The sequence below is a fragment of the Dreissena polymorpha genome, chromosome 4 (genome assembly GCF_020536995.1).
Source record: "Dreissena polymorpha isolate Duluth1 chromosome 4, UMN_Dpol_1.0, whole genome shotgun sequence".
Classification (NCBI taxonomy): Eukaryota; Metazoa; Mollusca; class Bivalvia; order Myida; family Dreissenidae; genus Dreissena; species Dreissena polymorpha.
Genome location: NC_068358.1, coordinates 20,110,178 through 20,239,296, shown reverse-complemented (window position 1 = coordinate 20,239,296; position 129,119 = coordinate 20,110,178). Strand labels below are relative to the sequence as shown.

General features: G+C 35.1%; 4 protein-coding genes and 1 long non-coding RNA gene across 10 annotated transcripts in view; 2 read left to right on the top strand and 3 right to left on the bottom strand.

The window, feature by feature from the left end:
* The first annotated feature begins 15,662 nt into the window (after positions 1–15,662).
* Positions 15,663–54,820, top strand: LOC127879996 (uncharacterized). Of its 4 annotated transcripts, none has more exons than XM_052427171.1 (7): positions 15,663–15,803; positions 20,231–20,352; positions 52,148–52,175; positions 52,842–52,938; positions 53,827–53,957; positions 54,192–54,306; positions 54,487–54,820. In XM_052427171.1, the coding sequence occupies exons 4-7, from the start codon at positions 52,895–52,897 to the stop codon at positions 54,653–54,655; spliced, it is 459 nt and encodes a 152-aa protein (XP_052283131.1). In that variant the 5' UTR covers positions 15,663–15,803; positions 20,231–20,352; positions 52,148–52,175; positions 52,842–52,894; the 3' UTR covers positions 54,656–54,820. The 4 variants fall into 4 exon arrangements, with proteins under 4 accessions (XP_052283131.1, XP_052283130.1, XP_052283132.1 ...); XM_052427170.1 differs by having other exon boundaries at positions 20,228–20,352; XM_052427172.1 differs by lacking the exons at positions 15,663–15,803; positions 20,231–20,352 and adding an exon at positions 49,869–50,007.
* Positions 54,821–58,093: 3,273 nt separating this feature from the next.
* Positions 58,094–103,467, bottom strand: LOC127877435 (peptidyl-prolyl cis-trans isomerase E-like). Of its 2 annotated transcripts, none has more exons than XM_052423308.1 (12): positions 103,363–103,467; positions 99,892–99,990; positions 98,783–98,826; positions 95,112–95,138; positions 92,152–92,233; positions 89,516–89,628; positions 86,360–86,495; positions 83,617–83,696; positions 80,529–80,634; positions 80,039–80,114; positions 70,610–70,676; positions 58,094–59,207 (listed from the first exon to the last, which is right to left on the bottom strand). In XM_052423308.1, exons 1-12 carry the CDS (start codon positions 103,391–103,393, stop codon positions 59,139–59,141), a joined length of 930 nt encoding a protein of 309 aa, XP_052279268.1. In that variant the 5' UTR covers positions 103,394–103,467; the 3' UTR covers positions 58,094–59,138. The 2 variants fall into 2 exon arrangements, with proteins under 2 accessions (XP_052279268.1, XP_052279269.1); XM_052423309.1 differs by having other exon boundaries at positions 86,360–86,486.
* LOC127877436 (uncharacterized) lies at positions 70,695–73,553 on the bottom strand. Of its 2 annotated transcripts, XR_008048437.1 has the most exons (4): positions 73,385–73,553; positions 72,743–72,900; positions 72,053–72,267; positions 70,695–71,571 (listed from the first exon to the last, which is right to left on the bottom strand). It is a non-coding gene; the product is annotated as an uncharacterized LOC127877436 (long non-coding RNA). The 2 variants fall into 2 exon arrangements; XR_008048436.1 differs by lacking the exon at positions 70,695–71,571 and having other exon boundaries at positions 71,946–72,267.
* Positions 103,468–116,030: 12,563 nt separating the features above from the next.
* Positions 116,031–129,119, top strand: part of LOC127878263 (uncharacterized) — a 36,782-nt gene continuing 23,693 nt past the window's right edge. The window contains exons 1-3 of the mRNA XM_052424782.1: positions 116,031–116,512; positions 116,918–116,981; positions 118,125–118,233. Of these exons, the coding sequence (XP_052280742.1) occupies positions 116,390–116,512; positions 116,918–116,981; positions 118,125–118,233 (296 nt within the window). The 5' untranslated portion in view covers positions 116,031–116,389. The remainder of the gene's footprint in view (positions 116,513–116,917; positions 116,982–118,124; positions 118,234–129,119) is intronic.
* Positions 124,058–126,255, bottom strand: LOC127876508 (uncharacterized). Its single transcript, XM_052421807.1, has 3 exons — positions 126,115–126,255; positions 125,749–125,956; positions 124,058–124,586 (listed from the first exon to the last, which is right to left on the bottom strand). Exons 1-3 carry the CDS (start codon positions 126,149–126,151, stop codon positions 124,403–124,405), a joined length of 429 nt encoding a protein of 142 aa, XP_052277767.1. The 5' UTR covers positions 126,152–126,255; the 3' UTR covers positions 124,058–124,402.

The following is a 129,119-nucleotide window of genomic DNA, read 5'->3' as shown; positions in this document are numbered from 1 at the left end:
ATTTTTTCGTACCGAAATTTGTGTTCGTAACCAGATGTTATTTCGTATCCAAAATTTTTTAGCATTATTTTTTCGTACCCAAAAATTATCGTACCCAATTTTTTTTTCGTACCCAATATTATTTCGTACCCACATTTTTTTCGTACCCAGTTTTGTTTTCGTTCCAAATTTTTTTTTCGTACCCAAATGTTTTTTTGTAACAAATTTTGTTTTCTTACCCATATTTTTGTTTGTACACATTTTTTGGGCATAATTTTTTCGTACCAAAATTTTTTTCGTACCCAAAATTTTCGTTCAACAACCAATCGACTTCAAATTAATACTGAACTGACAAAACGTGATATCTCGACCATCCATGACCACATTGCTCACCCCGGGGCCCTTCAACATAGGCCTTGCCCACCCAAAATTGCGTTTTAATATAACATCTATGCGGCGTGGGGATACGCGTCGGCCTCTGTCGCGCCACTTCTAGTTACTCTATGTTTCAATTGTTGTATTTTATTTAAAAAAGTGTGTTTATTATTTTTTCTTACTCATATGTTTAAATAAAAGTGTTAAGGCAGGTGTTACTCAAAGATGAAGTTTTTTGGTATGACAAAATCTCAGCTATATATTATTATACTACTTTCGATGACACACTGTGCCTTGTGCCGGGCGCATTGGGACACTGCGCCTTGTGCCGGACGCATGGCACATTGCGCTCGCCACAAAAAAACTTGTGCTGGGCGCAGAAATCACTGTGCTCTTAACATGTGCTCAGATGGGATGCCAAAACAGATAAGTTCTAGGGAAGATTAACTATTACAATACAATATTAACTAACAACAATAACATAAGACAATATAAACACCTCAAAAGAGCGTTTCCTCCCATTTCCCTTTGAATACAATTCATAAGAAATACTTGAAAATCAATAGACAACGCTACGTAGCTTGTATACTTAGCTGACTGTAACCTTGAAACGAATATCGGCACGCTGGATCAGCATACGATTTACTACTTAAATCTGATGTTATGGTCGCCCTTTTGAACTATTTTCAATATGGTAGAAAATTTGCAAATTTCATAGAAAATGTTGAAATCGCAAGGAAGCCTTGAAAAAACAGTGGACATTTATTATATGTGGTACGGTTCTACAGTGTAAAAGTGTTATTTTAACTGTGAACAAAGCAATTGAAATGGTAGTGGAATTGTTAATGAAAGTTAAATTTAGAAATAGTTTATCGTTGATCACCGAGTACAATTATCATCAGCATCATTTCTGTGGAACTAGTTCAAGATACTAGTGTTTCATAGTTATGGTGCTCTTGATATAATCCATTGACCATCAAGATTGGAGAGATTCGTGTGTAGCGCGAGCCTCCGACTTCCTTAGGCCGCTACCGAGCGCTGTGTGCGCGACCTCAAACACACGAGATACTTTCCGAAGTCCTCGGAAGGCTAACTTTTCATTGAGTACAATGAACAGTGTAATTAATAATTTTCCTTAGGCTACCTGCCTTTTGATTATGAACTTAAAATAATCGAGTCGCTTCAGATATATACAATGCGACCAAAGAGGGGACCGATGCCTTCAACGAACCCTCCGGCTTCCGTGAAGCTACTGGCTACCGCCTCCGTGAAGCTACTGGCTACCTCGAAGTCACTGGCTCTTCGTCACCCCAAGGCCTTAGGTGAAGCTTGCGTCACTTCCTTGTACGACTTCCGTAGACTCCAACCCTCTGAAGACCCTCTAACCATACAACAGGAACTCAGAAGCCTGGGCAGCAACGTTCGAAATCAACGTAAACACCCAAATGATTCAGAGCACTGTTCTTTTAGAGTAACGTCCCTTTTCTTCAGATGTTGATCAGCTCGCATTCACAGGAGAACTCTCAACTTGCCGATCTGCGCGTCTTTTAAAACTGGCGAGCAAAGCGCCACCTAGCCAACGGAAAGACAAGATCCGGAATCTACTGACGTTTCCGAATTCCCTTCGCACGCTACAGAGATTACCGATCAGCATTTCTCCTTCACTAACACAGAAACAAGCCGAATATATACGCAGGATTTTACTAGAAACATTCCTTAAATATTAAATACTCTTCAAATGCTCAATACATTATTTTGAGCCATACAATAAACTTACTTTATGAAGAACAATTTACAATTTCATATAGTTTACATGGCAAATGTTAAACTAAGGGAGGTAATTATAATGTAGCAGTGAAAATACGCAAAGCATATATTTCGACCACGAATCCTTTCGTCATATTACCCACGTCTCCGATTTGACATGAGTCCCCTCATGATTCTAATATACAAAACTTATCAATCAATACAACAAAACATAAAAATGTACACATGCAAGCTTTGAAAAGAACTAAAGAACATAATACAACAACGAATCTCTTCCTGAGATAATGCATGTATAACAATCAGTGCCAAAACATTAGGCACAAGTTAACATGGTTTGTATTGAACCGAAAACACTAATCCCCCGGTATCATACCCAATGATAATGTCACCGAGGCTTGCCGTGCCTCCGCATATCTCTCCAAGACATGCTGACCATTCACCTGTAACTGAGTTACTAGAGATCTCTCTTGCATAGACTGTATAACCGTCGTTAGTTATCCCAATCTTTCGTTTCTGAAGGTCGCCTTCAGTTTCAGCCTGCGTCTTAACTTTGAGTTCCTTTTTCCCGGATGCTCTACCTCTTGCATTGCGAGGCAAACCAGACGTAACCGGCGTTGTAGCGCTGCATGTCGGTACACTCATGAGGCCTCTTTGGTCTTGCTTCAAGATGACTTCCTTCAACACGAAACTGGAGTGTCTGTATTGTACGTCTGCTGGAGATCGTACGGTGGTCTTAGTTTTCGTAATCACAGCGCTTTGATTCCCCCTTCCAATCACCCAGCAAAACCGCTATCTTTTTCTTAATACCGGCTTCAAACTTCACTGAAGCACTACAAACATTGGCAGTTTCATATGCCGGCTGAGACAGCAGAGGTTTCTTCATTTTCCGCATCTTATTATCTTTCGAATCGCCTTCTTGCAAGGTTCTTTCAATCCGAATTTCCTCTCGGATCCGTTTTTCCTGTGCTGATGCACCCATATTTGGCACCATCTGGCTTCCACTGTGAACACGAATGCCCCCAACTGTATGAACAATGTCTCTTTGAAGCTCTCCTGGCTTCGTTAAAGTCGTCACCTTTTGACTTCGCCGGTGATTAGGGCATTGTCTTTTCAGATGCTTCTGTGAACCACACATATAGCATCGTCGATCGTTTTCTCTGTCACCTCGTTTGCGCCTATGCTCAGAGCTTGAAGTTCCAAACTTCCTCATAAGCTTATCCAATCTTTGCTCAAGTCTTTCGACCACCATCCCAGCTTCTTAATCTGTTGTGACGAGGAACAACAACATTCTGCATGGGCCGATGGAGAAACATGACGATCAAACACTGTGGCACCTGAAACCTTTAAAGGCTTCAATGATGTCCTTCCTCGCAAAGTGACGTTTGCGTCGAAGACACTCGGCTTTCCTGACGTCGTTTTTTCTTCATCGCGAGACCAACGTCCATTATCAGGACACTTCCTCTTCAAGTGAAACTTTGAGCCGCAGGTGTAACACCGTCGCTCCATGACGCTTGGCCTTGAAACATATCTGGGTTTTGAGGTTTCCGCGGTGCCCATGAACTGACTTAGCCGTTTGTTGAGCATGTCAATCTTCTTTTGAAGTTCATTCATTTGCTTCATTGGCTTATTGTCATCGGTATCTAAAGCAGACACATGGCCGTCAGACTTAATTCTTTCTGCACAATAAAAAGCTTCAAGCTCCACAGCATGCCTGATGGTATCATTGAGGCTTACTGGTCGCGCCTGTTTGATGCGTAGTTTCATGTCTGCACTTTGAAGAGCATCAACAAACTGCTCATTGGCCAATTTTTTTTTCAGGTCTGCCGGTGCAGAGGGGTATGCCAGGTTGGTTAATCTTCGAATTTCTTGCCCTAGCTCTCACAACGTCTCCGATGCTTTTTGTCTGCGATCACGTAACTGCACTCTGTATAGTTTCGTCTGGTTAGGAGGCTCAAAACGTTCTTCCAAGGCTTGCAATAGTGAGCCATAATTTCTGGATTTGTGTGCATGGTTTCCCAGTACCCCGTGCGCTTGGTCAAGCAACGACAGTGCCAAATGCAATCCCTTGTCGTTCTATTCCCATTGATTTATCTCAGCGCACGTCTCAAAGTGCTCTCTATAATCTCGCCACGATGATTGACCATCATACGTAGCTTCCTTCACAATACTCAAAGGTTTAAATGGAGTATTCTTCAATGTGACGTTTCCTTCAAAATCATTTGGCTCTGATTAAGGCACAGGCGTCTCTCTTTCATGAACAGGAGTACACAAGCCAGTCCGCATGTTATCACGCTTTAATAACTCTAAATGCCTTTTCAGAGCCAATGTGTCACATTTTTCGGCGAGGACTTCATTTTCCCGCCTCATCGCTTCCATTTCTTCGAGAAGAATTGCGTCCCTACGGTCAGCCATTTTGAGGCCTGGGCTGACAGGTAAGAACTGTCGATAGGTTTCTGTAACCTATCCCACCGCTGCTACCAAATATGAATCGCGAGCCGCCGACTTCCTGAGGCTGCTACCGAGCCCTGTGTGCGCGACCTCAAACACACGAGGTGCCTCCGTGAAGCTACTGGCTCCCGCGAAGTCACTGGCTCTTCGTACCATACAAGTCACATAACCATACAACAGGAACTCAGAAGCCTGGGCAGCACCGTTCGAAGTCAACGTAAACACCCAGATGCTTCAGAGCACTGTTCTTTTTGAGTTACGTCCCTTTTCTTCAGATGTTGATCCTCTCGCATTCACAGGAGAACTCCCAACTTGCCGATCTGCGCGTCTTTTAAAACTGGCAAACAGAGCGCCACCTAGCCAACGGAAAGGCAAGATCCGGAATCTACTGACGTTTCCGAATTTCTTCCGCACTCTACGGAGATTACCGATCAGTATTTCTCCTTCACTAACACAGAAACAAGCCGAATTATACGCAGGATTTACTAGAAACATGCCTTAAAATATTAAATACTCTATAAATGCTAAATACATTATTTTAAGCAATACAATTAACCTACTTTAAAAAAAAACAAGTTACAATTTCATATAGTTTACATGGCAAATGTTAAGCTAAGGGAGGTAATTTTAATGTAGCAGTGGCAGAGCTCCAGATAAGGATTTGTGAAATTAGTAACGGTACTGCCACTGACAGAAAGACAAGGAGTAACGCTTAAAATCAATTAGTACCTGTACTACCATATCCCAAAAAACAGGTAGTACTGTACTACCCGTGTTCTTGGATATTGAAGGGTGTATAACTGACTTTACATTAACATTTGCAGCAATTATAATAAATATATGTAGCTTCTTAAACAGTTATTGTATAAGGTTTTCCATTCTGAATTAAAATGCAAATACAACTACACATTAAAACTCATGACTAATACTATTTCTTCATTTTTCTTGACAAGAAAACACAAGCCAACTAGTAAGCTAAGTAAATGAACACTTATTTCACTGTCTCATGCGTTTTCCATCGTGTTTTCTAACGTTTTAAGCCACCGATGCAATCAAATCGTTTAATAACGGGCGGATAATGTTTTTTTTCTGGGTTTACCGATTTAATGTCAGGATGGTTAGACAACACCGTATGTAGTCATTATATGACAACAAAGTGTTGTTTTCAACCGCTTTCGGTTAAGCCGGCATTCCATTGCGCGCAGACTTATTGTTTTTGACGGATTTACAAGTTAAGGAAATCACGCGACAGAATAGACAATACGATATGAATCCAGTCTACAACTTTTCGGTAATTTAAATTAACGCAAAGCGCCGTAAGGTTAGAGACCAACAAAACGCTCCGCGCTGACGCAGACGTATCGGTACGGCCATATTTTTTTCGTAAATGCGTAAAATGGATATTAAAGTCGTTATTGTACGTCCAGTTTATAAAAATAAATGCGTAAATCTTCATGAAAAAGGCTTATTTACGGCTGTCCGGCCCTTATCTGGAGCTCTGAGTGGAAATACGAAAAGCATCTATTTCGACCACGAATCCTTTCGTCATACTTGTATACAAGTTATATAAATAATTGAATCTGTGCATAATGTTTATTTCAATAGATACTGAATAATTATTTAATAATTTATGTTAGATAGATTACACTGAAAGTCTGAAGCTTACTTAAACACTCAAGCCTGTTTACTGTCTCAGGGTATAGCAGGATCATGCAGCCTCGGGGTCATTTGGCCTCGGCCTTCAAACTGGGTCGATTTGACTCCAAACTTATTAGCCCCTAAGTCAGCAATGCTTCCTCGGCTCTATCTTTACTTATACATATTTTTTAAAAGAAGATTTTGAGGGCTTTCACTCAGTGCCAGTGGGGATCAAACCGGGATCTTTTTACAGGTAGATACCACATTCAATATGACAGCAAAACCTTTTGAATAGGTAATCGATAGGTATAGTAATTGATTATTATGTCCTATTAATTTTGTTACTTATGTACTAAAACAATGTGAAAGTCATTTTTTGCTATTGCCCTCTGCATAAAACATGCTATATCTGCATGTGCATCGAACCAAATCAGTTAAACTCATAGTTACTTTATTTTCTTAATTTCAGTAGCTATGTTGCATGTTAACTTTTCAACATTTAAAGGTCTAAAAAAAATTTACATCAGATTTCACATTGTTCGCGTAAATTATAGGCCTAAAGTGTAATATGACTTCACTTTTGCAACTATGGGACACATAATTTATTATTACCTGATTCCTTATATAAATGATAATTAATTATGTTCTGCTATTTCCTTGTCGAAAAGGTAATAATGCAATGTTTTAAACTGTTACCGGTGAATAGTTCGAAAGGCTCAGCATGTCATATTGCCCAGAAACTGGGCTAAACCGAACAAACTCATTCAAAGTATATTTGATTTGCATTTTTTAGGATCAGAGGCGTAAAATTATAAAAAGAAATTTTAAATTTACGATACATCGTGCAAAAACTTGCGAGTTTTAATGCAACTCTTTGGAACTATTTTATTGCCCGTTTACGCAGATGTAATCATTCCACGCACTTCACAATTGTAAACAATTGAACATTATTTTTACTGAGTGACGTTCGGCATTGCTTCGACGTATGTATGTATTTAGGTTTGTTAACATCAAAAAAACATATCAATGTCTACCCCTGTGTTTCCCATTTCTATTTTTAGAAATTACGCTATTATCATTCGGTATTTTCCGTTACAATTCCGTGTCTGTTCGGAAATGTCCAAAGTATTATATGTACCGGTACTTTCGATTGGCAAGCGTAAAATCATGGAAATTACGGAATTCAAAACAAGCGGTTACGTGATCTTAATCTGTGGCAGACAAAAACAAAGGAGGAAAGCAATCGCAACGTGTCACGATTTGAAGGCATAACAGAGCAAGATCTGCACATCTTGCTTGAAAGTCATGACTCTTTTTAAAAGCACAAGGACTGTGATCGAGTGTGCAGTAAGTGTGAATAATTGTTCTGAGAAAACTGTAGACTTTCTTACAAAAGATGTTGATAAAGGCGATCTTGACAAGATGTGCAAATTCTACCCTGCTGCCAGGAAAACGGACGGTATGGTGTACACGAAAAATTCCATGCTATCAAATAGGTACGGATTGCAGAAAATTTTTGAAAAACCTTCTGTCAGTTGACATCGTCAATGACAAGGAACTCTGTGCTTTGAACCGTATTATCCTGGCTATGAATGTGAAACTGAAACAAGAGGGTAAGTCCTGAGTCAACCATAAAGAACCATTATGTCAACAGGATTTACAAACGCTGTACAATGCATTTGATGTCTCTTCGCCCTCAGGTCTTCAAGATAAAGTGTTTGTAGACTTTATGCTGTTCTTTTGCAATAGATTCAGAGAAAACATCAAGGTTACAGACTTCATGTTCGATGAAAATGAACTTTAAATTGATCTGCGTGACATGGTAACCAAGAACCACAAGGGTGAATGTCAAGATGGAACCAGCCAGGGTGGTCGGCTATACAAGACAGGAAATTCCTTATGTCCTTACAGTTCCTTTGTAAGATGCATGTCAGTGTTGAAAAAAACAAACTGTGACATCTTCTTTCAACGACCAAAGTTCAAACCTACAGATGCTATGCCCGAACTAACGCAGATCAGAAGGAAAGGATGGCACTCACCCTAGCAGAAGTCATATCTGGTAAATTGTTTTAGTTTAAACTTTTGTTTATAATTAATTAAAAGTAATATTCTGATTCAGATAAAAAGAGACACTATTAAACTAAATATCGTTCGCCATTTGCAAGGTATTATTTTTTGTTTCATTATTTAAAAAATCATAGTAAAGGCTGGTCAGTTAGATCGTGCGGGAAATACATTTGTTCTAGCTGAACACAACACTGCAGAACTATACGGCAGGATCGGTTATATAGATGTCGGTAATGCAGACCTCCTGGAATTAACAGCGTCACAGAAGAATTGCTTAGTGAGTGCCATTCAAACAGTGAGAAGTCCAGACGGTACCCACGGTTTCTCCAACTACATTGCAACTCAACTGCAAGGTGGACCTAAGTTACCATTGAACCTACAACTAGATTGACAGGCGGGAGCTTGTCCAGCAGTCAAAATTGTTTCTGCATAAAATTTGACTTGTTTTTTTTTAAAATAATAACAGATTTGTTTTTGTTAGCATTTCGAAAAATTCTTGCTCCCTCGTGTACATATATAGCTCGCCAGAAAATTCACTATAAGATGTTGAGTGTTATATGATATCAGACTTTTTTAGTGATTTCCTGTTTCTTTTGTGACAAGTTTTGCTTTGAATACATGTGTAAATTCAAGACATCGGCAGAAATTATTCAATGTATTGATATTTTAATATCATAGTCAAGATCATTTTCATGCTGGCGAGTGACTATTTGTAAACGCGTGCATTGGTTTTACCTAGTTAATTCCGGTACTCATGAAAACAGCGTTTACGAAGAAATCTTCATTTTATCATCATGTTTATCCTTGATACATGTATGAAATCCATTAAATCTCACACAAATGTGCTTAGTTTTCCTATGATGTCTTGAATAAATTTTAAGCATATTTACATTTCAATAGCTCAGTGATAAGCATCTTTCGCAGCGCCGGCATATCACATGTACAGTTTTTGCATAATTTAATTAAATTAAATTTAATTGAATTATAATGTTTTAATACAATAAGTAAACCGAAAAATGTACATGATTTATCAAAATCATAATATTTTTAAATTTGTATCGTATTAACATATGTACCTAAAATGTATACAAATGGTCACTCGCCAACACGATAAACATTTCGATACGTATGTAAAATCAAAGTACTGACAGTACTGTTGTTACGATGCTTTTGAAGAGGATGGATATAAAAGCATCAATTTAAGTTTATCTACATCACCATAATTGTGTTTATGGGTACGAAAATTTTGGGTACGAATAAAATTTGGGTACGAAAATATTGGGTACGAAAGAATTATGCCCAAAATTTGGGTACGAAAAAAAAATTGGGTACGAAAAAAAAAATTGGGTACGAACAAAATTTTGGGTACGAACAAAAATTTGGGTACGAACAAATATTTCGGTACGAAAAAAATGGATACGAAAAATGATTGGTACGAAAAAAAATGTGGGGATACGGGGAAGTAGTACCCGTGGGGGACTTGACCCTTTCAGCAAAACTGGGACGCGGGTTACATTATCGATCAAATCTAGAAATAACTACATTTGGGGTTTTTCCAGCGTCACAGCTTTTGGAATGCCACATGGCAGTTTCGTGTCTGGTTCCTGTCCCTAACCTCTGTATAAATTTTAAAGAGGGCGGGAATCAAGCTGCCTTTACCTTTATCAGCGAGGTATGCCGATTAAGAATATTAAGCTAACTCAATCGGACTGGCTCGGTATTTTACATAGGTCGCCATTGTGAAGAATTTATTCTTGGTATGATAACTTAGACGAGCTGCTTCGCTGAAGCAGCATCGTCAAAATCGTGAACGACGTAATCTAAATATTGTGATATTAAATACATAAATATTATTAACGAAATGTTAACATAATCTATTATTTAAATAAACATTACGTAAAACTTCGTGCGGAAATTATACATGGTGGTCCACCGTGAGATCGATTTCCCGATAACGTCCGCGATGCTCATCCACCGTCACCGCGATCTATCCCCATGGGACCAAGCTCAGACCGCGATGATTGTCCATGCTGACGAATATTTGTTCACGGTGGAGCTGTGTTTGAGGCAGAAATTGCAGTAGACGTAGTGCATCGTTTACTATTTTTCATCATGTCGTTGACTTCTTCATTGAGTTGATATATATCTAAAACAAAACGACATCTTGTTTATTAAAGAATGTGTTTATGGTCAGTAAAGATTTAGGCCTTCGTATGTACGTTGAAATAAAGTAAATATATCAAATACCATTATCTATCGAATCTACGTCATGTGATGATGTCATTGCGATACGACTGAAAATTGATACAATGCATTTGCATATATTAAACCAATAAGGGCCCGATCTGGGCGTCTATATGGGTCCCAACTGGGCACCCCATGTGGGGCCCACGCGGGATTTGCAACCGGGCAAAATGAGGGTTCAATGTGGGCTTGCTATATGGGTAAAATATGGGCCCTATATGGGTCCCTTTACTGACATCTGGGTATAATATGGGCCCTATATGGGTCCGTTGTCTGTCATCGGAGTATTATATGGGCCCGATATGGGTCCCGTAACTGACATCTTGGTATAATATTGGCCCCATATCGATCAACTTGTCTGACATCTGGGTATGATATGGGCCCTATTAGGGTCCCTCGCACGACATCTGGTTGGTAAATGGGCCATATATGACATCCGGTCAATAACCGGGTTAATATAGGTGTCTACAAAGGACATATGGGTTTCCAATGTTATCCCAACCTAAGAATGAAAATGATGTTGAAATGATAGGGATTCTATTTAGATACAACAAAAATAATAATTTGTATTGACATTTGATAAGTGAAAAAAATGGTTACAAGCAAATCCGTCAAAGGTGTGATTCAAGCATCACAACTATAAGTCACTGCAGCATTTTGTGTACACGGTCTTTGCATATACAGTTGCATTAACACCACTTACAGTAAGAATGAACAGACTTTTTTATCTAACATATGTCATAAATTACAATGCAACAAACACAAAGGTAAACATACATGCATACGTTACACACTTACAGATACACAGGGATTTTGACGTATATATGTTTTAAAAACGCTCATACAAAATAACTTAATCGAAGCTTTAAATGTACATTTATTAAATTGAGTCTATCATGAGATGACTTACAACTAACAGTTCAATTAGATAAATACTATGATCAACTTTGAGGATCAGTGTATAGACAAAGGTTGTCAACTTATATGATAGAATCAAGACTTTTAAATCTAATTTTGCGCACAAAAATGTTACTAGTATTTTCTATATCAGTCTATACGAAATATGCATTGGGTTGCTAACAATTAAGCCCATAACAGCTTTTTATCACTAAAAAATCAAACATTTTTTTTTAATTTTATGACTTTCTAGACATTAAACAAAGTTTATGTAAGGTTTTCTATGGTGATCTAGGTTTTTTACCCAGATTAAAATTCGCCTTAGATAGTGTAAGACTAATATTCGGATTACTTTCTGCCTTAAAGATATGTGAACTACGCATGTAGCCCACAGAGTTCACTGGAGCAAATGTGTTGAGTCAGTGTCGCATAGGTTAGCTGCAAAAATTCCTGTGCACTATATGAACACGCAACAGTTCGGTGGTCAGTTGTAGCGATCAAAACATTTCAAGCGCCACACCACGCCGTCCATCCGAATGCGCCCACATGTACACAAACTAATGTTAAACCCATATCGATCGCTTGTAAGGATGGTACCGGCACCGGCACGCTGAGCCTTCAATTACTTGGAATTACCCGAAAAGACTAGGATGATAATCTAAGCATGTAGTCCACCTAGAGTCATTGTCGCTTAGGTAGCGGTAAAAGTTATGTGCACTTTATGAGCACGCTACAGTTTGTTGGTCAGTTGAAGCCACTCAAGACATTCCAAGTTCCGCGCCAAGCTCTCAGTCGGAATGCGCCCCATTTGGACAGGACCTTATGTTGGACCCATCTCGATTGGTTGTGAGGAAGTTGTATGGCCCCGGCACAGATATGCGCTTGGATGTCGGCCATGGGATTGTAGGAGCCCGCCAGTAGCCGGTGTACATTTACTGGAAAAAAGAACTTTTCGGCAGAATCATATAACAAAACCATTTTAGAAAATGTCATCTGTCTAGCGACAGAGCACATTTAATCTTAAACAAACAAACTTTCTTTCGAACAAAATCAATATCTACGTCATCATCAATACCACTGTCACTATCTGACAAGTAAGGAGGGTTTTTCGAAAGAGTCTACATCAACAGAAGACTGAGAGTCTTGGACTGAAAGGTATTGATGATACTGATCATCTTGAAAAAAATATTAATAACTTTCATTGTCAACTTAAAGCTGTGTTTCTTCACGTTGGTCAGTACAGTCTGTTAATTCGAACAAATTAGAATAAAACTCTCCCAATTTTTTTACAGAAGTGTGAGGCATTTCATCCGAATCACTACCTTGGTAGATTGCAGATATATGACCTTCGACATAAGAACGAACTTTTCTGTACGAATACCAATAATCAGCTTTTTGTTTGTCCGCCATTGCGAAATTTCTATCTTGAATATAAAATTATATCGCGAAAATATGTGACATATACATTTCAACGCTCTAACAACTGCAATTACAATGGAACAGCCCTTTAGATATTTATTTTAATAAAAAAGAGACATGGTGCCAGAAATTCGTTAGAAAAAATGTATGAAAATTCGTTCACAAAGTTTACTTTTTTTCGCAATTGCACTGCTAATTTTCTCCAACAGACATCCAACTTCCAAGAACCGTTAGAAAGAGCGCCCAGTCAGAACTTTCGCGCGCAAACATGTTTTTTTGAATAAACTTGTGTTTTTCTTAATGTCGACTTCATTATATAATATCATCACAAAATACTACTTTACTAGTAAAGTATCTCTTTAAATGCAATCGAGGCACCAGAAAAAGCTATTAATAAAAAAATTAAGACAATCCATCTTTCATTAAACACATGCTTTATTACGTCCCTTACAGTACTGTACGTGTAATATGGGTCCCAAGTGGGCACCATATGGACAAGCCCATTTACATTTGGGTAGTTAAATTGGACATATAAAGAACATTGGTCCCATATGGGTACTGTATGGGCAAACCCATATGGGCTTGCCCGGATTTAGCCCATATGGGACCCATATATGCATGTTTGCTGGGTCCTAACTGCCAACCAGGTGTGTGTAATAACGTCAATTGTATGTGTTTAAAACATTGTTGTTGACGTCAACTAGTGTTATCTGTGGATACCGCAATAAGCGTGTACTGCTCCAAATGTGTTCAAACTGTGTCTGCAGGGTAAGCATAACTTAAGATATGACACATACTGCACGAACATACCAGTGTACGAAAGGAAAGTCAAACTTCGGTGCACCAACAGCAGATACACCTTATACTAATATGAAGTCCGCTGTTGATGCCAATTAACTCATTACTTAACAGCTTATACAAAACATATAAGCAATACAGAACACAGACATAATAACATTCACATAAACATTACAATCAGTGGGGAAATCGCCTGTGAACAGTTTTCGCAGAGGGTTGTGGGTTAAGAAACTTTGTCAGAGAGCTCTCACACTTGGCCTAAGGTTACTCACACAACTTTTTACAACGAATTAAACTTAACCCCAAAGCATATTATTTACTATTTGATAACCTCGTAAGATATTATCAGTTGGAAGTCTATTAACGTATAAGCAATTTAATAAAAACAAATCCCTCCGAAGTATCAAGGCCTTTTAGAGTTAATACTTGTTGATCCCATCTTCATTGCAACACTGACGGTATAACACCCCGTGAAATAAACTAACCTTAATCCCACCTTGTTTAATAAACCTGTCACATGCACGGACTACTTTTTATTCTACCACTGAATGATTTGTCTTAAGAAATCGAGAAAACTTAAGCTTTAAAATTTTACGATCTATAACCTTCAGATCTAGTCAAGGGACATAATTTTTCGCCATCTGTATAATGAATCAGCTGATTGATGGCGTCATAAAATGACATACTTATTGCGTCATTTTCCAATAATATGTGATGTCATCTTTGGTGTACAGGAAATTAGTATGCGATGTCTGGCAATAAAACATTGAAGCGCATTTTTTTTTCGTGTTAATGTATCCTGGATATAATTTTGAAAAAGTGCATATTCTATGGACTACTTACCTCGGATGGAACCGGTGAGACGAAGGATTTAGATCTATAGGTAGATCTAGCTTATTCGTGTTATTGATTTTCAGAATGTGCGTGCCTATTTGGATGTGAACTTGTGTGTGTAGAACATACAGATGGGTGTGTATTTTGCTTCAGTAGTCTGTTCAAATTGTTTTCCTTTTGGATGTAAGTAAACGGAAGGGTATTTTCTTTGATGAATAAACTTTGTCTTTGTTATTTTATCAAAGAAAGTCTATTCAGTAAGAAAAACCCGTTTGAAACAAGTGTTTCAAAGCTCAATAGAATTATAACGGGTCATCTTGTGTTTGGGTCACAAACTACAGGATGTGAAGGCTAGATCTAAAAATTAGGAGAGTATATTTTTTATAATTTATGTTTAGAACGACTTTGTGTGTAAATCCACATGTACGTGTATGTTTACATATCATCGACATCATTTTGTCAGGAGCAATCGCCGCCATATTGGATTTTGATCATTTTCTTTAAAAAATGATTATATAGAGGATATTTGTTGGATTGGGTGGAATATCGATTTTAATTCACGAATGATCATAGAAAATGATATTTTCACGAGTGGCGAAGCCACGATCGAAAATATATTGTTTCTATGATCACAAACTTTCTTTTTATTTAATGCTTACACATTATTATTTTTATATTTTTGTCAATCCGTTCAAACAATTTTCCCATTGGGCGCCCCGAAATATCATTACCGCTTTTACAATAAGCGTTGCAAACAGTTCACAAGAAAACACACGTTTAACAATAACTTTGTTTTTGTGTATAAAATGCAACACATGTCGAATGAAAAGAAACAAACACCGATAACATCATTTAAAAAGTAAATAATCATTTGATGACACAATTTGTTTATGTTGAGTTGGCGTATTAATATGCGGAGTCTATTTATAGCCTAAATAACGATAACAATATATTCGCCATTTTTACCAAAATGCACAAGAAAGGAGTGCTAACAATTAAATGGAATTATCTGGAAAAATTCAAGTATGTGTTCGTGTCAATTTTATAAAAAATATTTTATTGCTCTCACTGTCTGGAATCATACGGATATGCTTGTAGCGTGGTTGTTCAGTAAAATAAGGCCCTAGCATCCGGTGTACGTGTTGGGGATTCGACTTGTTGATTAAACGCATTCTTCTGTTACAGACCAATCTCAGAGCTGTGGAAAGCGAAAAAAACGATGCCGTGGAAATCTGAGTTTACAAAACATCCCCTTCCCATCGGTGAATCACTCATTGACGGGGTTGCAGTTGCAGATGGAGGAAGATTCTACTTTGCTACAGCAGTTTGATTTGAATGTGAGAGATTCTTTGAAATTTGTTTTGATTGATCCTTGTTTATCCCACTTTAGTTATTTAGACTGTTGACATTTTTGTGGCATGAAATTTGTATGAGCTGATGAGCTGGGATGTTTTCATCATTCAATTTTGGATAAAGTATTTTCTGTCAATGTAAAAATAATATAGTAATTGTATTGATAGTCTTAGGTAAATTTGGAAAAATCAAAGTACTGACAGTACTGGTGCGACGATGCTTTTGAAGAGTATGGATATAAAAGCATCAATTTAAGTTGATCTACATCATCACAATTGTGAATGTGGGTACGAAAAAAAATGTGTACGAACATTTTGAGAACGAACAAATCATGCCAAAAAAATGTGGTTACGAACAAATATTTAAGTACGAAACAAAAAATGGGCACACAAAAAAATTTGGGTACGAACACAATTTTGGAACGAAAAAAATTGGGTACGAAAAAAATTTGGTATGGAAAAAAATGGGGGTACGGGGACGTAGTACCCCTGGGGAACTTGACCCACAATCGCACATTCTTGGCCCTTTCCGTCGGATAAGTACCTCAAAGGCAATAGTATGAATACACATTTATGGCGTACCATTTGGGTCGAAAGTAAACAAGACCTAGTAGGTAAAAAGAGAAATGTACTTTGACGTACAATATGTACGTAGAATTACATTTTTTGTACTTCGATGTACAAAATTGTAATTCGACGTTCAGTCTTTACTGACCCTTGAGTGTAAGCCAATCAGAAGACGCCTTACATCTGTTGCTTTTAGAGATATTTGACATTGAACATTATTAATATTATTATGTATACCAAATTATGCGACTATCGACCGCTAACTAGTAGATATTGAGCGTATTTATTGAACAATATTGTTATTATTTATACCAAATTATGCGACTATCGACTGCTAACTCATAGATAATGTGCGTATTTATTGACTTGGCGTAGCGGAATTAACCTCTGACTTATGCAAATAATGGTTAACACAAAATTCAACCAAACCATGGAGGTAATTGTACATTTTTAATCCCGTAATCGTTTGGTAACTGTTTGGTTACCGTTGGAAATTTCCTACACAGTAATGCGCTGGGCCGTGATATTTCGCCCCGCATGGTCAATAAATACTCACAGTATGCTTGATAATTTTATTATAAAAGGTAACCTTGAATTTTCTTCAAATGGGTATTTAATCTATTTCAATGCATTAAATACTCGAAACTTCTTTGTAAAATGTTTTTTTTTTTCAATTTTGATATTTTTATTTATTTTGTCCTCATTTAAAAAAAGAGATTTTAAACATTTATTATGAATAAATCTGAAGAAAAAGCGGCTCATGAGACAAGTGTTTTGATCAGCTGTTAAGAAAATTTGTACATTGAAGTACAAACATGTCGACGTACAAATTTATACTTCGAAGGCTATTTCCTTTTGTACGTCGAAGTACAATTTTTGTACTTCGACATACATTTTGTACGTCAACGTTTATTTCTCTTGTCACTAAGTAGGTCTTGTTGACTTTTGACAGAAATGGTACGCCATACATATTTCGTAAGCGGTAATGCGGTCCTACCTTTGCACGTCAAAATGTAAGCGAAATATGTAAACAAAGTGGTAGCCTGTGTATTGAAGAAATGTACAGAAAATATGATAAATAAGCAATAGCGATATTTTTCTCAACCGCATAAGATTGATAGTTTGATATCACAAAGTGAAAGTAGAATTGTCAAAAATTACAACCTGTCAATGTGTTGTTTTTTCTGGCACGAGAGGGCGATTACACTCAATGTGTTCACATTTTTTACCATAGGCTTTACCAATGACATTTATCGTATGGGTGGCTTTGTTATTATTTATTGCTATCATGTAACTGCATGATTGTGTATATGTTTTACAATACACAAAACATAAATACTGATATAAATATACTGATTGAGCTCATAATAATCTGAAAACTATAGCCAGATCAATTAAGTACATAAAATACAATTTTGTGTCCTGCTTTCATGAAGACTTGAGATATTTATGCACATAGATATGGGTTGATCCACAAATGAAAATTATATTTGATCTGTGTTCGGTGCAGGCTCTTTTTCCATGACTGTGAAAGCTAAATTTTAATGTGAAAAAGATGTCTTTTTTTCTGAAGTATTTCATTCAACCATTAAATAAAATGAACTGTTCTGCATATAATTTGCAATTTTGATAGGTGTTTGTTAGGTTAACAACAGGAGATGACCATGGTGCCAGAGAAAAGGGATAAACATTTGAGATCTGGTCAGGGCTTCATATAAAAGTGGTAAAATGGTATACATTTTATATCTGGCCAGTGCTCAAGAGAAAATGTGTAAATTTCAGAAAATGTTACCATTTAAAAATGTTTAAATACCGCTTGACTAAGGCTCTTAATTCATCTAGCATGAACACTTGTACTATATCTTTTGAACACTTAAAAAAATATTTAATGTACAAATTTAATCTACCGTACAAATACTACTTTACATATATTTGACTGTATTGAATGTAGGAACTAGCTAAAATATCCATTCGAAAAAAAGATCAGGGGTAAAAATATTCATTGCCTGAAGCTCTGACGCTGGAGCTATGTTTCTATATCTTTAAACACACTGATTAAAAAAAAGTAAAACAATACAATGATACAACAGAGGGAAAATCATCCCCTCTAAACAACATGATACATAATTATGTATAATATGTTTGGATCTGGATTGGTACACAGTATGACCTGTAGGTATGCGCGCTGCGGGAGAGAGATGGGAGTGACTTACATTTTGGATTCAATTTAATCACTGAAATTCATCACTGAAGTTACAGTATGATCTCATTTGATATAGATGTACATGATTGTATCAAGCAACATAATTTAATATTTATCAGCATAAAGTACTGTCATGATTTCAGTATCATTTAAAATATTTCAGTCAAGTTTAACATTCATATACATTAATTTTGTAAATATTATCAATCTAAGTATACTAGATGCAAACATATTTGAATTAATACAGTTTGATATACTGTATATTATGTAACTACACATCCAAGCAGTCCATCAAACCATTGCAACAGAGCCACCTGGTATGCCAACGCACCAGCAGTCAAATGCCTTCTGACTTAGTGCAATTTTACTATTTATTACATCTTCATTAGTTACAGAAACATGTTTAGATTTTTATGTGTTTGAAAAAAATGTTTAATCTTTAATGACATAATCTGACTATGCATGTGCTAGATTTCAAAATCAAGGCCCTGGTCTGACACATTGGTAACATTAACGTTAAACTGTTACCAGTCTTCTGAAATTTTTTTTTTAACTATGTAATAAAATCTAAATAGGACACTGATTTTTCTTGTTTTAAAACAGTGATAGATCAGTTGTGGCCACTGGGTAATGACCCATTTTTGCTTGCTTGTCACGACCTTTAAACTTTCCACACTTCTATAATAGCAAATCTGGATTTAGGTGATCGTCAATGGTACATTTACACTTTAGCTCCGTATCATATGAAGACGTATATGACAAAAATGATAGTCCCTACATACAACAGTGTTCTAAAAGTGCAAAGGCTAATGAACAAAACATAAGGGAGGTTGTTCAAAGTTAATGTTAATGTTGTGAAAAGATACTCGCTTTAGAGCAAGTAAAGTTTTGCTACTCCACTTATAAAATGTTCATCTCTACAAGTTGTCGTTGATAGTCCTTTTTATTCAGCGTGCGCAGCAGCATTGATGAAAGTGTTAAGTTGATTACTGGTAATTTCTTTTATTGTATTACTCCCATGGACTTAATAAATGGCAATTTTTCTTTAATTGATATAGTTTGTTTGATGGTGGCTTCAAGGCGCAGACCTCATTCCAGATACAGATTATTCCTAGAGTCCAGAGTGTCAAAAGGCACGAAAACTAACCGACATCACTTGACATTAGTTCATTTTCCATTTTAAAAGGTTTGGTTTAACAACTTTATCAGGATGTATAGCTTATAAGCAACCATAAACGCATAAAACCAATTTACGCTGTGTTTGATTTCAGTTATTATTGTGGCGTTAATCCATGTGACCAATCATGTATTCAGTTGTTATTATGGCGTTAGCATTAATGTTTTATAAGCAACCATCTTTAACAATTACAGTTGTGCAATATTTCTGCACCATGGACCAGCCCCCTGTTCAATTATATTTCTGTGTGTTTTGTTTAAACTATTGGGGGTTATTTGGATGCATGTTTCATCAATTAAAAAGTGTTATTTCTTACGGTACAAGTAATCAAACGTTTAATCTTGTAAATGTTGCAACTCAGCTCTGCTTGTATATGAACATTGAACAGTTATGTAAATCTTAAAAGTTTATGCTGCTCAAACTAAGTGTCATGTGTAATTATTCTCATTACTTTATTTGCAGCAGTTTCGTCTGCCTGACTCGATAATAAGTGACCAAGTCACTGTCATCGCCCCTGAAAAGGCCAGAAGATCGGATGATGGGAACCTCTGACCTACACGAGTTCCTGATCCAGAGCAGCTTTAAAAGTAAGCCCTTATGATACATGCCATTATCAAAATGACATCTGCCTTAAAAAGAAGATGGATTATATTGTGTTTAACAAGCTTCAAAACATGTATTTACACATGACTGATTGAAAAGGTTTAAAGAGTTGACAGATATCATTGAAACCAATATTATTTCTGTTAATGGGAACATCCTGATAGTGTAAGCAAACGCACCTTTCTATATGGAGAGGAAGTTTAGGTTCAAATTCTGGTGGGGATACCATATAAAAAGCAACTCACATAATGTTTATACTGATTATACAAGCAATACTATTTGATGTCATAGTGTGTGGTATTTAATATGTAAATTAAAATATACATTATTTTTCAATTATTGTCTTTACCACACGCACATACACAGTAATTATGTTTTGTTTTACATCATGCCATGTATCATAAGTATTAGGGCACCATAATTAGCTTCACAAGAAATCAGATGTCAAAAACCAAAGGCCCATAATTCTGTCCTGGAAATTTATCAAAATAATAAAACTTTGTTTACTTTGAACAGAAAATGGTTCATCTTTGTTTCTACTACAGAATCAAATAAAAACGTATTTTGTCGTACATTATTCACAATCCAGGATAAACGCCGAATATCTTTTTTTAAGATAGTTCTTGTTTAAATTATTTTAATGTTACCCATATAATAAAACCATAATGTCAACTTATGTACATATATGTATTAAATCTGTCTGGCTAAAACATGTATGTGGTTGTTATTTATTTTCGACTTTCGATCGAAACTATCTGTACGAAACAAGGAAAAACAAAGAGGACATACATGAAGCAAATGCATCTGTCAAGGCTCTATCAATACACAATGCTTAATCAATTACTTACTATGTCATAGGGTAAATGTTCTAGGGCATATGATCTGTATAAAGTTCGTGAACAGGTACACCGACTGTCAGAGTTATGAGCTTAGCTATTTTATTGTTTGTTTCAAAATATATATTTTGTAGACGGCTGTATTGTTCAGCGCATGAATGATCTTTAATAATTTGAGTATTGTATACGTATTATTTATCATTTTGTTCTCTTGATTTCAAATATAAACACAATAAAAGTAACGGACGACGAACCAAGCCGTTTCAGTGACGAATACAGATATTATCGGTTGAACAAGTGTGTTTAAACAATTATAAAGAGAGTCTTGGACAGTGAGATTCGAATATGAACACAATTTTAATATCATCCAATTTTGCGGTTAAGACTTGTCAACATGCCACGTGTGTATTGGTGCAGTTACCATAGTGTTCAATTAATAATCGTGTCGTTTAATACCTGAATTTAAACAGGTATCTTCAAAACGTCCTCTCAATCATGCAGAATATTGCTTAATGAAATTTAGAATTGGCTATGATTATCCGCGGATCTTAACGGAATATTCATGAATTCCATGTGAATAATTGTATAATAAATGTAGTTTCATTTTCAGCGGTTTTGAATGCCGTTCAACTTGTTTAGACAACCGTTTTTCCTAGCCGCTCCGGGGCTTTGACCCAAGCTGTAATAATTAGTTGTTGTATTTTATATCGTAATCTACGTCCTGTATTGAATTGACAAGTTGTTCTTTGTTTTAAACGAAATACTGGAAAATATTTTTTCTCCAGAACCTACGACCCTATTCGACATTTAACTTATAATTATGAACTCGAAGTTTGATGTGATAAGGCGGGTTACACACAAAACAATACCATTAGTAAGTCTTATTTAGGACGAGTGGAAGGTTTGGACTAACGTGCGGACAGACAGACAGAACGACAGACAGACTAGACGGATAGAGCGACATCTGTATTCCCCTTTTCTGTGAGTAGGGTCATAAAAACATGCATTTATATTATTGCATTTTTTTATTTTAAGTTCTTTTTTTCATTAAACGAATACCGCCTAATGAAACGTTTTTATAGGATATTGATTTATTTACCCCAAGTAATTGCAGAATCAAGAGATTTAAATCGTGTTAAAAACAACAAAACAATGAAGGTGGCTTGCTGTTTTTGAGGAGGTAATTTTATTTCGATTTGTATTCCTTACATCTGCTATCAAATGAGTGCATTCCTTTTGTAATTAGGATGTTAATGGTCCCATATTTGCGACAATCTACGCAATGGGAATGCTAAGACAAGACTTATCCAGTAATTAATCATGCCACACTATATTGTTAACGACAATTGTTAATGGAAGATTTTCGTCTTACAACTTGATAATGCTGGGTCAGAAAACTATCGTATGATTGATACTTTCGAGTAATGGTTGGTTGGACGTACGGTTTGTATTGTAAACGCAAAAACATACGCAATCAAACAATCTTTACGTGGTTCATTTAAGATATCTGTAGATTTTGTAAGATGCTTTTGACGTGTATTATCTATCCCTTAGTGGCGTATGCCGATATAGCAGTTTTTCAATAATACAAGTATTATACTGTAGACACTTTTCTTCTTATACACGCAAAATATATTACATGTAAGATAATGCTGACGCGTTTAATCGTGTTTGTTCATAAGAGCAAACTACTTGTATGTATAATGATCTGAACAGCACAGAATAGCGGAGTATTTTCGGTAGATAAAACGTTGTTTTGCGAGGTCCTAATCATATGACTTGAACAACCGTAAACTTTATTTGGTAATACATTATGTTAACACTGACATGTATCGTAACATTTGACAAAGGCTTTCAAAAGATACAATGTGTAGCTGTGGAAATCCATCCTGTATAATTAATTTTCATAGCATTACTTATTCCATGTTGATATAATGTACCTTATTATTTATTGCCTCCCGCAAACGGCGGATGAAAATAGATCGGCGTTGACCGTCAGCCCGTCCGTACGTCGGTCAGTCTATCAAAAACGTTTTTTGACGTGGGATATCAATTCAACGAACTTTCTTGCTTATATAGAAATGCCTCAATTGTGAAGTCTTCATGTTTAAACACGTATTAACATCAATTATTCGTAAACATATTAGATAACTGTATCTGCATCTTATAACTTATAAATAAACCTTTCCAATAGTAGTGGCTGCGCAATTAACATAAATTCGACGCTTAAACACTTAAAATTGAGCATGACGTTAAAGATTTTACTTTCGGCTAACTGTTGTTTTCAATTCAATCTGTTGATGAAACATAATTTAAGTCAATAGTATCATTCATTTGAGTAATATGAAATCTTTAGCTGATGCTCGTATTAACTTCATTTTATTGTTTTCCAGACACGTTTAAATATGTAAATATGTTGGTCGTGTTAATATTAAAAGGTAATTACTTGCACCAGCTCTTCGTCATTGTTACGTCATCTCTTAATATGCCATAGGCTATCATGCCACGCGCGGTCGAAAGCTTTCTTAAAGTAAATGAAGTTGTGGAAGAGGTCAAGTTGGTGTTGTATTTATTTCTCAATGATGATTCTGTATTTAAAGATATGTTCCACTGTGCTCCGCCCAGCTCTGAATTCCTCTCAAACCTCGGTCGTTGGTCTATCATAAGCCAAATCTACCTACTGCGTCTGTTCCAGCCTTGGCGTTTCAGTCGCCTTGGAAACTGAGGATGTCTTGGGATCTTGACTATGATGCGCTCTAATTCTTCATAGAACTGTTCAATCTCCTCGTCTTTGTAGTCAGCTGTTGGTGCTTAGACCTGGACGATTGTGATGTTGTGAGGTTTGGCTGATAAAGGGATGTAAATGAGTCTGCTTGAGACTGGGATGCAACTGATTACACTGTTGTCTTCGTCCTTTTTAACGATGAAAGCACCCACGTGGCGATGTATAGTATCGTCACATTGCTGAATCGCTGAACAATATCTTAGGCCCTTTGTCTGTTGATGTTTCTCCAAATCCTAACAATCTAATATCGGCTAGTCCTATGATGTCCGAGCGGTAACGTTTCAGCTCGTGCGTGAGTTCATGAACCTTGCCACACGTATTGAGTGTTCTTTCGTCCCATGTTCATGTGGTTGTTACCTTTATCGCCAACTTGGTCGATGAATCAGCTTCAGTATCTAAATTGTCGCATCCATCCTGGAGACTTGCGAAGGAATGCGCGGTCGTTGTTATTCTGGGCCCCAATCGATGCGGCTTTTTATTCTGTATTTTTGTCCATGTCATTTCCTTTCATCGGGCTGAAAGCAATGGTGGCGGCGCCCGGCTCCTATCCAAGAATTAGCAACTGGCCGTATGACTCGTTAAATAAAAGACTACTTAAATAATCACAACCTAGTGTCAACGCAACGGAATGATCAATTCATAGAATTGGGTTCTTTGCATTCAACGTCTTAAGTTTTTACTGAAGCTCTAATAATAGTTTTATGTTATATCTATTGTTGTATGTATGGTTTTGTATTGAATGGTATTTTTCCTTATATTAAAGAACAGCAAATACATGTTTCTCTCCTGACAATATGTTTTTGAATATACTAATTCCTAGTTATCTTTAATACACATGCACATAGTTCTAAAACTTCAGACATGCTCCGTTATGTTTTAATCTATGTCAAACCCGAAAATGCGGTCGATTAAATTTTAAATGGTATCTATAATAATAACATTTGGAAAGATTAATATTAAATTGTAGCTAAGTTTATTTGTATCGCAGCTTCATCTGTTGTTTATATCTAACGAAAGATTTATCAATAGGATTGGGTTTTGATTATATAAACAAAGGCTTTTTAGTAAGTTTCATCTTAGTCTTTTTGTTAAACTTTCATTTTAAGCTGAAATAGTCATGCAATCGCAACATAAACAGGAAAATTAGGAAGCAACTATATTTGCTTCTGGATAGATTAATTAGCATTTGAACGCCATGCGTAGAAATCAGTTTGTATTTGCGTCTACCTCATTGAAACCGTTCATGCAATGAAAATTCTTGAATCAGTGTATTTATTGCCCCGTATCAAATCCCTACCGTAAAGCAATATAATTGGAGGACCGTAAACCGCTACAATTGGAGTCAATAATTAAAGGTATGTTAGCAAATATTTCAACGAAGAGTTTATGCAAAATGTCAATATAGAGATACCACGATATTGTGCGTGGATGAATATATTACATCCTATAGTAATACTCCCATTAACGATATCGCCGCCATCTAAGACGGTTGGTGTCAATCAACCATCATGATTACAGAAGAAACAAGAACATTAAATTGACGTGATTTTGGTTCCGTAATGACGTATGTTAATGCTAATTGTGTTGTTCTCATTCAGTTTATTTTGATTAATTTCGAAGTAAACAATATAGCACTGTAAGCAAAGAGCTTATTAACAGATGTACATTTGTTCATGAAATTGGTAAACCTACAGTATTCACAACTATCAACAGATGCGTCGATGCAAAGATTTCATCATTATGTTCATGTCTTTTCTTGTCACAATTTATTTTGTGTGTTTGACAACTGTTTGAAAGTGTGCTTATGAAATGAAATATAACTTCGTGCATAAGAGAGAAACTAACAATGCAGTTCTATACTTTAAATTTGAAACAGTTAATAAATTATGATCAGAAAGCGTGAAAAAATAAAAATAAACAAGAGCTGTCACCATATGATGACTTATGCCCCCTATAAACGCTTGATAGAAGTTATGAGCTTTTTTTCCAAGCCTAAACGCAGATATCGAAACCTAAACGCGGACCCTAAGTTCAAGGTCAAGGTCACAGGGGTCAAAATGTGTGTGCGTATGGAAAGGCCTTGTCCATATTCACATGCATGCCAAATATGAAATTTCAATCTGAAGCGACACAGAAGTATGAGCATTTTTCGAAACCTAAACGCACAGCGTGACGGACAGACGGACGGACATAAGGACGGACAGACGGACGGACGGACGGACAGACGGACAGTCCGATCACTATATGCACTCCTTCGGGGGCATAAAAAGGCAGTGTTATACATATGCATATTTCATTCCCAAATTCAAGCTTTGGTCCTGTGCAAAAGCATGATTCTAGTGAAAGTCTTGTCAAAATTTTAAAAGTATGAATCAATTACTGATATTATAGAAATATTGATATTGATATTTCTAAAAAGTTGACAATAATGCGTACAGCAAAAGTAATCTTGAGTCATGTGGGAAGGAATTAATTCGAGATAATAGTGAAAAACATTCACTTTAAAATGGTCGTTTTCATTTCAAATAATATAGCTTTACTATTAGACGTCCATACGTTTCTTCATGCACATTAAGTGAAAAAAATAAACAAAATCAACGTCTCTGCAACATAAATACCATATAAAGTGCCATATTATTGCTTAAAAATATAAGTATATCGAAGTTATAGAGTACCAACATTTTTTATCAAATTGTTAGGTTTATCTTAGCACATAGTTGTTCCCTTAATTGTATCTTTCGCAAATAAACATGTTTTCCTGTTATATTACATTGGTCGCCTCTATCACTCATTAAGAAAGCACGCGACATAAACACGCAAAACTTAACAATCCGCAATACTTTGAGGGAACACAGTGCGATAACAACAAAAAAAGATTAGTTTACAGTAACTATTGTGCATACATTGTTCTTCAATGTTTGATTGCGGTGTGAAATTAACCACTAAAAATCTAAAACCGTTATTATGTCAGAGTTAATCCCATATAATTGTCACTTACATAAGTTTTATAACAATTAAATGAAATACAACTATGTAGTGCACTGCTTGAACTATCAGCTCAGTTTCTATTGTCCCAATATGAATTTTACCATAAATAAAGAAACTCGAGCTGCAAAAAACATTCTAAATGGATGTTGCAGTTTCCAAGGCTACCCCGTATAAAACGCAAATACGATGCAGTGGCAACACATTTTCGCATGTACATGGGTAGATTATGATTTGGTTTGGCTTTGAAGTCGTAATAACTATTGACGAACTGATTAACATTGATTGGTGCGTACATAATTGGATGGTAAGTTTAATTATTGGGAAAAAAATCTAATAAACATCACAATATGTAAATTTAACATGATCGTACGTTTCATTGCGCTTGTAAGATATACGGTGTCGTTTTTAGATCAGCGTAAGGTTAAATCAGCAAGCGGAGATCATATTTAAGAAAGTTTGACCAAAAAGAATAAGCAATATTCCAATAAGTGGATTAAAATTGCAAACGATGTATGGAGTAATTTGCTACTGTACGGTTGACAAAATAAATATTTTATCACGTAAACGAATATCGCGTTCTTATCATGAATTGCATAGTCTCGAGCATTATTGCGCTCAGTTCTATGATGTATGTTAATGTTTTGTGTTAACCTTTATTATAATCACTTTAAATTTAATCCAAAAATGCGTTCAAAATAAAACGTTGCTCATTTGTCTGCATAAAAAAACTATTATTGCATCACGTATCTCTGGGACCACTAGTCAACAATAAATGAAATACAATGTATTACTATTTTGTTTCGAAATGCTAAAGCACTTGTGAAATAAAAGCACAAAATAGTAATTGTATTAATATCAGAATGTTTTTTTTTAATATACAATAAAGTGTTCACTTCTTGTAAATGGTTTTGAATTCAGGAACAACCATGGAAAATTGCACTCATGTGTGACTTATGTGTAATTGTCTTTGTTACAGTTACATTAAATGTTGCCCAAAGTAGTAAGCCGGATAAAAGTACTAACGAATTTCTGATGCACACAAATATGTTTGCTATTTCAAAACATTTATGCATAAAACAGGTCAAAAAAATTTAAATGTAGGGAAAATGTTGTTATTATCCGAAAACTATTTAAGACGCGACCTATGACTTAAACAATGAATAGTACGCAAAAACCAGAAGCCTGGACAAAATACTAAAGATGTTGTGTTTGCATTCGAACAACCCATTGAAACGACTTGAAGACATTTGAACAGACCGAAATAATTTTAATTTATTGTTATCATAGTTTGTTTCTTTCCTTAGCTGTCCTGCAAAATCAGTATTCCGCACTTTTTATTTTCATTACTAAATTACTAAAGTTACAGAAAACAATACAGTTTAAGCCAATGCAAACGTTTTACTTATTGCAGTAAATCAGTACGTAAAACACTTAACCAAATTAAGCTTTGATTATTACTGGAATGTTTGTTTTCTTTTTCATGCAGTGGTCCTTACAATACAAATCCAAATTTTATTTATGTTTATATGTCAATTTCATTTGATTTTAACCATGCACATAAAAGTCGGTAAATTTCATTTTATTTTAACCATGCACATAAAAGTATTAATGTCCATTCTTACTTTCCTGATCGGGACCACGATTAACTGAATCAAATGGCTGGACTAACAATTCATTGTATTTCTATTAAAGTAACCAATAATGCCTTTATTGAACAAGTCAGTTGCTACTGTTAAGAATAGTACTGTCTAACTCCAAAACATTATTACGCAGTGGCCCAGAAATTTCGTGTAAGTTTTTGTTGTATTTGATATTAAATTATACGCATACACATCTTTTTTTTCATAGTCACTACTATATTCATGCAACATGTTTATTCACCTGCAAATTCTTAATTTAACTACTATTTTACATCTGATCTGTGTTATGTCATGTATGTTTTTTCCTTAACGACAGAAATGCAAAGACTTCTGATTGTTCAATTAACATTCTAAAATTTTCCTTCCAAGTGAATCAATGCAACAAATACACCACATCACCACTGCTAACACTTGTATCCCTTGCAAAATGTCATAGATCCTGACCGTTTTCCTTTTCTTTTTTGGTTTCTGTGAACATTATCTCACTAGAATAAATAGTTTTTATCCGGCGCTTGACAAAACAGCTTCTTCAAACAAGAAACAAAGAAAAAACAAATGATACAAGCGTTATTTCAATTAATATTTTAAATCCAATTTCAAAATAAAAAATATTTTGGAACGTAAATGATAGAATGATGTAGAATACAAAATAGAAGTATCACTCAAAGGTACTTTAAATTAATCAGTTTCTCATTGATAAGTTAGACTGAAGATACTTTCACTTTCAATCAGCGAAAACTTGCTTAGTCAGTCGATCTTGTTGTTCTAACAACAAACCTATTGCTTCGTTACCAACGTGTGTGATTTTGGACAGATTTTAAATGAGCCAGCATTGTAAGTACCTTTCGATTAGAGAACATTTCCAAACTCTACCATTTGCCGTTATTGTAAAATGTACGTGTATTTAAATCAAATATCTTTATATTCTCACGTATTGCCCTTTAATATGAATTACAATGCTATAGAATTAAAAGATATTAAGATGTGTGAGTGTGTGAGTGTGTGTTTGTGTGTTGTTTTTTGTTTATGGGCTGATGTGTGAGTTTCAACGTGCGTTTAGACCAATTTAAACACTAAATTACTTGCATTCTCAGTGTAAGTGCGTTAATCAAATCTTTGATTATGAACATGTATAATTCCGATGTGTATGTTCTTATTGTGTATTTTCTGCTGTCATTTGGCCTGCTTGATAGATTAACAGAGTTAAATGTGGATATTCTGGTAGATTTTTTAAATACTTATTACATTTAAATGTAGTGTGTACACATATAAAGGAAACAATTGTGAATATATAAATGGGATGATATAGGATCTAGCTTTTGTTATAGCGATTAACGGAAATCATATTTGATAAAGTACATAAATAAACATAGTTAATAATAACAAATGAAAAACAAATGAAATAATAAAACTTATATAATACAAACAAATAAATACTATGTTCATAGTATTCGGTGATTGTTAGCATAAATAAAAGTGTCCTGGGAATTAAAGAAAAATACTTTTAACCCCTATTATATTCTATAGGTAGTAAATAGAACTTTCAGAATCATTTTCTTGATCATGATTTTGGTTGTTAATGAAAAATATTTATGTTTGTAGAATAGAAATTAATATATATATATATATATATATATATATATATACAGACTAAATGTATGTAACGGCTTGTTAAGAAAGTCAGGTTCCCATTACTCGCTTTTATTTCGTTCTTTATGAAGCACATTATTTATATGTTTAAAGAGCTTAGCTTTTATCTTTATACATTTATCTCAGATTTCCAAAGCAATATATCTATTATGATTGCATGTTTTGGTTTGTTACGTGTATAAAACATAGAAATGATCTTGTTTATACATAATTTGTTTGATAACTTTAAAGTTTATTATCTTTAATAGATGGGCCTAATTTCTTTGCATGAATTCCATTACGTTTATCTATCTCAGCATGCACGTGTTTGTATAATCGCTTAAACTGATATATTGTAACGAGCAAAAACCATGTTTAAATGTTCTTTCTTATAATCTGTTCAATTCAATCTCTTATCTCTTTACAGAGTGCTGAAAAGACTAAAAACTGTTAATAAAATATACATTAGAATTATGATGACAAAAACACGCCGAGCATTAAACTCAATTTGCCACTTATTATTTTTAAGTGGAAGCAACTGTACACAGAAACTTGTAACCTGTATGTGAATTTTAGTAGATATTGTATATGTGGTAAAACAAAAATCATAGTATTATTTTTGATGCGTTTATATTATACTGTCAATATTTACATCAAACACAGACTTTCCGGAAGACAAAACTTAATTGACACAACTTAATAGTTAATCTGTATATTTAACTACATCATAAAAAGGCCTCCCAGTGCTATGACAACAGTTTGATTCGAGATCGAGTGGGTAACTTCCTTTAAAGGTTTGCGAGTCGCTAGCAAGAGTTTTACTCCAGCTGTAATAGATGGAGTTTTCTTACATTTTTATAACAGTTTAAACAACAGTTCCAAGTCACTGGTCCTTGTACTCAATGCACATTTACTTAGTAATACATTTGATTGTTAGTGACTACATGTATGGACCTTTGCGTTTTTGGATTTATAATTAGTATTTTCATTAACAGGCTATTGTATTTTAATATGACGAATAGCATATGTTATAAGCAATTTAATGCGATAAATAAATTTTAAAAAAAAGCATTTCAAGCTCCGCATTTACGGATGCATCACACAACGTTGACATAACAGCCAGTTTAATTAAGAAACCATGTTTAAATGTATCCAATCGCACAAAAGGGACTCTAACTTACACTATATACCACAAGGACGATATTACTAAATGTTTGATTATCATGTCTACTGTTTGCGTTTTGTTGTCATGAAATAATGTCAAACAGCCATGTACACATATATAAGACGATGTAAATTAGGAACAAATAGTATACATCCTTATGTATAAACATTTAAAAAGCAAAACTATCTATCATGGACTGTTTATGTTTGATTAAGATATGAATCTAAATCAGCTTTATCCAAAACATACGTTACATAAAATATATGTTATAATACATGAAAATCGTCAATTTCAAGGACAATAAACATGTTTGGTCACGTAAGTGCTCACTTATATCTGTATTTACTATTTATGCATTTCACGGACAAACATTTACCCGAATCTAATATTGCTATCTACAAATTATGAACTATATGCAATTATTTCAGAATTGTGTACTTCACAAGAATCCAGATTGACTGCTCTCTTTCAGTATCTTCGTGTTATACACTAAACGTGTAGATTTATGTTTTCATGTATAAACTGTCACGAACTGCGTCCTTGCTTAGCTTTTTAACAAGTCGGTAAAATAGTATATATACAACACCTCTATGACTTTTTAAATAGTACAAAATTACAACAGTAAGAAAACAAAAGTTTTTAAAATGCTTTGGATGCATTCTGATTATCGAATAAAGAATTTCATTTTTACACTGTTGGTGTGGTTTATGTTAAACATACAATAAGAACTGACAGGTTTTATATAAGTGTCTTAAAGGCTCTATAAAGGTGACGATCCGAAATTATTTACCGATTTTTTTTTTCATATTTTATTTATAAAAATTATCAAAAAACGATATATAAATGCTATTGGACATTACCACAAAATAATGAGCAATACAACTTGGTTTGAGCTCAAAATACAGTGTCCTCCAAGTCATTGTGTTTACAAACAATCAGTTTATTTATATCGCTGTTTACTCGGGAAAGTGAAAGTAAAAGTGACTCAGGTCACCAAAAATATATCGTTGATTTTCAACGTTTTCCGGTGTCACTCACAAAGTAGGTCTCTTTTAAATGGTTTAAATGTTTGTAATGATCGAATAAATTACTTTCTGCTGATAAAAAGTTGTTTAAAATAGAATAAAAATTGAATTTTATTTCGGCTATTTTTAGCATACGTCAGCGCTCTGAGGCTACACATCACGTTGGTTGCAAAGTTGTAAACATTTCTTCCAATTATGAAACGGGTATATCTTCCATAATTTTTGACAACATTGCACCTAAGCTGTGTTATAAGCATTTTTTATTCAAGAGCAACTGAGATCTGGTAAGAATTGGACCAGTTTATATGCATAATAATTGGATTTGTCACCTTTATAGTGCCTTTAAAGTAGCTATAACGAATATTGTCTTTATAAAAACAATTGCCCAATACATGTCAAAGAAAATATCGTCATAAAACATGTTGTTTTGTTTTTTCGTAAAGAACAGAACAAAATAATATAAAAACGCTTTACAGGTATATATTATATATTCTATACAAGCAATGGTTTTATTTCAATGAGAATATCGTCATGAAATACATTTATCTAGTTTTGAAAAAATACGTTAGAAACCCATAAACCATAGCTTTGTTCACATGCATTTACATGTATCTACACTGCAATTTTGTCTGTGTTATATGAGTTAAAAATGTGTACACTTTTTTATAAGCCAGACCACTTTCTGATGGTGTCCTTAGTTCGGAAATGCTATTTAACGCACATATTTCAGGTTTGTGGTCAAGTTATTGTGTTGTTCCATGCCAAACTTCTAAATTGTGTATATGCATATCTCTGACAACTCGTGGATATAGAAATGTTTTCGCACATTATCGTTGCTCAACAATATTATCTAACATTTACTCTCCACAAGGATTCTGTTTGATTACATGTTTTGCGATCAATTTAATGAATGTGTTCCAGAGACGTCAATTACTTATTGTTAGATTACCAGCATATTGTTACAGTATCTCTTATGTTAGAATTTACTTTTTTTGTAAATAATGCCAGAAGCAGATAAGTTGCTCATATTAAATTGCAATACAATTGCCATAGCAATTCTAAATCACTGAGTCAGATCGAGAATAACAGCTATTAGACGGGTTGCATGTGTGTGCCTCATAAAAAACACATAATTGCTCATTAATCACGTGAAGTACTCAATAATTCAATCTAAAGAGCAAAGACTTATTTCTTTATAGATAGGTAAACATATGACTTAGATTTTTTATATAATATATTGTTGTTTCTGTAGGAGTAACTCATGCGAATTATTGTTTATGTTGTTTTTTTTTATTTGTTATAAAGACATCATACAAAACTTAACTAAATAATGCGCATGACTAATTAGTAACAGCAGAAAAAAGTTCATTTTATAGAGCATTAACAAAGTGTTAAACAAAATAAAATAAAAAATATTATAGTGGTGAAATAAACCATGTATTCATACCAAAATGCAGATTGGAATACTGCATTAAAAAGGGATTAACTTTCTTTAATCTTTGCCTTTAAATAAAACTTTATTTATCAAACATAATGTTATACTATAATAAGGTTAGTAATGTTAACAATTTACCAACTAGAAAAACCATTTAAGCTTGAACACATTAATGCGTCAAGCAGATAATTTCGAAACAAAACTCGTCTAATTTAATCATTTTATTATCAGCCTGCAAAATAATGAAAATAAAGATAAAACTTAAACTCAATTTGTTGACATTCACATCTGTTTTAAAAAATTATATAGAACAAGAGATTGCCAAGCAATTTGGTCCCCTACCGGTGAAACTCCACCATTGTCAGTATTTTTTTTTATATATTTATTGCCATAACAACCAGAATTCTTGACGTAGGAACAAAATGAATTTTCGTGCATAATCTCCATATTGCCATCTGTCCATGTTTCAAGTTTCATGAAAAAAATATAAAGAACATATATAATTATCGCAGGGTCCAGAAAAGTGTGACGGACTGACAGACAGACAGACTGACAGACGGAGCGAAAACCATAGGTCCCCTCCGGTTTCACCGGTAGGGAACAATAAATATTGGAATCAAAATCTAGCAAACACAATTAATGAAATAATTTATCTCCTAGTTGAATTTTGTAAATACAAATTCCGCGACAAGGAATATTATTAAGAGCGGATTCAATAAGATACAAAAATACACAAATAAGGCCTTAACATGTAACTTACGTAGGTACAACTCACTATTCGTTCGTTTGTAATGCATTCCCTCAGTCTGGATAGGAACATCCTTGTCTGCTATAAAGACACGCAAGTTTTCGTGGTCGCATTTGTGGACAGAGTATCCACTGACCAGATTGCACTAGTGCGAAGAATGTTCTGGAGCAAGACTGTCCGCTTACGGCATAAGACCAATTGTCGCTTTATGCGGCTAATTTATCAGATTTCTCATCTGAATTGCAAGCTAAATACGTATGTTTTCTCTTAGATATATCTAAAATGACATTCGTCACAGAAGAAATGTGTTTACAATACGTAATGACATTTATTTGATGAAAGAAACGAATGTTGTATTTCCCTTAGTGGCCACAGGCTATGTTATCGAACGAAAGATAATATAAACACAAATCATATTAGTTTTGTTATTTTAAAGAACTGTATGCACTTATTTTGATTATACCGAATGTGAAAGGAATGATCTAAACCTTGCAAATATTTCAATCAGATATATTTTGGACAAATCCAATCGATATGGTATCTTTATATAACTGACTAAATTATCTATATATTTGTGGTTCCTATTGAATCTATCGTTGAAGACATGCTACAACACTTATAAAGACTTATAAAGAATGAGAATTATGTCGCTGGTATTAAATGTGACTGGTATTGTGACTGGCGGGGATATGTGTTAGCTTCGGTGCTTCAAAAACTGACGAAGACTGTCGAGGGATTTTGGTACCTACGCTGATGTTTTGCATCATTGAATCAAAGCTTCCATCTCAGCTCTCATATACATGGAGTGGGTGTGGTATGTTGATATTGCTCCTGACTGTCACTGTCTGTCCTGGTATTGCTCGTATGCTTCAGTAAGACCTCGTTTGTCTGCACGTATCCATTCTTCCTTGGCGTACCTTTTTAAGCACAGCAAACACCAGGGCTTCCTAAATCGCGTCACTGTGCCCAGAGTTTGTGTTTCTCTGTGTATTTCGACAAGGGGTCAGCAGTGCGGTCAATGGCCCTTCATCTGCTTTAAGCTAATCATGTTGCTTCATAAGCATCGCTTTTCTTTCTCGTACAAATCACGATCTGACTGTTCAGTTGTTTATTATTCCGAGGTAACCGTTGTGATCCTACGTTAGTGGACTTAATACTGGAGGGGAGAACTGTCCAGCATCTGTAAACTAAACTGAATGTTCGTCGAAAGTATAAAAAAACTTTCTATACAAACAATCTAAAGAATTGTTATAAATCCCGTTTTTAGTTTAATATTTGTGTGTATCAAATGTTTTAATTTGTCAACGATATTGTTTGACTGATGGCTCTTGATTAATTTGTGAAACTTCATATCAACATTGTCAAGTAATGTTTAAGTCATCGCTGTACGAGTATCTGTGTCTATCCGGATAAACTGTTTTACATTTTCATATTGTTAAAGTTAAAATTGAAATCATGAATTCTCCCGGCATATGAGACTCAAAAAGCAAAGTGGTTGAGACGTTGACAATCTAAATTAACTAATTTAAAATGGAAACCTTTCGCAGTCTTCCTAATGGAAGCATACATTTTATATACACTATTATATTAAGGTCGGACTTGTTAATCAAATGTACTTTCTGGATTTGTCGAACTTAACTTTTCGTCTGAACGTCATTCATTTAATTATTCTTTGATTGACGATATATCACGTAACGTGCGCTCTTATCATGTAACGAATTTGCAACGCAAGCAGTGAATAGAATTGAAGGTTAGGAGCGGAGAAATTTTGCCTCCAATAAAATTATTAATATTCTTCGTTACTCGGTTAAATGGTAGGTTCATATTCAAATTTAACATATATATTCAATAATCAAAAGTAAAAAAACATAATGTTACAGTTCCATCCTTATACAATTTTTTATCTTGCACAATATTACAATGCAGAGCTCGCTAAAAAAAAATATATTGAGATAGAACATTGTACGGATGTTTTGGTTCTGTACTAGCATGACTCGCATGTTTGAGTTGCTTTCATAATCCTATATATTTAATTGTTTTAAGCTTTCCTTAACATGAAAATTTCATTATTAAAAATCTATCAAAAAATATAAAATCGGGACTACAAGTCGGACAGCTTTCAGTCTCTATTTTGATACAACTAACAAAAGAAAAGAAATCAAAACGTTCACTGAACAAATCACTGTCATTAGCGTTACAATATCAATCGGCAGGCAGTAAAAGCAAAATAAAGGTGACATTTAATTGTCTAAAAGTTAACTTCGACAAACAAACGCGAATGGCAGCAGCAATCGAAGAAATGGAATCAAAGTTATTTTTCGATGTTATGGGAAACGAAAAAAACTAAGTTTAATTGAGATACTAGACATTTAAGCACACGCTTGAAACGTTGTCATTCAATTTTACAATATATTTCTGAAGCGTGAGTGCTTTCGCGTGCGTTCGAAAGCTGAACATTTGCATATTCTAGCAATTGCTGAATAAATGATATATGGAATTCAAATTGAAATCCCTTTTAGCATGTATGTTAATACGCGTTTTAAACACACTGTAATATAGGAAACTATTTGGAAGAGTTTTAATGTGGATTAGTTTCCGATGAATCATATAAGTTAATGTGCTGTGATTTGCTCGTCTTTAATTCTTGAAATATGAAACTTTTATCTAATGGATAATGTTCTTTTAAGGCTTTTTTCTCGTCGTCTCTCGACAATATTGGCGGTAAGGCTAGTGGAGTTTCATTATTCCTATATATTTTTAATCGAGGCAAATGCATTAAATTTCTGCATTAAATATCTGAGGGTTTGCAATTATTTTTCTTGAGCACGAGTGTTCTCTAGATGGGACTCTATCGACATCTAGCGGATTGAAGTTTCAAGTTGTACACATGACACTGTCTATATACTGGCATTATTAATAATCGACAAAATAATCTGAATTTTTATGCAACTCTTTATTAACACAATTCCACAAAAAATGCCCATGTGTGTTTAGAGTCTTAAAATATTAAACGCATGAGTTACATAAATAACGTTTTCAAGTATACAACAAAGCTATAAAATGGGTCTTTAACAATTGATACATATGGAGTTCTTTAGCTTTTAACCTATACATATGACTGCCAAAGTATTATTTAAGTCGATCTTCTGTTTCCTAATTTATTAACTACACATGTTTTAATATTTAGCATATACATCCAAACTTTACAATACGGCATTGTTCACGGATATGTTTTGAGATTTGGTTTGACCAACCTTCTAGCCGGTTTGTAATCTCAAATTTGTTGCCCCTACATATTTTGCAAGGGCATTTCTAATGTGCTTATTCCAGAATTTATCATGTTTGTTGTAAACAATTTTGCCCTTATTTATGCGTTGTAAATTCACACTAGTTAAGATTTAAAAGGGATTGTAATGGGTATTTAAATAATTTTAACAAGTCTGATGATTTGCAACCCTTTCAAAGCGGTTGTAATATCCCATTGGTTTTTCGTGACTGTTCCAATACTGCTATCCCATCTGCAATTATTTTATATTAACTGGTGTTTTGTTATTATTCACGTATTATGGAGTATGTTGGTGACTTTCATTAAACTAACAACTAGCGTTATAGTTTCTCTTCTGATGTTTTTGGAACTTCAGTCTGCATATATTCTATCACAGTATATTTATTGCTCGGCATTGGTCGTATGTATGTCTTTTTTTGGTTTCATTAAACAAATATAGACATACTATAGATGAAAATTTCAGTCAGGGTAAAAACAAGTATTAATGGATTATGTGTTTTGAACTACTGTCAAACTGACACAGCAATAACAGTATAACAGAATATAACTCCGATTTCCCGAACAGAAGAGACCCCAGGATCAACAGATCGAGCGTCTCAATTAAAGGCAGCATGGCAACTTGTTTAAACGATAATAGGAGCCTTGTAGAAAATGAATGTGTTTCGATAGAAAAGAATGACGAACACTAAAAAAATGCATTCAAATTAAGATTAAAGAAGTAACTTAATTTAAAAAGCATATATGATTAGAGTACCGTCTACATTTTCAGTTGTTTTTGTTGTAATAAAAAATATTACAGAAAACATCATTTAGGGTTTCATAATAAAGGTTATACCACAACTCTTTTAAATTATCATTCAAAAATTACGCCAATGACGACGTGAAGTCGAGCGAGTCAACATCGACACTTCTGTCGATACTTGGTTCCATTCATCAATTAACTGGATAGTTATGTCTATTAACGTTAGAATATATACATCACTGTGCTTTACAATGGCATGGTGATGTGTAACATGACATATACAGATCGTTAAGAATAATTAACCACACGACACAACTGTTGGAATTAATATATCGTTTCGTTTCACTGTTAAATTTGTGTAAAAATGCATTAATACTGGCAAATAATTTAATAGCGGCGTTTGATAATGCTTTTACGTATGCAATATTGTTTTTGATTTTGTTTTTCATTCTATATTAATTGCTATACTCAAGTTTGTTCAATCTATATAAATAACAATACTCAAACTAATACACGAAGTTATGTTTGAAGCTTTAAACATTAATCAGCAATTTAATTAGTTTTGACGAAAGATAGAATTTAGTTTAAATTCAATAGTGCATTTTGCAAATTACACAAAAAAATGACTGATGGCCACATGTTTTAATTTCACTCTCCGAATAGTATTTATATGTGATATCTATATATCAATTGTAATATGAATCTGTTTTAGCTCCACCCGAAAGAAAAGTCAAAAACATCAACACAGCACAGTGTTCTGAGGCAATTAAAATATCATTTTAATAAATCAGCATTTATAATGAACATGGATTGTTCAACAATTTTTTTATTGATAACTTTCTGTTATTGATAATGTTTAACTATACCAAAAAGGAAACTTTTAATTGAAAGAAGTAAATTTTAACTACATTTTACAAGGTGCGAAACGTGTTTTAGAAACTTTCTGATGCTTGAAATCACACGTCTTGAAGTAAGAAGCAACGCAAAAATGATTAATTACTAGATTTACATTCGGAACTGATCCATCTTCAAAACACATTATCTTTAGATGTGGCACATTTTACAAGAGAGAAGAAAATGTATTCTGACGAGTTTTAACAGCTTTTTAGCTGTGTAAATCTCACTTTTAGAGTCAGGTGACAAAGTGTCCTTTCTAACAGCAATGCATCTTTAAAAACTATTATCTAAATAAACAGCTTGTCTAACTTTACAGTGTAAACATTATGGCCTCTTCTTATGCGTATAACAATAGCCGATGCATCAAAGCATGTGCATGTGTGTGATAGATTTAACCTAGCCCTCATTAAATTCCACTATCATTCATTAGTTAATGTAAAAAAAACGAGAACAATGGAGGAGATACTTCAAGATATTTACATTCCTTAAATACCACTTCATTCACTTCTGATATATACGAATCTCAAATAAAATACAATGTATTTTCTTACTTATCGTTAATAAACAAAACACGACTTATATAGTGTTCAATACAGTTTCTGAATTTGGTAAAGCATATGGACAGTACACTGTCTGCATTAAACATCACAAACATCAAAAAATATAATAATTCAACACAGACATATTAACACAATTAATGTTCACTACATGAAAAACATTTCATTCATACACATAAACATTATCCGTCCATTTAGTTTTTTCATCTCTAAGTTAATCAATTCCTGCATTATTTATTTAAGTACAAGAAGGAAATAAACTCAAAATTAAACTACGTCTTAATAGTTCGACTGTCAAAAGCTGTATTACGGGAAACCGCCAAACACACTCGATTTCCTCGCGCAGATTTTCAGTGTGCCCAAGCGTTTATTACATTGCATTATGGGAAAATAATTTTCTTCTAATTACTCAAACGGTGAAAATTATATTTTTTAAGCAAAACAAATAATAATTGCTTAACTGTAAAGTTACAATGTTGTAGTATTATTGATTGCTGTTCCACAGTATTATTATTGTTTACTGTTCATGAATGATCTGAAATAATTTAAGTATTTTTTCAACATAATATGTTCACAGTTGGTAACCTGTTCAAAGAAGTAAGTGGATAAAATAGATGATGTTTTCTCCTGATAAAGATTCTTGACTTTTATTACGTATATAGTACTTGTTTATTCAAAAGTATTAGCATATGATACGTATGCACTGAAAAACAGTGTCTAAAGTGTCACGAATGTGAAAAACGAAAAAAAATTAAAGCAGAACCAGAAAGTAAACAAAACTTAAATATCAAATAAAAATCATTATATATGGCTTGACATAATTGATTGATAAATATCAATCGTACCGCGAATTACATCGGTGTATTTGAACAAAAAAATAAGCAGTACTCTGTTTCCTATGACAACGTTATTTTGTTTAAAAAAAAACACTATTTAGAATTTTGGTGAAATCTACAATTCAAACTATTTGTTAGTATTTGTGGATGAAATTAATTGAGCCTTTAAGGCGTTAATGCTTCTTTCATTCGAACAGCTTCTTCACTCTCTGAGATGTATTATATTGTGTTTGATGTTTGCCTGGGTTATGTGGCGTCATGGTTTGTTAGAGTCTGCTATAAATCTTGGTATCTCTGTCTTCACTCAGGGTTAACTGACTCTTAGCTAATGGTCAAAAGACCTACCGTATTAAAACAATGAGCGAATTATTTTCCATGTATCAATAAAAAAAACAATCTGGATAAGGATGATAGCGCTCTTCTTCGTCTCATGGTGTGAACTGTATTGTAAATTTAAACTTGTTAATCCTTCTAAATCCTGAATGACCATTTACGCATTTTTGATTGAATTGGGGAAAACTCAAACCAAAATGCAAGAATGAAAGATTCTAAATGGATCCGTGATTTTGAATTGTTTGATTACAAGATATTTACACAAATCAAAAGTGAGTAAAACACTTTAAATAGCGTGACCAAAATTCAATTTGGTCTATTCACTTTGAAGAAAATGAAATAACCACCAACCAAACTCACATGCTGCCGGGAACGGGAATGAACCCTGGTCGCCTAAGTGAGAAGCGAGTGTACCAACCACTGCGCTAACTGGACAGCCAAACAATAATTTGTGAAACGTGATGTGAAAATTGTCAACCAATTATTCAATGATCGCTGTACAAATTTAATTGTGTCCATCCGCATATATTGTTTGACGTTTCTCATATTATATAAATTTAAATTGTACTCGTGTATTCTCCCTTTGAGACTCCAAAAGCAAATGATTGATTTTTTAACAATTTAAATTTACAGGAAAAGAAACTTGTCGAGGTCTTGCTAATGGAATCACACAATTTTCAATGCGGTACTCAATGACCTTTTTTAGAAGGCGAGAAGTGTAACTGAATCTATAAAAAAAATCCCAAGCAGATACATTTTCTGTATAACTTCAATATTATATTAAGGTCATACTTGTTAATCAAATGTACTTTGTGGATAGGTCGCACTTTACATTTCGTCTGCACGTCATTCATTTATTAGTGATTATTCTTTGATTGACGTTACTGGCGCTCTTAGCATTTTACTCAATTGCAACGCAAGCAGTGAATAGAAGTGTAGGTTAGGAGCGGGAAATTTTTCCTCCACTAGAATTATCAATCTTCTTCGTTCATCGGTTAAATGGTAGGTTCATATTCAAAAGTCAACAATGAAAATGTTACCATTCCGTCCTTATACAAAATATTTATATTGCACAATATTACAATGCAGAGCTCGCTAAATAGAAATATATCTCGAGATAGAACATTGTTCGGATTATTGGGTTCTCTACAAACATGACTCGCATGTTTGAGTTGCTTTCGTAATCATATACATTGAATTGTTTATAGCTCTTAACATGATAATTTCATTATTAAAAATACTAAAATCGGGACTACAAGTCGGATAGTTTTCAGTCTTTTTGTTGATACAACTAACAAAATAAACGTTCACTAAATAAATCACTGTCATGTGCGTTACAATATCAATCGGCAGGCAGTAGAAACAAAATAAAGGGAACGTTTAATTTTCTAAAAGAATACTTCGACAAACAAACGCGAATGACAGCAGCAATCGAAGAAATGGAATAAAAGTTATTGTTATCATTCAATAGTTGTTATTCTAAACTCTCCAGTCTGGGTTTTCCCGATATTTGAGCACGCGCGGTAGGTACAAACAAAAGCTGACTAGCATAATTTAAAAGAGATTGAATCAATAATTTCTCTTATCGCTGAATAGTAAACACCACTTTTTCTGCTCAAACGTTCGTTACAGATGATAAAAATACCATGATTTAATCATTTTTCTTTGGATGAACTAATATCGATCGTGTTTAGTTGGTAAGGGTTCTATGTAACACGATATAATGCTGCATGTACATGTAAACAGCTTCGGTCACGTAACTATGTCATTGCATATTCTGTGCGTAGGCCTGGACAACTTTTAATGGAAGTTTGTAAACGCAACTACAAAGACCATGACTCCATCGTATATATTATACTATTCAAATATATTTAAAATCATATAGAAAAGTACCAAACAACACAAACTTTACTATCCTCTATTGGTAGTACTAAAACTAATATATCGTTCCAAATCAGTTGGAAATTAATATGTCTATTGATATAGCTCTATTTTGATGCTTTTCTTTAATCTAATCTGAAAAGTACAGACAATTATTCCTAAAACTAAGACCTTAAGATTAGAAGGCACATCACCAACGAGCTTTACCATACATTACTTTTATTTGCTATATCTATAAAGCATGCCGAAAAAACAAGAACATGAAAAAATGTTTTTCAGAAGAAATATTGCATATGTCAAGCCGTTTGTGTAGGTTCCTTCATTTCCATACAGCTGACAAAGTCTGTTTTTCATGTCTTTTACGGATAATAGCTACTGAACCCATTCGTATAGGCGGCTGTACATTTGAACAGTGTAGTTAGACTTTAATCCTGTATTAAATGTCTAACATACATGTATATCAGTGTCAGATTTGTTATGTGTAATTAATAATAATAATAATAATAATAATAACAACAAAAGACTTGAATTTTGACATTTCCTAAAAGAAACACTACTGTCGTTTAAATACTTATTATCCACTAGACCAGTACTTAATAGGAAGAAAATCGGATACCGACGTTACTGGTCATTGCTGTATTAATGACAATGTTTGTACATCCCGCGCGCTATGAAATCGGAAAAAAAATACAGCTCGCGAGTTCCGAATTAAATCTATTGTACACTATATTTTAAGCGTTTCTGCTAACGCGTGCGTTCGAAAGCTGAACATGTGCACATTGTAACAATTGCTGCATAAATTTTAAATGGTATTGCAATTGAAATTTCTTTGAACATGTACGTTAATACGAATTAAAAAAATAAATACAAAAACATTCATTTTAAACACACTGTCTGTTAATATAGGCAATCATCTGGAAGTGTTTTAATGTTGATTAATTTCCGATGAATCATGGTAGTTAATGTGTTGTGATTTGCTCACCTTAAATTCTTAAAATACGACACTTTTATCTAATGGATAATGTTCTTTTAAGGCTTTTTTCTCGTCGTCACTCTAAATAATTGGCGGTAGCTAAGCCCAGTGGAGTTTCATTTTCCTATTTTATTTTAATCAAGGCAAATGTTTTTAGTTCACAATTTCTGCATTAAATATCTCAGGGTTTGCTTTAGTTCGAGTGTTCTCTATACGAGACTCTATCGATATCCAGTGGATTGAAGTTTAAAGTTTAACACATGACACTGTCTTTATATTGGCATTATTAATAATTTGACAAAATAACCTGAATTTGTATCCAATTCTTTATTAACACAATTCCGCATAAATGTGCATGTGTGTTTACAGTCTTAAAATATAAAACGTCTGAGTTACATTAATAACCCTTCAAGTACACTACAAAGCTATAAAATGGGTCTTTAGAATTGCTACATATGGAGTTCTTTAGCTTAGCTTTTAGCCTTTACATATGACTGCCAAATTATTATTTTTGTAAGTCGATCTATGTTTTCTAATTTATTAACTACACATGGTTTGATATTTAGCATATAAAACTAAATGAACAATACGACAATATTCACGGGTATGTTTTGAGATCTGGTTTGACCAACCGTCAAGCCGGTTTGTAAACTCAGATGTGTTGTCCTTACATTTTTTGCAAGGGTCTTTCTGAAATGCTGACCCCAGAATTCATCATGTTTGTTGTAAACATTGTTTGGACTTATTTTTTGCATTGTAAATTCACACTAGTTAAGATTTAAAAATGATTTTAATGGGTATTTTAATAATTTCAATAAGTCTGATGATTGGCAACCGATTCAAACCGGTTGAAACATCCCATTGGTTTTAATTGAATGTTCCAATGCTGTTATGCCATCTGCAATGATGTTATATTAACTGGTGTTTTGTTATCATTCACGTTTTATGGAGTCTGTTGGTGACTTTCATTAAACTAACAACGAGCGTTATAATTTCTCTTCTGATGTTTTTAGAGTTTCAGTCTGCATATATTCTATCACAACATATTTATCGCCCGACATTGGTCGTATGTATGTCTTTTTTGGTTTCAATAAACAAATATAGACATACTATAGATGCAAATTTTAGTCAGGGTGAAAAACAAGTGTTAATGGATTATGTGTTTTGAACTACTGTCGAACTGACACAGCAATAACAGAATATAGCTCCGATTTCCCGAATAGAAGCGACCCAAGGATCAACAGCACGAGCTCCTTTAATAAAGGCAGCATGTCAACTTGTTTAAACGATAATGGGAACCTTGTAGAAAATGGATGTGTTTCGAAAGAAAACTATGAAGATCATTCAAGAAATGCATTCCACTTAATACCTAAGATGTAACTTAATTTTAAAAGCATGTATGATTAGCGTACCGTCTCCATTTTCAGTTGTTTTTGTTGTAATAAAAATATTATAGAAAACATCATTTTAGGTTTCGTAATTAATTCTGGTCTAAGTGTTAAGTTTTGCAATCTGTTTACTCTTTCAGTTGTCCGTTCCAGTACAGTTGAACCAGTTTACATTTAATGGTGTATTCTACTTATTAAAATGTATTACACATGCAAATTCCATTTGCTTTCAATAAAACCGTGTTGTTGTTTTTTGTTTTTTCTTGGTTGCTATGTCAGGTTCATGTTAATAAAGGTAATAACATAAATCTTTAAAATAATCATTGAAACATTTAGTCAATCACTTAAATGACGCTCCTTTGTTCCATTCATCCATTAACTGGATAGTTATGTCTATTAACGTTAAAATGTATACATCAAGGTACTTAACCGTGGCACAGTGATGTGTCACATGAAATATACAGATCGTTATGAATCATTAACCTCACGATAAAACTGTTGGAATTAATATCTCGTTTCGTTTCACTGTTTAATATGTGTAAAAATTCATTAGTACTGGACAAGAATTAAATCGCGGCGTTTGATAATGCTTATACGTTTGCAATATTGTTGGTGATATTGTTTGTTTATTCTATGTTAATAGCTATACTCAAGTTTGTTCAATCTATATAAATAACAATACTCAAACTTATACACGAAGTACTGTTTGCAGCTTTTAACATTAATCAGCAATTTAATTAGTTTTGACGAAAGATGTAATTTAGTTTTAATTCAATAGTGCCTTTTGCAAATTAAATAAAAACATGACTGATGACCAAATGTTTTAATTTTACTCTCCGAATAGTATTTAAATGTAATATTTATATATCCATTGTAAAAAGCATCTGTTTTAGCTCCACCCCCAAACCCCTCCCACCGAAAGACAATGCAAAAACACCAACAAAACACAGTGTTCTGCGGTAATTAACATATCATTTTAATATATCAGCATTTATAATGAACATGGATTGTTCAACAACGTTTTAATTGCAAACGTTCTGTAATTGATGATGACTAACTATACCAAAAAGGAAACTTTTAATTTAAAGAAGTAAATTTTAACGACATTTTACAGGGTGCGAAACGTGTTTCAGAAACTTTCTGATGCTGGAAACCACACGTCTTGTAGTGAGTAGCAACGCAAAAATGATTAATTACTAGATTGATATTAGGAATTGATTCATCTTCGAAACACATTCTCTTCAGATGTGGCATATTTTACAAGAGAGGGGAATATTTATTCTGACGAAGAAGCAACGCAAAAAGAAATTATTACTAGATTTACATTCGGAACTGATCCATCTTCAAAACACATTATCTTCAGATGTGGCACATTTTACAAGAGAGAAGAAAATGTACTCTGACGAGTTTTAACAGCTTTTTAGCTGTGTAAATCTCACTTTTAGAGTCAGGTGACCAAGTGTGATTTTTAACAGCAATTTATCTTTTAAAACTATTATCTAAATAAACAACTTATGTGTTTATATTGCCTCTAATATTTCAAACATGATTTAAAATGCTAACAAAGGGGACCCTTTGTTAAGTAGTATGTTTTTCGAAGATCTAAGTATTGTTCCACCATGAATACCGATCTTAATGCGAGTGAGAAAATATATCGACAGCTCTGTAGCTACACTGGCTCATCAAAGATAATTAATCGTATCATTAATGTTCAGATTGTATAAATGCGTCGAATAACATGATATTAGGCGACTGTCAACGGTCATTAGCAACGCTGCCAGTGGAATTAATTAGTTACAGTCTACACTGTTGAAAGGTGTCAATAATGAATCACAACAACCAGATTGATATTAACGGTTTTATATAGTTATTCTGATAAAACAAGATAGCATATATTTGTTACACGATAGCCATAACTAATAACAGAGAAAGGCCATTAGAGGGTATCATTTTGCTTCATTATTGTCTAATATAACTTACAATTATTGTCAAACGCCAAAAGGCGAACGGATATAGAAGTAGACGTTATTAGTTCGTCACATTCTTCTGTGCGCATATTAAACATTGTACATGCGCTATTTTCGTCTTGCCTGTACAAAGTGATTATGTTCAAGTGCTTCAGTGCATATTGTCAAAGTTTTAAAATATTGTTGCTTTAAAAGAGGTATTGCTCTTGTTTAAAATAAAATTAGAGATTCCAACTTATTTCACAATTATCGTGCGATTTTCGTCCACTTTTACTGAACTATAATTTGCAAAAGTTACAATACATTTTGCAATGGCTTTGGATATGCATTATTTGTTAAGGATGTATTGCCTTTTGTTAAACAAAACTTATAAATGCTTCTGTGTAAAATTCATCCTGTATTTGCATGAAGTATTCGTCAAACCTTTACCGATAATAAATCTTTACGTTTCTCAACGTCTATATTGCCCTTTGATGGAACTTAAAAAACGCCTGGCACAACTCTTCATGCAATGTTCATCAAACTTCTACAGAAAATATCCAATCGCGTTCTAGCCAGGGGGAAGGGGGCATCCGTAGCTTGGAGCTTACTTGGTTTAAGTGGGGTAAGTTGGAACTGTTTAAGATGGTGTCGTTTTCTTGATTTTCGTGAAGGAGTAGCGGATATTTTCACCCGGTAAGCCACTACTTTTTTACGATTTTCTACGCATGCACCCGTTGTTACATAACTCTTTCGGCAACAATGCGGGCGGGGAATACGCTGTCTGTGATTTGTTGTTGTCTTACATTGGCAATCAGTCGTTTTAACTACGACCGTATACGTCATTTAAAGCGTGTTGGCTATTCTCTAAAGCATTTATTGAAAATAAAAGTCTTATGAGGAAAAACAATTGTGCTTCATTATTTCTTTTGCAATCGATGCCTTTATAAAATGCTTAATGTATACGTGATTGTTATATTTCTCTTCGTTTTTAGTTCTGGTATTTTATACACTGTATTACTTGTTTAAATTTTTAAAAGTCGCTCACTTTCGAGCCATATTAGCAAGAAAGTTACTTATATTTATTGTTTTAATAATATCAGGGTGCCAGAAAAGTGAGCCGATCGAGAGGCTTTCCATGCCACAACGAAAGCGAAAGTATGCATTTTTTAAGTAAAATTGATGAAAATAACTATATAGCTTACATTGAACGTAAAGATTTGATCATAAAGATGAAATCAATGACATTAGATATTTGACATATTACGGAAAAGCTATGTTAAAAAGTCATCAAAGTGGCATGTATGCACGGTTGTTCCACCACCCTCGTCATCATTCCATCTTCGATAGAGTTTGTGATAAGTGTTTTGACCTGTGGAATATTGTGAACCTGTAGCTGGATACATGCTCCAACTTATGGACCACCTCTTTTTATTCAAACATGTTTTTACGGGTTTAATTTTAGATTTTCTTACCTGTTTTGTGGATTACGATCATACATGTTCTTGTTTATGACAGAGAGGCAACGAAGAATGAAAAAGAGGCAGAGGGGCAGCATTTTGACAGAAAGACCACCGATATGCGTCTACACCGTGAATATTCGCTCTATATCTCGACTTTACTCGCTCCACTAAGAAAATTCGCGGGGAATAAAGTCGGGATATAAACCGAAATGTAATACGTAATAAACGCTGATCACCTTTTAACTGATATGGCTGGAAAGTGAGCGTCATTTAAAATATAAACTAAAGCAATAAACGGTATAAAACGGCGAACAATCACTGTCTCGCCATGGACGTTGCAATCTTGACAATCACGTGATTACCCCGTCTGCTTATATTGCTTTAAGACGGATATCACATCATGACTTTAAAGCATCCGGTAAAAAAGTAAGTATAAAAGATTGAAGAAGTACAAAATGGAAGTTGTTGTATCTATTTGTTTTCAAATTGCGTCGATTTGATAAAGAGCTTAAAGGCGCTTTAAGAACCGATCTTCTTTCACATGTTCATTTAGTTGTGTATCATAGCATGCAGGTTCATAAATACTCACAGCAGACATAATCTCCATTAAAAAAAGCGAAGTACATCCTCTACAGTATTTGCTGAAGCCGTACGTTGCAGGCTTTTTCAATGCTGAGATATTTCATAGGAATTTTCATATTGAAACTGATATTTTATACCACTCGCAAGTAATGGAAAATGACTTGATAATAGCACTTTGTCGCTATTTGGACAACTTTGAAATAAACATTAAATACTTTGGGTATTTAAAGTTTGCATGTCAACATATTGTTGGGTTGATAGCTGATTTTCAATGTTATACAGTATGTAGTAGCGTCGAGTATTCTGCCGAATAACAAATATCTATTTCACATTAAATAGGTCTTTCAGATATAAGTATACACCTTATCCAAACTCGAGTTTCCAGGTTGTGTATAAAGTTTACGAACCTCCCCCCCCCCATCTGACGTTACAGCGGCAGTTACGTCACTCTCTGAGCACTTCGGACCAATTTTTTTCCGAGTGAGACGTTACACAGTTTTTCAGGTATGTCATATATCTGAAAGAGAATGATATGGAATCAATAAATATGGGTGCACGAAAATCACATGTTACAGTTAATCGTGTGATCCTATCCGTACGTTACTGAGACAGTGTAATAATCACATACTCTCATAAAACCCGTGCGCGGTCTAAATACGCAGTCAGACACCAAAAAGTGCTTAAAACGAAGTCAGTTTCAAAAGGGAGGTGGGGTGTAAACCAATTTTATTTTGGCAGAAAATTAATTATCAGAGATTAAACGACATAGGGAATATGAAATAATGGTGATCGTATGTATATTGTACAGTCAACTAGCATCAATACTATGAAATATAAGAGACCATGATATTTGTACAATAAATTATTTGATGAACGTCACGTAAGTAGAAAATTTTTCCTTAAATAACGTTTTATCCCGACGTCTACGATCTTAAAACAAAAGCTTGAAGGAAGCACAAAAACCATGGAGCCGAAGGGCGTATTCATTGAAAATAAATATGAATACAAAATGGACTACCGGGTGAATACATCACCTGATCCTTCAACAACAACGCACAAAAACGACGCCATCTTGGAAGTTTTGTCCCAACTAAAGGGAGTTAAACCCGTTAAGCTCCCGTATACGCACGAGCCCGGAACACGGCAAGCAAACATTGATACCAAATACGGTTACTGGCCATGTCGTTTTTTATACAAACCTCAGAGATCTTGCTATAACCCTGTGTCATTAAGTTGATTTTATTTCATGCCATTAATTATTAAATAGTATTATATATTAACCATATTTAATGACGTTACACATATACATAAACGTGTCAACAAAAACTGGAAAAGGGCTGGCTTTTTAAATTATGCCGTGGGTGGTTGTAGAGTGTGCGTGTGCTTTAGTTTATAATTCGCCTGTTTCCTATACAACTATATAATCTTTACATTTCACACGAGAAGTAAATAAATAACAAGTACCGGTATGTTTACTGTAATGTATTGCTCCTGTATGTATATATAGGCATTGAAGTTATGAAATAATCAAATTTCTTTTGTCAGTTGTAAAACAATCATCATTAAAGCTTAAGATTTATTAAGCATGCATATTAAATAGCTAATAATGTTATACAGTAAGATAGGCATTGTTGGCTCTTATTGTTAGATAGTTTAAAGCGATGAAGACGAGTAAGATATCTCAAACTGTTTCACACTTAGTTAATAAGTATTATGTTAAATTACACACACAAAAAATATTTAAATTAATTAAGTTCATTTTTATTCCTTCGTACCCCCATACATGTTACAAATAGTTAAACAGCTTGTATCAAAACAACTCTGACGTTATTCGTCCCTTATTCATGCTACTTATGTACTTGTTATGTTCACACGGATATAAACAATGAATACTGCTGTTTTAAATACACGGAATTGTTTACATACATGCGGATGTGCCTGTATCTACGTCATATCAACTTTACTACGAATCCATATCGCAACATAGAAATGGGCACGACCAACATTATTTAAGTAAGGCAAAAAGCAAGAGTAAATCATTCAGTAACACACTGGTATGAACCTATCTTGTCGCATTATTGTATTAAAATTATGATAAAATACGAAGGATTACTGTGGACGTTGTTATGCTGCATTACGGTATGTTTTAAAATCATACGATTCACTTTTACGTAAATGTATACAAACGTAAGGTTTTCATAAGCGAATACATACAAGTGAGGGATAATTTACGACGTGTTTGTTTCGTAAAATTAATGAAGGTTTTGTACATTTTCACAAGCGGCTATAAAGACGATCTTTAAATAATTATATCGACGACTAAATTAAATGGTATTGAACTTTTGACTTTTTTGTTATACCCATTTTTGTATTGAACTTTGATTTACACAAGGGGACCGTTTCAACAAAATCGTACGACAAATTTAGGATACGATACATATTTTAAAGAAACATTATTGCAAAACATCAAGGTATATTATTACTAATTTCCAGTAAATTTACTCATTTCATCAGTACAGTCGGAATATGTTTTGCGTGGATATTTTTATCAACATCTTGTATAATTTACTTTTCAAATTTTAGTCGTATATTAAGATTGTCATACGATCTTTGATGAAACAACCCCGTTTTGTATTCTTCACAGGTGTCGAATGGATTCGTGGTCGATAACGGTAGGCTTTACTGTTCTATCAATAAAAAAACATAACTTTATAAAACATTATTTTCTGGTCACGTTATAAAATTACCAGGTACGAACGGTGTAACAAAGTTGTAATCACAACGTACCACAACCAGATACAATTCATTGAATACAATATTAAACGATATTCATTTCGATGATATGGAAATCGTACAATATATTATGCTTAAGTCTGTGAATAAGAATAGATCAAATGATGCGTGTTCTGATTTTTATTTCATGTCTCAAGAAATCGTAATTTTGTTGCTCTGGTGATTTTAAACATTTTGTAATTATATAGTAATTAAATCAAACTATTTTTCTCGGTTAATGCTTTTTTAAAAGATTTTATGAGGCTATTGTTTATCTACCCTTGTATGTTTTGTGATTTATTCTGGTCCATGCATTATGTTTAGGATAACTTCTTTTTTACAATTGAATCAGAGACGAAGATTTCTACGTCTCTGGTATAATCTGGGTCAATTACACGATCAACAGGCTAATTTTCAACCATGTTTGTATCAGAACCTCAAATGAGCGCGTATGTCCCGATCTTTTTTTTTTAATAAACGTATATTTGATATTGTATATTATTCTTTTATATTGATTTATTATAATAAATCCATGACTAAAGCCCGTAAGCGTCGTACTGTTTCAGATTGTCAAACGTCCGACCCACACTTGCCTCCAATATCGCCGTGTATTGAGATTATGGAGTGGTCCATAAAGAGGAATGATACGACAGATATATGCAGGTAAACGTAACACGTGTATCAACCCTAACTTCTTAGATACGTATTTTTACGCATGTGTAGTCCATTAGAAAGTTAAATTGAACTAAAGACCTTTCTTACTAGATTCAAGTTTTAAAGGCAGCATTTCCAACCCTAGGATAATGATGAGCAGCAAAAAGCATAAAACCTGAACGGACTGAGAGTTACTTGCAGGCTATTCTGGTTTTATGCTGGTTGCAAAAGCCATTTTCATTTTGCTTCTTATTGGGACAGGGATAAACTAGAGAAATTATCATGTGGATACTCGAGTTGCCGTTTACAGCGTTTGAAATTAAAATATGGTTCCATAATATTGACACCGATTAGCCGAGATATAGGTACCTGCCTTCTGTTTAGTTATATTCAATTCATAGCAGAAAGGTTAAAAAACGTTGTGTGTAAATTCAATTAAAAATAGAACAACACGTTAGTAAATAGGCGAGAAAGTACCTCAGAACATAAAAATACCGCGTATAAACTGCGTTCACATTATCTAACACTTTATATAATAATAATATGGATTTTTTTTCTTCAAGCTACTACCGATGAGTACGCAAATAGCCAATGACATGTTTTACAAGAGTAATAAAATACGTATGAGCCCGTTTCTAAGAAAACGGGGTTTAACACATGTGCGTATAGCGTCGGCCTAGATTAACCTGTGCAGTCCGCACAGGCCAGTCTCGGACGACACTTTACGCCGAAACTGGATTTTCGTTACATGTAAGAATATGAACACAAATACAATACAAGCGGAAAGTGTCGTTTCTGATTAGCCTGTGTGGAGTGCACAAGCTTATCTGAGACTTTACCCACATGCATTTACCTCTCTTCACAGAGCGAGACTCATGCGTATGTTTATTGCTACAGAATGTACAGCGAGGCAATCAACTGCATCGCCAAGAGACCACAGTCCCAAGGGTGTTCCTTCCAGCAGATCCTTACTCACTACGGATCATATGTTGCAGCAGAGTTAAGCCTACCTCTGAACCAATGCACTGGTAAGCCGCGAATAGTTAAATATAATGTTATACGCAAAATTGTGTGAGTAAGTAACTCAGTAAAGAAAGTCAAGCATTCTATTAATTATATCGACTTTTGTTTTAAACCTTTTTTAGATGTATATGTAAAATATTTATAACACATTGCATAATATTCAGTTTACACATGAATCACTTCATACTTGGACCCAATATCTATGGTATCCTTTCTCATATATATGATAATTTTATCAGTAAAAGAAGAACCCGTGATATGTAGTGACCCTACCAGACTGAGCGTATTAGGCTTCAACGTTTGCTTGCCAGCTTGGGAGCCGTTTGAGGCCGCGTTCGGGTTTGATGGATGCACGTGAGTACGATACTGTCTCTTCTATAACGTCCGTTTAGTCTTATTATATTTTCATCTTTTTGTACAATGTTATAGTTAATTAAAAAAAAATATCAATGCATGCTTTAATATCACTCGATAAACTGTAACATGCGATTTACGTACGCCCATAAATATTACGTACATACAATTCCCTTGCAGATATATCACATTCCTGCACGACTGTTTTGCGGATCGATCGGAATCTATTGGTCCGAAATGTTCCAAGAGTGAAGTCACTGCCGCTGTTATGTCAGAAGGGGCGTTAACTTGGCTGAACGCCAACTATAAGTCGTTGGTTCCAAGAATGAACAGCACGTGCGGTATATAATGATCGGCATCACCTTATATGAACGATTGAATATTTACGATTACAATAGGTTGTCACGAATGATACGAAAAACAATTTTTATCTTGTCCAAGATGTGAAAGTTGTTAACTTACTTAAATGGAATGAACGTATATGTTTAACGAAATCAAATACATATTAAACAAGCGAATTCGTTGAATTGATATACCCCGCAAATATGCTTCTGGACACAAAAGTGTTATATTTGACACTCAAAAAAGCATTTTTTCAAGATACAAAGGGCCATAACTCAGTTATTAACAGATGGTGTACAATGCCATTTGGCATGCATCATCCCCTTATCCATATATATACTCATACCAAGTTTCAATGGAATCCGCCAAAGCACTACCAAGATATGGCTCCGGACGGACAGACAACGCCAAAGTAATATCCCTCCGCCCATGGCGGGGGGGGGGGATACAAAAATAATCTTTGAAATGAGTGTCTACTTTTGTCTTACACTCTGTCTCTGTATCTTGACAAACACCCGCTAATCAAGACTACTAAATAAAACAAGAACGCATATTGGCAACATTAATAATAACAAGATGGCCTGAAAGGCCCAAAGTCGCTCACCTGAGATAACAAGATATTATTAGGACAAATCTTCTGGCCAAGTTTCATGAAGATCGGAAAATAAATGTGGCCTTTAGAGTGTTAACAAGGTTTTACTTTAGCCATATAAGGAAAAATGCCCCGCCTCCTGGCAGCCATGTTTTTCAACCAACTGGCATCATTTTTGAACTCGTCCAAGATATTATCGGGATAAATCTTCTGACCAAGTTTCATGAAGATCGGACAGTAAATGTGTTAAGTGTTAACAATATTTTACTATAGCCATATCAGGAAAAATGCCCCGCCCCTTGGAAGCCATGTTTTTCAAGCAAACATAATTATTTTCTAACTCATCTAAGATATCATTGAGACCAATCTTCTGACCTAATTTCAAGAAGATTTGACAATAAATGTGGCCGCTAGAGTGTTGACAAGGTTTTACCATAGCAATATATAGCCATATGAGGAAAAATGCCCCGCCCCTGGTGGTCATGCTTTTAAAGCAACCAAAACCATTTTCGAACTCATCCAAGATTTCAATGGGACAAATCTTCTGACCAAGTTTCCAATTGATCGGAAAATAAATGTGACCTCTAGAGTGTTAAAAAGGTTTTACTATAGCCATATAAGGAAAAATGCCCCGCCCACGTGGTGGCCATGTTTTTCAACAAACCGGCATCATTTTTTAACTCCTCCAAGATATTATTGGGATGAATCTTTTGACCGAGTTTCATGAAGATCAGACTATAAATGTGGCCTCTAGAGTGTTAACAAGATTTTACTAAAGCCATATAAGGAACAAGAGCACCGCCTTGCGGGTGCAGACCGCTCATCTATTTTCTTTTTAAAGGTGAAGGGACTATCATTTTCAATCACAAAGGAGGGAGGGGTGGATAGAAGAGGGGTGCATTGTGTGGGGGTGTGGACATTTATTACATTATCTTACAAAAATGCGAAAAAAAGGAAAAAAAAATCGGGGAGGGGGGGGGGGGAGGGGGTGGGTGGGGGGGGGGGGTGGGGATTCTTGGGTGCGATGGTTGGACGGTATTTCAAACATAAAATAATAAAAATAAATATTTGTGTTTTGTAACCGTTTCAAAAAACATAAATTGGGGGGGGGTGTGAGGTGGGGGGGGGGGGGTATAGTGTGAGGGTGTGGTGGTAATTTGTGATCTTAAAAAAAAAAAAAAAAAAATTTAGGGGGGGGGGGGGGGGGATTCGGGTGGGGGGTGGGGGGAGGGGGGGTGGGGGGGTGGGGGGGGGGTGTTTCTTGGGTGCGATGGTTGGACGGTATTTCAAACATAAAATAATCAAAATAAATAGTTTAGTTTTTTAACCGTAAAAAAAAATGGGGGGGGGAGGGGGGGGCACGGGCGATGGTTTGGGTGGAGTCTATTATGGTATGTCAGGTAAGAGTAGTTTTGTCAAAGTATCAATCAAATCTAATCATAAACAAAGAAGTTATGGCAATTTTAGCAAAATTTAATAATTTGACCTTGAGAGTCAAGGTCATTCAAAGGTCAAGGTAAAATTCAACTTGCCAGGTACAGTAACCTCATGATAGCATGAAAGTATTTGAAGTTTGAAAGCAATAGCCTTGATACTTAGTAAAGTGGATCGAAACACAAAATTTAACCATATATTCAAAGTTACTAAGTCAAAAAAGGGCCATAATTCCGTAAAAATGACAACCAGAGTTATGCAACTTGTCCTTTTACTGTACCCTTATGATAGTTTGCGAGTGTTCCAAGTATGAAAGCAATATCTATAATACATTAGGGGTAAAGTGGACCAAAACACAAAACTTAACCAAACTTTCAATTTTCTAAGTATAAAGGGCCCATAATTCCGTCCAAATGCCAGTCAGAGTTACATAACTTTGCCTGCACAGTCCCCTTACGATAGTTAATAATGGTTGCAAGTATAAAAGCAATAGCTTTGATACTGTAGGAATAAAGTGGACCTAAACACAAAACATAACCAAATTTTCAATTTTCTAAGTATAAAAAGGGCACATAATTCTGTCAAAATGCCAGTCAGAGTTACATTACTTTGCCTGCACAGGCCCATTATGATAGTTAGTAAGTGTTTTAAGTATGAAAGCAATAGCTTTGATACTTAAGGAATAAAATGGACCTAAACACAAAACTTAACCAAAATTTTCAATTTTTTAAGTATAAAAAGGGCACATAATTCTGTCAAAATGCATGCCAGAGTTATCTAACTTTGCCTGCCCAGTCCCCTCATGATAGTAAGTAAGTGTACCAAGTTTGAATGCAATAGCATTGATACTTTCTGAAAAAAGTGGACCTAAACGCAAAACTTAACCAAAATTGTCAATTTTCTAAGTATAAAAAGGGCACATAATTCAGTCAAAATGCACGCCAGAGTTATCTAACTTTGCCTGTCCAGTCCCCTCATGATAGTATGTAAGTGTACCAAGTTTGAATGCAATAGCATTGATACTTTCTGAGAAAAGTGGACCTAAACGCAAAACTTAACCGGACGCCGACGCCGACGCCGATGCAGACGCCGACGCCGACGCCAAGGTGATGACAATAGCTCATAATTTTTTTTCAAAAAATAGATGAGCTAAAAATGCCCCGCCCCTTGGCAGCCATGTTTTTCAAGCAAGCGTAACCATTTTCTAACTCATCCAAGATATCAAGGCAAATGTTGACACCGCACGACAGACAACGGACGATGGACAAAAGACGATCACAAAAGCTCACCATGAGCACCTTGTGCTCAGGTGAGCTAAAAATAATAAGATCTACTTAACTTTCACAAATATGTTGTAGTTGTAATATGGATTGTATAATAAATACGTACATAATAGTATGCATGCGAACAAAAAAAATATCACTTCTATACGTTTATTACTTACAGTCAACACACAATTTATTTGGCAAAATTGATTTTGCACAGGCTAATAAGGGACAACAGTTCCGCTTCAATGAAATTTTTTGTACATAAAATATCTCTTCGTGACCGAAATTTCTAGGCAAACTGCACAGACTTATCTGAGGCCAAACTTTTTATACATGTACATGCATTAAGTCTGGTTTTCCCAGCGTGCTGCTTAAATTTATTTTAAACAAGAGCACTGCATAATGGGGATCCACGCTCGGCTGTCGGCTATGACCTTGACCTTTGACCTAGTGACCCAAAAATGGGTGTGGCGTGTAGAACTCATCAAGGTGCATCTACATATGAAGTTTCAAAGTTGTAGGTGGAAGCACTTTGATGTTAGAGGAAAATGTCAAGGTTTAAGCACGACGGACGACGAGCTGGCTATGACAATACCTCGGGTTTTCTCTGAAAACAGCCGAGCTGAAAATGACATTGCTAGAGATTAATTATACCCCAGCAATTCACTATTGAAATATTACCAGTATTTACAGACAAACTTCCCACCAAAAGTGAAATAGGAGCTAACTTAAAAAACAATTAAAAACAAAATCAATCAAACCAGAACACTCTGTCATTGCCATAATAATATATAATCAAGAACCTTCCTTCAATCGTTCTTTGAATCTGAGCAAAAAGCTGCTCAGAGATAGGCAGAAATAGAGCCTACAAAGTAAACTGTTAGGGGAGCCTTAGAAGAGTTTCATTTAAAAATGCTGTGTAACTAACTAATGCAAGTCCATACAAACAAAAGGCATGATAGCACAGGAAAACTAACTCAATTGTGTTAATTATAATAGCAAATGATAATTGCAGAAATACATGAACTTAAAGTTACATGGTCTTTCATGATAAACCACATATGCCAGTCAAATCTTCAAGTCGAAAGTCTGTTGGGTTTTTCTCTTTCGTTCTTTTGCCCTTAATGGATTTTCATGAGATGCTATAGATCTTAATACAAATGCTGCAATGACCTATATGTGCATTACATGTAGTATCAAACTAATTCTCCACAGTTTAAAATCACGATCTTATCAGTCGGTTTTCCAGATTTGGTGCCACATTTCTGAAATTAAAATATGAAACGAATAAATGCAATAGTATTAGTCATTAATGGTAAATCTACATACAAGTATAATCATATCATGCAAAAGCAAACAATTTAACACCTAAATTGGCATTATCCTATATGAAAACAAAGAGCTGTCTAAATACAGAAACTGGACTATCTTTGACAGTTTAATGCACATTTTTATCCATCATCTGATATATTGATCACAAAGACATATTTGATTTTAACTATCTTTAGAAGATATGTAAGTCAACAAGGCATTGAGCAGAAACCATTTTTTATTTTTCATAAGAATGGCCATGAACTCACTTGCCCCAAATGCAATCCCTTGCTACCTCAGCCAACCTTAATTTCAACTTGCAAGAAACCTTAAACTGCCTCTTCTCTGTACAATCAGGTGCATAGACATGCTTAAAGTCTGGTAAAAGTAATAAGTCTCGATAAGGGAATGTTTAAAAGAAACAAACGTGTAGCATTCTATTTCAATATCTGTATTACAGACATAGTAAAGACAGAGATATTAATGAGTTGAAGGCATATGTTGACATGAATTTCTAAGTTTCAAAAGGGGCAAAATTTTGCTAGATTGCAATCAGAGTTGTAGAACTTGGTCGATGACCACTACCAATAACACTAAACACATCTGTGAAGTATCAGTTGAAAACAAGTACTAGAAACAGTGTTATGGAGAAATTGTACATTTACCTTATCTAAATGGAAGTACACAAGAACCAAGAGCACAGCTTTGCGGGTGCAGACCGCTCATCTATTTTTCTTTTTAAAGGTGAAGGGACCTATCTCAATTTCAATCACAAAGGAGGGTGGGGTGGAGTGGAGGGGATGTACAGTGTGGGGTGTGGTAATTTATTACATTATCTTCCAAAAATGGGGGGGGGATTCTTGGGTGGGATGGTTGGACGGTATTTCAAAAATAAAATAATACTAAAAAATATTTGTGTTTTTTAACCATGTTTCAAAACAAGAGGGCAAAGATGGCCCTAGTTCGCTCACCTCAGAGGAGTCGGTTCATTCAATCTTTACCAAATGTCAAACTTGACCTAGATATTGTCCAGACAAACATCCTGGTCAAGTTTCATCATTATTTCATCTGCGAGTCATGATCAATATACCTATGAAGTTTCATGATCCTAGGCGTAAGCATTCTTGAGTAATCATCCGGAAACCATTTTTCTAAGTTGAGTCACCGAAACCTTGACAGCCATTGTGTGAATACGTTATTTGGCACTGTGACCTTGACCTTTGACCTAGTGACCTGATAATCATTAGGGGTCATCTGCGAGTCATGATCAATATACCTATGAAGTTTCATGAACCTAGGCATAACCGTTCCTGAGTTATCATCCAGAAACCATTTTACTATTTCAGGTCACCGTGATCTTGACCTTTGACCTAGTGACCAGAAAATCAATAGGGGTCATCTGCGAGTCATGATCATTGTACCTATGAAGTATCATGATCCTAGGCATAAGCCTTCTTGAGTTATCATCCACAAACCATTTTACTAATTCAGGTCACCCCGACCTTGACCTTTGACCTAGTGACCTGAAAATCAATAGAGGTCATCTTCGAGTCATGATCAATGTACCTATGAAGTTTCATGATCATAGGCATAAGCGCTCTTGAGTTATCATCTGGAAACCATTTTACTATTCCGGGTCACCGTGACCTTGACCTTTGACCTAGTGACCTGAAAATCAATAGGGGTCATCTACAAGTCATAATCAATGTACCTATGAAGTTTCATGATCCTAGGCCTAAGCGTTCTTGAGTTATCATCCGTAAACCATTTTACTATTTTGGGTCATCGTGACCTTGACCTTTGACCTAGTGACCTGAAAATCAATAGGGGTCATCTGTGAGTCATGAAAAATGTACCTATGAAGTTTCATGATCCTTGGCATAAGCGCTCTTGAGTTATCATCCGGAAACCATCTTGTGGACGGACAGATCGACATGAGCAAAACAATATACACCCTCTTCTTCGAAAGGGGGGGGGGGCATAATGAGAAAACTGCCCCCCTCCCAGCAGCCATGTTATTCAACTGACCGGAACCATTTTTGAACTCAACTCTCGTATCAAGGAAACAATGTTCTGAGCAAATTTCATGTAAATTGGGCAAAAAATGTGACTTCTACTGTGTTCACATGTTTTCACTATATACATATAGAGAAAAATGCCCCGCCCACTGGTAGCCATGTTTTTTCACCTATCCCGACCATTTTCAAACTCTTCCAAGATATCAATAAAACCAATGTTTTCACCAACTTTCATGATGATTTGGCAAAAATTGTGACTTCTAGAGTGTTTACAAGGTTTCTCTATAGCCAAATAGGGAAAACTGCCACTATATACATAAAGAGAAAAATGGGCGCCCACTGGCAGCCATGTTTTTTCAACCGATCTCAACCATTTTCGAAATCGTCTGAGACATAAATTGAACCAATGTTTTGACCAACTTTCATGATGATTGGGCAAAAATTGTGACTTCTAGAGTGTTCACAAGGTTTCTCTATAGCCACTAAGGAAAACTGCCCCGCGCACTGGCGGCCATGTTTTTCAACGGATCGAAACCACTTTTGAACACAACCAAGATATCATTAAGACAAACATTTTGACAAAGTTACATGAAGATTGGGCATGAAATGTGACTTCTACAGTGTTTACAAGGTTTTTCTTTTTTTTGACCTAGTTTTTGACCCAGTTTCACACTCGGCCGAGATTTCATTGGGACAAAGCTTCTGACCAAGGTTCATGAAGATGGGACAAGAAATGTGGCCTCTAGAGTGTTTACGAGCAAATATTAACGGACGGACTGACATACGACGGACAAAGACCGGTCACAAAAGCTCACCTGAGCAATCAGGTGAGCTAAAAATATATCAAACAGTTCAACCAGCTTTTATTACTGACCACTGATTTTAACATCTGGCATACAGCAAAGTGAGAGGGTCAGTAAGGTGAGTGGTTAATAGTTTCACATTGCAATGTTCAATATCTGGATCTAACAAATTCTAGAGCAGAACTAAAAATAGATTGGGAAATATGACTCTGCAGGTAAAACAATGGAGATAGATACTGCAAAATTGTGTGCATGTTGTCTTCATTTCAGCTTTCTCTTAGTTGATAGGCTTACCATGAGTAATAATGACTAAAACAGTTGTTAATTATGAAAATTCTGTGTTATGAAAAATTAAATAAAAAAGTTAATGGTACATAATACTGACATAATAAAACCAAACTTTACTACACAGGACACAAATGTTCTGACCAAATTTCATGAAGAACTGAATTAAATAAAACTAGAGTGTTAACAAGATTTTACTATAGCCCCGTATAAGGAAAAATGCCCACCACCATTGGGAGCCATGTTTTTCAAGCAAACATAATTATTTTCGAACTCATCCAAGATATCATTGAGACCAATCTTCTGACCAAATTTCATGAAGATTGGACAATAAATGTGGCCTCTAGAGTGTTAACAAGGTTTTACTAAAGCCATAAATAGCCATATAAGGAAAAATTCCCCGCCCCTGGTGGCCATGTTTTTAAAGCAACAAAAACCATTTTCAAACTCATCCAAGATATCATTGGGACAAATCTTCAGACCAAGTTTCATGATGATCGGAAAATAAATGTGACCTCTAGAGTGTTAACAAGGTCATACATTTCAATATAATTTAAAATATAACTTAAGAAGAACATGTGTCGAAAAATGCGAAATAAGCGAGATATTTAATTCTGAAATCAAAAATGTCTGTACAGTAGAATTTGCCAGAATGTATATCATGCATGTACGATGTGAATCTTAATTTAGTCTAATGGTTGTTTTTAAATTCCTGCAGCGATGTCTATTCATTCGACACACGAACACTAACTCCGATCCTAATAAAAAGACGAATTCTTCGGTTATTGTAGGAAAATATGTACGAAATATCTTCGTCACCATCAGCTCGGGGCGCTAATTTGTCTTTGCTGCATTTTATGAAATTCGTCTTCAATATCTTGCCTATTTTGTGTTATTGTAACATGTATTTATCAATATATTACAATTGAACACATATAAAAATCGTATAGTCTCGCTTTATTTGTTTGACAAAAGAATGCCATATTGTACAGAATTATCAAACAATAAAAAACATATTAAAAAGTTTGCTATCTTCCAGAATGTAAAACTATCATTTATAATTAATTCCACTTAATCTTCTTGTGCTTAAAACAAATATTTTAAAAAGGGAGACAACTCTGTCAATATAACATAATTTTTCATTTGCAGTTAATTCCCTTGATAAACTATATAGTGTTCAAAAGCTGTTATTACTATATAAATATAAGGAAAATGACCCCCTCCCCCAGCGGCCATGCTTTTTTACCTATCCGAACCATTTTCAAACTCAACTGTCATATCCAAAAAACACATGTTCTGAGCAAATTTCATGAACATTGGACCAAAAATGTGACTTCTAGAGTGTTCCCATGTTTTCACTATATACATATAGAGAAAACTGCCCGGCCCCCTGGCGACCATGTTTTTTCACCGATCTGGACCATTTTCGAACTCGTCCAAGAAATCAATAAAACCAATGTTTTGACAACTTTCATGATGATTGGGCAAAAAATTGTGACTTCTAGAGTGTTTACAAGGTTTATCTATAGCCATATAAGGAAAACTGCCCCGCCCACTGGCGGCCATGTTTTTCAACACACAGGAACCACTTTTGAACTCAATCAAGATATCATTAAGACAAACATTTTGACAAAGTTACATGAAGATTGAACATAAAATGTGACTTCTACAGTGTTTACAAGGTTTTTCTTTTTTTTTACCTAGTGACCTAGTTTTTGACCCGGCACAACCCAGTTTCGAACTCCGCCGAGATTTTATTGGGGCAAAGCTTTTGACCAAGTTTCAGGAAGATGGGACAAGAAATGTGGCCTCTAGAGTGTTTACGAGCAAATGTTTATGGACGGACAAACGGACATACAAAGGACAAAGACCGGTCAGAAAAGCTCACCTGAGCAATCAGGTGAACCAAAAAATATATTTGTGTTTTTTAACCATGTTAACCATCTATTTTTGTGGGGTGGGGGGGGGTGGGGAGGGGTATAGTGTTAGGGTGTGGTGGTCATTTATTAGATGATCTTTAAGAAAAAGAAAAAAAACTTGGGAGGGGATTCGGGGGGCGTGGGGGGTGGTTTGGATGGAGTCTATTGTGGTTTGTAAGGTAAGAGTTGTTTTGTCAATGTATCAATCAAATCTTATCATAAATAAAGAAGTTATGGTAATTTTAGCAATTTAATAATTTGACCTTGAGAGTCATTCAAAGGTCCAGGTAAAATTCAACTTGCCAGGTACAGTACCCTCATGATAGCATGAACGTTTTTGAAGTTTGAAAGCAATAGCCTTGATACTTTAGAAGTAAAGTAAATCTAAACACAAAATTTAACCATATATTCAAAGTTACTAAGTCAAAAAAGGGCCATAATTCCGTAAAAATGACAACCAGAGTTATGCAACTTGTCCTTTACTGTCCCCTTATGATAGTTTGCGAGTGTTCCAAGTATGAAAGCAATATCTATGATACTTAAGGGGTAAAGTGGACCAAAACACAAATCTTAACCAAATTTTCAATTTTCTAAGTATAAAGTGCCCATAATTCCGTCAAAATGCCAGTCAGAGTTACATAACTTTGCCTGCACAGTCCCCTTATGATAGTTAGTAAGTGTTGCAAGTATAAAAGCAATAGCTATGATACTTTAGGAATAAAGTGGACCTAAACACAAAACTTAACCAAATTTTCAATTTTCTAAGTATAAAGAGGGCACATAATTCTGTCAAAATGCCAGTCAGAGTTACATAACTTTGCCTGCACAGTCCCCTTATGTTAGTTAGTAAGTGTTGCAAGTATGAAAGCAATAGCTTTGATACTTAAGGAATAAAATGGACCTAAACACAAAACTTAACCAATTTTTTTTAATTTTCTAAGTATAAAAAGGGCACATAATTCTGTCAAAATGCACGCCAGAGTTATCTTACTTTGCCTGCCCAGTCCCCTCATTATAGTAAGTAAGTGTACCAAGTTTGAATGCAATAGCATTGATACTTTATGAGAAAAGTGGACCTTAATGCAAAACTTAACCGGACGCCGACGCCAAGGTGATGACAATAGCTCATTATTTTTTTCTAAAAAAATAGATGAGCTAAAAAATTAATCTGCTAAATCTGTTTTATTGAAAATCCTATCAGTGACCTCAAACATTGACCAAACAAGAGAGGGCCATGGGCCCTTAGGCGCTCACCTGAGACCCAAAGGAACTTAACTATTCTGGGAAGGTGGAGTTCAAAATAATAAAAGTACTACATACAGACAGGTGTACATACTTAACTTGCGCTTTATAGTTCGATTATTTAGTGTAAAATCTTCAAAAGAGGACGAGTGCTGAGCAGACAGGCGGTAGTACAGACTTAGTGTGCTCTATTATTAAAATACGTTTTCACTGTTTTTGCATTCAAAGTTATTTACAACAATGATACTCTGATTTTCAAGCAATACTGCATTTCACATATCATACATGACATCTGTATATAAAATTTATTAGAATAATGGTATTTCTGACTTTCACATAATACTGTATTTCACATATCATCCATGTAGGCCTACATGACTTTTGTATATCAATCTGTATTAATGATTTAAAATGAAATTTCATACTTCATTTAAGAGTTAATTTTTGTTAATTATTCACATTTGTAAGTTTTGTTTGTAAACAATTCCTCTAAGCTCCTACTCTTTATTTACAACCAATGCAAAACTAAAAGGCATTTTAATTGTGAAATTTATTCTCAAATACAAGCTGCATTTAATATCATAAGTATCGCAAATAGTTGGTTGTACATTTTCTCTATCTCTTTAATTCTTGAACAAAGTATATCTGTGATATGATATGTGCACATGTAGACACGATAGGTTTTTGTCAATAAATGTTTAACAGTAAAGTTGGAGAATATTTAAATCTATTTTTTATTGATCAATATAATTGAATTTTGACAACAGTTGTTGCCTAAGCTGTAAATGATATTTTTACGTACATATCTTTACTTTTCTTCTTGATATTCATAATATACACTGGGACTTTGTGATAGTTATAAGTTAAATAATAGCCATATTGAGTAAGTTCAATCAGCCATCACTGTACTTAAAGCTAAGAAATATGAAATTTTACGCCCATTAAATTTATATATATTGTATAAACCTTTCTTGGAAATACATAAGTACGTAATTTTGCTATTTCAAGAGCTTGCTTCAATGTTGTAATCTGTTCTTTTTATGCAGTCAGCATGCTGATTTTTATAGGAAAATAAATGCCAGACAGATGTATTAATGTGTTTATCTCTATATTGATACCACTGTATAGCAATTGCTGTTCCATGCTGTTCACTGTAAAGGACTATAAACAAGGGGTTAGGCATCAAGCAACTGTCAGAGATAATGAGGTACCTGCTGTGGCTAATGGTTATTTCATTGGTCTGCAGTCATTAAATTGCATGCAACAAAATGTGTGAAAAGTGGCCAGCACAGGAATTTGGGGCCTGACTCTTAACTGTTATATACAGTTGTTTCTTCCATAAGTAATTTTCTGTGAAATCAATATTACTACTTAACATTTTGAGATTATTTAATAAAGGGTTTTCAGATGCCGAAAATATGTTTGTTGCACTTCATCCCCAACCAATCATAAACATAATAATCCTCTTCAGAAAGGAACAAAAATAAATATAATTTTTTTGGCAATTTAACTGTATATCTTATCGGCAGAATTAATATTCACATGACTGCACGGAGATCATGAATATCATAATATGCATAAATTTCATTCAACATGTACATCGGTAACTTCATAGAAGAGTGTAAACAAGGTTACACTATAAAGCCATTTAAAGCCATGTTTTTCAACAGACAGCAACCATAAATGAACTCGGCCTAGATATCATAACAAGATATCCATAAAACCAATCTTTTGACCAAGTTTCATGATGATTGGACAAAAAAATGTGACTTCTCAGTGTGTTCACAAGCTTTTTTTACTATACAAATATAAGGAAAAAGAACCCCCCCACCCCCCTGGTGGCCATGTTTTTTTACTGATCCGAACCATTTTTGAACTCAACTGTCATATCAAGGAAACAAATGTTCTGACCAAATTTCATAAAGCTTGGGCAAAAAATGTGTCATATAGACTGTTCACATGTTTTCACTATAAATTTGTATACATATAGAGAACAGGTTTGCCTCACCCCCTGGCGGCCATGTTTTTCAAATGTTCAAGACCATTTTCAAACTCACAAGATATCCACATAACCAATGTTTTGACCAAATTTCATGATGATTAGGCAAAAATATGACTTCTAGAGTGCTCACAAGCTTTTTTACTTTATAACAAGAGTTCCGCGGTCGGAGATGACCGCATTGAAGCCGGATTTTTGATTTAAATGACAGGAAAGTACCTTTCGTGTTTTTGTCAATGCAATACTTAAATTACTGAAATATTGTTCAAAGGTCAAAATGAAATGTAAGTACTTTTCAAGGCATGAGCAAACCTTGTGTTATGTTTTGAATGCATGCATATACATGAACAAGAATAACATTTAAGGTCACAAATATGAACTTGAATTGACAATTAGGAAAGTTTGATCTCAATTTTTTTATTTTTTAACATTTTTACATTCAAGGTCACGGTGACCTTGACCTTAAAATGACCAGTGGTCATCTACTAGTTCTGGCCAACCTTCATATCAAGTTTGAAGACTCTAGGTCTAAGCATACCAAAGTATTAACAACTTTAACATATTTACATCCAAGGTCACAGTGACCTCGACCTTCAAATGAATGACCTTGAAATGACCAGTGGTCATCTAAGTGTGCTTGCAAACCTTTACGTCAAGTTTGAGATTCTAGGTCCAAGCATACCAAAGTTATAACAATTTTAACATTTTAACATTGAAGGTCACAGTGACCTTGACCTTCAAATGAATGACATTGAAATGAGCAGTGGTGATCTTCTAGTACTGGCCAACCTTTATGTCAAGTTTGAAGACTCTAGGTACAAGCATACCAAAGTTATAACATGGAATAAGAACTTTAACATTTTTACCTACCAAAGTTATAAGAACTTTAACATTTTTACATTCAAGGTCACAGTGACCTTGACCTTAGAATGAATGACCTTGAAATGACCAGTGGTCATCTAAGTGTGCTTGCACACCTTCATGTCAAGTTTGAAGACTCTATGTCCAAGCATACCAAAGTTATAACAATTTTAACATTTTAACATTTAAGGTCACAGTGACCTTGACCTTCAAATGAATGACATTGAAATGACCAGTGGTCATCTTCTAGTACTGGCCAATCTTTATTTCAAGTTTGAAGACTCTAGGTACAAGCATACCAAAGTTATAACATGAAATCAGAACTTTAACATTTTTACATTCAAGGTCACAGTGACCTTGACCTTCAAATGAATGACCTTGAAATGTCCAGTGGTTACTTACTTGTTCTGGCCAACCTTCATGTCAAGTTTCAAGACTCTAGGTCCAAGCATACCAAAGTTATAACAACTTTAACATTTTTACATTCAAGGTCACAGTGACCTTGACCTTCAAATGAATGACCTTGAAATGTCCAGTGGTTACTTACTAGTTCTGGCCAACCTTCATGTCAAGTTTCAAGACTCTAGGTCCAAGCATACCAAAGTTATAACAACTTTAACATTTTTATATTGAAGGTCACAGTGACCTTCACCTTCAAATGAATGACCTTGAAATGACCAGTGGTCATCTGTTAATCCTGGCCAACCTTCATGTCAAGTTTGAAGACTCTAGGTCCAAGCATACCAAAGTTATACCATGAAATAAGAACTTTAACATTTTTACATTCAAGGTCACAGTGACCTTGACCTTCAAATGAATGACCTTGAAATGACCTGTGGTTACTAACTAGTTATGGCCAACCTTCATGTCAAGTTTCAAGACTCTAGGTCCAAGCATACCAAAGTTATAACAACTTTAACATTTTTTATATTGAAGGTCACAGTGACCTTGACCTTCAAATGAATGACCTTGAAATGACCAGTGGTCATCTGTTAATCCTGGCCAACCTTCATGTCAAGTTTGAAGACTCTAGGTCCAAGCATACCAAAGTTATACCATGAACTTTAACATTTTCGAGCACGCCGCCACCCCGCCCGCCCCCCCCGCCCGCCCGACAACATCAATCTATAAGCCGAGATTTTTTCGAAAAAAATCCGGCTAAATATAAGGAAAAAGACCTCCCCCCCCCTGATGGCCATGTTTTTTACTGATCCGAACCATTTTCGAACTCAACCTTCGTATCTAGGAAACAAATGTTCTGACCAAATGTCATGAAGATTGGACCAAAAATGTGACTTCTAGAGTGTTCACAAGTTTTCACAATATACATATTGAGAAAACTGCCCGCCCCCTGGCAGCCATGTTTTTTCACCGATCTGGACCATTTTCGAACTCATCAAAGATATCAATGAAACCAATGTTTTGACCAAGTTTCATGTTGATTGGGCACAAATTGTGACTTCTAGAGTGTTCACAAGGTTTATCTATAGCCATATAAGGAATACTGCTTTGCCCCCTGGCAGCCATGTTTTTCCACGGATCGGAACAATTTTTGAATTCAACCAACATATCATTAAGACAAACATTTTGACGAAGTAACATGAAGATTGGGCATCAAATGTGACTTCAACAGTGTTCACAAGGTTTTTCTTTTGTTTGACCTAGTGACCAAATTTTTACCCAGCATGACCCAGTTTCAAACTCAGTCGAGGTATCATTGGGACAAATGTTCTGACCAAGTTTCATGAAGATCGGACAAGAAATGTGGCCTCTAGAGTGTTCAAAAGGCAAAATGTTGACGACGGACGCACGAAGGACGACGGACAAAAGGCGATCCCAAAAGCTCACCATGAGCATGTTGTGCTCAGGTGAGCTAAAAACACATAAGAGAAGTTTCCATTGAACACCTGTAGCAGCTAGTGATATGGAGATGTTGCTTGTTCACCTTAACCCCAGAGCATTTTGCTGACACTGATGCCGACATTTGTGTAAATAGCAAAGCTCAGACTATTTGATAACTAGTCGAGGCAAAACTTGTGAAGAATAAAATCTAAGCTATAAAAGATGCCTTAGCAGCTTATTATAATAATCCCACTAACCACAAAATGCATTCAAAATAAAACTTTAAGTCATTTGTAAAAAATTATATATATCCCAGCTTGCCAATTTTATGTTCATATTATACTCACTATTTAAGAACTGACGAAAATGACAATAAAGAAAACTTGCCTCCATTTTGCGAACCACGTCCATTCCATCCACGACCTTCCCAAATACTACATGTTTATTGTCCAACCTGGAAGATATAGGTGCACAAACAAATAAAACAGTATTAGCAATAGATTAATAGTTCCAGATGGATTTGGTCAACAACAATTGCAGCAATTTTGGCTTTTAAGCAACAATGTGGTTGAGTAGCAAAGATATTAAACTTCAAAACAAGTTTCATAAAGATGTATTCACAAATGTTGTTCCTAGAGTGGTAACTAGGTTTTTCTGAAATTTTACCTGGAGACTTTGTGTTTTATTCAATGGACCAGACTTGAAATCGGTCTACATTTAGTCAAGATACAAATTCTACTCAAGTATCATCAAGATTGAGCACTAAATCAAGCCTCTAGCGTGGCCCAGCTAGGTCACAAGGTTGATCTAAGCTTTGATATGGTGACATCGTCTTTGGATGCCTTTGACAAAGCTTTTATATTGTCCCTTTAAATATTCTTATCACATTATATGAAGATTTGATGAAAATTGTGGCCTGTAGAGTGAGATAAATATAAACAAGAGGGCCATGATGGCCCTGAATCGCTCACCTGACTAACCAAATACAATCCCAACCCAGTTTTCATCAAGATAAACATTCTGACCAAAATTTCATAAAGCTTGGATGAAAACTGTGACCTCTATTGTCTACACACGGTTTTTCTAATATTTGACCTATTGACCTAGTTTTTGACCCCAGGTGACCCAAATACAATCCCAACCCAGATTTCATCAAGACAAACATTCTGACAAAATTTGATGAAAATTGGATGAAAACTGTGACCTCTATTGTCTACACAAGGTTTTTCTGTTATTTGACCTAGTGACCTAGTTTTTGACCCAAGATGAACCAAATACAATCCCAACCCAGATTTCATCAAGATAAACATTCTGACCAAATTTCATAAAGATTGGATGAAAACTGCATCCTCTATTGTCTATACAAGGTTTATCTATTATTTCACCTAGTGACCTAGTTTTTGACCTAGTGACCTAGTTTTTTAACCCCAGTTGACCCAAATTCAATCCAAACCCAGATTTCATCAAGATAAGCATTCTGACCAAATTTCATAAAGATTGGATGAAAACTGTGACCTCTACTGTCTACACAAACAAATTGTTTACGGTTTTTCTATTATTTGACCTAGTGACATAGTTTTTTACCCCAGATGACCCAAATACATTCCCAACCCAGATTTCATCAAGATAAACATTCTGACCACATTTCATAAAGATTGGATGAAAACTGCGACCTCTATTGTCTACACAAGGTTTTTCTATAAGTTGACCTAGTTTTTGACCTAGTGACCTAGTTTCTTACCCCAGATGACCCAAATACATTCCCAAGCCAGATTTCATCAAGATAAACATTCTGACCAAATTTCATAAAGATTGGATGAAGACTGCAACCTCTATTGTCTACACAAGGTTTTTTTTATTATTTGACCTAGTGTTTGACCTAGTGACCTAGTTTTTGACCCCAGATGACCCAAATACAATCCCAACCCAGATTTCATCAAAATAAACATTCTGACCAAATTTCATAAACATTGGATGAAAACTGTGACCTCTACTGTCTACACAAACAAATTGTTGATGATTTTTGAATTATTTGACCTAGTGACCTAGATTTTGACCCCAGATGAGCCAAATACAATCCAAACCTAGTTTTCATCAAGATAAACATTCTGACCAAATTTCATAAAGATTGGATGAAAACTGCGACCTCTATAGTCTACACAAGGTTTTTCTATTATTTGACCTATAATGTGACCTAGTTTTTGACCTAGTGACCTAGTTTTTGACCCCAGATGACCCAAATACATTCCCAAGCCAGATTTCATCAAGATAAACATTCTGACAACATTTCATAAAGATTGGATGAAAACTGCGACCTCTTTTGTCTACACAAGGTTTTTCTATAAGTTGACCTAGTTTTTTACCAAGTGACCTAGTTTCTTACCCCAGATGACCCAAATACATTCCCAAGCCAGATTTCATCAAGATAAACATTCTGACCAAATTTCATAAAGATTGGATGAAGACTGCAACCTCTATTGTCTACACAAGGTTTTTTTATTATTTGACCTAGTGTTTGACCTAGTTTTTGACCCCAGATGACCCAAATACAATCCCAACCCAGATTTCATCAAAATAAACATTCTGACCAAATTTCATAAACATTGGATGAAAACTGTGACCTCTACTGTCTACACAAACAAATTGTTGATGATTTTTGAATTATTTGACCTAGTGACCTAGATTTTGACCCCAGATGAGCCAAATACAATCCAAACCTAGTTTTCATCAAGATAAACATTCTGATCAAATTTCATAAAGATTGGATGAAAACTGCGACCTCTATAGTCTACACAAGGTTTTTCTATTATTTGACCTATAATGTGACCTAGTTTTTGACCTAGTGACCTAGTTTTTTACCCCAGATGACCCAAATACATTCCCAAGCCAGATTTCATCAAGATAAACATTCTGACCACATTTCATAAAGATTGGATGAAAACTGCGACCTCTATTGTCTACACAAGGTTTTTCTATAAGTTGACCTAGTTTTTGACCTAGTGACCTAGTTTCTTACCCCAGATGACCCAAATACATTCCCAAGCCAGATTTCATCAAGATAAACATTCTGACCAAATTTCATAAAGATTGGATGAAGACTGCAACCTCTATTGTCTACACAAGTTTTTTTTTATTATTTGACCTAGTGTTTGACCTAGTGACCTAGTTTTTGACCCCAGATGACCCAAATACAATCCCAACCCAGATTTCATCAAAATAAACATTCTGACCAAATTTCATAAACATTGGATGAAAACTGTGACCTCTACTGTCTACACAAACAAATTGTTGATGATTTTTTAATTATTTGACCTAGTGACCTAGATTTTGACCCCAGATGAGCCAAATACAATCCAAACCTAGTTTTCATCAAGATAAACATTCTGACCAAATTTCATAAAGATTGGATGAAAACTGCGACCTCTATAGTCTACACAAGGTTTTTCTATTATTTGACCTATAATGTGACCTAGTTTTTGACCTAGTGACCTAGTTTTTGACCCCAGATGACCCAAATACAATCCCAACCCAGATTTAATCAAGATAAACATTCTGACTAAATTTCATAAAGATTGGATGAACACTGTGGCCTCTACTGTCTACACAAACAAATTGTTGACGGACGCACACACGCACGCACACACAACGGACGCCGGACATCACACAGTCACATAAGCTCACCATGTCACTTTGTGACAGGTGAGCTAAAAAGATGATGACACACACCACATCGCACCAAATGTCTATGGACCCCAGACATATGTTGATAAAAAAATAGCTCACCTTAAAGAGCTCAGCTGAGGTAAAAAGTTTTGAATAAAATCATAATATTTTAGGACTTTGAATGCGCTCATCAAATAAAATAACTGTGAAATTATTATCAAAACCATTTATCAGAAACTAAGATTTTTTTCGAATAAACATTCCTTTTAATGAATTTAAGACACAAATTCTCCCATATTCTTTCAGCCACATTTTTTTTGAACAAATAGAAGTACTTTTTAGAAATAGGTTTGAAACACCAGGAAATATTTTTTTAACAATATTAAACATTCACATGCCCATACCTATGTAAAGGATCATGAATACCATTTATGTTTTTTGTCCAATGCATTTCACACAAGCAGTTCAAACAAGAGCTGCCTCCATCGGAAGACATATGCCCCCGGAAAACACTTTTTCGAAACCTGAACGCAGATTTTGAAACCTAACCGCAGACCCTATGTTCAAGGTCAAGGTCAAAGGGGTTAAAAATTGTGTGCATATGAAAGGCCTTGTCCATATACACATGCATACCAAATATGAAGGTTACATCTGAAGCGACATAGAAGTTATGAGCATTTTTCTAAACCTAAACGCAAAAGTTTGACGGACAGACGGACAGTTCGATCACTAATATATATGCCCTCCTTCAGGGGCATACAAATAATTATTGTATTAAAGCATGCATTCAGATGAACAAAAAAGAAGCCATTCTCTAAATACTCAGCTTGATTCGAGAACCCATCAGACATGTTTAATTTCGTAGCATCTCTCAATAAAAACCTGATTTTCCACAACATCTCTGCAGTTGCACTGAATATATGCCGTTAGCGTTTTATAAATCACTCATCATGTCCCATGAATCAATTAAAGCCTCTTTAAATGGCTTTTGTACAATGTCGTGCCCTGATATTAAACCTTTTCATGGCATGGTGTGCAATTTTGCAGATTAAAAAAGCATTTTCTTGAAACTAATCAATACCTCACAACCATGAACAGAAAAGCTGACATAAAACAACTTAATACTGTAGAATGAAAATAACTTAGCTATAAAACCTTCATCCAATACCATTGAAATTTTGTCATTGACATAGACTTTCATTGATAATCAGTTTAGGGATTCAAAAAGGCACAACTTTGTGGAGATTGTTTGTAAAACCATTAATTTTCTCAATGAAGTGTTTGCGGGATTGAACTTAATTTGGTGAGGTATTGTAATGTGTCAGTTAATAAGTCAAAGTGAATTCTGCATTGAGTATTATCTATAACAAGAGGGCCTGAAAGGCCCAAAGTTGCTCACCTGAGATAGCAAGATATTATTGGGACAAATCTTCTGACCAAGTTTCACGAAGATCGGATCATAAATGTGGCCTCTAGAGTGTTAACAAGGTTTTACTATAGCCATATAAGGAAAAATGCCCCACCTCCCGGCAGCCATGTTTTTCAACCAACCGGCATCATTTTTTAACTCGTCCAAGATATTATAGGGATGAATCTTCTGACGAAGTTTCATGAAGATCAGACAGTAAATGTGGCCTCTAGAGTGTTAACAAGATTTTACAATAGCCATATAAGGAAAAATGCCCCGCCCCTTGGAGGCCATTTTTTTCAAGAAAACATAATTATTTTCGAACTCATCCAAGATATCATTGAGACCAATCTTCTGACCATATGTCATGAAGATTGGACAATAAATGTGGCCTCTAGAGTGTTAACAAGGTTTTACTATAGCCATATACATGTATAGCCATATAAGGAAAAATGCCCCGCCCCTGGTGGCCATGTTTTTAAAGCAACCAAAACCATTTTCGAACTCATCCAAGATATCATTGGGAAAAATCTTCTGACCAAGTTTCATGATCATCGAAAAATAAATGTGACCTCTATAGTGTTAACAAGGTTTTACTATAGCCATATAAGGAAAATAGCCCCTCCCCCATGGTGGCCATGTTTTTCAACCAACCGGCATCATTTTGAACTCCTCCAAGATATTATTGGGATGAATCTTCTGACCGAGTTTCATGAAGATCGGACTATAAATGTGGCCTCTAGAGTGTTAACAAGATTTTACAATAGCCATATAAGGAAAAATGCCCGTCCATTGGAGGCCATTTTTTTCAAGAAAACATAATTATTTTCGAACTCATCCAAGATATCATTGAGACCAATCTTCTGACCATATGTCATGAAGATTGGACAATAAATGTGGCCTCTAGAGTGTTAACAAGGTTTTACTATAGCCATATACATGTATAGCCATATAAGGAAAAATGCCCCGCCCCTGGTGGCCATGTTTTTAAAGCAACCAAAACCATTTTCGAACTCATCCAAGATATCATTGGGACAAATCTTCTGACCAAGTTTCATGATCATCCAAAATTAAATGTGACCTCTAGAGTGTTAACAAGGTTTTACTATAGCCATATAAGGAAAATAGCCCCTCCCCCATGGTGGCCATGTTTTTCAACCAACCGACATCATTTTGAACTCCTCCAAGATATTATTGGGATGAATCTTCTGACCGAGTTTCATGAAGATCGGACTATAAATGTGGCCTCTAGAGTGTTAACAAGATTTTACGATAGCCTTATATAGCCAAATAAGGAAAAATGCCCCGCCCCCTGGCGGCCATGTTTTTTAACCAACCGGCATCATTTTCATACTCGTCCAAGATATCATTGGGATGAATCTTCTGACCAAGTTTCATGAAGATTGGACAATAAATGTGGCCTCTAGAGTGTTAACAAGATTTTACTATAGCCATATATAGCCATATAAGGAAAACTGCCCCGCCCCTTGGCAGCCATGTTTTTCAAGCAAAGGTTACCATTTTTGAACTCATCCAAGATATCAGTGGGACAAATCTTCTGAGCAAGTTTCATGAAGGTTGGAAAATAAATGTGGCCTCTAGAGTGTTAACAAGGTTTTACTAAAGCCATATAAGGAAAAATGCCCCGCCCCCTGGCGGACATGTTTTTCAACCAACTGGCATCATTTTCGAACTCTTCCAAGATATTAATGGCATAAATCTTCTGACCAAGTTTCATGAAGATCAGACATAAAAATAAATGTGACCTCTAGAGTGTTAACAAGATTTTACTATAGCCATATCAGGAAAAATGCCCCGCTCCTTGGCAGCCATGTTTTTCAAGCAAACGTAATCATTTTCAAACTCATCCAAGATATCGCTGAGACCAATCTTCTGACCAAATTTCTTGAAAATTGGACAATTAATGTGGCCTCTAGAGAGTTAACATGTCAAATGTTGACGCCACAAAACACACGACGCACGACGGACAAAAGGCAATCACAAAAGCTCACCATGAGCACTTTGTGAGTTACAAAGTAAGATAAACTTGATATCACAGAAAACCCTATCCAACCTAAGGCTTCAACAATACTGCAAGCAATAATTAAATGAGTGAATAAGGGAGTCCAATAACAGTGAAACTGCTTTCAAAAGATTTTGCATTGCTCTCATTTTGATCTGTACCTCTTCATGTTGTCACTGTCGTTCTCAAACCTTGTATCTCCAAAATTTTCAGGTTTTTTTCCGTCTTTTCCAAATATATGAAGTCTGTGGTGTGTTTTGTGCTATATCTCATAGCTCTACGCCAATCAGAGCCCTTGAAATAGCAACGTGACGAAATGTTGTAGCTTGATTGTTGGCTTTTTTTCGGGCGAAAAGTCGTAGCAACGTCATTTCACCTATAGGTACGTCATTTCGTTTGGACACATTTGACAAAAACGTTTTTATATTTGCAGCTACGAGATTTCCTATCAGGACGAATTGTCGAACCTCATAAAAATGACAAAACTGTGGTGACAAAATATCGTAGCTACCATTTCTGAATATCAGTATGACTTATCAGTATGACTTACGCGTCTTCAGCTTATACTGTATTTTGCAGCTTCATTTGTTTGGTATTTTTACAGAATTTCAATTTCTTAAACATCGTTATAAAAAAAAGTGACGGTTTTTACTCTCTCCTGAAAAGTTAGCATTTTGAAGCTACAAGGTTAGAGAACGACAATGTGTAATTTATCATATTCAAGTTATCTGTACATTGGTCAACTTTAAACATTTCCTAGATGCTTGATACCAGATGAACAAATGATTTAAATTTTTTGTTATGTTTTAACAGTTTCAGCAAAAAATGGTATGAGCTTTGGAGTCACTGCAGAACTATGTAAAATACTATTTTAGAAACAAGAAACAGTCACAAGACAATTAAGTCTTATGGTTCATTATTTTAGAAACAGTCACCTGACTGACAAAAAGGCAGACAGGCAAACAGACATACAATCACACGAAATGCAAGTGGACTGTTCATCTGTTGCTAGAAATTACAAAATTTTCAGAAAAGTATGGTGCTATGCAACTCATGATGCTCCTTATCATAATTAGGCTTCTTCTTGTGAATGCTTAATTAAGCTTTCAAATGACCCGTATTATTTGCTTCCGAAGTAAAATGGCAGCAATTTTCGGTCTGATTTGAAAGTTTTATTGTCTTGAAATATTTTTACCTCCATTTTTGCATTTAAAAAACAGCCTGTGCATTATACATGGGGGCGTGCTATATACATGGGAAAATTCGGTAGGTGGGACAAATGATTGACAACCCTACAGCCCTGCTGACAGGGCACCAGTAGGCCACTTAAAATGAAATTCATAACACCGCCATGGACATAGCCCATTCCAACACCAAGGCCTTACATACTATTTCACAAATGGTGAAAGTAGTTGTCACATTCTTTTTATAAAAGTTGTGCCTTGTGTCCTCAATAAAATATCAAGCATTTAAATTCCAGAAAATGTAAGATCCAGAAAAGTAAAATATTATGGCATAATGAGGATCATACTTTAAAGTTGTCCTATGCAGCTATTCATACAATAAAGTAAAATTGAGACCAACAAGTTATGATTAACATCAAATTAACATTGTCCAGAGTTAAGCTCTCAATTAGTTTCTGATCTGTACATTACAATAAATGTGTAACATCTCTAGCAAAGAAAGGCCTAACACAAACACATGTTATAGTTTTAGCTTTGCATTTGTGGCAATTCTTAAATAAGTAGTTATGTGTTACTGTAAAGATTTGAAAGAAATGAATGTATCGGGAACTACTCCCATTCACACAAACCTACAAGATACATATAAATTGCAACCAATCAAGAAAGTATAGATTACAATAATCAACTTGTATATAAACTTTATGTTTAATTTTTCCAAAGGATTCTCAAAGAAATGCTATAAATTTGACATTTGAATAAAAATTTGATTTGCATAGCAAGAAAAGTGACAAGAGACAGTTTTGTTGTTAAATGGCTTTATTCAAATTGCGTGTTTCTAAATTGGAGAATGCAAAAGGTTTCCAGCATCTTTCAAATGCCAGTTTGTTAGTTTATAAATACAAGAGCTGTCTCCATAGGATGACATATGCCCCCGAAAAACGCTTTGATATTAGTTATGAGCAATTTTTGAAACCTAAACGCAGATTTTGAAACCTGAACTAAAGGTCACAGGGGTCAAAATTTGTGTGCGTATGGAAAGACCTTGTCCATATACACATGCATACCAAAAATGAAGGTTACATCTGAAGCGACATAGAAGTTATGAGCATTTTAAGAAATCTAAACGCAAAGTGTTACAGACAGACAGACAGACAGACAGACAGTCAGACAGACAGACTATATGCCCTCCTTCGGGGGGCATAAAATGAGAAGCCTTATCTTATATGATTCCTCTTATATGATCATTAAAAACAAACAAAAAATGCATTTCATATTACTTTTAAACACACATTCAGAATCCATTTGCCTTTGATTGACGACAGCTGTAATTTATAATGTAATGGGTTGGTTGCTTTAGATAAAGTACTATCAAAAGGTGACAAAAATGTCTCTCCTAATAATATATCTGATGTTCAATTATTCTGTTAATTAATCAACAGCCTTTGATTACACATATAATTATACAAGTCAGTGTCATTGTTATTTACAATTAAAATATGACCAGGGTATATGAAATTTAAGTATTACTATTTACAAACCAATCTGTCTTTTCTGTGCATATGAAAAACTGTGATCCGTTTGTATTCGGTCCAGAATTCGCCATGGACAGCGTTCCTTAAAATAAAAGTATAACATGCAAGTACTTAAATTGACGCACATTCATTCATTTATTGCCATTATTTTCCTGCAATAAAAGCTAATTACAAGAAATCAGGTGAGAAGGAGTCATGCAGTTAAAGATTTAACGTAGCGCTAGCATGGATAATGCTTGCCACGATGCTGTAAGAATGTAGAGCCTCGGCATCTATTTTGTCCAAAGGAGTTGTTGCGAGGTCATTGTGTTATTAGCATTAGGACTCCGTCTACATGCGTTCTGACGACCCACCAACAGCATCTTTTGCAATCCTTTAGGCATACTGAGTGGCCATATGAATGCAGTTAGAATGCCAGCCCTGTGTGACAAGGTATAAGCTGGAGCAAACATCTAATCTTAGCAAATACATGACGAACCAGAAGCTTGTGTCCTACCTGGTCCCGCATGTTTTAAGCTGAAGTTTTCATCCTCGAACTTTGAGCCATATATTGATTTCCCGCCAGTCCCATTGTGGTTGGTGAAGTCACCGCCCTGACACATCTGCATACTAGGGTCAAGGACTTAATTTGCAAAACTGTGCATGTCTATACACTATGTCTAGCGCGATTTCTGCCATCCACACCGCATCACTGTGATTTAGCCCAGAGTGGACAATTACTATCTCACCGCGATACACCGTTGAACACGGCAATTTCGCTGTGGCGAATTGCGGTGTTAGTCTCAGCGTTATCGGGAAATTGATCTCACGGTGGACTACCGCGGTCTAGGTGGTTCGCGGTGAAATACATGTGCAACAACAACATTATACAAATGTACAGTCTGCAATATCGAAATGTACATGTTCATTCACATTGCAGATTGTATAATGTTGTTTTTTTAAACTTTGTATGTACATGAATTACATGCACTTCATAATAAAATCACCCAATGTTCAACTCTTTTCTCTCGTGTTTGCCCTCTTTACAGAATCATTGACATGTCTTACATCGAGCGTGAGTATAGTTTGCTTTTCATGCTCCAGGTTTTGTTTCAATTGTTTCTGCATAAAGTTTCCCTTGTTGTTTTTAATTTAAGATTTGTTTTATGTTAACGTTTCGAAAATCCTTGCTCGTTTGTGTACATATATAGCTCGCCAACAATTACATACAAACATGTTACATGTAATTTGATATCAGACTATTTTTGTGATTTCCTGTTTCTTTTGTTACATGTATTGGATCGAATAAATGTACATGTACACATTCGAGACATCCGCAGTAAGTATTAAATTCTGCAATATTTTAAGATCATAGTCATGCGAAAAGATCAGTTGTCATATTGGTGAGTGACTATTTGTATACCTGTTCTTTGTTCCATAACAAGTTCATTTTGAAACATACACTGTATGTATAATAACGTAAAAAAAGAAATCGTAATATTATGGAAAATATTGATTAACTTATTGTGTTACAATAATGTTGTGCATTGAGCAAATACAATGTATATCAAATTTATAAAGTATCAATAAGAAGTGGTAAACAATTGAAAATGATGACAAGTGTTAACAATCAAGTTACAATGTATAAAAATGTACATACAAATGTAACAAAACATTCTAGAACTTTGCAAAAATTATATGGTCTGCAATATCGAAATATACATGTTCATTCACATTTACCTGTATTTCACCGCTAACCACTGAGGCCGCGGTGGTCCACCGCGATCACGGTGGTCCACCGTGAGATCAATTTCCCGATAACGCACGCGGTGTTCAGCAACTGTCGACGCGATCTATCATGACGGAAACACCTTCAGATCGCGGTGATTTTCCACGCTCACGAAAAATTGTCCTCGGTGGGAGTGTGATGGATGGCATTTATCGCGCTAGACGTAGTGTATCTGTTGAAGTGACATACAATGATTAAATATTGCTATCTTTTTTAATGTATTTAGGATCAATTAAGGGATATCCTTTTCCCGCTCCTGTTGACACAATGATCATCTATAATGATCATCTACAATGTATATATCTGTTGATGTGACAGATATAGTCTACAATGTTTAACTATTGCTTTCTTTTTTTTGTATTTTACATGTAGGATCAAGTTAATCCTTTTCCCGCTCAGGATGAAACAATGAAAAGATTGAAAATCATAAATAAAGATAAAGCTATAAACAGTCGTTCTGGTAAAACTTCGGAGAACAAGTATAAGGATATAAGCCATTGTGTAGGAGATATGCTCCAAAATTATTGTCCTGTATAAAATATATTTGTCTAACAAACAAAGGGCAACAATTCAGCACAAAATGATAAATACCTTGAAAAGGGCAAAGATGACTGGCATTATGAAGAAGCTGTTAACTACTTACAACCGAATTACCAATTCCATAACTATAGACCATTAAACTTTTCAAATACACTGCAACTTCTTTTATCTAGTAGTTTATCTGTTAAAACAAATTAACCAAGAGATTGCCAAGCAATATTGTCCCCTTTCATTTTCAGAATGTTTATTATTTATTTATTTTTATTTTTTGTTGCCATAGCAACCAGAATTCTTGACGTAGGAACAAAATTAAATGACATGCATAATCTCCATATTGCCATCTATCCATGTTTCAAGTTTCATGAAAAAATATGAAGAACTTTTAAAGTTATCACAGGATCCAGAAAAGTGTGACAGACAGACAGACTGACAGACAGACTGACTAACAGACGGAGAGCAAACCATAAGTCCCCTCTGGTTTCACCGGTAGGGGGACAATAATTACAACAGGGAAGTGTAACAAACAGAAATCAAAATATAAGTTAAATATTTGCCAAGCAAATACAATTTTTTCGTAAATAAATAAACTCTAATGATTCAGCTACTAAGAGAACATGTTTTTTTGTAACATATTACATACAATTTTAGTAAATTAATGTAGACCAATCACTGTGATACTTTTTATATAAATATATCATCTTAAATAACTATTTCTCTATATTGTCCAAAAAAATTAAATGCTTTTAAATACATTCAAGCTAATATTAAGATACTAAGAAATATTAATTCAATCATCATTTGTTTTTACATTACCCACAAGAATTTAATTTATGATCAAAATCATTCCACCTTTGCAAACAAAGATGACCTTTTCAATAATATTTATTGTGTGTATGTGGGTGTATGTGTTAATATAGAAACATTTTAATGAATATTTTCTAAACACTTACAGCACCTTTTTTATGCAATCATGTTTGTTTGTTTGTTTTATTGTGTTGTTTTATTATGCAGTGTTCAACAGTATTTCAGTCATATCAGTGGTCAGTTACACGACGCTTACTTTTCCAGAGAAAGCTGGTTTACCAGTAATTACAGCACACACCTCTGCCAGTAACTGACAACTGCCCTACTTAATTTAGAGGTAGGGGCAGAATGGCCATAAAAAGAATTTCATTACCAATGCCCACTTAAGTTATGCCGCCCCGCCAATTTTTGAAACCACTGTCCTCTTATATGTAGTAGAGCACTCTACCACTTGTGCTAACAAAAAGGATACAAATGATGGAATAACTCTGTGAAATGAACTGCCTTTGTAACCAAATCCTTTCTCGTGAGTACAAAGGCAACGAAAATTTTCTGAAATGTAAGTCACACAAATAATATACTAATGAATATACTTATAACTGGAGTCATATAGCTCAGACTATTCTGTGAATAATCAAGAAACAAATATAGAACATTTTCAATATTAAACTAATATGTTTCTAAACATCATTAATATTTAACTTTCAAAATATTCTATAACAAAATAAAATTTGAGAAGTTGAAAACACAAAATTATAGAAGTATATATTCCAAAGTTGACAAACAGACAAAGGGCAACAATTCTCCCAAAAATTATATACACATATACGTTAATAAATTATGATGAATTTGGGCAAAATCAATCAGCTACAGAGATGACAACACAAGCTTCAGTAGACTATTTATATAATATAGAAGAAATACAGACTATTTATATAATATAGAAGAAACGAAGACTATTTATATAATATAGAAGAAACGCAGACTATTTATACAATATAGAAGAAAAGCAGACTATTTATATAATATAGAAGAAAAGCAGACTACATGTATTTATATAATATAGAAGAAACGCAGACTATTAATATAATATAGAAGAAATGCAGATCATTTATATAATATAGAAGAAACGCAGACTATTTATATAATATAGAAGAAAAGCAGACTATTTATATAATATAGAAGAAAAGCAGACTATTTACATAATATAGAAGAAACGCAGACTATTTATATAATATAGAAGAAACGCAGACTATTTACATTATATAGAAGAAACGCAGACTATTTATATAATATAGAAGAAACGCAGACTATTTATATACACTAGAAGAAACGCAGACTATTTACATAATATAGAAAACAAGAGCTGTCACCATAGGATGACATATGCCCCCTATAAACGCTTTGATAGAAGTTATGAGCATTTTTCGAAACTTAACACAGATTAAGAAACCTAAACACGGACCCTAATTTTAAGGTCAAGGTCACAGGGGTCAAAATGTTTGTGCTTGTCCATATACACATGAAGGTTATATCTCAAGGGACATAGAAGTTATGAGCATTTTTCAAAACCTAAACGCAGATTTAGAAACCTAAACGCGGACCCTAAGTTAAAGGTCAATGTCACAGGGGTTAAAATTTGTGTGCTTATGGAAAAGTCTTGTCCATATACACATGCATACCAAATATGAAGGTTATTTCTCAAGGGACATAGAAGTTATGAGCATTTTTCTAAACCTAAACGCAGATTTTGAAACCTAAACGCAGACCCTTAGTTCAAGGTCAAGGTCACAGGGGTCAAAAATTTTGTGCTTATGAAAAGGCCTTGTCCATATACACATGCATACCAAATATGAAGGTTATATCTCAAGGGACATAGAAGTTATGAGGATTTTCCGAAACCTAAACGCAGATTTCGAAACCTAAACGCGGACCCCAAGTTCAACGTCAATGTCACAGGTGTCAAAATTTTTGTGCATATGGAAAGGCCCTGTCCATATACACATGCATACCAAATATGAAGGTAATATCTCTAAGGACATAGAAGTTATGAGCATTTTTTGAAACCTAAACACAGATTTTGAAACCTAAAAGCGGACCCTTAGTTCAACGTCATGGTCAAAGGGGTCAAAATTTTTGTGCGTATGGAAATGCCTTGTCCATATACACATGCATACCAAATATGAAGGTTATCTCAAGGGACATAGAAGTTATGAGCATTTTTCGAAACCTAAACGCAAAGTGTGACGGAAAGACGGACAGAAGGACGGACAGTCCGATCACTATATGCCCTCCTTCAGGGGCATAAAAAGCAGACTATTTATATAATATAGAAGAAAAGCAGACTATTTATATAATATAGAAGAAACACAGACAATTTAAATAACATAGAAGAAACGCAGATTATTTATATAATATAGAAGAAAGCAGACTATTTATATAATATAGAAGAAACGCAGACTGTTTATATAATATAGAAGAAACGCAGACTATTTATATAATATAGAAGAAACGCACACTATTTATATAATATAGAAGAAAAGCAGACTATTTAAATAATATAGAAGAAACGCAGACTATTTATATAATATAGAAGAAAAGCAGACTATTTATATAATATAGAAGAAACGCAAACTATTTATATAATATAGAAGAAACGCAGACTATTCATATAATATAGAAGAAACACATACAAAAAGACAGTATTCTGCTGAAAAATGTTGGAGCCCAAAATCCTTTCTTTACAATGATCTACACATGCAAGTAAGTCAACTGTGCAAGTTCCATCATTATAAACTCAGTAGTTAAAAGGAAGTTAAACAAGAGCGCCGCATAGCGGGTGCCAACGCTCGGCATTGGGTGCAGTTTTGAATAAATGAAAGCTTGTCAGAAGTGACCTTGACCTTTGACCTAGTGACCCAAAAATGGGTGTGGGGTGTAGAACTCATCAAGGTGCATCTACATATGAAGTTTCAAAGCTGCATGTGGAAGCACTTTGATTTTAGAGCCTATGTTAAGAATTTAGCACGAAGCGGACGGCAGATGCTGGATGGCGGACGACGAGCTGGCTATGACAATGCCTAGCTAAAAATCAAGACTTTGCCTGTACAAAGAAAAGGGCCATGGTTATTGCCGCCCACTATTAGGAGGCATAACAAATAAACAAATTGTTTATTAACAACAGAGCAAACTTTGACAATAACAACAAAAGGTACCTGAAGTTTTTGGGACCACATCTGGTCGCAGCTGAATAACAATCCTGCCCGCCTGTTTATTTCCTATTTTCATGTCCAAGAACACCTGACAATTTGTTTTTGTACGCTTTGGAGCCGTTTCTGTCACCTGGTAAAACTAATATTTATAACTACCCATATATACTTTCATCCCACATAATGTCTCTTTGCATCCTTAATAATTCAAGTTACTAGCTGTAATAACAAAATGTTCATATTACAGTGAATAAAATGTCTGACAATATAATACTATTTGCAGAAGTGCATCCTCATAAATCATCAGGACTGTAGCATTTAATCTACCTCTTCAATGATCAGATGTTTCTAAGAGACAAACATAACCAGTTGTACAAAAATAACAAAAGACATAATCGTATTTCATTCAATTCATATTGTAAACATTTATTTATTCATACAGATATTTCATATGATAGGTCCTTTTTATATGACTCCTTAAGCATGAGAACTCGACAAGTTTCCTCTTGCACAATATGTAATATTGCTCACATCCTTCAACTGACATCACAATCATATTTTGATATAAAGTATCTATACATTTAGTTGTGTAAATATCGTTTGATTATGTTTGCAATATTGAAGACAAACTTTTGTATTTTTAATCAAAATTATATGACCTTATCTACCTCATATGCAATTCCAAGAAAGGTCTTTGCATATGGTATTTATGTATAAGGTTTGACAAAAATTTTTAATCTTACATTAAGTTATTGAACAAAAACTTTACCATTTCAATTAAAGAGGCCTTGGCCTTTATTCAACCATTCATATTTTATGTAGGAATTCTATTCAAGAAGTTTAATTTGAAAATAATACTAGAAATGGCGCGGCAGAGGCCAACGCGTATCCCCACGCCGAATGTTTGACCTAGGTGTGCCCCAGGGTTGGTAATGGGGCCATGCATAGCTGAGATTGACCATATTGTCATAAGAGAAGTTCATCATCAATTAGAAGTGAATTGGTGTAGAAATGAAGAAGTTATAGTAAAAGGCAATTTTGGGTGGGTGTGACATATGTGGGCAGGGCGCCCCAGGGTTGGTAATGGGGCCATGCATAGTTGAGATTGACCGTATTGTCATAAGAGAGGTTCAGTATCAATTTGAAGTGAATCGGTGTAGAAATGAAGAAATTATAGTAAAAGGCAATTTCGGGTGGGTGTGGTCTATGTGGGCGGGGCGCCCCAGGGTTGGTAATGGGGCCATGCATAGTTGAGATTGACTGTATTGTCATAAGAGAAGTTCAATATCAATTTGAAGTGAATCGGTGTAGAAATGAAGAAATTATAGTAAAGGCAATTTTGGGTGGGTGTGGTCTATGTGGGCGGGGCCCCAGGGTTGGTTATGGGAACAAGCATAGTTGAGATTGACCCTAATGTCATAAGAGAAGTTCAGTATCAATTTGAAGTGAATCCGTGTAGAAATGAAAAAATTATAGTAAATGGAATTTTTTGGTGGGTGTGGCCTATGTGGGCGGGCGCCCCAGGGTTGGGATTGGGGCCATGCATAGTTGAGATTGACCCTAATGTCATAACAAAAGTTCAGTATCAATTTGAATTGAATCCGTGTAGAAATGAAAAAATTATAGTAAATGGAAATTTTTGGTGGGTGTGGCCTATGTGGGCGGGGCGCCCCAGGGTTGGGAATGGGGCCATGCATGGTTGAGATTGACCGTATTGTCATAGGTGAGGTCCAGTATCAATTTGAAGTGAATCGGTGTAGAAATAAAGAAGTAAATGTAAAATAACCTAAAAAAATGAGTGATAATTTCTGACGCGGCCCCACCCCAACCCCTATAACTTTTGACCCAGGGGTCAGATCAAAATTCCAAATAGTGCAGGGTCGCACATATGCTCATAGCTACCATGTGTGTAAATTTCAAGGTTCTAGTGCTTTTAGTGTAGGAGGAGATAGTGGCCAGGACGGACGGACAGACGGACAGACAGACGGACGGACAGACGGACGGACGGACGGCGGAGATCACCACAATATCCCCACCTTTTTTTCAAAAAGCGTGGGGATAACTACACCACTTTCTTAACTCTTTCAGTGCTGGAACCGAATTTTGAAGGCCTTTGCAAACAGTTTGGATCTAGATGAGACGCCACAGAGTGTGGCCTCTCATCTGGATCCAAACTGTTTGCTATTCTTATAGTATTCTTTGGAAAAAAAACGAAGAAAATGCTAATTTTAGTAATTCAGCAGACGAGATTTTAGCAGACGACAATTTCCCAGCATGCAAAGGGTTAACAATTCAGGGTAACAAGGAGAGTAAAGATGCCACAATTACATTCCACACTTGATCTTAACAATACTTACCACTTGAGCCATGAAATTTGAAATTCGTTCAATCTAATAGGCTTGTTACAAAACCTAGAGCTAAAAATATAATATTTTTACCTTTGACCTTCAAAAGTTACCTTGCATTTGGAACTGTCAAACCATGCATAAAATTTCGCTTACAAGCGTCCTTCAAATCTAGAAAATGTTATTGCCTGGAAGGGATGGATTTAATCTTCTGCCTGACATTTGACCTTCAACATTGGACGTAAGGGTTTGGTTGATAAGCACAACATACAATCCCATTATTCACAACATTTCTGCAAAATTTTATTGAAAAACAAGACTATTGTCAAGCAATATGGCCCCCTACTGGTAAAACTCCACCATTGTCAGAATTGTTTATTATTTTTTATATTTGTTGCCATAGCATTCAGAATTTTCGATGTAAGAACAAAATGAAATGAGGTGCATAATCTCCATATTGCCATCTATCCATGTTTCAAGTTTCATGAAAAAATATGAAGAATTTTTAAAGTTATTGCAGGATCCAGAAAAGTTTGACTGACTGACACACAGAGCGCAAACCATAAGTCCCCTCCAGTTTCGACGGTAGGGGACAATAACCAATTTTGGGAGACTGTATTGTCCAGACATTGATTATGCCGCAACTTGTACATAGTATACCTATATATCATATCCTCCATCAATTATGGTGGGTCCAAACATTGCCCCGTTCTTTAACTTAAAATAATCTTTCAATATATATTGACCCTTTAAACCTACTCTAAAGCCAGAAGACATAAGGAGACTCTAAAGCCAGCAGACGTAAGGATAAACATACACTTTCTGTCTCCGCAGGTCGTTTTGCAGAAGCATCAGACTCGCCTGCCTCCACTGTGTCTTCTGTCAACGTCTCACCAGCATGCTCCTGCAACCAGGTGTCCTCTGACCAAACTGAATTACAAACAAATAACAGCCCCTAAAATATTTTATAAGATAAATGAAATACAAATGAATCTTCCCAAGATGAAAGTTTTCTTACAAACATGGAGTCTAAAATGCTATTGAAAATACTTTTAACCATATAAGATTAGCTTTGACCAGTAGACAGTCAGCACAGGCTAATCAGGGACGACACTTTCCGCTTAAACTAGATAAAAAGGGACTTCCTTTTGGTAAAAAGGGACTTCCTTTAAACGAAAAATACCATTAAAACAGAAAGTGTCATCCCTGATTAGCCTGTGCGGACTGCACAGGCTAATCTGGTATGAAACTGACGCACATGCATTAAGCCCAATTTTCACAGACTTGTCAAGGCACAACTGGTGAATTGCTTAACCATCACACACATCTAGATCTAGAGCTCCTAATATGCCAATAAGAAAAACAAGAGGGCCTGAAAGGCCCAAATTGCTTACCTAAGACACAAAGGAACTGACCTGTTCTGTGCAGCCCAAGATATAATTAGAGCAAATTTTCTGCACAAGTTTCATGAAGATCGGACAATATATGTGATCTTTTGAGTGTAAACAAGGTTTTACTATAGCCATATAAGGAAAAATGCCCCTGGCGGCCATGTTTTTCAAGCAACCATAACCATTTTCGAAATCGTCCAAGACATCATTGGGATTAATCTTCTGACCAAGTTTCATGAAGATCGGACAATAAATGTGGCCTCTTGAGTGTTAACAAAGTTTTACTAAAGCCATACATGTATAAGGAAAAATGCCCCGCCCCTAGCAGCCTTGTTTTTCAAGCAACTGGAACCATTTTCAAACTCGTCCAAGGTATAATTGGGTCAAATCTTCTGACCAAGTTTCATAATGATCAAACAATAAATATGGTCTCTGGAGTTTTAACAAGGTTTTACTTTTATTTAAATTAGCCTTATATAGCCATACAAGGAAAAATGGCCTGCCTCCTGGTGGCCATGTTTTTCCAGCAACCATTTTCAAATTCATCCAAGATATAATTAAAACAAATGTTCTGATAAAGTTTCAACCAGAACCATTTTCGAACACATCCAAGATATCACTGGCACAAATCTTCTTACCAAATTTCATGAAGATCAGACAATACATGCGGCCTCTAGAGTGTTAACTGAGGAGCTGCGCCATGAGCGCATGATACGCCCGTCGTTCGCCAATGAAGTAGTAAGGTAATAAATAACCCTTTGAATCATTTTTTTACTTCAGTTTATTTGTATTTGAATACATGGTTTATTTTATAAGTACATGAGCATGGAGCGCCGTCTCCTTGACATTCATACCATATCTTTTTTTGAGTATATGTATGCATTTCTTTAGAGGATATGGAGTTGAAGTAAACCTGTTATAGATATTTTGACCAATAATAAAAGAGAAATGTAGATGGGTAAGTGGTAGTGTACAATCGGAATAGAAAAAAGCTCACCTTGTTCAATTTTTCAGGGATACTATTTCAATGGAGCATAATGTATCATCTTGCAACATCAATTTAGATATTAAGATTGTGTTGAAATTTGAAAAAAAATCCATCGAAGGATATTTGAGCTACAGTAGGACATTCAATGAAATCACGAAATTTTGACGAACAAAGTCCCATAACTCTGGAACGACAATTCAGAATTCCGTCAAAAACGAAAGGGGATCAGGGTTTATCAATATTAAGATTGTGTTGAAATTTGAAAAAAATCCATCGAAGGATATTTGAGCTACAGTAGGACATTCAATGAAATCACGAAATTTTGACGAACAAAGTCCCATAACTCTGGAACGACAATTCAGAATTCCGTCAAAAACGAAAGGGGATCAGGGTTTATCAATATTAAGATTGTGTTGAAATTTGAAAAAAATCCATCGAAGGATATTTGAGCTACAGTAGGACATTCAATGAAATCACGAAATTTTGACGAACAAAGTCCCATAACTCTGGAACGACAATTCAGAATTCCGTCAAAAACGAAAGGGGATCAGGGTTTATCAATATTATGATTGTGTTAAAATTTGAAGAAAATCTGTCAAAGGATATTTGACGTAGCGTACGACATTAACAGACGGACGGACGGACAGACGGACGGACGGACAGACGCGGGGTATACCATAATACGTCCCGTCATAGACGGGCTTATAAAAAGGCAAATGTTAACAACGCACAAGGCACGACGCACAAGGGACAAAAGGCGATCACAAAAGCTCACCATGAGCACATTGTTCACAGGACCTAAAAAAGCTTAAAAACAATTTAGACCACTAAAAATAACTTTGGATAAATTGAAAATTCTAACAATTAAGAATGCTTGTAACAAACCAGCTATACATTCGATTGCATTATATTTCAGATTTGTTAGATGTTTGAGCTTAAAATACAATCTGATCAAAGCATTCATAACTAATTTGTCAAAACATGTGCAGATTTTCTGGTTGATAAATCAGTTAAACAGGATATATTTCACATGATACATTATTGGTCAATTACAAAATATCTCTCATTGCTTACCAGCCTTTGCATGTCCTTCCTTTACTTTCATTGGCTTTGCGACATTACAACGTATCGTCTTCCCAAACAGCTCAGAATCATTCTAACAAATTCAAAAAGAAGACCATATGTCATCATGAATGTAATTACCTCAAACTCATGAATTCTGATTTTTCAGTAACCTCAATTAAATTTTCGTTTTTTGTGTCCGTATCCATTTTTTTTAACAGAACTAAACTTAAACATTTAAAGCAGATATTCGATTAAACTCTCATTTACTACCTTTGGGCAGCCTTTTTAACATGTTTAAATTTATAAAAGATTAAAAGTAAAATATATTTCTGGAAGCCATAATCAAAAACCAAGAAATATTGAATAAACAAGAGGGCCTGAAAGGCCCAAAGTCGCTCACCTGAGATAACAAGATATTGTTGGTACAAATCTTCTGACCAAGTTTCATGAAGATCGGAAAATAAATGTGGCCTCTGGAGTGTTAACAAGGTTTTACTATACCCATATAAGGAAAAATGCTTTGAAGCCATTTTGTTCAAGCAAACATAATTATTTTCGAACTCATCCAATATATCATTGAGACCAATCTTCTTACCAAATTTCATGAAGATTGGACAATAAATGTGGCCTCTAGAGTGTTAACAAGGTTTTACTATAGCCATATATAGCCATATAAGGAAAAATGCCCCGCCCCTGGTGGCCATGTTTTTGAAGCAACCAAAACGATTTTGCGAACTCATCAAAGATATTAGGGCTGCAACAATATACCGGTATATCGGTATATATCGCAATACGCAATCCGCATATTGTATTGCGATATGATTTTCATCATACCGGTACGAAAATTTTACAAAAATTCATTCACATTTCGTCCAGAAAAGCCATCCGAAATAATGATAAAAAGGTAAACAAAACAAAGCAGGGAAAATTATTTTTTACGTAAAAAAAGCATTCTAAAAAGTGTATTATACGGAGTAGCGTTGTTACATGGGAGCATTCATTCGATGCTTTTGAACAGATTATCGTTGAATTAATTGCGCACAGCTGTAAATGTTTCGTTCGATTCTGATTGGAGCATTATTTGCAATCCGAATTTCGGAAACACGCTTCCAAATTTGAATGCTAACGCGACAATAAAAAATTATAGCGTCAAATAAAAAGTGCTTTATCCTTTGTCTCAATAAAAAGCGCGCGAAAATTGTACAGACATGTAGAACTTCGCATGGAAAGTATGGGTGTATTTTGTGTTGTATAAAAACGGGAACATCACGTCAGCTGAATTACGCGTGTTCAGTGGGAAAAACGCCCCGGTTGGACGTTATTTCATCACATCTTTTAATAGTAACAATTGCAAAAATGTATTTGATACTTAAGAAAATTTGCGAATGTTTGTGTTTCTTATTATTCTTGAGCACATTTATAGTAAATATTTACCAAAATTTGCTTTAAAATTGGAATTTATGGGATTATTGGGTAATTGGCAAGTTATAATTTTGGTACAAGTTAGCAATATATTGCGATATATTGCAATACGGGTTTTAAAACTGACAATATATTGCAATACGGTTTTTGGCGTATTGTTGCAGCACTAAAAGATATCATTGGGACAAATCTTCTGACCAAGTTTCATGATGATCGGAAAATAAATGTGACCTCTAGAGTGTTAACAAGGTTTTACTTTAGCCATATAAGAAAAATCGACCCGCCCCCGTGGTGGCCATGTTTTTCAACCAACCGGTATCATTTTTGAACTCGTCAAAGATTTTATTGGGATGAATCTTCTGACCGCGTTTCATGAAGATCGGACTATAAATGTGGCCTCTAGAATGTTAACAAGATTTTACTATAGCCTAATATAGCCATATAAGAAAAAACGTCCCGCCCCTTGGCAGCCATGTTTTTCAAGCAAACGTTACCATTTTGGAACTCATGCAAGATATCATTAAACAAATATTCTGACCATATTTCATCAAGATTGGACAATAAATGTGGCCTCTAGAGTGTTAACAAGGTTTTACTAAAGCCATATAAGGAAAAATGCCCCACCCCTGGCGGCCATGTTTTTCAACCAACCAGCATCATTTTCAAACTCGTCCAAGATATTATTGGGAAGAATCTTCTGACCAAGTTTCATGAAGATTGGACAATAAATGTGGCCTCTAGAATGTTAACAAGATTTTACTAGAGCCATATAAGGAAAAATGCCCCGCCCCTTGGCAGCCATGTCTTTCAGGCAAAGATTACCATTTTTAAACTCATCCATGATATCATAGGGACAAATCTTCTGAGCAAGTTTTATGACGATCGGAAAAAAAATGTAGCCTCTAGAGTGTTAACAAGGTTTTACTAAAGCCATATAAGGAAAAATGCCCCGCCCCCTGGCGGCCATGTTTTTGAATCAACCTGCATCATTTTCGAACTCATCCAAGATGTCATTGGGATGAATCTTCTGACCAAGTCTCATGAAGATCAGACAATAAATGTGGTCTCTAGAGTGTTTACAAGATTTTACTATAGCCATATAAGGAAAAATGCCAAGCCCCTTGGCAGCCATGTTTTTCAAGCAAACGTTACCATTTTGGAACTCATCCAAGATATCATTGAGACTAATCTTCAGACCAAATTTCATGAAGATTGGACGATAAATGTGGCCTCTAAAGAGTTAACAAGGCAAATGTTGACAACGTACAACGCACGACGGTCAAAAAGCGATCACAAAAGCTCACCATGAGCACGTTGTGCTCAGGTGAGCTAAAAACAGGAAAAATAAGACTCCATAAACATTTTCCTAACAGAAATTTATGTCCACTAGTCTTTTATTTATGGGTAATGACTAATTGCTTAAATATACAGTATAACATTTAATATAAAAGAATAATTAAATTCTGGATGACTGCCTTGCTAGATACACTTTAATATTATACAGATGTTAATGAGTATACTTCAATAATAACAAAGCCACTACATACCATGTTATCAATAGCTGCAGCAGCATCCTGAAAAAAAAAACAAGTCCTAAGATCTACCTTTTCAAATAATTCTTCAAATTGCTTCACATTTAAAGAGAAAACACACTTTCAAAATTTCCTAAACAGTATAGTTGAAAGTTAAGCAATTTTTTACCTTTTTACCTAGTTACCAACAAATGTACAAATACTATAACGAGTAACAATATACAAATATAACAAGCCATAGATGGTGATACTGCTTATTGTCAATCCAAGATTTGTAATATATCAATCAAGGCAAAACCTTACGTTGAAATTAAATGCCAGAGTTCAATGACACAAAAAGTTGTTCCACCATCTTTGACATTTATTCTTTTATACGAAACAAATACATACATGTAGTACTGTAAAACGCTGTGTATTAAGCGCACTTTTTAAACCACAAAATTTAATTTTAAAAACTTGGTGCGCGTTTTACACTACTACAGCCATGCCAAGAGATTTTTTACCTGTCAGTTACCGAGTTACAGTAACTTGCACCATTCTGCTCCCCAATGTTTTAACTGTAACTATGTAGATAATTGTGCTATATTTATGATCTGAATATAGATGGACAAACGTTATAAAGTTAATATTCATATTTTCTACCTTTTTCAGGTACGTATACAACATTTAAATCCAATAAATTTGAAGACGAAAATGAAAAACAAGGGGAAGCCATTTTTATTTTAATGTTTTTGTTTTTTTCCCACAGATTTTTTTGCTTCAAAAAAATTTTTCCCGATTTTTTTGCTTCAAAAAGTAGAAGCGGGTTATAAATAAATGCGGGTTATACACAGAGTTTTACGGTAACTCATTGATCTACATGTATGTAAGTCACCTGTGTTTTAAAGCTTGTAATCAACACCATATCCCAATAGGCAATTGTGAAGGATTTAAATAATATATTAGATGTTATTAAAGATAAAAATATGCTAATATGAATAAATATGTATATCCTTTAGTTGTCAAATTAAACAAGACATGTGTCCATAGGGAACGGATGCTCCCACATTCCATGCATGTCTCAAACTTCACTAATCCCCCGTTCCCACAGAGCTGCGACTTTATGACGATCCCGATCAAGCCACGATCTAAAAAAGGTTTGGATCGAGGCGGATAGATGCCGATCGGAGTCTAAATCGAACAATATGGCGAATTATGGTCTTCATTTCGACTTTTTTAATTCTCTTTTTGTTTCTTGTTGGCCACGATCCTGTTACGCTTGTTTTGATCATGTTCAAAATAAACGTGGCGAGAGCGTAGAGCTCTCCAATCATGACGACTCTAGCGTGACCATACTGCGCTTATGAAGACTCTACTACATTTCTCTTGCGATTTATCACGATCGGCCACATTTTCAGTCGCGCTTTGATCGTAGTAGAAGCAGCGTCTATGTGTGAACGGGAGGTTACAGTATGTCATAAACAAGCTGTTTCAGGCCCAACTTGGCTAATGACCTCTAAGCCCAACTTGTCTTATAACCTCTAAGGCCCAACTTGACTTATAACCTCTAAGGCCCAACTTGACTTTTAACCTCTAAAGCCCAACTTGACTTATAACCCCTAAGTGTGATCTTGACCTTTGAGGTAATGAGGAATGATACACCCAACAATCACTCTTGAGTCTTCTACATGTAATTGTACCGGACGTTATTTTTGTACTACAAGATCAATGACATAGTTACTGCCAGGAAATTATCTTTTTGGCCAAATTTAATCTTTGACCTCTAATTGTAACCTTGAGGAACTTTGAGGTAGGGAAACAGATTTAACACAAGAAATGGTTTCTCGTAATGGTGGTGTCATTAATGGGAAGTTGGAAGAATTAATAATTTAAATTAGTTTTTAAAAAACCCAATGAACGCAAAAACTTTCTACTCAGAATGAATTTTGAAATATCGATACAAATACTGTGAAACCATTAATTTTCGACAGCACAAAATTTCGTCATTTTTATAAAAATGACGATTTCGTCAGCACTTAAATTCGCCGATTTCTGATTTTGAATTTTAAAAAAATGCGTCAGTCAATATCCGATTTGTGTGTAATACGTATTCGCGATCAATCGCAGTTGCGAAAATTCGTGGTACGAATGCGGGAACACACTTGAGAATCACTGCAGGAGGTGGGGCCTGTTTGTCACATGCCAATTAACTAGTCTTTTGTTATATAGGGACAGTAATGGACCCTCTTAATGTATGCCATTCACATGTTCATTGTTATGATTAGCGGACAAGTGGGATCGAATAACCGTTAACGAGTGTTTGTAACAGCGAAGCCACTTACCAATTTGTCTTATTCTATTATTATAATTGCCATACTGATAACAATCTTATGGGTATGTGTTCTAGTTGGAATGATTTTTATTAAAATGCTGTCAATACCGTTTTAAAACTGTTTGTGTTATACGAAAGAGGTTCCAGTTTGTTAAGTGTTGTTTTTTTTTCTCAAATAAAAAGCTTTTTTTATTCTGATATCAACATTAAAATTATAAACTCTATGTGTGTGTTTGTTCATAAAAAGTAAACTACCGGTATATAAATCAATAATGTCGATAATTTAAAAATAAATAAATTGATACATACAAAATAGTAATAAGTGTGGTTAAACGCAAACAATCAAACAACAAACAGCAATTAAAATATTCTTTATTAATTTGTGATAAATACGCATGTTGATCACACATCGTCATCTTTTCATTTGGTTTATTGTCTTTTATCGGCATTCGCTGCGTGATGGCTAATATGCAACACCCCTGAAAAACACAATGCACCTAATGGGTAATAAAGTTATAAACAATTAGCGCTAATTCATTACCATTCTACATAAACGAAGTCAACGCATTCGATACAGCTGTACTGCACACGCGTTTTAAAGTAGTGTAACGTGTCAGTTAAGTACCTTGTGTAATCTACATCCCTTTGTGTCAAAACCGGATTAATCTTGATTACGAACCACTAGTGAATGTGTGCATGGATTATGTTGGAATTTGATGCCTCATGTCTACGGTAAAGTTTTAAAATATTGTTCAACTTAGTGTTTGTTTTTGTTCAAACATAGAGCATGATTGTTCGTTAGGATCTTAAAATCGCCGATCGGTCGACTGACGAAATTTATGAAAATTAATGCCTGACGATTAATAATGGTTTCACAGTAGTAGAAAAGCATATGCAATTTATGAAGGATTGGATAATTTTTACAGGAAAAATTATTTGACAATAGGTTGAATTGTAAAATTTAAAATTTCAACAATACATGCTTCATGAAAAAAAGTGCTGAATATTGTTTGTGATTATTTATAGGAATTACATGTGATTATTTGTCTGAAAAGAGGACCAACTTAGCATCTTCAGAGATTAAAGGTAAATTTTGTTTTTCCCTATGTTGGTTTTAGGTTGCACCTTTTTAGAACCATGCAAGGTAGACCATAAAAATGTTCTGCTCAACGGTGACACTACTTTTGTTCAATGGACACAATTTACAGAGTGGTCACATGACGTAAAGTTATGTATTTAGGAGCATTATAACATAATAATTATGTTAGTCATTGTGTTTGGTTATTGCGGGTGGGGCAAATTATTTTTTTGTCAAATTTTGTTAACTTAAACCATGATTCACATTCATAATTTGAAAATGGAAAAAACAACATACCTCTGCTAATTCAAATTCAACAAATGCAAACCCTCTGTGCTTTTCTGAAATTGAATGTTAAATTTTGTATAAAGTATTTTTTAATAAAAATATTTATACTAGGAAATTTATAAAAATTATAATAATTATGATATTTTCATATTTACATAAACTTTAATGATAGTCAAAAGAACATTTTGCTCAAATGTTGATAAATAATCAAACTATTAAACATTTATTAATGAGTAAACCAAGACACATTGTAAAATCTCAAATAGCAAAACTAGTATAAATAATAAATACAATATTGAGTCATTTTACCAAACCTGGTATGGATTGCAAGATAGTAACATGCCTGGACCTTCTGTTTTAAGAGATGGAATTAATTTTCAAAAAAACGTGTGAATGATTTTCGTCATGTAACACAAAATCTTAAAACATAGGGTAAATAAATCTCGTACAGTCGTACTATTAAACAAAAGTTGATACAAATCTAACATAATTAAACTTCAATTTCTGAAAATAAATAACTGTATTGTGTATTTTCTCTCCAGCTAGAGCAGTATTAGTTTCAATGTAGGTTTTGTTCATATAATATAAAGGAATAATGCAAGAAAGTTAGAATGTTGTAGATTCATAGAAAGGTGTAGGTCTAGTGCTCCTGACAAATATGAGCCTAAAGACAAAGGTTAACTGTGACGCCAGTGTGATTCCTCTTCTTCTTTGTACCAGGGTTTATAACTTACTATATCAGCAAAATTATCTAAATAATTAAGTAACTGATTGGTTAGATAAATAATCAATTGTGTCATTAAATACTGTATTGCCATGTTTTTGTTCTTTGTGTCATGTTTAACATTTTGTCATGTTTAAATTTTTAATAATATTAATATTAACATTTTAATTATGTGTTTTAAGTAATGAAATTGTATGTGCTATGTTGTTATCATGTAAATGTTTTAGTTTATAAGTCGGCTTTAAAAGCTCTTCAGAGCTTGTGTTTAAAATGTTCTTATATACCTGACTTTATAAATAAATATTACTTGACTTGAAAACTTTTTTAAATATCCAACAAGCATTTTGAAACAAAAGTAAACAAGCATTTCCAAACAAAGATCTGTCATTTTTACCTGTTTCATAGTCCAGTGGAATATTGATGTCTGTAACATCTCCAAATGGGATGAAGGCAGCATGCAATATCTTCTCATCTACTTCTTCTGATAATCCACCTATTTTTTAATCACACAAAAACAGTGCATTGAAAAGCATCGAGTTTTAAAATACTGAAGTGTAATAGAACGGGTTCCTTATAGTCTTACAACTCACGAGGCGTTAAGGGATCAACTCTTATAAAAAAACTAAGAAACTAAGAAAGTTAACTGTTATCTCTTACTTTCACCCTTTATTGTTATGAACACGCTACACTATGCAACCCTTGATTTTTGCCGCGATTCTCGCATCACCGCAATCGATGCAATGTGACAAATTGCGGTGATTCCGAGCGACAAGAAAATTTGGGTGATGTCACAGCGACCGTCGCGCGATGTATCTCGCTGTTTCGCCATCAGCGCGAATCACCGCAAATCACCGCGAACCGCCGTGGTTCACCTTTTTAAGAAATTAACATTAAGGGTTACACTACATTACATGTACATGTAACATATATGTATACACTTACATTATACATTGCAATAATAAAGCTTTTGTTGTTGTTGTATGCAATGGGCGTATTAGCTAAAATACTCCCGTTCCGACATTAACGTGATGAAGTAATGTCGGAAGCTTTAACGGCTCCAAATTAATATAACAGCGCAGAAGAATGATCATGCAATAATTATTTAACATAACATGTAAACATTATTTAACTAACTGCATTAGCAGAATGTTTATTAAAACTTACAATCAATTATATTCCAGGCCCGAATACACTACCACTGTTCAAATTCCATATTGTTGCAATATACATGTAGCGTAGCACTGTGTAAATTGAAAGTTGCATAGTGTTTCGTCATAATGGTCGGTTATAAATACCTTGTTTCTCTACATGGTATTTGATTTCGACGAAACTAATAATTTGGTAATTTACGAGAAATATGATGTAAGTTTTCCATTTAAACATTGATCTTACCGTGTGTGTTAATTGACGTTATTAATTATGTTAATACTTATTTTTGCATTTCATTAAGAATTATAACGTGTAGATCTAGCCCTTTTGTTAACAGTGTTTAGCAAAATATTCGCGCCTTAAGACACGGGAAATTGTTTAAGTAACACTTTCATTTAAAGGTTAAATGTAATCGGTCGATTGCATCTAATTATTTGGACTACAATATGCTATACTTATTTATTTTCTGTTTCAGGCTCCAATGCGGATAACTCGTGTTACTCGCGTTAATTGCCGAGCATTGTACATACATTCACAATGCTTGATAAGCCGGAAATCGGAAATAGTATTACTGTTCTATTTTTAAGTACATGTTATTATAACATCGTGGTAAATAATTTGTTGTTATTACATCATTGCCTATATATTAAAGCCGTTAAACATGGTGTTTGTTTTGCTGAAAAAAACACATGAGTATATCAACGTAGCACTTAGCGTTCGCAGAGTTCAATAAATTTATGATGATGTATAATGTACATGCATTTCTCTGGGTTTTCAGATTCAATGTTCTCTGTGCTTCGCAGTTTGTATAAAAAATCAATACTTGCACACTCGTATACCTTGACCTTGTACATTGCCGCATAATTTTCGCGCTCTTTTGTAGGGAAATATACATGATGACTATATTGAAAGCATTTGTAAACGTCGTGTTAACATTAAAACATCGGACGTGTGTTTCGGATTATAAATTTTTATTCTCATTTGGGAATTTAACGGAACATTTATACTTATGGTATATTTGTTTTGAATTGTATATTAATTTGTAACAACGGTTTACGTGTGAAAAAAAATGTTTTGATAATATTATGCATTAATAGCACAATTTCCAGGAGGAAAACGTTTTTTACATGAAGGCGTATGACGCAATAAAAGTGTTTTTTTTTTGTAAGATCATATTGTATCAATCTAAATTTAAATAAGCTCGTCCAATGAAAGCTGTGTTCCACATTATGCGCTGTACTCTTTACACTTAAAAATGGCGTAGTCATATGGTTAAAAAATTGTTTTAATGAAATTCTCAACATATTAACGGACATAAATGTTCAAGATTATTTTTTTGATGTTGGATTATCGGAAAATTGTGAACATTAGAAGCGTTATGTAAATGTTTAAAGTTATCGATATGATTCGGTTTCTATGCATGAATTGGCAAGTCATCGTTGTCACTGCGATCACGTCGAATTGCGGCGAATCGCAGCGAATCACCACAACATTGAGGGGATTTAGCGCGAAGATTATCTTGCTCTCCCGCGACGTCCGAGTGACGAGTCACGTGAAATCGAGTGATTTTCCACCCAAAAAGCAAAATGCCCGCCTTGACCGCAAATTAGGCAAAAATCACGGGTCGCGTAGTGTATCAATATGAAGGACATTACCCTAATTTAGGGTTTCAACAAGAGTTTCACTCCCGAATTATAAACACTTCACACTACAAGTAGACACGTACAAAACAACTCCAGATATAATAAGTTAATACAGCAAAATGAACAAAGCCTCATAGAAAAGAGAATACAGTCAGTCAACCAGTTTAGAATAACCTGGCAAAAAACGTTAATTCTTTTGACCACAATGATTTCTTTTAGCATTTAGTGTCAATGTGAGAAGATGTAAAAATAAAGGGTACAATTTATTTTGTATGATATCAGGTTACGCCAGACGGCATATGCAGTTTTTGTCAAAAATAGCCAATTAAAGATCACCCTTCGGAAAATTATTAAAAATCATTCAATATATAGAATTAGTATTTCAAAACATTTTCATGGCATTTGTTTTCAATCAGCCAAAAGTGATTTTTGAAAATAATAAAGCCTTCTATATCCATATGCACATTTCAAAACATAACTCATTCAATCAGTTCCGTTTAACTTTGACGCATTTATCCCCCCTGTAAGCATAATACAAAAGCTTTCTTGCTAAACCTTTGTTAATTTATTCGTTTACCTAATGTATACCTAAGACACTTATCATTTTGTTTTTATTGAGGCATTATGAAAAATTAAATACAAATCAATCGGAACTGCTGATTATCTGGAACTGGTTGACAAACTGTAGTTTTTTTCTGTGTTATTGATATGATTTTGTTTTTCGAAGCTAATTATTTCTAGTTACATCCGATTGACCTATAACGTTGATTGTAATGTAACAACAACTACTTTCTAAATGTTTTGCTTATTCTTTCAGCAAGCTTATTAGGTATGAACAGGTGAAACTGTCGAAGAATAATCAAGCTATCCGAATAACGTTTATATCAGAAAACTACTGCACTGTTAACTGGTGTGTCGCGAAAACCTGTGTTTCTATGTAAAATGAAACAATATCTTCATAAGTTATTCCAAATATTAATATTTTTGGGGAAAAACTTTTAAAAATTAACAATAAATTAAAAACTTGGTTAGTTTTATTGTATTTACAATAACATAATACAAAAAAGTCTCACCGACATACACCAATCGTTTAGTGTTCGCCATTTTAGGTTACATGCCACTAATGTGTATTTGATAGTTGATGTGCAGGTGACCTCAGACAGAGTGGACTTTCCAATGTAAACTTTTAGTGGGAAAAAATCTAGATACGCAGTAACCGGTATTTAAATTTACTCCAAGTGTCCAGATATTGGCAAAAATTTATGATTTAGATTCTTAAAAAACAGTAGATGACAATGTTATGTTGCCCTGTATCCGAAAAGAAATCGGGAGAAGACAACCGGTATATCGCTAAGGAAGTGCCCATTCATCAGATGATTCAAAGATTTCTTCATATGTGGGATATGTGGGATATTGAAATCAGAAATTTGCTTGTATATAAATGCATATAGTTTTGAAAGTATCAGTATCAAAATGGGTATGATAAATATCATTCTTGTATAATATGATTATAGGTGCTACCTAATTTACGGGCAAAAGCTTTTTAAGTTTTTTTGATAACCATGTATTATTAATAAATATATGGACATGATTGTGTTCAAAATATGATAATTGTTGCAATAATTTAGTAATGCATCCAAAAAAATCAATCTTAAAACGAGTTACATGTTCCAAGCTTGAAGATCTAGCATCTTATATATTTTTTTGTTTTCTAGCCACAGGAATTTATAGCTGGTTCGGTGTCTGTGGTATAGTGGATGGGGTGTCTGCTAACTGGCTTAGTCACTGGGAGGTCTCTGTATTGATCCTTTAAGTGGGAGCATTCTTTAGATAACCCTAAAGACATACTACAGGCTTTTTCCGCCCTATGCCACGGGTCCGAAATTCGGCCCCATTCCCAATGCAAATCTGGTTGTTTTTTTCTCAATTGAAAAAAAAATCCCAATTCCAAAAAAAAAAAAAAAAAAAAAAATTTTTTTTTTTTTCCTTTAAATATATAAGTTAACCTGATCCGGTGTAGAAAATAGAGTGTTGCATCTATTGCCTTGAATTTGTTTTAAAAACTGTAAAATATGTTAATGATTATTTAAGACTTTCCTTATTTTCCTCAAAATCCGGCGCTTCGCACGATTTTTTTCACCTCAAAAAAGGCCAGGCCTTTTTCCCAAATTCAGATTTAAAAACCTGCACTTATCTCACATGTTCATAATACTTTGTAAAATGTTAATAATAAGTTATCAAAATAGTCGTTATTTACCAGTTAACGGCTTCTTTGAAATATAAGAAACACTATTTACATGCGATAATTTTTCCCAATAGAGCCAATTTTGCGAATAATTTTTTTCCCAAAATGGGGGTTTTCACGACGCGAAATTCCCAAAATTCCAATGTGGCGTATTCCCAAAATGGAGCGGAAAAAGCCTGTACTATGGCGTACCATTTGGGTTGAAAATCAAGAAGACCTACACGTTAAAAAGAGAAATGTACGTCGAAGTACAATAAGTACGTCGACATGAATATAAAATACACTTCAAAGTATATATTTGTACGACAAAGTACAATTTGTACTTCAACATACATGTTTGTACTTCTACGTACACATTTTCTGAACAGCCAATCAAAACACTAGTCTCTTGAGCCGCTTTTCCTTCAGATTTATTCATAATAAATGTTTAAAACTTTAGTTGAGGACAAAATGAATAAAAATATCAGAATGGCAAAATAACGTCACATAGAAGTTTCAAGTATTTAATGCATTGAAATAGATTATATACAAATTTGAAGAAGATTCAATTGTTACCTTTTTAAAATTAAAATTGTTCAGCATATTGTGTGTCTGAAATGATCATGCGGGGCGGAGTATCACGACCGTCCAGCGCATTACTGTGTTGGAAATTCCCAACGGTAACCAGTTACTAAGCATTAATGGGATAAATAATGTATTATAAACTCCCCGTTGGTGGTATTTTGTGATAACCATAACTTGCATAAGTCAGATGTTAATTCCGCCACGCCAGGTCAATAAATACGCACAATATCTATGAGTTAGCGGTCGATAGTCGCATAATTTGGTATAAATTATAATAATAATAATGTTTCATAAATACGCACAATATCTATGAGTAAGCGGTCGATTGTGGCATAATTCGGTATAAATAATAATAATAATGTTCAATGTCAAAAATCTCTAAAAGCAACAGACGTAAGGTGTCTTCTGATTGGCTAACACTCAAGGGTCGGTGAAAATTGTACGTCGAAGTACATTTCTCGATCTAATTAGTAGGTCTTGCAGACTTTCGACGTCATGGTACGTCATATAGACACCAAGTACTGGTCCTACTCAGGAAACAGTTTGTTTCATCAAATGTCTCAATTCAACTTGACAGCTTGCTAAAGCAGTTGCATTTAACATACAGTACACTGATTTAACATAATCAAAATCATGTGATGTGTCAAATCAATTTTGATTGAAAAATTTGACAGGATTTTTGTTTAATCCAATAAGTTTTAGACTGTCAAATAACACACACTACGTATTGAAAGCCATACCTGGAGCTTTCGTCTGTATATCACTGACTTCATCAGAAGAATGATTTCTACTGTTGGGAAACGTTAACACCACTAATTGTCTTCTTATTTATTATCAATGTATAATTATGTGTAACAGCATAACAACATACTTGATTCGCAATTAAAATATTTAATAAATACAGGTATCTTGCAGGTTTCTAATTTTCTTTCGCAAACTATTGTTGAATAGTTTAAATTTTGTCGCCACTAAAAAACTAGCCATTTTGTAGCAATTCTAAAATCACAGTCTAAACTGCATACACTTAGCTCTATAGTTACAATATGAATGCAAATATTAGAATGCATCATGTTATATCATCCATTTTTTTTAATTTAAACATTCAAATAACACATAACACAGTACATATATAAAAAGGTATGTGGTATTGTGTGGAGATACAAAACACTTCACATCATTTATTTGCACATAAAATAATAGTTACAAAATAAGTAAAACTAAAACACAATCATCAACCTACATTTCAAGAATATTTACGTATATGAAATTACTAAGTGGTGTTATTGTATTACCTTTTACAAAATTAACATTGCTGGTTTTGTACTAGCCATAAAACATTTATCATGGATTAACAAGTAACAACCAATTTATTAATTACACAATAGAACGGAAATCATATTAATTACATTATGCATTTACTAAACAAGCTATTTGCTACTGTTTAGAATTACACTATCTTACTAAAAATGATCACAGGTACTTAGAGCTTTTACATACTTGTGGTAAGTTTTGTATTACTAGTTTGACAATTATCGGCAGACACTTGTCGATATACAGACAAAATTTGCATGGGAACTTCCTTTTTTTTTCAGCATAATTGCCTTCAAATTGTTAATTTAACAACCCTTTGACATTGTTTGCACATCTGATCTTATTATACAATAGCTGATTTTTGTTTATAGATAGACATATATAGACAGACATATATAGACTTTTCAAAGTTCTATAAAAGTTCACACATGTTCCATCCAAGTAAACAAGCAGAACCAATAAAGATCACCACAGATAATAACTGTGTGTATAGCTTGGAAATTTGATAGATCAGGAATCCCTCCTTTGTTGATTTCTGTAAACAAAAACTGTCAGTTTTGCTGGATAGAATGGCTTGTATGATGCTCAGCTCTTGCCTTCGGCTTCGCAGAACAGCTTCTAAAAACGGAAAACCAACAAATATCTTAAAATTTGATCAATAATGCAGACAATTTATAAATGTCTTGTTTTTTGTTGATTTCGAATCTGGAAGATTTTTTACGTAAGATTGTAGTACGAAAATCCAACGGTATCGGATTTTGTGGTTTTAGGCCTAAACTAATTATAGTGATATGTAACCTTTCGGGATATCGGTAAAGTGCGAGCAGACGAGGTGTAAAAACGTTAAAAATTAAAGCTAAAAGACTAAAAAGTTAGATCGGAATATCTTTAAATTTTGTGAATAAATGTGTTTATGGTGGATAACAACGACAACTTACCAGAATATTGCTCATAATCACACGTAAAACGTCTTTCTGAGACATTGTGTACACACCGGTCTTACTCACAATACTGAAGTGACGTCAACATCTATGTATAGAATGCTTTCTGAGAGCGAATGAAAATGCGTCACATATTCTGACAAATAAACAGTAGGGTGTCGTTATTGAAATACCGCGAGAATACTGGAAGAATAGAGATGCCAACTATAATGTTTAAAACAAATAATTTTTTAACAAGCGTTTGTGATTTGTCAGGATAATAATAACAATAAGATATCGAAAAGATCAAAGCAAATAAATTCGACAGAAATCTAAGATTCGGCAATATATTTAAGACGGGTTATGTTCACGTAAATTGTGTTTGGTAAAGACTGTAACTATATGTAGTGAACCAGTCTTCGGCTTATACTCACTGAAGAAGAGCATTCAGGGGAGATAATTGAGTAATGACTTTATTCTGGAACGGTTGCGAAGAAAAACAAATAATGCGAGAATATTTAGTGCGATTCGCTACACAATTATGATGTCATTGATATAACTTTTCCTGAGGTATGTATTTACATGTGATTTAGCATATGTCAAAGTGCTTTTGATTTGTTCAAGGCCATAAATAGCATCGCGAAAATATATGTCGCGTGGCAAATTTTTTTGAGACGTATCCATATGTGGTATTCTTATGTAATTTTATGTCTAAATTCCCATATGTATGAACGGTCAACGCCCGCTTCGCGGGCTTTTGCCCGTATAAATGGGTATCAAAAAGTAAATTTCAGTAACGAGAAAGATGCAGAAACTTGACTTTTATCTGTTTGTACAATTTTGACGGACGGGATTAAGTGTGTGCATATTTTCATTTTCTGCAGTGTGCTGGTTGACGGTAAGACGGCCTCACTATTAGGCTGTTTAGATCACTCCGTTTGGTCGATAAGCCCGGGTGAAATGGGTACTGTTTATCAAAATTCTTGTATTGAAATGGGTCCACTTTCTCAATGGTATTGTAAACAAATGGGTCTGCTTTTTTAAAAATCTTGTATCATAATGGGTCTACTTTATCTGAGTTGCGGTATAAAAATGGATTACATTTCGGCGGTCTCAGTGGGACACCCTTACCCTAAAATTTGGGAAGTTACCCCCCCCCCCCCCCGGCGGTGACAATAGCAGGGCTACCCGAGGAAGTTCTCGTATCCATTCATTTTACTAAAAGGCAAAGCTAGTGGAGGGTTCAAGTCTTTCATAGTTTTGATTGTGTGTGCGTGCGTGCGATCGACCGTTCGTTTGTTCGTTCCTTCATTCGCTAGTTCAATCGCTCGTTCGTCCATCCGTCCGTCCATCTGTCGAGTAAGCATTACGCATGTATGCTTTCAAGTTTAAAATAAAGCTGATTACACAATGGCTTAACGTCTCTGAATGCCGTAAAGAGAATCAATCGATTATATGTAATGTTACCGAAGTTTAGTTGTCGCAATTTTGTAATGCGTTCTTTTGGTACTGATTGATCTCGTGGAGTATAAAATTGTGGCAACTTTAAATTGTTCGGAAAAATGACGATTTGCTTCAGTAATTATATTAAATATGTGACTTTTAAACAAATCAGCAATTAACAAACTAACTAAAATAGTTCTTTCATTGAAAATGCTCATGGTACATATATTAATAACTTAGATGTATTGCAATTTATTATTCTATAAGTGCGCTAATCGGAAAACAAAAGAAATGTTTTTAATGGCACACCCTGGCGCTAGTTTTATATCTGACACTATATAATATATATTATCGGGTGTGTCACTGACACTCTCGATAAGAGATATAATATATATTGTTATTGTAAATGTAAGTCAATTTATTGACGCAATCAACAAAACTCTACAGTTCAACTGATAAGAACGATATGGTTGTACACTAAATTAATAAACGGATAGTTTTGTTTTCATGCAGGCAACTTTTCTTTTTTATTGACGTCGTGAAAAATCTAGCAAATTAAGAAATGGGCTTACCACAATTTAAGGAAAGAAAATGGGAGATCGGAGAGGGAAAATAAATATGTATCGGGACAATGTCTCTGTGTTATTGCATAGTCTGTATATTGTTTTTGATTCAACGTTTGTCCTTTTTCTGTTAAAACATTACCTGAACAAACTGACAAGTGATTGTTGTAGAGTTAAGAGCCCAAACATATTACATGTACTTATCAGTAGTCTTTCATACACATGGATGTTTACTGAAGGTATTTGCTCCAGTCTTAAACAAATTAAATTTGGAAGAATAACAATTATAAAGGGTAGTTACAGTCTTCATAAACAGAATAAGTATACCTTTTAACTGTTTTATGACCACTAACTACTTCAAAGGTATAGTTATTGATTAATTTGTTGCTTTAATGCTGAATGTAGTTACTATTAAAATAATGATTTTTACACATAAACACATAAGTATTATATAGAGAATAACAGGTTGCTGTCCCATCGTTTTGTAATATATCAGACGAGGCTTAGAATAATATAACGGCGAGGCATGCCGAGCCGTTATTTTATTCGTGCCGAGCCTGATATATTACAAAACGATGGGACAGTAATCTGTTTTTTCTGTTTATCATACCAAATGTTCCTAAAAATCTGCAAAACAATCCATTTTTTATATTTAAAATGTACGGATGCCCGCTGATTTTGCTGATTCGTCTTAAACACGTTGACATACATGTAGCAACGGAGTTCGAAAATACGACACGAATAATCGCTTATTTTAAACATCGAGTGCAATGACTGACTATATTGATATTTAAGATTTATTGTCCAATTGATGACGTCATTAAACTTCTGGAGTGCGGGCTGTGGAGTTTCTTTTTTAAATAAACGTTTTTGTGATTTATGACTTTAAACTATAATAAAATATGTACGTTCTTGGTATCAAATTGTTTGTTTTGTTGAACCTGATTCATGATGATAGAAATTGTTGGCTTTATTGCAGATCCCACGTTACTCCAAACATTAACTGATATAAGAACTTCCTGTTGACCATGATATTTAAAAATATATTAGCAAACGTTACATCAGGCAGATATCAATGCGGTGGTATGATCAAATATGATTAAGGCACATTGGCAAGCTTTTACAATCGTTTAAAGTTCGAGTTATCTTTTTTGTATTGAGGTATTTGTACATGTTTGAATTGCTTATTGTTATGTCCGAACATGTGTATACGGAATCCGGATAGGGCCAAGTTGAGTGGCGCGTGTCGACCTTCGAGGTCGACACTCGACATTCAAGCGACATTCTCTCTACGCTCAATACGACGCGCGACAATTATGCGACAATCAATATTTGAGTTTCGCATATCGCGCTGGGTTTTAGAAAAAAATATCGCAGAAAATCTTGACTGTCGACTGAATTGTCGCGCGTCGTATCGAGCGTCGAGAGAATGTCGCTTGAATGTCGTGTGTCGACCTTCGAGCGCGACACTCGACATTCTCTCGACATTCTCTCGACGCACGATACGACGCGCGACATTCAATATGATATATCGCGAACATGTCGCCTGTCGACCTAAAAATCACTAGGTCGACTTACGACATCCTCTCGACGCACGACATTCTCTCGACGCTCAATACGACACTCGCGCGATATATCGAGCAAATATCGCGCAAGTGTCGAATGTCGACCGGTGTGGGAGTAATTTTTTCATCTGCAAGCAAGGTGTTATAGTAACTTTTTCAGCTTAAGTAAAAATAGCGGCATCTAGTAGCAGCAATAACAGCAGCAACAGTAGCAGCAGCAGCAGTAGCAGCAGTAGCAACAGCAGTAGCAACAGCAGCAGCAGCAGCAGCAATAGCAGTAGCAGCAGCAGCAGTAGCAGCAGCAGCTGCAGCAGTAGTAGCAGTAGCAGCAGTAGCAGTAGTAGAAGCAGTAGCAGTAGTAACATTATTAGTAGTTGGTGTAGTAGTAGTAGTTGCTGCAGTAGAAGCAGTAGCAGCAGCATCAGTAGCAGCGGCAGCAGCAATAGCAGCAGCAAAAGTAGCAGCAACAGCAGTAGCAGCAGTAGCAGCAGTTGCAGGAGTAACATCAGTAGCAGCAGTAGAAGGAGTAGCAGCAGTAGCAGTAGTAGCAGAAGTAGCTGCAGTAGTAGTAGTAGTAGTAGTAGTAGTAGAAGCAGTAGTAGTAGTAGCAGTAGTAGTAGTAGTAGTAGTAGTAGTAGTAGTAGTAGTAGTAGCAATAGTAGTAGTAGTAGTAGTAGTAGTAGTAGTAGTAGTAGTGGAAGTAGTAGTAGTAGTAGTAGTAGTAGTAGTAGTAGTAGTAGTAGTAGTAGTAGTAGTAGTAGTAGTAGTGGAAGTAGTAGTAGTAGTAGTAGTAGTAGTAGTAGTAGTAGTAGTAGTAGTAGTAGTAGTAGTAGTAGTAATAGTAGTAGTGGTAGTGGTACTGAGACTGGTAGTAGTGGTAGTGGGACTGGTGATAGTGGTAGTAGTAGTTGTAGTAGTAGCAGAATCCGGAATAGTTATAGTAGCATTAGCAGTGTAGTAGCAGTTGCAGCACCACCAACAGTAACAGTAGTAGGTGTTGTTGTAGTAGTAGTAATAGTAGCTGCAAAAGAAGCAGTAGCAGCAGCAGCAGCAGCAGCAGTAGCAGTAGCAGCAGTAGCGGAAGAAGCAGCAGCAGTAGCTGTATTTGTAGTTGTTGTAGTAGTAGTAGTAGGCGCAGTAGAAGCAGTTACAGCAGCATTAGTACCAGCAGTAGCATCAGCAGCAGCAGCAGCAGTAGCAGCAGTAGCAGTATCAGAAGTAGAAGCAGTAGAAGCTGTAGCAGGAGTAACAGCAGTAGCAGCAGTAGCAGTACTAATACTGCTACTGCTGCTGCTGCCGCAACTGCTGCTACTGCTTGTACAGCAGCTTCTACTTCTAATACAACAAATACCACTACTGCTTCTGCTGCTGCTGCTACTGATGCTGCTGCTACCGATGTTGCTTCTACTGCTGCTTCTGCTTCTACTTCTGCTTCTGCTGCAACTGCTGCTGCTGCTAATGTTGCTACTGGTGCTACTGCTGCTACTGCTGCTGCTTCTGCTGCCACTACTGCTGCTTCTGCTGCTGCTGCTGCTGCTATTACTTCTACTACTGCTACTATTACAAATACTACCACTACTACCAGTCTCACTACCACTACCACTACTACCAGTCTCACTACCACTACCGCTACAACTATCACTACTACTACTACAACTACTACTACTGCTATCTACTAATACTAATACTACTACTACAACTACTACTACCGCTTCTGCTGGTGGTGCTGGTACTGCTTCTACTTTGCTACTGCTACTATTACTACTCATGATTCTGCTGCTACTACAACTACTACTACCACTACCACCAGTCCCACTACCACTATCACTACTATCAGTCTCACTACCACCACCGCTACTACTACTACTACAACTACTACTACAACTTCTACTACTTCCACTACTACTACTACTACTACTACTACTACTACTACTACTACTACTACTACTACTACTACTACTACTACTACTACTACTACTACTACTACTACTACTACTTCTACTACTACTACTACTTCTACTACTACTGCTGCTACTGCTACTGCTGCAACTGCTGCTCCTGCTGCTGCTGCTACTGATGCTGCTGCTACTCTGCTACTGCTTCTGCTACTCCTGCTGCCGCTACTTCTGCTACTGCTACTGCTGCTGCAACTGCTTCTACTGCAGATACTATTATAATTACAACAATTACAACTACTGCTACTGTTGGTGGTGCTGCAACTGCTACTACACTGTTACTGCTATTATTACTACTCCTGATTCTGCGACTACTAGAACTACTACTTCCACTACCACCAGTCCCACTACCACTACCACTACTACCAGTCTCACTACCACTACCGCTACTACTACTGCTACTACTACTACTACTACTACTTCTACTACTACTACTACTACTACATCTACTGCTGCTACTGTTGTTACTCCTGCTACAGCTGCTACTGCTTCTACTGCTGATACTGCTGCTGCTACTGCTGCTGCTACTGCTACTGCTGCTGCTGCTACTTATGCTACTTCTGATACTGCTACTGCTGCTGCTGCTGCTGCTTCTACTGCAGCTACTACTACTACTACTACAACTACTACTACGGCTACTGTTGGTGGTGCTGCAACTACTACTACTACTACTACTACTACTACTACTATTACTACTACTACTACTACTACTACTACTACTACTTCTACTGTTACAACTGCTACTACTACTACTACTACTACTACTACTACTACTACTACTACTACTACTACTACTACTACTACTACTGCTGCTGCTATTACAGCTACTTCTACTACTACTACTACTGCAGCTACTTGTGCTACTACTGCTACTGCTGCTTCTCCTGCTACTGCTGTTACTCCTGCTACTGCTGCTACTGCTACTACTACTGCTGCTACTGCTGTTGCTGCTACTGCTGCTGCTGCTACTGCTGCTGCTGCTGCTGCTGCTGCTACTGCTTCTGCTGCTACTGCTGCTGCTGCTGCTACTGCTGCTGCTGCTGCTACTGCTTCTACTGTAGCTACTACTACTACTACAACAACTACTAATACTGTTACTACTGCTACTGCTGCTACTGCTGCTACTGCTACTACTGCTGCATCTGCTGCTACTGCTGCTACTGCTGCTACTGCTGCTCCTGCTGTTACTGCTGCTGCTGCTGCTACTGCTGCTGCTGCTGCTTCTGCTGCTGCTACTGTTGCTGCTGCTGCTGTTATTGCTGCTACTAGATGCCGCTAGTTTTACTTAAGCTGAAAAAGTTACTATAAGACCTTGCTTGCGGATGAAAAAAATACTCCCACACCGGTCGACATACGACACTTGCGCGATATTTGCTCGATATATCGCGCGAGTGTCGTATTGAGCGTCGAGAGAATGTCGTGTGTCGAGAGAATGTCGTGTGCCGACCTAGTGATTTTTAGGTCAATAGGCGACATTTTCGCGATATATCATATTGAATGTCGCGCGTCGTATCGTGCGTCGAGAGCATGTCGAGAGAAGGTCGAGTGTCGCGCTCGAAGGTCGACACACGACATTCAAGCGACATTCAAGCGACATTCTCTCGACGCTCGATACGACGCGCAACAATTCGGTCGATATTCAAGATTTTCTGCGATATTTTTTTTCTAAAACCCAGCTCGATATGCGACACTCAAATGTTGATTGTCGCATGATTGTCGCGCGTCGTATTGAGCGTAGAGAGAATGTCGCTTGAATGTCGTGTGTCGACCTCGAAGGTCGACACGCGGCACTCAACTTGGCCCTATCCGGATTCCGTACGTGTACTTGTAAGCTCGGCTTTTTTTCGGAGAAAACCCGAGGTATTGACAAGCTTTCATTTCTTCAAAACTTTACCCTCAGCCGAGTTTATGCGGCGCACTTGTTTTCTATAAGCTTTGAACAATAAACTTCTACTATATTATTAATTCCAAAAAGTGGATTTTTCATTGTTGCTTCACTATCGATGCAGAACTACGTGTATTAATATTTTTCAACCATTGGTTGTTTACATAAGAATACAAGTTATAAATTATAGTATCGTGTTCTTTTTATTGAACCTCATCACAATATATACTGAATATAACTTTTAATAATGGATTTTGTTGCTATTAAGATAAATGCCATCAGATTCCGGTAGATTTCGGTTTACTTAAGACTCCGATAACCTGCCACAATCTTATTCCAATAAGTATGTTATTTTATAAACAACCTTTAAATTACAAAAGGTAACGATTTGCCCGTAGCGGCCCATGACCATACCCTTTCTTACACACCATCATAAGCTGATAGCATCTATGAAAAAAAATGTGTCATGGGATATCTAAGAAAAATATTTATATATTTAATTGAGAGTTATAAGTTACATCATCCACCTGGCAAACAGTACCACAGATACAGACACAGCGGTGAAAAATGGCGCAATGATGTGAAAATGTCGGCTGTATTGTTGAGGTATTTTATAATTAAATAATTCCTGTCACCAATTGTGAATAATCATACATGTTAAAGAAATAATGCAGAAAATATAACTTTATCTATTTAAAATAATTTATCAATAGTATGTTAATAAATGTAAATTAGTAATTAACTCAGTTTTTAAATAAATTATTTGATTCAAACCAGCTTCATACAAGTTGGTACGACGAGCATTGTAACATTAGGCATTTCGTATATATAATTCTGTATTGGTAACAATTGCTCCGCTAATTAACCCTTCTTTGAACATATAACCCATACTACCTGTCCAATAATCGCACATGCGGAACAAGGATGTAAATAGCGCATTCAACCACTGTTAAGCTATACAGACGTTGACATTTGAGATTGAAGTGGCTATAGCAGTAGTTGTTGTAATGTAAGAACAAGATGATGATTACATTTTATTAATCATGTCACCAAAACACTTAAATAACCACGAAAAGTAATGCTATACTTGAATTAACCTAGATTTTTCACATTGAGTTGGCTTAATATCAATAAATGGATAATTGAGTATGATTTATGAAATATAAATCAATCTTCATGAGCACCAAAACAATAATTATTTGATAAAATCAATAGTATTGGGTGAATTAGATAGAAACAACTGTGCGCAGATACTGAACGTATATACATATGTTTTCACGGTTAATGAAGTACGTGCGTATTTGGATATATCAAAGCTTATTTCATACTGATCGATCTTAACGCATTCAATGCATATCAAAGCGTAAACGACACACGAAACAGTGTAAACTTCCTTTCGCTTAATGTCTACTTTCAGTTGGATATTCGTACACGTCATTGCATATTTACCTATAACAGGTATAACCTTGGTTAAGCGGTTTTCCATAAATAATCGTGACCGATGTGTCTAGGTATAACCTTTTATGGAGTACATTGTATCGAAAATGGTTTAATGGCTCATCGACATATTTTTCCGCGGAAAATAAGCTGATTAGAACTGTAACTTTAAAACGTTTGAAAGAAGCTCGTAATCTTATAAGAGATATTATATGGAAGGCGCAGGTATCACAGCTGGTAATGTAGGAAATGAAAGTTATACAGGTGATGTGTATGCTGATAGTAATACGGATATAATGGCAGATACGATTGGGCAAAACCCTTATATAAATAAGGTAAGCAGAGGTTGTATTAAGTTTCGTTTTTTTTTAACACAGTGATTAAATTTTCAGTTAACATATCATTACTTTTAATGAAATCCTTAGTGTAAAAAAATAACATCGCAAAGTGTTTTTAAATACATGCGTGAAAACAATAGTAAAAACGCGTATGCGGTTGTTCGGTTTTGTATCAAACATAATGATAAACAGACACAAACCACTATACAGTCTTATTAATTATCTTTAAGGATAAACTTAAATACCTAATATGTGTCTCACAATCGATTTTTTATTTTGTTCACGTGCACAAATAATGAAATCATCGTTTCATTTATTTTTTATAAAGGTGATACAGCTACACTGTTTTGTGTGATACGTTAATTTTGTACTTGTACCATCAAGATTGACATTTATTTGCAGTATTTTACGCTTGTAACGCAAGGCGACTTCTTGCTTCGGGGTCTACATATTTCATCGATCACAGGTAAGCTATATTTTGCATATCTCGAGACAAAATAAGCTAGGTCATTTTGTTGTATTTTATTGATAAAACCATGGTGACAGCTTTGTCATTTTTTTCTCACCATCTCGGCAATCGGTATGTGTTATTGTGTTCGAGCGAACTGTTTTACACCTTGGTATAATAGACGTTATATAATAGTGTTGATTTGAATCGGTAATGCTGTTTTATTAGCACCATCAACCATTCGGCTCTTGTTTACAAACAGATTATAGTTTTCTATAAAAAAAATACATCACATGTTGTATGTTTTTTACTTTTTTTGTATTTGTCAAATGCATCCTTGAATTTTTTGAAGTATATATAAGTAAATAACCCAAAGACGTAATTGTACGCATGATGAATTCTCTAAAATTGTAAACTTATATAAATGAGCCGTGCTCAGTAAAATGGGGGTTTAATGCACGTGCGTAAAGTGTCGTCCCAGATTAGCCTGTGCATTCCACACAGGCTAAACAGGGACGACACTTTCCGCGTAACTGGATTTTTGTTAAGAAAATACTTTATTGAAAAGAAAAATATCATAAAAGCGGAAAGTGTCGAACCTGATAAGCCTGTGCGAACTGCACAGGCTAATCCGGGACGACGCTGTACGCACATTCATTAAACCCTCTTTTCACAGAGCACGACCCAAATCTAATCATGTTCAAGATATAAGTCTCCTCAACTTATGTGTATTTACATATCTTTAAACTCAGTAATTGCGGCAAAAGTATTAAAAATATACTAGTACATCTGCCTGTAGATTATACAGTATAATTATTTTGAGACATATTCACAAACACGAAGCTATTATTCTCAAAGATTTCATTATTACATTTATGTTCATCCGAACAATAATTTATATTGTTTTATAGCCAACGACTCGTTTATAATTATGTATTGTCACGAACTGTATTACAAAATGTCACGACTGTGAAATTGATATGTTGCCCATCTTGTGACCGGTCCGTTAAATGTTTGATCCTTGTCCGTAACCTTACCAAAGTTCTTCCAAGTACTGATTCTCTACAGGCATCGGACTTGAAAGAGCTTTATAAGTCTAGGGCTTCCGATGTCATGACTAAATTTAAATTCATACGCGTAACTATTATGTTCTATATACAGGCATAGTCTTGGCGTTGGTGTTCGTGTTGACCTTGACCTTGATTCTGGAGGTGCTAGACCACTGGCTTCACATCCAGCAGGAACGACAAACGTATATGCCCCGCACAAGGTGAACCTTTTTACGTTTAATTCGATAATATATTTCATAGATTTTCAAAAGGTTCTGTTTCATCAACAACAAAGCCAGTTGTCTGGGCTCTTGATACTTAATACCAAACATGATATTAAAAGTGAATTTCATACTCATGGTCAAGTTTTTCTAAGCATTTTGTGTTTTCAAAAACGGACAATATATGCTATGATTTATTCTATACAATGATAATATTTTTTATCGCAACTTAATTAAGTTTAGTGTTCAGATTTAGATGTTTAATGATATTGAACCATTTTTTAGGGAATATTACGGAAGCGTATATGGTACACCCCAATAATACGGTCATGCCGGAATAGTTTTTATCGACTTACTGTGAAATAACATGGTATGTCGTCATAGTTTGTAGGGTTTTTCCTCATAATTTTACTCGCAATAACGACTATGAGTTAAAGTCTCGACGTAAATGTTTCCGGCTTTTTCCGAAAAAATATTTGGTCGACATGATCTAAGTCGACAAATCAACATAATTTTTGGCGTCATGCTCTTGTGAAAATGACTTGCCATCATAGTTGTAGTCGACACGATGAGTTATTTTTTACGCCATGACACCTTTTTCATATCATGCCGTCATATAATATGGTACACCCCGATAATATGGTCATGCCGATTAGTTTATATCGACTTACTGTAAAATAACATAGTTTGTCCTCATAATTTTGTATGTTTTTCCCTCTTAATTTAACTCGCCATAACGACATTAAAAAGGTCTAGAAGTAAATGTTTCCGGCTTTTCCCGAAACAACATTTGGTCGACATGATCTAAGTCGACAAATCAACATAATTTTTGGCGTCATGCTCTTTTGAAAATGACTTGCCATCATAGTTTTAGTCGACACGATGAGTTATTTTTTTACGCCATGACACCTTTTTCATATCATGGCGTCATTTTATATGGTACACCCCAATTATATGGTCATACCGGATTAGTTTATATCGACTTACTGTGAAATAACATGGTATGTCGTCAAAGTTTTGTAGATTTTTGCCTCTTAATTTTACTCGCCATAACGACATTAAGTTAAAGCCTCGACGTAAATGTGTCCGGCTTTTCCCGTAACAATATTTGGTCGACATGATCTAAGTCGACAAATCAACATAATTTTTGGCGCCATGCTCTTGTGTTTAAAAATGACTTGCCATCATAGTTTTAGTAGACACGATGAGTTATTTTTTTACGCCATGCCACCTTTTTCATATCATGCCGTCATAGAATGTTGACATCATCACAGCATCAGGGTGTAGCATATACGCTTCAATACTTCCATAGAATATAGTCATCTTTACTGACCTAGTAACGTAAAACTTCGTTAACTATGATTTGTAATATGTGTACAGCGTAATAATGTATAATGTTGTTGGCCTAAGCGAGAGATGACATAGTATCAATAGCGAAAGAAAACGTCTTTGTTACGTTTTACAGAAACCCAACAGACGCAGACAATCGTATTCAATGGCTGATCACGTGTCATCGAATAGCGACGCTGGTGATTGGTCACGTGGTACTGGTTTGCGTGATGAGAAGGAACATTTGGATACTGACAATGGTAGTTATAGGTTCGGGACTCGGACATTTCTTTTTAAAACCCTTCGTTATTCGGCGTCTGCCTAATTACGCGAACGATCGACGAGGATATTTAATAAACATGCCAAAGGAGATGAGTTATGAAATGAAACTTGTTCATGTAACAAGAGTTGATGATAACGATGATGAGACTCCGAATAAAGATACAAATGTTCGCACAAAGGGAACCGCGTTATGGTTGAGTGACTCTAATAATTCAGACTCGGGATGATCATAATTTTCGAAATTTAGTCCATATTTATTACTTAAAATAATCTTCGCCATCAGAGAAGTTATGCGTAGTTTGCAGACGGTTGATTCGTTTTGTAAGGTGCTTTTAGAATATTATCAGATATAATTAACTATGGATTATCCGGAAAATTTTGAAATGGAACAATCAATGAAGATCGTGGCGAAAATTTAGAAGAACGCCTAAACCCAGGACTACTTTCAAGGGCAAGGGAGATAATCAGCCACAACACTCATTTGTGTGAAGGATAAGTTGTATATAATACATTGGATTATTCTAATCGGATAAAAGGAACTATTTATGAGTGAAACGACATGGACAAACATTTAAAAATTTATCGTATACATGTTCTGTGTAATTTCTATATAATTTATAAAAATGTTTAACACGCTTTCAGTTTTATTAGCATATTAAGAAAACGCTTCACTTATAGAAATACGGAGCTGTTCCCAGTAATATATGTACACGTTGCTGTTGATAGTTTTTCACTTTCATGTATTAACAGTTGTGATTTTGGTACCAGCTATGCGTAACTTAGCGAAATCCCCTTTATAAATCGCTATTTTGTGTAATAACAACCAGCCAAATTAATGTTATTTTAATATCTTTATAAACAGCATCGATACACGCAATTGTATAAATACTATTTATTACTAATACAACCATTACACTTGGTATCTTGAGGGATGCCGGTACCCACGCGAGCGTCTGGTATTGCTAGCTTCAAAACGGAGCATAACCAAATTTCCAGTAATAGAACAAAACTATTTCAAAAACTTATCCAACTGATTTGTTGTTTTGCACTTCATCACGATTGGTAAATGTCCTATTAGCATTGGTAAATATAATACATATGAGGTCGAATTTATCCCGGCTGCCAGGGTTATGGTCATAGTTCAAGGTGACCAATGATCCTAAATGTGCACTAGTAGACAATTTACAAGAAATATCATGTCTAAGTGCCCTGCCCTCAAAAAGAAATCGGAGAGGGGCGACCTCGTCAATCGATTGCTCCTGGATGAGATGATAAAAAGATTTTTCCTTGTCTTCGCGCGCCTCGCCGCCTTAATGGCCTCTCCTGTTGGCAACAGTTTTCGACCCGAACTCATGACTTTAACAGAACCAACGGTTAAAACCCCTTGCCTCCTCGTCCGTCTTCCACTGCAACCACTTCCGCCTCTCCCTTACCTCGTCTAAGCCGCCTTGCGTCTATGGTGCCCAATATCTAGGAGACAATGTCCCCTTTCGAAGACGTCCGACTCGAAAGACGGCGGTTATCGCTGGTATAAGCAGAGCCGCCCGCAGAAGTTCGCCTATCCGTTCCATTTCCTATGGCTTTTCAAGCCAAATCCAATGGAGAATTAAAGTCTTCAATAAGTTTTTTCTGCTGTCTACTCTCGCTCCGGTAGCAACGCACACGCTCCTGCTTAACGACTGAACAATATCGGCGTAGATGTATATAATTTACAACATGGTTATTGCAGTACTTGCATCTAATGGAATCTATTGAAATCTACGAAAATGTACATGAATCTAACCTATTAAAGACAAAATCTACAATTAACAATTAGATTATGTATATTTAAGGATAATTTATCATAAAATAGACCACAAATATTGTCAAATATTAGATACTCTAAAAGAATCTCAGAGTATAGCAGTTACTATTTTGTTATTATTGTTTATTTGTATTTAATAAACGTGAAACAACATTGTTTTGTTTAAATCCTTGTTTAGTTTTTTACTTTTTGTTTTCTGAATAATTGTGAAATATCTGTTGGTAAAATAAACTTGCGAATTTACGCCGAGTTAAACACACTTAAAATTAAAATTCAAATAACGTTCACCTAAAATGCGCGTATATCACGTGTGTATATCGTTCCAAATACACTATTGACTCAATAAACTCGATTTGCGTTATATAAAATACAATTTTCCATAACATACGTCACTTCATTGTATGTTTCTAATGGAAATAAAAACTAGTATTACAAAAGTAAAGTGAATCTAACATCACATTAAAATTGATTAATTGAATGCATTCTTTTGTTCGTGCGTTTGTGTTAACGTGCATGCGTTTGTCCGTCCGTTTATTCACCCGTTCCGTCGTTCATTCGTTCGTTTGTTCTTTCGTTTGTTCGTTTATTTTGTAGTACCGGTGTCTGTATTAACGTTTCCTATATGCATATACATGTATCATAAAAACGTGCACTCTCATTTAATATTAAAGACAATAATTGCTTCAAAACAACAATGAATATTTTTGGAATCGCGCTTTAAGTTATAAGAGTTAAAATGTATGTTACCCCATTCGGCAGAGTGTCAATTGAAGGGTTAGCTCTCACTTTTGTGTGGTTCTTGCTTACACATCTCGCTAGCGGGTCAACATAAATAAATGCATCAATTGTACAAATTTCGTCATGAGTTAATAGTACTTAACTATGAATTTATTGGTCAAAGTTATTTATGTTTCAAAACACGATACAAATTTGCAACAAAACGACAACGAGTAAATTAGTAAGTGTAAATAAGCATATAACAGGCAAGTGTATTTGCAAATTTGAAATAAATACGATTACACCATGGCCTAAGGTCTCTACATATCCCGAAGCGAATCATAAGAATGATCTCTAATATTACCGAACATAATATTCCACAAGTTTGTAACTTGTTGGTTTTTACATTGTTAATCCCGCGAAGTACAAAAGTGTGGTGACAGATGCGGCTTAAAAAGGTAAATGACCAATAGCTGCAGTATTTATATAAAATCTATTCATATTAATCTCATTAACAAATTAAAGGGACCTTTTCGCGTTTTTGTAAGTGGACACAATAAAAATGTCAGATTCGCAAATTTTCATTGTAGTTATGATATTTTTGAGGGCACAGTTACACTGAACATTTACCATGCCCTTAAATACTAGTATCCATTTGATGCATCTTTTGACGATTTAAAAACCTGATACTTGTAAATCGTTGCAACGCGAAATGACTGCATAATTTGGAGAGTTCTATTGTCGTTATATCTTGTGACATTACGAGGATTGCTTTAATAAGGTATAAAATACATTCCATGAATGAGCACGGATATCCGAGTGGTCTAAGCATTAGACTTTTACTCAAGGGATCAGTGGTTCGAGTCCAGTTGAAGGTTTCTTTGTTTTCTTTCTATAATTTTAGTGTGTTTTTTTACTGAAGCTTTCTAGATCGAATGCTTATATTTATCAACATAAAGCATTTAATGACAAACTTCAATACATGCCAAAATCTGTGAAAAGGTTCCTTTAACCAATGTATGCCTAGCGTCCTTGGCAAACAGCGTAGACCCAGATGAGACAACGCATGATGCGGCGTCCCATCAGGGTCTGCGCTGTTTGCTTAAAGGGATTTCTGTAAGAAATATTCTAAATAAAGAAATAAATATACTACACATCCCTAATTTTGGAAATAAATTGATCCAATTTAGAAGGATGGGAGAGTCCACTAGGCTTAAATGGGTTAAACATGTGTGCAAGTATCACGTGTTTTGTATAATACACCAATCATACAGTTATTTTGCAATCCACTATTCCTGAGAGATATTGTTTTCACAATAAGCCCACATATTTGTCACATAATTGTTGTTTAGAACACATTTAAACATATGATAATCATATGTTTAAATGTGTTCTAAACAACAATTATGTCAGATTGCACTTAGTGCAGCAATACAATTTATGATCATCCATGTTGCGTATGCGGGGTTGAGTATTTTTAAATCCAAACGTCACATGTTATATATAAATATATATATATATATATATATATATATATATATATATATATATATATATATATATATATATATATATATATTCAATGTTGTGTCGTCGTTATTTTTATGTACGCCACAGTGGCGGTAACAGATGTAGCAATATTCTGAATATCATGTGCATAAGATTACAGATTTAAAAGAACAAACAACGAAATGTGAATTTAAGTTTATTAGTGAATGCAAAGTTATGTAGAAATTGTTATATAATATACATATATATATATATATATATATATATATATATATATATATATATATATATATATATATATATATATTGTTTCGAAAAGTCTTACATATGGCTTGCGTTATATTTTCACGACTTATTCTATCTTCAGCTCTAAAACGTACATATCATATAACTTCAAACTGAGATTATCGTGTAGCTACATTTTATGCATTATATTGTCCAGAAGTCGTCAGTAGTAAAACGTTGCATATTGGATAAAAGCAACAATCATGTAAATCAATAATAGTCGGTTCCCGACTGTACGTTGCTCTAATCGAACGCATTGCAACAGCAATAGTTTGGTCCGCAGTTATTGGGTGGCCAAGTGCATCCGCCAGAACCATAACCATAGGTGGCGAAACTAACCTTTCCTGCGTCCGGCTGAGAGATTGTTGGGTTAGCCAGCAGTTGATTGTGGTCTTTATTGATTTCGAATGCATCAAAACATGCAACTCTGCAATATAATGTCAGGATTATTAATTATTTTATGTCAGATATACCCTCCATCTAATTTCGCCATCCATCTATCTCCTTAGTATTTTTGTTCGAAGCGATAGCATTATGTGCCGTGCTCACACATTTAACTATTTATAGTATATATTAACAGAATTTCATATGATCCCGGCAACAAGGCAAAATCGGAATATGCGAATAGCTGGGTTAATGATGTCGGAGTATTGACACGATCTCCAGTAGTTTCATAAATCAAGCTTAAGTAATATAAAGTTGTAGCAGGATCCAGAGTTTAGTTAATAATCATTTCTGTAAAAAAGCAACCACAATTTGGTTTGAGGAAAAAATAACATATTCCTCAAATGACACTCTACCCACACGCCGAGTTTTATCAGCATATCCTTAGAACATTTTTAATTGACCCAAAATCAAACTTTTAGTTTTCACCTATTTATGTCACCATAGCAACCACACTGATTGTCTTACGAAACAAGTAAAATCTTTCTATATTTCTATATGGCCCTCTATCATCATACTGAGTTTCATCAACCTAGCTTATTGACCTTTTAAGTATTCATATGATCTACATTATTCGGACGGACGGATAGATATACGGACAAAACTGAAGTAGTGTGCATATTCCACATAATGGCCATGCATCAATCACAGATTTTAATCTTTTTAGCCAAAGTTCGTTTTAACTTACCTGGCGTTAATATGGCCCTGTTTCATTTACCTATCTACGTTCAATGTACATGTCAAGCTATTGATGGATCCAGATTGCATTGTTCAAATTTTTCTGTATCCAGAACAAACACATTGTTTGACGAATGAACTGATTATCGCAATATGACCCTCAAGCCACATTTCAATGTTTTATCAAATTAGCGTAAAAACGTATTTAGTTATCGCATGATCTCGATTAGGACGGACAGAATGTAACACGGATAAACTGACGAGCCTTCGGTTAACTTATAGTCTTCTCCGGTTTCACAGGTAGGGGACTAACACAACGAGGACGAAACGTAAGTTGGGAAGAAACGAAAAGAAGTCCACACGCTATTGTTTAGTCGTCAACCGGTCAAACCGGTATACAATTAATCACTTTATTGTCATTCAGTAATTGATTTATCTGAATAATAAAATAAAAAATGATAACTTACTTGTGTTGTTGATGGTAAATGATTCTTAAAATTTCGGCCGATGCTGACTCACAGATGTCGTTACACGTTGGAGCCACGTTGCCACAATCCCGTCGCAAACTGAACGTCCAACCTGTGCCTTTTGCAGCGCAATAATTCTGGGCCATCTCATCGAAATAATTGTAGGTTAGAGCATAATGGTCAATCGCACAGGCAATGTTCAGGAAGCCTGAAAAAAAGTTTCATATAACTTATGTGATATGTACGTATATATATTACACTGTACACGGAATAAGTTGAATAACGTATATCTCATTTCTCAATTCAAAATATCAAAATCAATTACTTGATCAAAAAATGCAATGTGGAAAAACACAATTCACTCACAAAGTAGAGCACCAACAACAAACATATTGGTCCGCATCTTACGTAGCTTATTTTGGTTTTTAGAACCTAAAAATGTTTAAGAAGCATCAGGGTTTTTTACCTTATATATGCAAGACGCAATATCAAAGGGCACGTGGTTTAACACAGCAAGGAATTTAATATAAGCTGATGAAAGTTAAGTATTAAATTCTACCTTTGATTAACGATCATTAACAGAACCCAGCCTGTTACCACGAGAATTTGAACATCACAAAACCATGGGAAAATGCGTAACCGATGATTGATGGAGGTGTAAATTTAGTGTTGAAGAAACCTTGAATAAAATTTTACGCTTTCTCTTTTGTTAAATCGTTCAAGGATGAAATCTCCTACATATGTTGCCGCGATGCATAAACATGTCAAAATTTATGTACACAAAAAGCACTTTACCGGGGTAGTTTGGTATTTTAAACAAATATCTTCACCTCTGGAAAGACGTACAGCAGTTCCGAACGATAGAGCATAGAATTAATTTTCTTAAACCTGATATTTCAATGCCAATTCAAACAATAATAATGAGGCAACACCACAAAAACTGATCAAAGATCAAACAGGAGCATTGGCATTAAAGCTCACTGTTACTGACGACTGAAAAACATAATTAATTTAAAACGATCAATAATAACTGCGAATGAGTTATTCGTCCTGCAACTGCTTTAATTAGGTGTTGCGTGAAATGATTATGAGGTGATGCTTGCTGCTGCTGATGATGATGATGATGATGATGATGACATGATGATGATGACGATGATGATAATGATGACAAAGACGATGACGACGAACACAACGACGACGATGACGACGACGACGACAATGACGACGACGATAGAGATGACGATGACTATGATGATGATGATGATGATGATGATGATAATGATGCTGCTGATGATGGTGCTGTTGTTGCTGCTGCTGCTGCTGCTGCTGATGATGATGATGATGATGATGATGATGATGATGATGATGATGATGATGATGATTATTATGATGATGATGATTATGATGATGATGATAATGATGATGATAATTTTTTAAGATTCGAATTTAACTTATTTCACACGATAAAAACGAGTGCACAAACAAACAAACGACATATGGGACTGGTCTCTGACAGGTACAAGACGCAAAATGGACCCATGAGAACACAATATTGAACCCATATGCGAGTCCTTTTATCACCCTAAATATTGACTTCGATATAGGTCCTGTATGGGCAGCCTCAAGGTGGCCAAATGGGATTTTGCAAACAGTTTTGTGTTGTTTCCATATGAGTTGAGGTATGGATATCATGTGGTTTCAAATGGGGCTTATTTTGGGTCCCATATTTGTTCTCGATATGGGTCCCGTTTGGAAAGCATATTTGGGACCAATGGGATTTGCAAAGTATTGTGTATGGGTCTCATCTGTGATCCATGAGTGTCCACACAGGCTAATCAGGGACGACACTTTCCACCTCAACTAGATTTTAGGTAAGAAGAGACTATCTTTAAACGAAACAAACTATACAAGCGGAAAGTGCTGTCGCTGATTCTGGGACGACACTATACGCACATGCATTTAAACCCATTTTCATAGAGCACGGCTCAAATCTAATTATTTTCTAGTCTCCTCAGCTAATATGTATATACACATCTTTACGCACAGCTATTGCGGCAAAAGTATTTACAACACCAATTAACATATTTATACATCTGGCTCGAGCTGATTATAGCATAAATATTTTGAGACATATTCACAAACACGAAATTATTATTCTCTGAGATTTCATGACTACATTTATGTTCATCTGAACAATAATTTATGTCGTTTAATGGCTAACGACTCATATATAGTTATGCATTGTCACGAACTGTATTACAAAATGTCACGATTGTGAATTTGATATGTCGTCCATCTAGTTACCGGTCGGTTCCAGGTTAGATCCTCGGTCGGAACCTAAACAAAGTTCTTCCTAGTACGGATTATCTACAGGAATCGGACTTGATAAAGCTTTCGTAAGTCTAGGGCTTCCGACGCAATTGAACAAGTTAAGTTAATACTCGTAACTAACAAGTTTGTATATACAGGCATAGTCTTGGCGCTGGTGTCCATGTTGACCTTGACGTTGATACTGGAGGTGAAGGACCACTGGCTTCACATCCAGCAGGAACGGCGAACGTATATGCCTCGCACAAGGTGCAAATTTATAAGTTTAAGTCAGCACTATATTTCATAGACTTTTTAAATATTCTGTTCATCAACAACACATCTCAATTGTCCGGGCTCTTGATACTTAATACCAAACATGATCCTTTACAATCATATTTAGTTTTATCCGAACTTAGTTTGGGGTATAGTGTTGAGATAAGATAATGTTAAATGATATTGAATAGGCCCTTTTTTCACCATTCAAACAAGATCGGGTGATACATTCTTTAAATAATATTTCACTTTTTTTTTAACTCTGAATGTGTTACCAGGAAACGTTTCGCGGCTCATGCTGTCATTTTTTCATGAGAATATAGTCATCTTTGCTAAACTAGTTACATAAAACTACGTTACATGCTTTGGAATATGTGCAAAACGTAATAATGTATTGTGTTTTTGAACATGGCAAGAGATAACATAGTATCAATAGCGAAAGTAAATATCTTTGTTACGTCTTACAGAAACCCAACAGACGCAGACAATCGTATTCAGTGGATGATCACGTGTCATCGAATAGCGACGCTGGTAATTGGTCACGTGGTACTGGTTTGCGTGATGAGAATGAACATTTGTAGTTATAGGTTCGGGACTCGGACATTTCTTTTTAAAACCATTCGTTATTCGGCGTCTGCCTAATTACGCGAACGATCGACGAGGATATTTAATAAACATGCCAAAGGAGATGAATTATAAAATGAAATTTGTTCATGTAACAAGAGTTGATGATAACGATGGTGAGACTGCGAATAAGATACAAATTCAAGGGACAAAGGGAACCGCGT

What these genes read in the sequence shown, in the direction of transcription:
- LOC127876508 (XM_052421807.1), bottom strand. Translation starts at nt 126,151, where the DNA reads ATGCGGACCAATATGTTTGTTGTTGGTGCTCTACTTT. An exon ending in TGTTGTTGGTGCTCTACTTT is followed by an intron (nt 125,957 to 126,114) that starts GTGAGTGAATTG and finishes ACTTTTTTTCAG; the next exon opens with GCTTCCTGAACATTGCCTGT. An exon ending in ATTTACCATCAACAACACAA is followed by an intron (nt 124,587 to 125,748) that starts GTAAGTTATCAT and finishes ATTATATTGCAG; the next exon opens with AGTTGCATGTTTTGATGCAT.
- LOC127877435 (XM_052423308.1), bottom strand. Translation starts at nt 103,393, where the DNA reads ATGGCGAACACTAAACGATTGGTGTATGTCG. An exon ending in TAAACGATTGGTGTATGTCG is followed by an intron (nt 99,991 to 103,362) that starts GTGAGACTTTTT and finishes ATTAAAAAATAG; the next exon opens with GTGGATTATCAGAAGAAGTA. An exon ending in CTGCAGCTATTGATAACATG is followed by an intron (nt 92,234 to 95,111) that starts GTATGTAGTGGC and finishes TGAATTTGTTAG; the next exon opens with AATGATTCTGAGCTGTTTGG.
- LOC127879996 (XM_052427169.1), top strand. Translation starts at nt 51,595, where the DNA reads ATGATAAAATACGAAGGATTACTGTGGACGTTGTTATGCTGCATTACG. An exon ending in CGTTGTTATGCTGCATTACG is followed by an intron (nt 51,643 to 52,147) that starts GTATGTTTTAAA and finishes TATTCTTCACAG; the next exon opens with GTGTCGAATGGATTCGTGGT. An exon ending in TTCGGGTTTGATGGATGCAC is followed by an intron (nt 54,307 to 54,486) that starts GTGAGTACGATA and finishes ATTCCCTTGCAG; the next exon opens with ATATATCACATTCCTGCACG.